The sequence below is a fragment of the Mesoplodon bidens genome, assembly GCF_964165515.1.
Source record: "Mesoplodon bidens genome assembly, chromosome: 9".
In the NCBI taxonomy this organism is placed as follows: Eukaryota; Metazoa; Chordata; class Mammalia; order Artiodactyla; family Ziphiidae; genus Mesoplodon; species Mesoplodon bidens.
This window is the reverse complement of record NC_138166.1, coordinates 60704420-60830021: the sequence shown is the minus strand read 5'-3', so window position 1 is coordinate 60830021 and position 125602 is coordinate 60704420. Positions and strand designations below refer to the sequence as shown.

At 41.2% G+C, this 125602-nt stretch overlaps 2 protein-coding genes and 1 long non-coding RNA gene across 4 annotated transcripts; 2 read left to right on the top strand and 1 right to left on the bottom strand.

Moving 5' to 3' along the window:
- Positions 1-4027: 4027 nt before the first annotated feature.
- Positions 4028-44319, bottom strand: GARS1 (glycyl-tRNA synthetase 1). The gene is made up of 17 exons (XM_081243860.1): positions 44051-44319; positions 37149-37250; positions 36151-36253; positions 34980-35121; positions 33675-33763; positions 32916-32992; positions 29430-29575; positions 27186-27335; positions 23948-24110; positions 22669-22833; positions 16693-16837; positions 15787-15925; positions 11151-11236; positions 9438-9547; positions 6850-6943; positions 5664-5854; positions 4028-4322 (listed from the first exon to the last, which is right to left on the bottom strand). Exons 1-17 carry the CDS (start codon positions 44270-44272, stop codon positions 4197-4199), a joined length of 2250 nt encoding a protein of 749 aa, XP_081099986.1. The 5' UTR covers positions 44273-44319; the 3' UTR covers positions 4028-4196.
- A 134-nt stretch (positions 44320-44453) lies between these two features.
- LOC308622422 lies at positions 44454-111898 on the top strand. Its single transcript, XR_014016629.1, has 4 exons — positions 44454-45479; positions 88687-88882; positions 105999-106068; positions 111429-111898. It is a non-coding gene; the product is annotated as an uncharacterized lncRNA (long non-coding RNA).
- A 774-nt stretch (positions 111899-112672) lies between these two features.
- Positions 112673-124851, top strand: GGCT (gamma-glutamylcyclotransferase). 2 transcript variants are annotated; one of them, XR_014016628.1, is made up of 4 exons: positions 112673-112951; positions 117124-117181; positions 118201-118336; positions 119353-119479. XR_014016628.1 is itself a non-coding variant. In XM_081243859.1 (4 exons), the coding sequence occupies exons 1-4, from the start codon at positions 112745-112747 to the stop codon at positions 119494-119496; spliced, it is 633 nt and encodes a 210-aa protein (XP_081099985.1). In that variant the 5' UTR covers positions 112673-112744; the 3' UTR covers positions 119497-124851. The 2 variants fall into 2 exon arrangements, 1 of the variants encoding a protein (XP_081099985.1); XM_081243859.1 differs by having other exon boundaries at positions 117124-117269; positions 119353-124851.
- Positions 124852-125602: the final 751 nt, after the last annotated feature.

Sequence of the window (125602 nt, the reverse complement as noted above, 5' to 3'; positions counted from 1 at the left end):
TGGGCCCGTGAGCCATGGCCGCTGAGCCTGCGCGTCCAGAGCCTGTGCTCCGCAATGGGAGAGGCCACAACACTGAGAGGCCCGCGTACTGCAAAAAAAAAAAAAAAAAAAAGTGACTGCATAAGGCTTAGGTGCAGTTAGGATAGTGACAAGGACGGGAAGTAAGGTGTAGGCTCCTCCAGGAGCCCCATCCCTTACAGACCTACGAACCTGTCCAGTTAGTTACAAAGCCAACTCCACGACTCTATGGTACCGAGTGATTAAGCTCAAGGTCAGCCATTTGGATTGCAAAAGCTCAAGCTTCCCCAGCATTTGAGAAGGTCAGTTTCCATGGCTGTCAGAGAACACACGGATTTCCTCATTCTCTGAGGCTGAATACGCTGGAGCACTTCTCTTCTTAAAGGGAAGATTGCTTCGGACCCTTCACGGCACCCTTCCTCTCGTCATCTTCATCCCCAGCCACAAAGGTAGAAACTAGCGGAGCACAGATGGCAGCATAGTGTGATATGATCGTGTACTTTGAACGTGGTTCAAAGCTGGTTCTGCCCCCTACTAGCTGAGTGAGCCTGTAAAGCTTCTGCTTCCTTTTTCTTTGATGTACGACGAAAATGATACTTAAATTATTTTAAGGGTAGAAAGAGAGAGCGCAAGGGACCTCTCTTAGAACCGCCTGGCACGTGGTAGGCACCCAGCAAATGTGCCCTTCTCCCTGGAAACACTGTGCTCCAACCACTGAAGTCCTGGGGAATGGGGCAGGCCAGCCTATGGGGCCGAGGAGGGGAATTCACCCCCAACACTGGGCAAGGGAAGCAGGATGTGAGCTGTAGAGGGTTTGTGAGCGCACATTTAGTCACCTCAGTGGAGCAACATGAAAACAATGTTTTCCATTTGCGCTAAATCCATCTTTTCTGGGAACTTTGGTGTTGACAACTTTTGACCCCTGTTATCATTAGAAACTTTGTTCAGAAGACCCTTCCCCACCCCGGAGTGAGGGGGGCGGAGTTCAGGCTCTTTATGGCTTGAGCTGAAGCTTCCGTTATAGCAGAGGTTTTCCTAAGGTGCTTTCAAAATACTGATGCCCGGGCAACAGAACTCAATAAACTGGTTTGAGGGAAGCACAGATGTGAGCAATTTTTAAAGCTCCAGTGTCTCCAGTGTGCAGTCAGGGTTGAGAACTAACTCTTTCACTGCTGCAACAGGTTTAAAAAGATGTGTCCTGAAACATGCAAGGAAGGTAGACCATCCCAGCTGGGAGAACAGAAGTCACCAGCACCAGAGGAGCTCCTGGCAGGAGGGCAGGGCCACAGGCTACTGCATTTCCTGGTGAAGCTCCCAAATTATATCCCAATTATATCCCAATTTCCGGATATTAATCCCTTCCACAAGGTCTTAACACAATTATTGGTTAGACACAGCCCAATAACCAAGAATTATTGAAGAGACAACAAGAGGCCAATTTTGAGGCACAGCAAAATTATTCATCCATTCATTTGCTGAATCTTCAGCTAAATTTCTTTGTGCTGTAGGCCAAATGCCAAACAAACAAAACCTGCCTACCTACTATGCCTTACACATAGTCAGACTATCAGCAAAGATGCTGGTGCAAGGCTCTTTCACATGAATGATGCTATCAAAATCTCTCCATCCTAGCTGCCCCCCCACCAAGAGACACAGATTAATAGTTTTCTCTGGTGACAGGAGGTTAATTTAGGTGCAGCTGTATCCAGAGATAATTTGGATTTGTTTTCAGGTGATCTGGTTCTCTTGTGAATAGACTCCGCTGGCTAAGACAGTCACTACCATCACCCTAAGTTTATACTGGTTAAGGGACCAATAATAAATAAAGGTCTAGAGTGAATGTGTTTCAAGTGATTTATTGAACAAAATAATTTTGCAAATTGTTGTCACAAAGACCTTTGGACATCAGACATCTCTAGTACCATCTTACCCAATTAGTAAGATCATTTCTATATTTGCATGACTTGGCAATGATTTCCTTTTCTGGAACACTCATCTCTATTCAGTATACTTTACTACTATGAGCTATTAAGCAGTATTAAGGTTCTGGACTCCTGCAGAACTCAGGCACAGAACACCTCTCTAGACTCAACTCCTGAATTCCAACTGAAGTTTTAAAGAAACTCCTGTGTTCCTATGTACATTCCATGGAAACCAGTTAGAATCTGACCCTCCCCCATCCCTGTTTTTTCAGGACAGTGAAGAACAGGTGTGGCTTCCTTGAGAGGCAGTGCTACTTACCCAGCTCTTGAGCTATAGCCCAGTTTGCTACATACAAATACATAAATAATAAGGGCCTTACAGTATGTCAAGCCAGAAAGACCCTGGCTTTAAATACACATTGGGCTTGAACAGAGGAGAGGTGTGTGTGCACACAACTCCTGTGTGTAAAGAGCCTCTTTGTTTAGAAAACAACTCTTTCGCTGCTTGTGCTCAGAATCAAGCACATGTGACACAGAACCAGAGGGCTCTGCCACTGGCCCATCTTCCCCACTCAGGTAATCAGTCGCTTCAGAGACACTGGGTGTTCTCTCAGGAGAAATCATGCATTGCGCATAGAGGAAAGAACAGAGAAAGCAGGGCTGGTTAGAATTAATATCCAGCATCTAACTCATGGCAAATGTATTTTCCAATGAAAAGCGAAGAGCGCTTGGGTTCCAATCCCTTTATGATCCAAAGTAGGTAAATCCCACTATGTGTTTAATATATCTTTTCCCATCAAGGAGCTCATAACAATGTCTGAGGTGGTGGTGACTGTCTGACTATGGAGGTGCCCCCTGTAAAAGGAAGTTAAATAAATGGGAAGAAGTAAAGACAACTGCCCCCCACCCCCACTCCAGCCCCAATGTGACAATGCTGGAATATACCCCAAGTGAAGAGCTATATTATTAGGAATCTGAGGTGAAAAGAATCCCTAGAAAATAAAAACTCAGTTTATTTAAAAGCTAGTTCCTTCTAATTTAATAATGAATACTTTGAAAAGCACTGGGTAGAAGAGAAATAAGTTTCAGTGAAAGGCTTTCTTCCCCAGAGATTTGTTCAAAACTTCGACTCATCCAAAGTCTATTTATTGACTGCCTACTATGTGCAATACTGTGGTAGGCGTCATCAGAGATGAGATAAAGATGAGAGAATCCCTGGGGCATTCTTCAACTGCTCTTTACCCTCAAGGCAAAGGAAAACATTCTGGAAAGGGCCCCTCCCCTCCCCTCTACTGTCTGAGAGGAAGATGGGAAGCCAGTCTTAGGTCTGTAAATAAAGAGCTGCTCAAATTGGCACATCCTTGAATTTTTTCCTAACAAAAAACATCTGTGTTCTGAGTGTCCTGTACAAAAACATCATAGAAGTCAAGTCCCTCAAAAGCTGAGCTAAAAACTACTAGGCTAGAATCAAGAGGCTGTGATGGCCGAGAAGTGCCAAGTCAGACAAGGCAGATGGGGTTCCTCTAGCATCAGGAGTTCAGTGATTTCCAGGGCTACCTGGGAAGCCAAGTACAAGCAGGTCTTAAAATTCAAATAGAGGTTTTCTGTCAAGGCACCCCCTCCCGGAGACTCTGTCAGCAGGACAATAGGGTCAGCAGCCCTGACCCCACCCCAGCAAGCCTCCTCCGCACCTCAGCTCCTCCCAGAAGCCGCCCACCTACTCAGAGACTGTTGCCTCTTTGGCACAGTGCGTGACCACCTTCTCGGAGAAAGAGAAAGGATAGAAAAGGCAAATCCACAGACAGAAGACAGATGAGTGGCTGCTTGCAGCTGGGGCTGGGATGCGCATGAGAGCTCCTTTTGGAGCGACGGACATGTTCTAAAATTGGAAGGCAGTTACACAGCTCTGTAAATATACTAAACGCCATCAAATTGTAAGCTTCAAACAGGTGAACTTTACGGCTCTATGAATAAAGTTAATTTTAAAACGTATTAACTGTGTTTAACATTAAGCCATGAGTGTCTACCCAAAGGTAGGAGAAATAGCTTTGCTGAAAACGCGGAAAGATGAGCAAGTGGATTACAGGTTTGTTCAGAATTCTTCAGCTTTAATTGTGGGAGTAAGATCAGGCAGCCACTGAGAGTAAAATGCAGTCCCCGGGAGGAGATGCAATGCTGTTTTTTTTTTTGTAAAGTGGACATGATGAGAGTTATTCTTTTATTAGCGCGAACGGTCAAAAGTTGCCAAAACTGTCCTCATTCTTCGATTGTCTCTTTTTTCCCAGTTTCTTGACCTTCAAAGAGAGGATATCTGGCCTCCACATCAGCCCACGTGACGCTGCCATTGGCCAGATCGCGAACTACACCGGGCAGTTCAGAGACCTGGGGTAAGAGGAAAGAGAAGTCCCAGAATCAATCAACTCGATTAGATTGTCAAAAAGAGGATTTACCCTGAACTCAGGAAACTATACAGAGAGCCAAGCCAGTGTCTACACAATGACAGGATCCCTCTACACACTGGTCCCGGCAGCATGTTTCTTGTGACTCCCACTGAATCCTCTTTACCTAGTTACACTCACCTCCTTCCCAGGCCTGGGTTCATGCTCTTCTTCCCACCCAGAATGCCTGCCTGCTCCCTGGATGACTCAATTCTCCCGCAGAGCCTTTCCTAATTATTCCAAATCTCTGTGCCACTTGAAGTTACTTCATGTGTGTAAAATTTAACTCTTAGAACTGGGGTCAATCAAGTAACATGAGTGAAGGGAGCTGGGAAACTGGAGAGCCCCCATTAAGGGGGCCAGCTGTTCCTCAGCCAGAACCAAACATCGGCTGCCACACAGCAGGGGTTCTCAAACTTGAGTAACCATCAGAATCACCTGGAGGGCTTGTTAAACCAGTTCTCCCTACCTCTCTCTCTCTCCAAACTGAAAGCCCATGGGGTGGAGATTTCTCTTTCCTGACAAGTTCCCAGGTGATGCAGATGCTGCTGGTCCAGGGACCACACTTTGAGAACCCCTGCCCGATGGGAACATCGGTTCAGAGTAGCCAGATCTGGTTCTGTGAAAAGATGAGCCAGAAATCTGTGACCTCTGTAGTAGACTAAAAATTCCCTTGGAAAAAAGCAGTCTTTCACTTCTGTTTCCCCTATTACTAAGTCTCTGTAACAAGCAGAGCACATGATAGGTACTCTAAATAAAAACCTGCTCAAAATAGTCAGGCCGCTGTCAATTAAAGTGGCCATTCTTTCCTTTCCCTCCTGTACTTTTCCCATCTCCACTGTTCCCTTCCCATCAAAGTAAAATTACGGAAACATTATTCACTGTTTTGAATTGATTAACATGAAAAAGTTTATACATACTCATGTGTACATTTATATAGAAATATAAAGATAAAACTGTCTAAGCCCCCCAAAGCCTACCAATAAAACTATGGCAACAACCACCGAGGATCATATATTTCCCTTGTCCAAATAAATAACTATAAAAGGGAACTGTCAGAGAATGAGCCCAGAGTGATCTAAATGGCTATAAAATATTAGAGAAGTGTTAATGAATATTTTCATAATTAAGCCGAGGAGATTTGGAATCTGTGCTCTGATAGTAACTTATAATTAAAATTAAAAAGAAAAAAAAAGGGGAGCATAAACACAACAAACTCCATCTCAAATTAGAAGGAACCAGTACACATTTCTAAGATTAAAAATGCCAAAGAGAAGGCAGCCACCTCTGCTCTTATCTGCCGCATGGAGTCTCGGTCCCGCAGGGTTGCCGTGTGAGGGGCCTTGTTCACTGTATCAAAGTCAATGGTGATGCCGAAAGCCACGCCGATCTCATCAGTCCTGGCGTAGCGTCTTCCGATGGACCCCGAGGAATCGTCTACTTTGTGAGAGATGCCGTGCCTGGTCAAGGCTTCCGCTATCCAAAATAAATTAAGTAAATTAAAAATTTAAAAATGAGAAATGTCATCTAAATGTCGTACAAGCTCAGGACACTTATAAAAGGGACTAACACAAAAGAGCAGTAAGTTGCAGTTGCAAGAGAAAGAAAAATTCCAAAAGTATAATCCCTTGCTGGCGCCCAACCCCTCACTCATACCTACATCTCATTCAGCTGCAGGGGAACGAGCTTCAGACTAAGAGCCAAGGCCAGGAGGCTTGCATGACCCTGAGCAGCTCAGTAAACGCTTCCTGTTTCCCAACTCTGAAATATGTGGGCCACACCAGGTGGCCACTAGGATCCCTTTCAGTGCTGTGGGTCCAGTGGCTGTAGATCCACTAGGGATGTTACCCTTCACTAGGGTTCCTGATGAAGCAAGTAGCAGGGTCAATAGGAGAAGCAAGCATGTTTGAAATCTGACTCTTGGGTCCTACGCTGACTCATTCAAATGCAAGAGAAAACATCCCGAGCAAGCATACTCTCTCTCTTAGAAATCAGAGCAGATGCTAAAATCCCTTAGATTTATTCTTTATTCAATATGTATTTTTATTGAAGAAAAGGGACATTTCTGGGGCTTCCCTGGTGGCGCAGTGGTTAAGAATCCACCTGCCAATGCAGGGGACACGGGTTCGAGCCCCAGTCCAGGAAGATCCCACATGCCGCGGAGCAACTAAGCCCGTGTGCCACAACTACCTAGCCTGCGCTCTAGAGCCCGCGAGCCACAACTACTGAGCCCACATGCCTAGAGCCTGTGCTCCACAACAAGAGAAGCCACCACAGTGAGAAGCCCGCGCACCACAATGAAGAGTAGCCCCCACTCGCCACAACTAGAGAAAGCCCGCGCACAGCAATGAAGACCCAACATAGCCATAAATAAATAAATAAATTTTTATATATAAAAAAGAGAGACATTTCCTAAAATTCAGTCTACTTGACAGTATTCCCATGGAGATTACCCAACTGGATTTGCTTACATAATTCCTTGACAAACGGCATGAACTCCTGGTTTTGGCTCAGTGGAAGGACGGAACATTTGAATGGAGCTACTACAGCAGGGAAACTGAAGAACTAGATGGTTTGAAAAGAAAGAAATCCAAATATGTTAGTGTATAAAGATCTAAACATTAATGTCCAATCTTCACTATCAAAATACTAGAAAACATGATATGAAAAAGCAGTGTGACAAAACACAGAAAGCAGGATAACCAGAACTAGAATCAGAAAGATCTTGTTCTCAGTTCTGAATTTGGACCAACTCAGTGAACTCTCCCTCTCTGGACCTTAGTTTCTCCATCTAAAAAGTAGATCTCTACCATCTGTTCTGCTCTGCTTACTTGGCAGGTCTATCGTAAGAAAGTTAAATGATGTAAAGGCATTCTGAAAGCTACCATCTAAGATGGTAATTATTTGGTACCACTTAGAAGCCTTACTTCTTTCTGTGGAGATCCCTAAAGAACCTCCCCTCAAATCATCAGAGAAGTAGTGTCAAAAGACAAAATTCCATTCTGTCCTTTAAGAGATTCAGCATAGCTGAAGGCTCTCTGAGCCTTAGTGACTAAGTAAAACAGAAAAGCTTAATTAGCTCACAAATGTGTGTCCCAAAGAAATAGCAGAAATCAAACAAGAAAGATGCTCTGTATACCCACAGAAAAGTACAGCCCTCCTAAACTGCTCCTGAAACAGGTTTCAGATTTATTCAGAAATAAAACAAAGATATTCTGTTGAAGGCAAACTAGTCTACCATTTGGGGCTGGAAATGAGAGCTGAAGAGAGTTTTTAAATAATATCTGTAAAAAAGGTTCACTTGAAGATCAGAATATGAGACTCAGAATGAACAGGTCCCAGTAAAATAATGAATGACACAGGGTCCAGTTTAGCCCCCCAAAGGCTAATTAATCTTAAATGCCAAGCAATGGTGAATATTCCACTGTAAGTAAACCCTAGACTCTACCAACATAGCACCTGAATCATGGAACACTCAGAATTCCACTCTTCTCCTCCATCTTGTGATAATTTCATTTAATGTGAGAGAGAAGTGGGGACCTGCCTTTATAGAAAACTAATTTTTTTATCTCACCAGCAATGCTTTTATACCAAATTTACAGGAAGATGGATCAAGGGACTATGTGCTAACAATTCAGAAACATATTTGGCTTCTCACAGCCTAATCAAATTTCTCTCCATGAAGAGAATCTCTATGCAACTCATAAAACACTGTAACTAATTTATTCTTGCCTAGCCTTTATGAAATTTTTATTAAAACTCTAGTTATATCAATATCATTAGATTCAAAGGAATAGCTAAAAGATTTTATTAAAAACTTTTCATTAGAAAAATAGCAGGAAAAGCTTGAAGCAAACTTGACCTCTAAAAAGAGCACATTCCGTTAAGTATGACATCATTCCTCAGGAAGAACCATGCCTTATGTTTGCATGTCTGGTGTCTGGCTCAGGTTCTTACTATCTGTTAATGAATGAAAAGCTGCTCCTTAAATGTCAGGAAATGAAGATAACTTTACGGCAGAGAATAAAAGAGTAGCATTATTAGCTACACGTTACCCATGGTACGTCAGACTTTTAAAAATACTGGTGCCAAGAACTCATCAGTGCGTTTTCAAGATGAAACACCCTAGAAAGAACTACAGAGCTCATGTCCAACATTGGGTACACACTCAGCTTCAGCTGGTCATGCAGGTAAGAATGCTTCTTTCAGTTAATTTGACCTATACAACCTCTCCTCCCTAGCATTCTTCTTCTGAGTGCCTTTCCTGGAAACCTGAAGCTATAAATTAAAGGAGTATGATTTCCACAGGCAGAGGCGAGGTGAGAAAGGTGAAATTAGCCAGAATGAAGAGATATGTGGAAGGCATGCAGCAGTGGTTCAAAAGCATCCGAGCCAAAAGAAAACTTGAGGGAGTGGATGAAAACTTCTTAAAAACATTTATCTTTAGCTAGGCTTGAATGTTAGGAAAGGCTACACCTCACATACTACTGCCCAATTTATTATCTGTCAATCTCCCACACTGGAATCACCTGGGGTTCTTATTTAGAAAAGAACCAAAAAAACCAGATCCCTGAGTCTCAGACCTACTGAGAATCAGTATCTCTGGAATAGAACCTAGGAATTTACATCTTTTACCACCAACATACCCCAGACTATTTTATGCAGTTTGAGAAGGTTCCTTTCAATGCTTTACCAATGTATAAATACAGTTTTTTGGTTTGACCAAATTCTATGAATTATCTCCTCCTTCCCAATTTTCTGAAAACATGAGTATATCCAGAAAGTACCATTCCTTCCATTGATGCAATACAGACAGTTCTCCCAAAGTAATATGTTCTGTCTCAGAACTCAAATGCAACTAAAACAATGGCATCTAGAATAACCTACACATCCAAGCTCAAATGAGATAAAAAAGTGCTTTGCTTTGTAAACAGTTAAGCAAAGGTGTTAACATTACAGTATATAACTGATTGTTTCAGAGTTGTCTTAACATCACTCAGTAAATGTTGCTCTCTGACACTGTAAGAGAACAAACAGTACACTGTACATGACAACTCACCGTTCTCTGTTCATCTCCCTCGCGTATTTGGAACGTATGTTCAAATACTGTATACATGATCCTACCCAGGCCAAATGAGGGTTCAATTACACTCGGAACAACTTCTTCCACTGCAAGAGAGAGAGAAATTCAGTAACACTCTCTCAAACCCCACATAATGCATTTCAGGTCCTCTCTAAACAATTCTTACTGGCCCTAAAAATATCTCTATTCTAGATAGATTGTGATCGACCTTGTACATCAGGACAAAGAAATCAGAACAATCCTAAAAACTATTTCCTGGTAGAAAACACAATGCCTTTAAAGAGAAAACTGGAGTGAAAATTTTTTTTACCAAATTTAATTTTGTTTATACAGCATAAAAATGAAACAAGATACCAGGGTATTCCTTCCCCAGTTGTTAAGCTACGGACAATAGCAGCCACACTCTATCATCTGCCTCGGCTATGCAGAAAGCATTAAAACTCTAGAGCATCTGTAAGACTTTGCTGGAATTAAAAAGTCTACCACCACAGCTGGCAAAATTAACAAAAACAACTCCTACATACAACAAGTATCATGTGATTTGTGTTTTACTCTTTATCTTGCTATCTGGATGAGAACTCCTTAAGAGAGCCAAGTTACTGCCATCGTATTTCCAAGGTTCTGGGGTCAGGAGCCCCTCAAAGAAGAGTTGGCTCAGGGACCAGCACTCAACCAATACATTTACCTGGGGCGCCACAGCTCTTCCCATGGGTGAGGCTATGCCTGTGGTATACACAGGAACTGTCTTCATTATTACTTATTATTCAGAAAGGAAGCATGGCTAAGCACTATCCAGATCTAAGGTAACTGACCCTAACCTTGGAGAATTTATGTTTCAAGAGAAATGAGATAATTGGAACCAAAAACTTACACATGAGAATAACATTTCAGAAATATGATCAAGGCATTTCCTGCTCATCCTTTCCTGGCATCCAAGCAATGGTGAAGTACAGCTCTGAGCCAGCTGCCAGGATAGTGGCTAAAAAGCCCCAGAGCATGAAGAAGGATCCCCTGTTTCCTCCTATCACTTTTCAGACTCCTTTTACAGCTCATTGCAGCCTGGTGACAACGATGCAGGCCAAACACAAATGGAAAAGGAGGCCTGCTTGCTCCATGGGCAGTAGCATCTCAAATACCCACTATTCTTAGTTTTCAGAAGCTTCAATTCAGCCAGTTAACCACAAGCATCCTTCGTATATTCTCCAAAATAGTCATTTCCCAATTCATGAAATTTGTTCTACCAAAAATAATCATCTCCTTGGCTTTAAAAAAAGCATGAAAGATCACTAATCTAAACTACTTTTAACAAGTTAATTTTCCAAAATAGACAGAAGGGATGAGTTCTCTCTTTTGTTTAAGAAACAAAAGGACTTTTCCTTAAAGTGAGAAAAAAAAAAAGATGTTTTTAATCAAAGAGATATTCTTCATATGTACCTCAGGTCACAGGAAACATAAAGGTGGCATTATAAATTATTCTTCAGTATGAGTACAATTATGTTTAAAAAAAAAAAACAAAACCCGAGATAATACCTTGAACATATTCATCAAATTTAGGGTTATAGCATTAAGGATTTATTTTTCTTCAAATTTTCCGTAAAATGGTTATGCTACAAAACTTAAAAAAACAAAATGCCTTTAAGGAGTAATGATTTTTGTTTGTTTGTTCCTTAATTATTTTTACAAATTTACCATATAGTGTTTTCTGGAACCTCTTCACATTGACCATGTCTTTTGTCAACTGAAATGTTTTCCCTTCAGTTTCAATAGTAAATTCCCTACAAAGAAACAAGGCACATTACATATTGGTGAAAACACATATCCCATGCCTTAATTTAAAGAAGTTTTACAGATTGCTAAACTGTTTTTCATTTTAAGTGTAATACAACTTGGTCAACAATCCAGATACAACAGCTTTAGTCAAATTTAAATTATTTCATAAGGAATACCAAATTAATTATTCTAACAACGGCACCAAACAGTATTTTGGGAGGCACCCAAAAATGTGGTTAGTCTTATAAAATTCCACAAGTGACTCATGACCAATTCTTTTGGTTTTGAGATCAAGGTAAAACCAAAGAAAAATTTTTTAGAATTCAGTTTTAGAATAATTACAATAAATTTGTCAAAAACAGGCCTGCTGGCAAAAAGACCACTGTTCTCACTACTGTCCAAACAGATGTAAAAATGACCAACTTGTCATCTTACAGAAAGAAAATTTAAAACTCCCATACTATTTCCAAAATAAACTTTGACACTTATGTTGATGAAGTTCAGCTTAAAAGAAGTTTAAAGATTCTGCTTGACATGTCAATATAAAATACTATGCCCACAAAAATCACTGCCTGCGTGCCATATGTTCACATCCTGAGATACGCCCATTCCATTTCAGGTTATAAGAATTCACCTTTATAAAGCACTTTGTGTAATACCTGTATTTCAGCTTATGAAGTATTTCCTCACATTATGAAGATCAATTTGGATGTGTCTTATCTCACAAGCAGCTCAGGGCAGGGAAAAGAGTGCCCTCATGTGGTTGTCCTTGAAGCTGTATGGCTGATACATGGTACACTGCATTTTGCTAGTTTCTAGCAGTGATAATCTCATGCATCATATGAATGGTTTTCACTGATTGCCTCCATTTTTACTGTTCTGTCTGAAGTCTGTGCAAACATGCATTAAAGACTCCATATAAACAGTATATAGTCTCTGTGAGCACAATCTAAGTGTAGAGTAGGTAATAATTATAAAAAAAGCTGAAATTAGCAAGGAGATAGCCATTATTTGAGAATAATTTTTTAAAACCTGTCTTGTTTGTAGATAATGGTATCTGCTAGTAACCTATGTTTACTTTATTGGCATTTGATGTTATTTTAGCATAAACAGACATTAATTCTGGGAGACCAGAAATGTTTTAAAATTTCTTGTAAATTTTATCTTTAACTTACAAGAGTTCATCTTATGATAGTTCTTTTGACAAATACACATACACATGCAACCACCATTGCCCCAAAGGTTCCCCTAAGTCCGTTCTCCTTCAATCCCCTCCACTGATTCTATCGCTATAAACTAGATTTGCCTTTCCTAGAATTTGGCGTATAGTCCTTTGTGTAAAAGGGGTTTGGCAAAATTTCTGTGTATGAAATATTCAGGGTTTGCAGGCCATATGCAGACTCTCATACTCTGTTTTTTTAAACAATGCTTTGAAAATGCAAGTCATTCTTAGCTAGATAGTGGTACAAAAAACAATATGAAAGATGTTTCAAGCGCACTTAAAATGTATACTCTTTGGTTATCAGGTATTCTATAAATGGCGAGTAAGTTGTTTAACAGTGTTTATATCTTCAAATTCCTATTGATTCTTTTTTGTCTACTTGCTCTACTGATCACTGAGACAGGGGTGTAGAAATCGCCAACTGTGATGGTAGATTTGTCTAACTTTCCTTTCAGTTCTGTTAAGTTTGCTTTATATATTTTGAGGTTGTTTTTAGTGGCATACAAGGTTAGAGGTGATGTGCCTTCTTGATGAATTGATCCCTTTACCATTATGAAATGCAACCTGGTAATTTTCCTTGTTGTGAAGTTTACTTTGCCTGATGTTAATAAGTCACTCCACTTTCTTTTATTTTTATTTATTTATTTATTTATTTATTTTTTAGTGGTACACGGGCCTCTCACTGTTGTGGCCTCTCCCATTGCGGAGCGCAGGCTCAGCAGCCATGGCTCACAGGCCCAGCCGCTCTGCGGCATGTGGGATCCTCCCAGACCGGGGCACGAACCCGTGTCCCCTGCATTGGCAGGCAGACTCTCAACCACTGCGCCACCAGGGAAGCCCCCCACTCCACTTTCTTGATTAATGTTTGTATGGGAAATATTTTAAAATTCTTTTCCTTTTAAGCCCATTTGTGTACAGGCATACCTTGTTTTATTGTGCTTCACTGATATCGCATTTTTTGCAAATTGAAGGTTTATGGCCACCCAGCATCTATAAATCTCTCAGTGCTATTTCTCCAACAGCATTTGCTCACTTCATGTCTCTGAGTCATATTTTGGTAATTCTCACAGAATTTCAAACTTTTTCATCATTATTATATTTGTTACGGTGATCTATGATCAGTGGTCTTTGATGTCACTAAAGATTTCAACTTGCTGAAGGCTCAGATGGTCGTCAGCATTTTTCAGCAATGAAGTATTTTTTAATTAAGGTATGTACATTGGTTTTTATTTTTTATTCTTTTGGCCACGCTGCATGGAATGTGGGATCTTAGTTCCCTGACCAGGGATCAAGCCCATGCTCCCGGCAGTGGAAGCATGGAGCCCTAACCACGGGACCACCAGGGAATTCCCTATTTTTAAAATATAACGGCTATTGCACACTTGATAGAGTAGGTTACAGTGTAAACATAAATTTTACATGCACTGGGAAACCAAAAAAAATGTGTGTGACTCACTTTATTGCAACATTCACTTTATTGCAGTGGTCTGGAACCGAACCCACAATATGTCCGAGGTATGCCCGTATATTACAGTTACAGTTTCCTGGAAACAGCATTTAACTGGGTCTCGAATTTTTTAACCAGTTTGACAGTTAAAAGCTATTAATTTGAGTGTTTACATCATTATATTTAATATAACTATCAATATTGTTGAGTTGAAATCTACCATTTCCTGAGTTATTTTCTATTGGTCTCATCTGTTCGTGGTTCATTTTTCCTCTTCTCCTGTCTTTTTCTGGAGCATTTTTTATTATTCTATTTTAGCCCTCTCATTGGGTTATTAGTTATATCCCTTTGGTTTCTGTGTGTTTTATCCAGGCAATTGCTCTGGAGTTTACGGTATGTCCTTTTCTAAACTTACCATGGCGTACCTCCACACGTAATGTACACATCTCAAAACAGTATACATATTCTTACGTATTCCCAAGTCTTTGCTCCCATCCTTTGGGCTACTGATGTCATACATTCTACTTCTACACATTATAAATTTCACAGTACATTGTTATTGTTTTTGCTTTAAACAACCCATTATCTTTTAAAGAAATTAAGAGATGTCATTTTAAAGAAATGAAAGAAAATGTTACTCATATTCACCCACATATTTATCATTTCCAGAGCTCTTAATTTCTTTGGGTAGATCTAAATTTCCACACTTCTGCCTGAAGGACTTCCTTTAACATTTCTTGCAGTGTAGGTCTGGCTGGCAATGTATCCTCTTGAGTTTTTTGTCTGAAAATATTTTCTCTTCATTTTTGAAAGATACTTTTGCTGGGTATATGGCTTTTGTCTGTAAGCACTTAAAAAGATTTCATTCTATTGTATTGTGGGTAGGTACACACAATTGCGCATGAGATACTGCCTCTAGATGTTCTATTTGGTTCTTTTTTACATATACATTCCCAGTTCTCTCCTCATATGTTCATGTTTTCTCTTAACATCCTTGAGCACAGGAAGCATATTTATAGTAACTGTTGTTTTTTTTTTAATTTATTTATTTTTGGCTGTGTTGGGTCTTTGTTGCTATGCGGGGGCTTTCTCTAGTTGCGGCGAGCAGGGGCTACTCTTCGCTGCAGTGCACGTTCTTCTCATTGTAGTGGCTTCTCTTGTTGTGCAGCACAGGTTCTAGGCACACAGGCTTTAGTAGTTGTGGACGAGGGCTCAACAGTTGTGGCTCACAGGCTTACTTGCTCCGCGGCATGTGGGATCTTCCCGGACCAGGGGTCAAACCCGTCTCCCTTGCACTGGCAGGCGGATTCTCAACCACTGTGCCACCAGGGAAGCCCCTATAATAACTGTTTTAACATCCTTCTGTATTACTTTCATCACGCTTGTCATTTCTGGGTGTTTCTTTTGACTGATTTTTCTCCTCTTTATGAGTCATATTTTCATGCTTTCTCATATGTCTAGAAATTTTTTATTGTTTGCCAGACAGTAAATTTTACATTGTTTAGTGCTGGATTTTGTTGAATTCCTTTAAAGATTCTTCTCTATCATTTTTACATTTATACTTACAACAATTACACAGACGACTCCAAAGTTCAAAAAAAGAGCACTGACTTAAGAGATAGATGTAGTTTCTAATTACCTTGGATAAGTCTCCTCCTCTAAGAAAGTTATTGAGGGGGAAAAAAATCTTTATAGTCCATATCAAGTCTATTTCCAGGCCATAATGCCAAAATCTCGACAAACACAGTCCTTTAAATGTAGCCAAGAGATAGTACTTGCCTGCAAAACATTTCTAAAGAAACTCATCTCACCCTAACTTTCAAAACCTGGCAGAGAAGACATAGCTGACTGGAGCCCATGTAAAAAGTACACATCTTAAATCTTACCCTTTTTCATTCAGTAGTTCCTCCATTTCTGTAATGTAACACTCATCACAAATGGCAAGGTAGTCCATCACCAGCTTTGCATCCTTCTTATACGCCTTGCCAATTGCTCCCTTATTAGGTTCAAACTGAACAACATTGGCTGTTTCGTATGAAGTAGTCAAGGAGTACAAAACTACAGAACTGCCTTAGTATTTCCGGAAATGACCTTGAGGACAAGCCATCATCGACTTAAAACAACTCTCAGTTCCCTGCTGGTGTCCGAGATCCTCTATATGCTGATTTCCAGTGCAAGATGAAACAACCACCCACAAAATCATTCAGATAAACCTCAGTCAAAAATAAGCAAACATCATCAAGGAAGACTTTCTCAAAGTTACAGTGAGAGAAAGGGATATTATCTAATCAGCAGTATAACCCAATACATAGCATAATAACCTCTGAAAACAATTCATTCATTTCTCAAATGTCTCAAGACGACAGGATCTATTTCCTGTTACTGGCCTAGCCCTTAGATCAGCTCACAATCTCATTGGCTGGTAAAATAAGAAAATTTCTCCTTTGATGATCTACAGATCAAGTGAACTAAATTATTTCATCTACCATAAAAGGCACTCATCTTTTAACAGAGGAAGTATTCACCAGGCACCCTTTAATTAAAGAGCATGTATGTAGATGAAGATGTGGGAAATGGCTGAGAAAAATTGGTCAACATCCTGAAAGACATACAGAGCATTTTTCTTTCAAGGACCAGACAGTGAGTGGGCACATGTCAGATTACAAGTAAAGAGAATAGGAAAGGAACAATGAGATGGGTAAAATAATAGGTTTAAATAGTGCTCAAACATCTCAGTTTATCCATAGAACAAGGTATAGACTTGGACTTATCCATTTCCAAGATGTTTACACTGTAGTCCTGAACTGTTGAAGTGACCAGAAAGGATATGGGCTCTTTCAGAGGCTTCTCAGCTACGAGTGGGACTTTGGTGGCTCTCGCATGACAAGAAAGGTCATAACAGGAACGGTCAGCACATCCGACAATCTCAATCCAGCCCTAAGGAGACATAATAGAGAAAAACATTTGTAAGTCACACACGGTTCATTCACAAATGCATGCGGATTATAGGTAACTCTTTCACATACTCAAGAATAATTCAATTATAGAATCTCCACTCAACTTTTATAAATGTTTGAAATGGGAACAGTTTTATACATCGGGTAGTAACACCCTTACAAAATATAAATCACACATGTACCCAAAGTAGTCTTTTTATTTTATGGACAGAAGTATTTTGCCATATTGTGAATGTGGGGTAAACTAATATTTTCTAGGATTTAGTTATGGAAATAAAATGTGAACCAAGACAAAACTGGCAGATCTGTTTCAAATTTGTGACCAGGATTCAAAATGAATCTGGCAGAAACCACTAGTGCAACGCTGTGTTACATAAGGGGCTTTAGCATCCATGGATTTTGGCAACCTTGCGGGGGGGTTCCTGGATAACAATCCCCGACAGATACCAAGGGACCACTGTAATGGTTCTTCCCCCCTCACACTCATACATTTATGTTGTTAAAACTCTGGCTCAAATCAAAGAAGTAAAACCTGCAAAGTCATTATTCTCTGTGCACTTTTAAGAACTGCCAAAGAGAAGGGCATGGCTATTTCAGAAGAGCCCCACACTAGGCAAGTAAATCACATCCCTGGCCAGAATTCGACCTCCTGAATTCCACAGAGCGCACACAACAGCACATTCCCAGAGACTTCCTAGCGCCACACACACGAAGCGTTGAGGGGTCAACCAAGATCCCTTTTGTGAGTCCACATAGAACATATGCACCCACAAATCTAAACCTGGTGCTCACCTCAAAAAAAAAGTTTGTGGAGAAGGAAAACAGGAAGAAAAACTTTCATGATCTTTTAAAAGCATGGAAGACAGTTAAGAGGAAAAAGTACTTCACCAGTCTTTACCACAGATAACAACAGTTCATGGGTCAGTGACCCCATTAGCCACCTGAAAATCCCTTTAGGGTTCAGAGACCAACACAGGTGACAAAAAATAAGGTCAACAGCAGCAGGTGGGAAGGTAAGGATTCACCAAGGGGATTAGCAACATGAGAAGAGGAGAGATATTACAACAGAAATCATGACATTACAATAAAAGAGCAGCAGAAATAAGAACATGCTATTATGATGCTGTGGTGATGGTAAGTCTTTACATAGGTGACAAAGTTACAAAGGATAACACGTGTGCGGGGAAATCCATTGGGAGTTAGTTATATCACAGCATGCCCCGCACCTACGTCACTCAGGTTCATAACTCTTCGCCGGAAGAGACTTATGAGAAATTACAAAGAAAATAATATAGTGTGTATGCATTTTTCTGAACCATTAAAAAGGAAAGAGGGGCTTCCCTGGTGGCGCAGTGGTTGAGAGTCCGCCTGCCAATGCAGGGGACACAGGTTCGAGCCCTGGTCTGGGAAGATCCCACATGCTGCGGAGCAACTGGGCCCGTGAGCCACAACTACTGAGCCCGCGCGTCTGGAGCCTGTGCTCCACAACAAGAGAGGCCGAGATAGTGAGAGGCCCATGCGCCGCGATGAAGAGTGGCCCCCGCTCGCCGCAACTAGAGAAAGCCCTCGCACAGAAACGAAGACCCAACACAGCCAAAAATTAATTAATTAATTAAATTTAAAAAAAAAAGTAAAGAAAGGTGGTTCTCTGGTGGCCTAGTGGTTAGGATTCTAGGCTTTCACTGCCAGGGCCCGGGTTCAATCCCTGGTTGGGGAACTGAGATCCCTCAAGCTGTGCTGCGTGGCCAAAAAAAATTTTTTTTAATTAAAAAAAAAAAAAAAAAAAGGAAAGAAAAAGAAAAAGAATAGATTATGGTGCATCACAAGAAGGAGGAAATGAATAGAGTGCTAACGTATCCCATCAGCCTTGAAGGGTAAACAGAGTGGACAGAGGACAGATGCTCAAAGAGGAAAAAGGAACTGTTTCTATGTTGCTATTTCATTGTTTTATTGACTTTCTCCCTCTAAAAAGTTTTGAAAAAACTGTTAAGTAGATTCTGAAGGGTGTATTTAAGTGTTAACACCCAATAATACAGCCAGCCCTATGTATCTGTGGGTTCTGCATCTACGAATTCAACCAACTGTGAATGAAACATATTCAGAAAAAAAAATTCCAGAAAGTTCCAAAAAGCAAAACTTAAATTTGCTGCAAATCTGGCAACTACTGGTGTAGCATTTACATTGTGTTCGGTATTATAAGTAACCTAAAGATGATTTAAAGTATACGGGAGGATGTGCATAGGGTCTATGCAGATACTAAGTCATTTTATATAAGAGACTTGAGCATACAGGATCTTGGTATCCGTGGGGATTGTGGAATCAAGCCTCAGCAGACACCAAGGGATGACGGTATTCCCTCTGTATGAAGTGTCTACTGCTCTCAAAACTTGGCATCAGATAGCTGTACTAAACACACAGCTCAGCCGGCCACAAATGTAGGCATTTGTGCTCAATTCAGTTTCCTACCCAACAAAAGAAAACTCAGTAAAGAACAGGTACTGTTTCGGTCACAGAATAAAACTTAATAACAGCATTACTACCACAGGGGTGGCAGGTTCCATTTCTTGTTAACGCCTAAGTTACTTTTCAAAAGCAAAGTGTTTTCAAAAATTCTTAAGAACCTGTTATTTGAATAAGAACAAAAGAGGTAAAAAGCTTAGTTAAGTAGATATCTAGTTAGTCCTTCTCATGAATAGTTACTTTTGCCTTTAATCAAAAGAGTTTGGGAAAATTCAACCATCACAACTACTAAGCTTTCTAAGCACATGCTACCACATGGGGTACTTCAAATAAAGAGGCAAATATAAAACTCATAAGCTCAGAAACCCTAACACTTAACAACAACAAAAAAATAGGAATTAAAGAAAAAAGCTTAAAAACATGTAACTTGATCATTTCACAGTCACTAAAGATGTCAACTAGTATATCTATGCCCTTAAACATATAAACTTGCTCATTATCATTTACTAAAGATGTCAATGAACATATTTATGTACTGAAAGGTGACACTACAAAAACACGCCTAAGAATGGTAGACAACAACTCTGGGATCGTGGTTACCTCTGAGCAGAGAGAGGAAAAGGGTGGAATATTAGCTGTATCAGTAACTTTTTTATTAAAAGAATAAAATATGAAGCACACAAAAAGAAAATATTAAAGGCTTTAAAGGAGTTCTCCCCTCTCCTTAAAAGTCTGTTACTTTGGAGCTTCTGGTTTTGTTTTAGTCCAGTCTTCCAATGACCTTACACAAAACATTGTAGCCTAATCTCAAAGCTAGGCCCACATTTCTGTTTTTTAATTTTTTTCTTAATTCTTTTAGATTTAGGTATAATTAACATATAAGATTATATTAGTTTCAGGTGTACAGCATAATGATTCGATATTTGCAAAATATCACCACAATAAGTCTAGGTAACATCCGTCACCACACAGTTACAATTTCTTTTTCTTGTGATGAGAACTTTTAAGACCTACTCTCTAAGCAAATTTCAAATATATAATACAATACTATTAATTATAGTTACTATGCTGTACATTACATCCTCAGGACTTATTAGGCTCACATTTTCTGATCTCTCACCCTTGAGGGTTTGGCCACAGCTCACAGTGACACTCAGGAAAGGATGAGCAGGAGTGCAGTAGGGTTTATGAAAGCAGTGTAGCACAATGGTTAAGAGCAGGGCCTGGAGTCAGATAGCCCTGGTTCACATCCCAGCTCCACCACTCACTAGCTGTGAGGCTCGGGCAAATTACCTAACCTCTCAGCACTTCAGTTTCCTCAGATATAGGACCAATGCACAGAATTACTGTGAGGATTACATAAGATAATAATACACTTAGAACGGTATACAGCTCTTAACAGTTCCAAATATTAAATGAACAAACAAATGAAATGTAATCCAGGCCAGATTCAGAATCTAAATTGAGATAGCAAGAATTTGTGTCCAGGACTTCCCTGGTGGCGCAGTGGTTAAGAATCTGCATGCCAACACAGGGGACACGGGTTTGAGCCGTGGTCCGGGAAGATCCCACACGCCGCGGAGCAACTAAGCCCATGTGCCACAACTACTGAGCCTGAACTCCAGAGCCCATTAGCCACAACTACTGAGCCCACATGCCAAAACTACTGAAGCCTGCGTGGGTAGAGCCCATGCTCTGCGACAAGAGAAGCCATCACAATGAGAAGCCTGTGCACTGCAACGAAGAGTAGCCCCTGCTCGCCGCAACTAGAGAAAAGCCTGCGCACAGCAACGAAGACCCAACGCAGCCAATAAATAAATAAGTAAATAAATAAATAAATAAATAAATAAAATAAAATCTATTAAAAAAAAAGAATTTGTGTCCAGTTTAACTTGAAATATTCTCATACAAAACAGAATATAGTTTATTGGCTTAATTTGAAAATGAAAAGAAATTCCAGAAAATGTAATACATTTTGAAGTTAATGATCACCTACAATCCAAAAATAATTACCACTATCATTTTAGCATATGTCAAGTAAGCTTGTGAAGAAAGTAAAGTAACAAGAAAAACCTAACAGATCCTTTCCTAATTCCACAAAGAAAGAGAATATATTAAAAACAATATCAGTAACAGCCACTACAGGTATATGCATATCATTATACATGTACACATGTGTATATGTTTGTAAAGCATATAAAATTATCTTGAATAGGGGTTGACAAACCAAGGCTCATAGGCTAAGAATGGTTTTTAGATTTTTAAAGCGTTGTTAAACGAAAACAAAAAACAAACCCCCCCCCAACCAAGAAGAGAGGCAACAGAGATCCACAAAGCCTAAAATATTTACTATATTTACTAAAGAAAACATTTGTTCATGCCTGATCTAGAAAAGAGACATGAAACACTTCTGGGGAGCATACAATAGGAAGTTTCACTTTCTACATAACACACTTAAGAATTATTTTTTGCTTTCTGTTTTACAAAAAAGGGTCATCATTTTTTAATGACTTTTATTTTTAATTTAAAAAAATGTATCTATTAAAAGAAAGTCACTTTAAAAAGTAAAACGTGCAATCAAGGACATGTGGGAACCACGGACTCCTGGGCTAAAGTCTCCATATGGGTGAGAAGCCTCTCTAGCACCAAATGAGGGAGACGCCAGAAGGCTTTTGGCCCCCTTGTTTTGGATGCCACCCTGTTCCCACTGCCACCAGTGCAGGAAGCATCTCCTATATCCAAATGCCTTTCAATCCTAAGCTTCAGCACTAATGTTCATGTTTGAGGGTGGGAAGCAACAGTGAAGAGGTAACCTGGAGGTCTTCTCTGAATTATTATTAAATATACAGGATTTGAGAAAAGGTAGTTCCTAAACAAGAAATCAGAATCTACTAGTCTATCCCCCAAATCTACCAAGTAACTATCTAAACTAAGAGCACTATGACCTTCTTTACTCAGCCTCACCACCACTTCCAACGTTTGCTGGGGTCCTTGTCAGGAAGAAGGCCACCCCATCTTAGCTGCACTCAGGGATATTACCAATCACACTGCCCACACCAGGAAAGGACACACCAGCACTGCCCCATCAGTGGCCTTCTCTTACTCTCTCTCACTCTTACTCTCTCTGTAAAACCCATCCAAGTCTACAAAGGGCTTCTGGGACACAAGAGCAGCCCCCCACTTATGAGAGTGCAGGGGGGCAACTACTTTTTCTATTTAGCTCAGGAAGAAATCTTTTTTTTTCTTTTTGTTCCACTCTGACATGAAGCACACAAAAGGCAACTTTGATATCCATGCTTCTAGGTTAACAATGTGAAAATCACATGGTAAAAACCATTGCATTCTACTTACATAGGATGTTTTGGATTCGGCATCCCAACAGTCACAGGCATAATGGGCCATCTCATTCTCCATGTGCTGTCGGAAGCGGAGCTTATCTGGAGATACACCAACCTTCACGAGGTAGAGGTAGATGCGGCCAATGAAATAGCCTAATACTGAGTTGTTAATCACGCCCTAAAAATAAATGAATAAACAAATAAGTAGATAAATAGGCAAGCAGCATGCAAGCAAGCATAGAGGAACGAACACACACAAACATTAATGCTTTTGAAGGCCAAGGTACCATTTTCCATTGAGTTATTCATCATCTACTGAAAAATTTTTGAAACACAAGGTAAGCTAATTTATCCAGCTTTCAGAACAATCTTAAATACCCAAAATGTGATCTTGGCTATTTTCAAAAGCTTTAACTGTCAAGATAACAAGCAGATAATAACAGCGTCATTCAAAATCTTTCTACCATACTCACTGGGTCAGCAAAAATTCAGCCTAATACCTCATACCTTCTAAATCTACAGTGCTAAAAATGACATTCATAATAATGATCCTAAGGAATTGTAAATATATTCCTTCTGAATTAGCAAAAGTCATAAGACATGTTGAGGGGATTTTAATGTACTCTTGTCCACTGAAATTTGTGAATCCCATATAGTATATGTAATCTTATATTTTTAGTACAGAAGGATCTCAGAAATCATCTAGCCCCATCTCCTAGTCCCTGCAGGGCTCTTTTCTGCAAAACAACTGGCAAGTTATCACTCAGCCTCTACTTGAATATTTTCAGACAGGAAGCTCATTGTTCCCAGGGCAATTCATCCCACTATTAGGCAGCAGCTACTGTTGGAATGTTTTCACTCACTTATTTCTCCAAGCAAATAATTAGAGAAATTCTATTACATGCAAGGCCTTACCCCAATTGCTATGGGTAACGCAGAAGAGTTTAAAATCCAGAGGGCTTGCTTTCTGTGAGTCAAAATGTCTCCCCAAAAGTAGTATACACTGTTAAAAGTCAGATTGATGGGGCATAGTTCAAACCAAGAACTTTTTTCCAAGCGCTCTGCTAAACATATTTTTCACGTTAGCCCCAATGGTCCACATGGTGGCGTGTTCAGGTAATTTCCTCCCACTATAATAATAGTGTGTAATAAATACTGTATAAAAACACATACTGTATCAAAATAAAATGCCTGCCAAAATAAAATATTTTGTCATCCAGTACACAGAATTTGCTAAGTGCCGAAAACCTGGAATAGGTATAATCTAAATTAAGTTACCTATGGAACCTCACCTGTTCAACAGCATCTCCTAGGCGCATTTTCCGAGCAGACTGTCCGCTGACCTGGGCTTTTGCTGAATACAAATACAGGTGGAGGTCTGCCACATTCTGGAACTTGGGATGGTCTTTCTCAGTGGGATCTACAAAGTGCTCAATTTCTGCCATTGTGAATTCTCTGAAAGCCAAAATATAAGGGATAAAAGTTGCACACTTCACTATAAAAAACAATAAACAAAAGCCATTATTTTCAACTTCATTCTACAATGATACAGAAAGATATGGAAAATAGTTTTTAGAGAACAGATTGATACAGTTTTTTAAAGTTAGGAAAACCTGAGCAAACATCAGACACACACAAAAAATGAGATACTGAATAATGGCTTCCAAATAAAATGATTTTCCTTAAAGCATTAGCAAGTCTTTATAGATGTACACTAAATGAAGCTCCTGATATTTGCTTTTCATAGAATGGGAAATTAAAAGTGAATTGAAATTATTCTTTAGCTTTTATAACAGTGTGATTTCTTCCTTTTTCATGCTCTGAACAAGTAAATGACTGCTAATGGCACCATACAGCTGGTGTCTTTAGAGTAGCAGCTTCTCAAATAAAGTGTTATTCAAGGCAGAGGACATAAGGCATGAATTGAAAAAGCTAACATCACGCTAACTGCATAATGATGAAATAAGTAGGCACATAGTAATGGTTTTCCAAAGAGATTTCCCTGAATGGCAATTTAGTAGCTATTGGGTGGAAACGAGTTTTAAGTTAATTTTAGGAGTCAAAATCAAATCTCTCTTCTTTAAAACACACACACAATTTACTAGTGCACTTTCATGATTATCTCAGATGTTCTAGAAGTAATGAAAAATTGCTTAAATGGTTCCTAAAAATACATGAAATGCATTGCAAAAGAGCTTTGATATTTTTTTCAATTTTATTTTTTAATGGTATCGCTTATTTGGTCCAGCAGCACCTATGTCTTATCTTTCAAGAGCTATCAAACATCTTCTGTGCACATAGAAATATGAGAGAGAGAAGTATGATGTCTGTCCTCACACAGCTTCCAAGTGGGATGACAGCAAGAGAACATCTAAAATGAAGGGCAGATCAAAATAAGGACCTTGTCCCGAATCCCCAAATAATCTGCTGCCAAAGTCTTTCCATCTGTTCTGTCAAATAACCCCAGCTCAAAGACAGGAGATAGAAATCAACACTAATACTGATTGTATCAGCTGTCTGTTGTCTTTGAGTTCAGAGACTCTACCTGGAACTCTGGAGACATAAAATAGACACAGGACTAGAAGACAGAGCCAGCCAATCAAAATAAAATTTAATTTAAAAAAATTTCAGGGTAGGGCTTCCCTGGTGGCGCAGTGGTTGAGAGTCCGCCTGCCGATGCAGGGCACACGGGTTCGTGCCCCGGACCGGGAGGATCCCGCATGCCGCGGAGCGGCTGGGCCCGTGAGCCATGGCCGCTGAGCCTGCGCGTCCGGAGCCTGTGCTCCGCAACGGGAGAGGCCACAACAGTGAGAAGCCCGCGTACCGCAAAAAAAAAAAAATTTTCACATGAACAATCCAATGCTCCCAACCTAAACCAAAGGAATCATAGCTATACAAAGACTTATCACCTGATAACTCTATATCAAGAAGAAACACTAAACAAACAAGTCCTAGCCCTACCATGAAACAAAAGCCATGGGGATACTGACTCGTGGAAGGATGAGTGGATTTCTAGCCAGGATCTTGCAGAGGCACAAGACAAAACCAACCAAAATCCAGATGGAACACTTTGAACTGAAAGTGAACAAGGAATAAAATGTCAGGAAGCCCCAAGGGACTTTCCCCAGTTAACTCCTGGGATTGCTCCTCTGTTCTGAGCTGGGTTTCCTATTTACCACTTCTTATTCCACAGGCCCCAGGTTTTGCCTTACTTCACTGTCCTTTATAATCATCCAACAGCTACTCTACTTGATGTAAATCGTCTCCAAAACAGTGGCTTTAGACAAGCTCAGTCTCACACAGCTTCCTCAGTATTCTGAAAGCATGAGTGCAGACACTACTGGGACAGAGGGGAAGCCCAGAAGCAAGACGAGAAAAGATACGAAGAAACCCAGACATTGAGAAATAAAACAGATTTAAGTCTGACAAGTTTTTCATTGTTACAACACCTAGTTAAAGTTTAGGATTATCTCTTCTCTCTGCAGCAAGGTCCAGGAGGGTCCTCCCCACTCCATTTCTCTAGGCTGTGCAAGCTCCTTCCTCGTGAAGCCTCCCTTTTCTAGACCATTCAGCTGAAGGGACTATAGGCCTAAAGATACAGTCTGGTGAGAACATAGGAGCATTTCCTCAGAGGGTGTCATGGGGACTAACAAGATTAGGCAGGTGCTTTGATGTAGAGCCACAGGCTGGGATATGCTATGACTGACGCCTGTAATTACAGCAAGTAAGAAAAGAAGAGAGGAAATGGGTGGGCCACTGGGGCTGTGGAAAATACTTTTGGAGTCTAAGAAAGTTAAGTTTACCTATATATCCCATTTTTATATCGAATTTATTACCTTAAGAGATGACATCAGTAAGAAAATGTATAGAAATCTCAAAAAACTTAAGTCATAAATAGCTAAGTCATAATAAGTTTCTAAAGAAAAACGTAACTCAGAAGTGCCAGGATGCCTTCCCGCACATTCTGGATACACCTGACAAAGGGAGGTTATCAGAATAGAGACAAGACAGCATCTGAACTAGCATAGATAGCGGTAAGCTTGCTAGCTAAACACTGTCATAAAGGTGCCCCAAATATCTGGAGGAACACCATCTGGCTGCTGAAACACCCTCACCCCAATACCAGCAATGCCATCTGCCCTGGACACCTAGAACGGCCCTCCAGCCCTAACCATCACTTCCTCCCCACCTCACCCTACACTCATCTATACCACCACTGCCAGAAAATGCCTCGGTGTAGAAAATCAAGATCCTGCCATCCTCAAAACGTAAGATGAACAAGGAGAAAAGATCATTTTGGATCAGATGTGAAACTTCAGCTATTCTTCACCCTCCTTCCTTTCCCTTCAAGTCCACTTCAGTCACTCAAAACTGTCCATCATCCCAGAGATTACATTTGGAGGTAACAAACAAACAACAAGTATATAATCATGTAAGAAGGAAGAAGGCTGTTAAAACAGCAAGCTTTTGTTTCCACTTCAAAGCCAAAATCATTTACTAATTTCACCAGAAGAATAACATGGGCAGTACCTGACTCGGATCAGTCCAGATCGAGGGGAGATCTCATTTCTGAAAGAATTTCCAATCTGGGCAGCAGCAAAAGGCAACTTTCCTTGGTTGAATTCCAAAAGTCGTTTGAAATTCAGGAAAATCCCCTGTGCAGTTTCTGGTCTCAAGTATCTGGAGATTTAAACAAATCAGTCTGTTATAAAGGTGGAAATTATGTTTTCCAATAAATCTGAAATTCTAGATACAAATCCTAAAAGTCCTAAATATACTATCTTCACACAAAGCTGTATGGGCCCTAAAAAAAAAAAAGTTTTAGAAATAGAAATTTTCCTCAGTAGTAAACATTCTCAAACAGGTAATAGAGAAGGTATCAGGTGATTGGCAGGGCAATACCACTGTTAGACATGTCATTTAATTTCATCACTCCAGTGAATCACACATGACCTCTCTTACAATATCTCTAAAACCTCTGATATTCTCCTGACTAATCATTTACTTTGGAGGCAGATGACAATTTTAGATCCTTTTGAAAATAAAGTAAGTATACCTCTGCTGTTAACCTACATATTAAAGCATAACCGTGGAGCTAAAAAGAAGCCGGTATAGGCTGACATTTAACCTTAGAGCTCACTCATCACAATCATCACACCATGGCAGGCAATTTTCAGGGTTTTTCATATCATTTTCGTCTTTGTACCCAGAGACACAAAGAAATAGAGAAGTCCAGAAAGATCGACTCTTTGTGGTACTTTATATCTTCAGCCAGAGGCCTCTTCTGTATTTCTCCACATTTTAAAAAGTTACAGTCACTCAAAAACACCCTGATAGCCACTGTTTTCTTCTCAATTTCACAGACAATATTCTGGGCAAAACATCACATAAGAAAGCGCTCCCAACAGCCTACTTCAAAAGAAACGTTTTATGAAAACAACTTTAAAGTAAAGAAAAATTAAAATTTTACTCTTGTCTCACTCTTCTCTTTAACAGCTCTTTTCATTTTGTGGTTTTTATCCAAATATAAGTATAGTTACAGTTAATATATATATTTATTAAGTAGAATGTACTAAATTATACTTTATACTTTTCTATTTTCTAAAAAAATTGTAAAATTTTCTCATATTTAACAGTTGCAGAGTATTCTACTAAAACAACTTACTTTACTATAATTTATTTAACCGTCCTGAAATTATGGGATAAATAGGTTATTTCTAATTTTCATTTATACACTCTTGATAAGTATAGCTTCCTGTCCTTTTGAGTTATTTCGTTAGATAAATTCACAGGAGTGGGAAGGCAGGTCAGAGGGCATGGCCCATTTTATGACTCTCTGTATGTACTGCCAAAATGAAAGGTTCACCCTTGGCCTCTTCCCACAAAATATCCTAAATCAACCCACTGTCTTATTAAAATAATTCCAATAATACATTCTGTCACAATTAATTTTTATTATTTAGTTTCTACTCCAGGAAATATGATCTATCTAGCTTCATCTAGCAAAACCCATCCTCTTACCCTAAAATGAGACCATGAGAAAAATATCCGAAGCTATGAAATGGAATACTTTGACTAAGTTTGTTAACGATGGACAAGGAATCTGAACATACAGATTCTTCTTCTGAATCATACTGTAAACTGTTCAGGTTTTCTTTACTCTATCTGTGAAAACCACACTTTAGCTTGAATCAACAAACTAAACGTATCCTGTCCAACATAGTAGGTCACTAGTCACATGTCTATTTAAATTCTTAAAATTAAATAAATTTAGAAATTCAGTTTCTCAGAAGCACTAGCCCCATTTCAAGTATACGACAGCCCCATGTGGCTAGTGGCTACCGTATTGGATAGCACCGATTATAGAATATTTCCACCACTGCAGAAAGCTCCACTGGGCAGTGCTGATCTATAACAAATGGTTTCTAAAGTCTCCTTCGACAGTAAGTTCAATGTCTTTCAAAATCATTCTTCAACCCTCTCTCCTGCCCTATGCAGCTATAACTACAAGATGTGATGATCACAGACTTCTGTGTTTATTTTGTGACCAAAACAAAAATCATCATATATACTAAAAAAAAAAAACTATATTCAGAAAGAATTAGAAGAAATAAAATTTAAGAATACAACTGTCATTATTTCTCCATAATATATTTGTCTACACTTTCTACAAATCACTTTTCAAACATTTTCCTTCATGACTGATATTGATATTTATCTTTTATTACAAGTAATTTTAATAACTTCATTACATAAACAGTAAGTGATACATACCCAGGCATATTTCCTCCAGGCCCAATGAAGGTCTTGAACATTAAGTTAAAAGGCACTGGAGGGGAAAGATCATTTCCAGTAGTGGGGGATTTTACATTATAGTTCACAAAAAGATCCCCCAGTTCTTGCTGTCCATAGTTTTCAAGCTAAAGAATACATCAAGAAAATGATGAGTGCAAAAGACAGAAAAAACAAGGCATACAATAAAAAAACAAGGCATACAATATAAAACCCCATCCATCATTAAAATTCACCCAAAATAAAACCATCAGAATTAACCTAACCTTCAAGACATTTACATTAAACCCATAAACAGTTTATACTCTTTCTTTTACCAACAGAGAAATGGAGTCTCTTTCTGGGACCGACCTAAAATTCACACACATACCATTGAAAGATACAACGGTACAATGAAAGATAAGGTAAAATACCTCTTGTTCAATTATAATAGTTACTGGTTGGCAAGAATCTGAATGACATAAATAAGTTTTCACAGTTGAATTTTACTACTCTGTACACTTAAGAGCCAGGTGCACTTCCCTGTCTATTAATTAAATGTGCATGTAACTTTCCTTTCCCACCAGATATTAAGTTCCTTGAAGGTAGAAGCTGTGTCTTATTCACTTCTGCATTTTCCAGGGCACTGCACATCCTATACATTGATGATCAATGCCAAACCCTCTAAAATGATATATGAGCTCCAATTCAAAACCTTCAAATGACTATGACAAACCATCTAATAGTAAAGAATATTTAAAACTTAAAAAAAAAAACTTCTAATAGAAATAAAATAATTAGGTAAATCAACTAATGAGTGATGGCATGTGGGGTCAGAAAAACCAGGGTAAACCACCCAACTCTACCACTTATGGGTTTTGTGATTCAGGATCAAGCTCCAACCTAATCTCTCTGAGCCTCAGTTTGCTTATCTGTAAAATGGGGAGAACAGATTCTACCTCACTTCTTAACCACAGAGGGTGAATCAGTGCCTTTTATTTATTTAAAAAAAAATTTTATTTATCTATTTATTTTTGGTTGCGTTGGGCCTTCATTGCTGTGCACAGGCTTTCTCTGGTTGCGGCGAGCGGGGAGCTACTCTTTGTTGCGGTGTGCAGGCTTCTCACTGCCGTGGCTTCTCTTGTTGCAGAGCATAGGCTCTAGGCGCGCGGGCTTCAGTAGTTGTGGCTCGCGGGCTCTAGAGCGCAGGCTCAATAGTTGTGGCACACGGGGCTTAGCTGCTCCGCAGCATGTAGGATCTTACCGGACCAGGGCTCGAACCCATGTCCCCTGCATTGGCAGGTGGATTCTTAAGCACTGCACCACCAGGGAAGTCCGTCAATGCCTTTTATTTTTTTTAAATTTTTTTTTAAGTTTATTATTTATTTTTGACTGCATTGGGTCTTTGTTGCTGCGCGCAGCTTTCTCTAGTTGCGGCGAGCAGGGGCTACTCTTCGTCACAATGGGCGGGCTTCTCATTGAGATGGCTTCTCTTGTTGAGGAGCACGGGCTCTAGGCATATGGGCTTCAGTAGTTGTGGCACGCAAGCTCTAGAGCGCAGGCTCAGTAGTTGCTCTGCGGCATATGGGATCGTCCCAGAACAGGGCTCGAACCCGTGTCCCCTGCATTGGCAGGTGGATTCTTAACCACTGCGCCACCAGGGAAGCCCCCTCAAGGCCTTTTGGATAAACTATCATGCTTCATAAAGCTAACAAGGAGTCACAGGCACTAACAGGTCCAGAAAATGCCATTATGTGCTGAGGCAACAGATGGGCCTCTGGCCAGGGAATCCATTGAGGCCATTTCTGAGTATCAGGCTGTTTCCATGGGTTCCTAACATTTCACTAAAGATTAAATTGACAGCTGTATACAATTGACCCTTGAACAACACATAAAACTTACAGCTGGCCCTCTGTAACTGCAGTTCCCCTGCACCTGCAGATTCAACCAACCACAAACCGTGTAGTACTGTAGTATTTGCTACTGAAAAATAGCAGAGTGTAAGTGGACCTGCACAGTTCAAACCCACGTTGTTCAAGGGTCAACAAATGATACAATATGGCAAATCAAAACCCAAACTGTTCTCCTGGAACAGGTATCTGAGATGAAACAGAAAGTGCTCAAACTATAAATTATGACTTAACAAAACAACTAATTACTTCCTGTTTCTGACAATTTATTTGGAAATGAACAAAACTTAAGATCAAAGACACTCAAAGACACACGCACACAAAACTTTAATAAGTCTAAAATTCTGAATGGGAAACAGAATAATTTAAGAGTAATTTGAGGTGCTTTTCATTTCTTCTTTCTTATAAAGGTCATGCCTTTGGAAAAGGAAGGAAATGAGAAATGAGGGTGTGGTCATAATAGTATCAAAGAACAAGAACTGATTTTCTAAACCATCAGTAACAACACTAAAGCAATGAGCTTCAAGCAAGGGATAAAATATACTTCACAAGGTTCAAAATAAATTGGCAGATGAATCAATAGCCAGATTAAGAGGTTTTTCAATTTAAATAAGGAAGGAGAAATTTTCTCAGCTAATGTTGGAAAGCTAGATACCACAGAGGAAAATCAGCATGTTTAAAAAAATTAGGGCAACAGTGGAGAAGTATCCAGTAATTTTCATGAGAGAAAAGCAGAGTTAGAGTCCTACATTCAGCCTCATTTATATACCAATGTAAAGAAAAAATATATAAACACAGCACTGGTTGTTGTTTTCTTTTATCCAAGGAAGTAAAAAAAGTTTAAGAGGTGAGCCCTGGTGGACCTCATGATCAAACATGGTGCTGGAGAAATGTACTTTGCTTAAAATGATGGGATGAGGTGAGAAATCAGCAACATTCACATACAGGCATGTTCAACTTCCTGAGGCAAAGGTGTGCAGTTTTCATCATATTTTTAATGTAGTATGTGACCTAAAAAGGATAAGAGCTACTTCTGATATAGAAGGTATTTCTGCACTTGGTAGAAGTCAGAATAGATGATCTCAATGCCTTTCCTAAAACTTGTCAACTTCAATACAAATTATGAAACTAAAGGTCTACAGGAAAAGCGGGGGCCTGCTCCATCAGGTTCTAAAAAGAATAGCATGTAGTCAGGGACAGTGCAACCAGAAGCAGATCAAGTGGCTGATGAGACAGTGCTCATACAGATATCTGCCCTAAATCTCCACACTGAACGCTATCCATCATTAGACACTGTCCTGGTTTTTGCTGTTAAATCCAGAAAACTGGTTTCCGAGGAGAGAGAACTAATTTCATGCCTATTTACATTGACTTGCTAGTTTGACAGAAATAAAGGTTAGCCACAAAAGGCTGACAGAGAAGAAAAAAAAATGCAAAAAGAGAGGATATGAAGGACAGAAGGTAAACTCTCCTTTTTTACTACTGTGACCAGGTCAGCACAATATGGAATTCAACAGTTATCAAATGCTGAAAGACAGACAGCACCTACCTGGGTTATTGCGATCTCTCAAGTACTCACCTGGGCCAAGACACTTTCCATCTCTGATTTCTTCTCAGCAGAACACTTCTTATCAGACATCAATTTCTGTAAATGAGCTATATAAGAACAACAGTGTTAGTACATGTCAATTTCAATCAATGGGAAAAAGGACAATGTACTTTTTTTTTTTTTAATTTATTTTTGGCTGTGTTGGGTCTTCGTTTCTGCACGTGGGCTTTCTCCAGTTGCGGCGAGCGGGGGCCACTCTTCATCGCGGTGTGCGGGCCTCTCACTGTCGTGGCCTCTCTTGTGGAGCACAAGCTCCAGACGCGCAGGCTCAGTAGTTGTGGCTCACGGGCCTAGTTGCTCCACAGCATGTGGGATCTTCCCAGACCAGGGCTCGAACCCGTGTCCCCTGCATTGGCAGGCAGATTCTCAACCACTGCGCCACCCAGGAAGCCCCAGGACAATGTACTTTTGAGTTTCAATGTTGGGCAGGTAAAAAAAACGAACCTAAGGATAATGTTCTTCATTTATATGAATCCCATGGTTGATTTTGCAGGGACAGTCATGATATTGTCTTGATTCTTTCCATGACTTAGAACTTCCAATTATCTGTATATAACTTTTTTTTTTCAATAAGGGACTTGTTCTGTATACTTAAGATCTGTGCACTTTACTCTTTATATGTTATGTCCCAAGAAAAAATTTAAAAACTTGAGAGAAAAGTTTAATCCAAACCCTTTGTTTTGATCAGTCCTACTTAAAAGGTTATTTATCTGAGATGAAGAACCATACCTTTCAACAGATGGTCAGCACGAAAACACTCTCCATTTTTTACATCTTTCACCATGAAGTCAGCAAATTTGTCTACATGGCCAGAAGTCCTAAGTTAATAAATGCCAAGCCAATTAGTCATTTTCATACAAATTAACCCATAAACTTTACCTTAAAGACAATCTCCCTTCTATATATTTATCCAAAGTTTACATCTGTATATCTGAAAGATGGAAGCTCCCATATCTATTATGATATATCCCACGGTAGATAAATTGTACACCAAAGAAAATTCTTCCTCAAATCTATTCCCACCTTCTCCCCAACTTCTTCCTCCCCTTAGGAAAAAAAATACTAACTAGATTACACTTTTCCACAAATTGTCATAAAGTCTGTGCTACTTTGCAGAATCAATAAATCCATGCCTATCCCATTATCATTACTGATCTAAGCAAAGGCCAAAACCATGGGGAATTTGACTAGCCAAGACTTTGTGATAACTCAGTATAGACACTGAACCTTAAGGAAAGAGTTTTCTGCCACCGAAACCTGGTTGGACACTGGCATTATCTCTGTACAGCTATTAGTGGGGCAAGTAGCTAAAGAATAGGCTGTCCTGATCCATCATCGAGAATTCAACTTGTTTTAATTGGCTGAAATTATTAGGAGAGAGCCTAAACTATATAAATAGCGAAAATTAGCTCTTTAACAGGCAACATTAAATGAATGAAGTGATGAGATACAAAATGTAAGAATTCCTCTTTCAGTTTCGTATTTGAGAAATCCTGACCTGCTTTCAACAATGTTGGTAGGAATAATCTAAATTTCTGCATTGAAACATCAATACAAATAGTAGCATTTGATTTAAAATACATACACACCTTTGCCCAGAGCGTCTATGAATTTATACTAAGGAAGTAATCAGGATATACATAAAAATTCATCTATTGGGATGTTCAACGTAACCAAACATAAGAAACAACTTAAATGCCTACACGCATGCACTAGTTAAGTAAATTATGGCACATCCATAAAAGAGAATACTATTCTGTCATTAAAAATACTTTAGAAGAATACTTAATGACATAATGTTCACCTATATTATGTGAAAAAAAGCACTGTGCTACTAAACGCATATGAACTTAAAAAGACAGAAAGGATAAATACAACATTTTTAACATGGCTACCTGTGGGCAATGAGTATATATTTTCTTTGTTTTTCTTTATTTTCCAGATTTTCACAATGAACATGGGTAGTTTTCTGAATCAAAAAGTTACTTAAGTATGCATATTAAAGAATGTCAACCCTCAAAGTAGAGACCTTACTTTAAAACTGGCTCAGGGGTGAGCATGGTGCAATCAATCTCCAGAATCTGTTCCTCTTGGATAAAGTGCTGCCTCCATGTCTGAATAATATTGTTTTTCAAAGCACATCCAACTGGCCCAAAATCATAGAGACCACTAACACCTGCAAAATACGACAGGAAAACGGGTACTCTACCTTGTCACTCTGAACGAATCAAAGCAAGCAGATGTGAGAAACTGATCCTTGTTAAGACTTCACATACTCCCTAAAAATGTATTCAAGTCAACACTTCAAATCCCTCAATACTTAAGAGCCTTATTTCCAGCTAGCTGACAGAAGTAAAACTAAAATGGTGTTACTCCATTAACTGCAGTATTTCCATATTTGAAATTTCAAGTAGGATTAGCAAAAAACTAAAAAGAAGTTCCTCCATATGTAAGAAACAAAATGAAAAAGCAGATTATAGTTTTCCGCCATAGAAATTAGAAAAGAATTTGCTGCATCAGCTGAGTAACAATGATCTCAAATTTTAGCACCCAATTCTCTAATTTATTCTTGGGTACTTGAGCCACTATTTAAACCTCAAGAGGTTAAACACTTAGAGATCTGCTCAGACTAAAACTCAAAACAGGTTTCAGTGGCAGAGTACTGAAAGTCTAATATTGTTGCAGTAATCTCTGTTAACTATGAAAAGTATCAGTGAATTATAGTTGTCTACATAAATTCATATAGTGTTCAGAAAGATGTAGAGATTTATCTGCATAGCCATGAAGAACGTTTTCTCCTGGCAGCTGCCATAATGAATAATCTAGAAACTATGGCTTACCACTGCCCTTGTGGGGAGCGGCACAGTACAGTCAGCCAGTGATAGAATGGCCCTCTACTGCTCTCAGATCTTCACTGGCATTTTAAGGGTCTGATATGTACATGGACACATCAAACGCTTAGTATCTGGGGCTCTCCAAATACCCTAAGTCTTAATGGAAAAACGCTATCTCCAAACATAAATAGGGTTGAGGGAAATAAGAACTGATATCATGCCAAATGAATGACTCTAAACAAATGAAAGCAAGCTATCTATCCTCTGCTTTGTGTGACCTGAAACTATTAGGTATCAAGCAAGCTGTGGTTCTAAGAACAATATTAAAGTCACTAACAACACAATTTTTCTTTCTCTCATTAATCCCCTACCTCCATAAATAGCAAAAGCTTGATCGTAGAAGAACCTCCTCTTCAGGGTATCTTCCATTTTTGCTCTGTCTACAACATCATCTTTGGGCTGTAACGCTAGCTCCTGTAAGGGATTTTTAAAGAGAAAATAATGTGATTGAATGAGTGAGTGGGAATTTCAATTTATACATGTGAATTTACTTTATTCCTCAGCAGAATTTACTATAAAATTTAGCAGACAAGATTTTGATACCCTTAAAACCAAAGAAACCTTAGGGTTTTTTCCCCTTTGAGTTACAGAAAAGATACGTTTACTTAATTATTTAGGAAAGTATACGATCATTTCCAAGATTACAAGACTAAGCTTACTTAGATGCAGATACTGATAAGCAATATCTGAATTTTTAGTGGATCACTGTAGCAAAATAGCGACTTAAAACTCCAAACAGGAAATTCCCTGATGGTCCAGTGGTTAGGACTCAGTGCTTTCACTGCCAGGGCTGGGTTCAATTCCTGGCTGGGGAACTAAGATCCCATAAGCCATGCAGTGCAGCCAAAAAAAGAAAAAACTCCAAACGATTTCAGTCTGTTGATGGGACGTTTATAATTTGAAAAGTTTGGGAGCAGGTATCAGGTGACTAGAACTTTTCTTTAAAAGAAAATAATTTAAAACAGCATAACCATTATTTGCAGGTATAGGAGAATTCATAAAGAACACAATGCCTTCCAGGGAAATTCATGGAACATAACCAGTCTAGGATTTGAGTCTCGGGGAAGAAGGGGTAGGTGAGGGTTGAGGAAGGCTTTGTAGAGAAATTTTGAATTACATGTTTAAGGGATGAGGAAGGAGTCTGCCAAGTAGAGGAGGAGGAGGAGGAGAAGGTATACTGGATAAATAGAGATAAAGCAAATGTTACCTGTTCAGAAACTTTTCTAGGTCTCTCCTGCCCAAACAGATTAAATAAAGATAAACAATCTTATACCTACTTACATTCCTTTTTGAGGATCCTGAGACTCACCTTTGCTTCCAGAACCCTCTTCCGGGCTTTGAGCTCCGCTACTGCTTTGTCTACATCGACCTGGGGTGCTTTATCTTCTTTCAGTTTTCGCACAAGATCTCCCTAGCCAACAAAGAGAATCTGTATTCACAACTGGTTTCAGAAGTCAAGAAAAGTTAGGAATGGGTTTTTAAGCATGTCTTTTAAAAAGTATACATGTAAGAATGAGGAAATTCAAATGTTTATTATGTGAAAGGTCATTATGAATAACTGTAGGTCATTGCCCTCAGCACTTATAATCTAGCAGAATATCCAAATACAAGCACATAAATAACTATGCTTGCAGGGTAATTATTACTGGTTTGTTTGTTTGTTTTCTTTGTGGGGAGGAGATAGATGGTGGAGAGAAAAGCATTGATAAAAAGTAAAGAGCAATATAATTACTGAGAACACAGAAGAACCAATAAATAGACTACCCTCTCCTTGAATCCCTCTCCTTTCTTGCATACAAAAAAATGACTATCTTAGTTTTCCGCTTACTTCTCTGACCATTTCTTCTCAGTCACTACTGGCTAATCGTCCTCTGCCCTTTATTGTTGGAATTTTTTCCTTGCTACTACTTTCTTTAGACTACTTTATTCACTTCCAACAGCCCTGTACACTGATTTTATTACAGTAATGTGGTGGAATAGGCAATCTGAGAAAACAAAACACCACCACATGGTCTGGGAAACTTCAAGATGAGAAATTAAAGTTATCAAATTAATAGAGCCCTTGGGTGCCCAACAGAAGCAACTGCTCTCTAAAGGAGTAGACCTTCCATAGGCCTTTCAGGATTTTCATAGATTAGGGTTACCAAAATAATAAGCACTAAACTCAAAATTTAAAAATCCATGAGGAAAGAAGCCACCATGTATGAGACTCAGCAGAAACGACAAATAACAAAATTAGATCCTTTAAAAGTATCAGAATGACCAAATACACTTTTTAAATGCTCAAGATGTTTAAACTAAAATAAAAGGAGGAATCAACAACATAAGCAAAGAACAAGACACTATCAGAAACAATCAGGGGACTTGAAAAAGAACCACACAGATCATCTGGAAATAAATCACTGAAATCCAAAACTCACTGGACAGTTTAAATAGCAGATCAGACACAGTTGAAGACAGAATTAGTGACCTAGAAGAACGACCTAAAGAAATTATCCGTGGATAATTTCCATCCCATGGAATGCAGCAGAGAGACAAAGTTGAAAATACAAATGAGGTAATGAGACACAGAGAAGAGAATGGAAATGGGATAGATGTCCTCCTTATTCCCCTCTGTATTTTCAAACTAATTCCTCTTTTCTCCTTCTAAAACTCCTTTGAGGAGCCTGTCATCATCCTTTCCCCCTGTTGTTGATATTTTCTAAGCTCCTTCCTATTTTCCCTCATTCAATGACAGTCCCCCTCTCCTGCAATTCATTCTACTTTAGAATGTCCCAGTTAGGAGGTGAAAAAGCTGTTTAAAATGATCTCAACCTAGAGCCTAACTCTGCTTATGTACAATGAGAAGAATTTTCCCAGTTTTAACATACACTGAATTCTCCAGGAATGCACCCAGGAAAATGTAATTTAAAGGAAGACTAAAATCAACTATACTTCAGTTTTTTAAAAAAAGGAAAATTGTACCTTGTTTTGTTCAGAATTTTACAAAGTTGTTATTATTTGAAATAAAAAACAAACAAGCCATGTGACCACAGGCTATGCTGCCGTTCTATCTGAGTAAACAATACAGTATACCTTTATCAATGCGCACTTACAGCAACTGCATGCACAGTAAATCTACGTAGAGGTATAAGCATCTGCTTAATTCAATATAACTTCCAGTGGAGTCATACCCCCAAATCTACATATTAAAATAATATTATTTTATTATAAATTACTTTTTATTTATTTGTATTACACTTACAGCATTACGCATACACATATCCTTCTTTAATTTATGTAGATATTTCATATGAATTTCATTACAGGGTAGTAATGGAGAATTCCAAAATATCTGGTGTAAAAGGGTACACTGGGTCCGATATAGTTGAGAACCACTGAATTGGTTCTTCCTCTCAATCTCTTACTGTGTACAAATAAATCTGGTCTGTTATTATACTAGCAGTTTTTATTCTATTATCTTGACCTCTCTAGCTAAAGCAACATCCTCAGTCACCTTCTAACTTTAACTTCTTTATTACACGTACAATACCTGAAATCACCCTGTCAATGGATTGTCAATTCTGGCACTCAAATATTTGTTGCCTGCTATCACAACCTAAATCTAGCACAATGCTAAGCACTTAGTACTTGGTAAATATCTACGGGCTTATTCTTTACTCATTCAGTGGTTCTTTTCCCTTCCTCTACCCGTCAGAACACTTATCTCATAAATGTTCACTAATAGTGCTTTTTGATGGGGATAAGAACCTTGTGAGGGTCTGTGTTCTGAAAAGAGAGTGGCGAGCAGTTCTTTTTGAATGTTTTAAGGAAGTAAGCAAGCAGTTCTTTTGAATACCTACCCTTATGTGTCAAGTATTGGCACTCCCATATTTTCTTTTGGAGCTTTTCAAAGGACACTGGGCAAGCAAGGCCACAAGTAGGTAAAGGTAAAGGTAGGAAGAATTTAAAAATTTTTAAATTAAAATTAGTTTTCCTGAATCATTTTTCTGTCTCTTAAAGTTCAGGCATAGAATCAGGCACACATACATTCAAGGATAGGTTAGCTTTCAACAGAAGCAGTGGGAGAGTGAGGATTCCTACACTGAGTTAATCATCTCTAAAAATCTCAGTGAATTAAGGTAATAATCGTGTTTATTCTGAATAATGGAATAATTAAAACCATGATTTATAATGATTTAATTGTGTAAACAAAAGAATTGGAGGTGATCGAAACATGGAAAGTAAGTACTTAAGGATTCCTAATTTCTAATTATTTTCTTCCCTCTTTCTTCACCACCAACTATAGTCCGTGTGTGTTGAATGAAACCGATGTGAAACATCATCAATGTTTCTAAATTACCTTTAAGAAACATCAACTAGAAGCTTAATTCCTGCATAAATTCTTATCATAAAGACATATATTAGAACTAAGTCTGTGATTATAAAGCAGAATAGTTACTAGGTGAGAAATCATTTCGAGGGATCTTTTTCATGCATCCTTCATGTATATCATGATGCATATTCAGTTGACCAAGGAAACACAAGAAGACATTTCCTCACCTTTTTAAGATGTTTGGCTTTACACATACGGGCCTAGAGGGTTCTTGTTAAGATTAAAAAATTAGTTTCAGATTTCCAAGTTTTATAACCATTGACAAAAACTTCATAAACTTATCATTTGTCCTTTGTGGATTAAGCAACAGGTTTAATGGGCACTCTCAGTTCCGAAAATCACAGCAGAGAAAAATCCAGGGCTCTACAATTTCCCAAAATTGAATTTTATTATTGGCCACAAATACTATCAGTTGCTTTTTGAAGTGACAGTCTCACTTCACTCATTTTCCAGAAAATGAATGAATGCCCAATACCCAAGACTGAATAACAACTTTTTGTCAGACATTTCAGAGTGTTTCATTCTTGCAACTCGAACAATCATAAGTGCTCTTCCTCAGACAATCATCATATGTGGGTATGCTTTATGCATACTTCCCGTTTAGTCACACAGAATATTAAAAAGATGTGTGCACAAAGGTCCGAATTTAATAAAATTAATAATTCTTATTGGGACTTCCCTGGTGGCGCAGTGGTTAAGAATCCGTCTGCCAATGCAGGGGACGCGGGTTCGATCCCTGGTCCGGGAAGATCCCACATGCCGCGGAGCAACTAAGCCCGTGCGCCACAACTACTGAAGCCCACTCACCTAGAGGCTGTGCTCCGCAACAAGAGAAGCCACCACAATGAGAAGCCCGCGCACTGCAACGAAGAGTAGCCCCAGCTCACCGCAACTAGAGAAAGCCCGCGCACAGCAACGAAGACCCAACACAGCCAAAAATAAATAAATAAATATTTAAAATAATAATAATAATAATAATTCTTACTGCTTTTTCAAGGATACTCTAAAGCAAAACTGAGGTTTTGTTTTGTTTTTTTGTTTTTTTTAAAACATGTGAGAGTGTGGCAGAGAATATAATGACTTGGCTTAGTATCCCTGACTTGATTAGTGCTCAGGGCCAGCAGTTCTACTCACCATGCTTTGCACCATCAGTGCAAATGTCAACACAGTGAAAAACGCAAATAACATTCTTAGTTTTATTATGAAAATGGTTTTGACCTTGGAGACCTCCAAGAATTTGCAGACCACACTTTAAGAACCACTGCCCGAGAGCAATAGTTCCCAAACAAGATACTCCAGGACAAAGTTTTCACCAATATGCAGTAAAAGGGGGAAAAAAAGAAAAAAAAAAGACAATGTATTAGACCTTTTTTCAAAGCTAAACCTGCTAAATATAAAAGACTGTTCTTTATTCTGAGTTATGGTTTGTCCTTTCTTTGGTATTAAAATATACTTTCTTTTATGAAATGAAAGGGGAAATAAGATGGTAGTTTGTTGACACATTTCAGTCAGTCAACAAACCAAATCATTAAAAAACAGCATCTACGTAGCATAGCAGATTGGGAAATTTATATGAAATACATATTTATCTGAAACACATGCCACCAACAAGACCAGTTATTAAGCACCTTAAAAAATCCCACTCCAGGGGCTTCCCTGGTGGCGCAGTGGTTGAGAATCTGCCTGTTAATGCAGGACACATGGGTTCGAGCCCTGGTCTGGGAGAATCCCACATGCCGCGGAGCAACTAGGCCCATGAGCCACAACTACTGAGCCTGCGCGTCTGGAGCCTGTGCTCCGCAAAAAAAAGAGAGGCCGCGATAGTGAGAGGTCCGCGCACCGCGATGAAGAGTGGCCCCCGCTTGCCACAACTAGAGAAAGCCCTCGCACAGAAAGGAAGACCCAACACAGCAAAAATAAATAAATAAACTAATAAACTCCTACCCCCAACATCCTCTAAAAAAAAAAAAAAAATCCCACTCCAAGGATGCCTTCAATTGCACAAACTTCACAGTGGAAATATGTAGAATGAGTAGAAGTGACCGTGTGTCTCATTTCCTCATATAAGCAAAAAAACAAACAAACAAGAAAACCATGAAAAAAAAAACCGGTTTAACTAGATGATCTTTAAATTCCCTTCCAATTGACCCTGGACTCAGTGCGATTCAAAGTTCCAGGTAGTTAACTAATATATGCGTGGTCCTGGAAAATTAGGGGAAAAAACAAAAACTAACTTACATAAACTAACTTACATATTCAAAAAATACCTTGAAGTACCAAAAAACTAACAATCAAGCCAACATAAACAATACACAAGATAGTAATAACATCGGAAGGCTATTCCATCATCAAAGTTTACTTCAGTTAACTAGTTCCACAGTCTTACTACAGATGGATAATTTGCACTGCAGTTCCAGGCTAACGTGGCAGAGGGAGGGGTTTGGGTGTATGTTTTTCCAAATTAGATGTATTCTCCCTTCTAAAGTGAAGTGAAAAAAAAAAAAAGTTGAGAGTTAGAGAAAAGACAAAGGAACCACACCTAATTTCATTTGGGGAGGGTGGGTGGAGGGACATGGAGAATAAGCATTCACAGCGCTTTGGTATCAAGAATAAAGAAAAAATTAAGCCCATAGTGAAATTTCAGAATAAAACACTACTGAATCAGTCAGGCTCAAACCAGGAAGAAGTAGATAAAGTGGCAGAATTTGCCGAATTTTCGGCAGCTCTGCCTCAATGAATTATTTCCGAGGGAGGGATCCACCCTCCATAGCTAAGGCAAGTTATTGCATCAGGCGCCCGTGCAGGAGAAACCCATTCGGTGTTCACTACTAGGTCATCAATCCCCGGGGTCCTATTCCGAGCTTCTGGCTCTACCTGACTGGATGTGAGAATCCCTTGGAAATAATCTTTTCCTTGTCCTCTCTAAATTCTGATATTCATGCAGTGCCCTAGGAAAAGGAGGCCTGTATTAAATCACCAAGCTCTCCAGCCCATGAAACCTCCCTCCCTTCCGCAAAATCAAATTTCAAAATGTTCCATACGAAGGATGGCTGACTTCACCGAGTCACTCAGGGACATTTACAGCTTCCCACGTTTACGATCTGAAAGCTCACTCATTCTGGGGAACCCAGAAAAGGTGACAGAAGCGAAGGACGATGAACTCACATTATTAGAAAAGAAAAAAAAAAAAAGTTCAACACCTCCCCACATCCACGTTTCAACTATTTTTATTTCCTCAACGGACCATTCGGCTAACTAAGCACCGAATGAAGGAAGATGTCAAGGAGTTAACACTATTCAAAGCATCTTGAAGATTAAAAAACAAGAGTCAGACAGTGAGAAGAGAGAACCCGCAGCTTCGGCTCGTAATTGATCAGGGAAGAATTAGGAATCTCGCCACCCAGAAAGCACAAAGAACACAGCAGGGACTGGAAATCTTCAGTTGAGACTATTGAGCTAGGACAGGAGGAGAAGCAAAGGGTCACAGATCCCAGCCCCATCGGAGAAGCAAGTGGTACGGGCAGTAACAAGGATTGGGAAGGGAGAACAGATCGCATGAGGAGGGAGGCAGAACGTCGAGGGATCCGAGGAAGTCACCCCAGGAGAGGGGAGGACAGGGGTCCACCGGAGGGGAGGTGGCCGGCGCACGCGGGGACTTGGGTCCAACGTGGGGAAGGCGAGGAAGATGCCTAGAAACCAAGAGCTTCCAGAGAATGAAGGAGAGGGATAATCGGTGAGGTGGACCGGTGCCCGGGGAAGAGAGAGAGAGGGGGGGAGAAGGAGGGGACCAGGGAGAGGAGAGCTGGGGCTGAGGGGAAGGCGAAGAATGCCGGTACCTGCTGGCGCACCGCTAGCCTGAGAGGTGCCAGCACCTCCTCAGCCCCCGCACCATCCATGCTGCTCCGGGATGCGGCAGCGGGGAACGAGGTCGGGGCGCGGGCTGGCTTGCTGATGGGCCGGCAGGGCAGAAGAGGAGGCCGGGCCGGGAGCCGGGGTGGCGGCGACAGCAGCAGAGCGGCGCGGGCAGCTCTAAGCAGCGCCGGGCGCAGAGAGGGCATGAGACCGCTGCCCTGGGAGGTCCGGAGGGGGCGGCGGCGGAAGCGGCGCGCGCGGCCGGGCCGAGTGCATGATGAAATCGCCGCGTAAACGCCGCTGTGCGCGCGCAGCCGCACATTCCCCACCCCCGACGCGGCGTCGGGTCGCCACCAGCCGATTCGACACAAAATCCCGGAAGGACCCGGCATCCCTCAGAACCCCGAGAGGGCTTGCCCCACCGTGGGCGTACGGGAGGGCTGCGAGGTCCCAGGTAGACCCCCCCCCCAACGAACAGATTTGCACGATTATGTGTCAGTGGGCCTTCAAGGACGCAGCTCCATCCGACACATGCTGACCGAAGCTCACGAGGACATTCAGAGCACAGGCTTGTACAGGGGCACTGACGCCCTGGCCGACCGACGGGAGTACACACTTCTGTTTGTGTTCTTTCGCCCCCTGGTTCTTAAAGGCTCATTAGACATCACATCAGATAAGGACTTAGACTCAGTGTTGCTCAGCTCAGATGAACCTCCGATAAGGAAACAGATCAAGAGAGGTTAATGATTTGCCCACCTTCACCCATCCATGCCTTCCAATGTCAAGACAAACGTTGGGGAAAGGAAGGGGAAGAACGACGGGCTTTTTGGAGAAGATCAGTGCTGGCCAGCCTTTGAAGGGCGAACAAGATTTGAATCAGCAGAGATGAGAAAAGGCTGGGAAAAGATAATGTGCCGGAGAGTGGAGATGAGCGTCCAGGTGCCTGGGATTCCCTCCGCCTGGCCTTGCTTCAGCTGACCTCCCTCTTGTAGTTAGGCCCCCGCTGATGGACCCTCCGGAAATGGCTTCTTCCCTCCCTCCTGCCCCAAGGGCGGGTTGACTGCAAAAGCTGGATAAAGAATGTATTAGTTATAGAAATAGCATTGCACACACCCACCAGAATGCCTAAAATGGAAATGATGGAAAGTGCAAAGTGATGCTCTGGGACTCTCCCACACAGCTGAGAGGAATGTGGATTTGTACAGCCGCTTTGGAGAACTCTTTGACAGTAGCTACTGAAGCCAACCATACACACCTTATGGGTGGCCAGCAGTTCCACCCCAGGAGTATACAAGAGTAGACAAGCTCAACAGAGTGAAGTCGCCTTTCCCAGAACTGTGAAATTTCATATTCTCTTCCTGTTCCGGTTTGTGGTTCTGGAGAAGTACACACAATTTACCATAAGCAGAGCAGGTACAGAAGGACCTTCTGCAATATTAAACAATTTGTATTTTTAAAACTTTTATTTCAAGATTTGATATTTACTAGTCAGAATTTTTATTTGGCTTTATTTTAATAGGTAATTAAAAAAATTTTAATTGAAGTATAGTTGATATACAATATTATATAAGTTACAGGTGTACAAGACAGTGATTCACAGTTTTTAAAGGTTATACTCCATTTATAGTTATTATAAAATACTGGCTATGTTCTCCGTGTTGTACAATATATCCTTGAAGCTTATTTTATACCTAATAGTTTGTACCTGTTAATCCCTTGCCACTATATTGCCCCTCCCCCTTCTCTCTCCCCAATGGTAACCAATAGTTTGTTCTCTATATCTGTGAGTCTATTTCTTTTCTTATAGTCACTAGTTTGTTTACTTTTTTAGATTCCACATATAAGTGATATTTTAGTTTTCTGAGAAACCTCCATACTATTTTCCACAGTGGCTGCACCAATTTACATTCCCACCAACAGTATATGAGGGTTTCCTTTTCTTCACCTCCTCGCCAACATTTGTTATCTGTATTCTTTTTGATGATAACCATTCTGGCAGGTGAGAGGTGATATCTCATTGTGGTTTTGGTTTGCATTTCCCTGATGATTAGCGATGTTGAGCATCTTTTCAAGTGCCTGTTGGCCATCTGCTTTTCCTCTTCGGAGAAATGTCTATTCAGTTCTTCTGCCCATTTTTTTAATAGGGTTCTTTGGGTTTTTGCTTTTTTTTTTTTTTTGATCTTGAGTTGTATGAGCTGTTTATATATGTTGGATATTAACCTTTAACAGTCATATCATTGCAAATATTTCTCCTATTCAGTAGGTTTCTTTTTGTTTTGTCGACGGTTTGCTTTGTTGTGCAAAAGCTTTTAAGTTTAATTAGGTCCCATTTGTTTGTTTTTGCTTTTATTTCCTTTGCTTTAGGAGACAGATCCAAAAAAAATATTGCTACAATTTATGTCAAAGAGTGTTCTGCCTGTGTTTTCCTCTAGGAGTTTTGTGGTTTCTGGTCTTACATTTAGGTCTTTAATACATTTTGATTTTATTTTTGTATATGGTGTGAGGGAATGTTCTAATTTCATTCTTTTATATATAGCTGTCTGATTTTCCCAGAACCATTTATTGAAGAGACTATCTTTTCTCCAGTGTATATTCTTGCCTCCTTTGTCATAGATTAGTTGACCGTAAGTGTGTGGGTTTATTTCTGGGCTCCCTATCCTGTTCCACTGATCTCTCTGTTTTTGTGCCAGTACTATGTTTTGATTACTGTAGCTTTATATAGTAAAGTCTGAAGTCAGGGAGCATGATTCCTCCAGCTCTGTTTTTCTTTCTCAAGATCGTTTTGGTTATTCAGGGTCTTTTGTATTTCCATACAAATTTTACAATTATTTGCATTTTTAAAACTTTTATTTCAAAATTTGATATTTATTAAGCGTAATTTTTATTTGGCTGTATTTTTTAATTAATTAATTTATTCATTATATTTGGCTGTGTTGGGTCTTCGTTTCTGTGTGAGCGCTTTCTCTAGTTGCGGCAAGCAGGGGCCACTCTTTATCGCGGTACGCGGGCCTCTCACTATCTGGCCTCTCTTGTTGCGGAGCACAAGCTCCAGACGCGCAGGCTCAGTAGTTGTGGCGCACGGGCCCAGTTGCTCCGCGGCATGTGGGATCTTCGCAGACCAGGGCTCGAACCCATTTCCCCTGCATTGGCAGGCGGATTCCCAACCACTGCGCCACCAGGGAAGCCCCTTGGCTGTATTTTAAAGGTAATTTTGAATTTATATTAATAGTTTTCTATATGAAAAGCAATTAAAATTTTTACACATACTCTTAGTTACATTTTTATGTACGTTCAAATTCTGTACACTTTGAATACAGTTACATCTTTTTCAAAATTCTTTAGGTCAGTAATGTCTCATCTATGTTCGTGTGAGGACAGTCTCATCACTAGTCTCCAAATCTGTCCTTTCCCCGCTCCAGTTCATCCTCCCCACTGCTGCCTCAGTGAGTACTTCTAAAAGGCAAAGCTGTGCTTGTTGCACCTCTGCTCAGGACACTCCATTAGGTCCACATGGCCCTTAGTAGAATTTCCTAAGTGGTTTTCCTTAGGAAACTACTTCTGCAAGATAGTAATAATGGCTTATATTCTTTGAACGCTTACTAGGTATCAGTTAGTGTCCTGAGTTATCTTGTGTAATTTACTCACCAATCCAGTGAGACAGGATACATAATAATTCCCATTTTACAAATTCAGGATTCAAGACACTAAGATATTAAACAGCTACGGTCACACAACTACTGAGAGTGGAGACCAGAATATGAGTCTGGGGCAGGGAGTGGAGGGGAGTGGCAGTTTTGCCATGCAACTCATGAAGCTGGTGAAGCTTTCAGTGAGCATGGGAACCTGCTCATTTGGATGCACTCTCTCAAGGCTCTGGAAGAGGCCCTAGCACTGTCTACACGTGGTCATATTTTTTTCTTTCTTTATTAAAGTTCTTTATTTGAAGGAGTGAAATTTGCATACATTGTAATGCACAAATGTTAAGCATAGTTCAATGGATTTTTTTTTTTTTTTTTTTTTTTTTTTTGCGGTACGCGGGCCTCTCACTGTTGTGGCCTCTCCTGTTGTGGAGCACAGGCTCCGGACGCGCAGGCTCAGCGGCCACGGCTCACGGGCCCAGCCGCTCCGCGGCACGCGGGATCCTCCCGGACCGGGGCACGAACCCGTGTCCCCTGCATCGGTAGGCGGACTCTCAACCACTGCGCCACCAGGGAAGCCCTGTTCAATGGATTTTAACAAAGGAATTCCCACTTATAACCCACATCCCAAACAAGATAATGAGCACTTCCCTCACCTCACAAAGTTCCCTCCTGGGCTCTGTTAATACCCTCTATTGTTTTGTCCATTTTCTATTATATTGATTTCTACTTTTATCTTTATAATTTTTCCTTTTACTTAATTTGGGTCTAAATTGCCCTTCTTTTTCTGGCTTCTCAAGGTAGAAACCTAGATAATTTATTGTAAACCTTTCTTCTTTCCTAAATCAAACATTTAAAACTATAGATATGCCTCTAAGTACTGTTCTAGTTGAATCCCCAAAATTTGATGTTGATTTTATTTCCATTTAGTCCAAAATTCTAATTTTCCTTATGATTTCTTCTTTGACCTATTAGTTCTTGAGGGAGCATTATTTAATTTCCAAATAGTTGGGGCTTTTAAACATATCTTATTATTTTTAGAATTACTTTCTAGTTTAATTCCTCTGTGCTTTGGGAAAAACTTTTGAAATTTGCTGACTCCGATCAGTTTTATGACCCAACACATGGCGTACCTTGGTGACCGTTCCATGCCTTAAAAAGAACGTGCATTATGCAGTTGTTATGTGTAGTGTTTTATAAATGTCATTTAGACAAGGTGGTTCATGATGCTGTTCAGATCTTCTTCATTATTAATTTTTTTGTCTACTGGTTCTATCAGTAACTGAGAGGATGTTAAAATCTCTATGATTGTGAATTTGTCTATTTCTCCCTTTAGTTCTGTCACGTTTGCTTCACATATTTTGAATTTATTCAGCACATACACATTTGTAATTGTTACATCTTCTTGCCAAATGACATTTTTGTTATTATGAAATGTTCATCTCTAAATATACCTCTTATCTTTAAACCTATTTAGTCTCACGTGAGTATAGGCACTCCAGCTTTTTTATGATTAGTGCCAATGACCAATGCAGAGCTGAATCCTCCTACCATAAGCCAAGTGAGTGAGCCACCTAGGAAACAAGTTCCTAGCCCCAGTCTGGCCTTCAGCAGACTGCAGCACCAGCCAACATCTTGACTCCAACCTTCTGGAAGGTCCTAATCCAGAACCACCCAGCTAAACTGCTCCCAAATTTCTGACCTACAGAAACTGTGAGGTAGGGCTTCCCTGGTGGCGCAGTGGTTGAGAGTCCGCCTGCCGATGCAGGGGACGCGGGTTCATGCCCCGGTCCAAGAGGATCCCACATGCCGCGGAGCGGCTGGGCCCGTGAGCCATGGCCGCTGAGCCTGCGCGTCCGGAGCCAGTGCTCCACAACGGGAGAGGCCACAACAGTGAGAGGCCCGCGTACCGCAAAAAAACAAAAACAAAAACAAAAAAACCCTGTGAGGTAATAAATATTTGTTGGTTTTCTTTTTTGTTGGTTTTTTGGGGGGTTGGGGGCTTTTTTTTGGCCCCGCCCCATGTCTTGTGGGATCTCAGTTCCCCGACCAGGGATGGAACCCAGGCCCCGGCAGTGCAACTGTGGAGTCCTAACCCCTGGACTGCCAGGGGAGTCCCGATATTTGTTGTTTTTTAAGCTGATAGATTTTGGGGTCATTTGTTACACAAAAAGTAGATAGCTAATACAGGGTTCTCCCCTGAATTGACCATACAGTCCCTTTTCTTGAGAAGTGAGTGGCCAAACTGTTGGCCTTCAAGAGACCTTGTGGGGCTTTGACAGTGACAGTGTCACAGCAGAAAGAATAGTGTCCTCCTTGAATCTCGTTACTATGTACAGAAGAGCCAGGAACCTGTCATACAGTCGTTCGATAAACATTTACCTTTTACTTGAGACGCAGAGGTCTCCAAGGCTTGATTTTCTGGGTCTTCTTCCCTTAGGTGCAGGCAGCTCTAATGGGGGCTAAAGCAGGGAGATGGCCTGAAAAAGATTTTAAATGCAGGGTGAGTGAACACCCCCTGTGATCCAGCTGATCTAGCTTCCTTGATTCTCTCTCACTGACTTTCTTTTCTGGCTCCTGGGTCATTAACAAAGTTTTGCCTCAACCTCCAGCCTGCCTTAGCAAAGATTTATTTCAGCTTCTGTCCTCTAAAAATACGGAGGCAAGGTCCCTTGAAACCTGAGTGAAATTGTCTATGGCTGAGGCAGAGTGGTTTATCATCAGGTTAATTTCTATTTTGATTTTTCTGGTGTGGAAGCATCAAGAGGAAGGAAAACTGCTTCCCTTTCCTTCCCTCCTTGATTCCCAGGGCATAGTTAAAGGACAACTTTTATCTTCTAACACTGTTAAATTAGGGGGTGTGGGGAAAGATGGCCAACCAGGGGCTTGGAAAGTGAGGAGCAGAAGTGGCTAGAGTGGCAGGATTTTCTCTGAGACAGGGAACCAACATCTGTGGATCTCAAGAAACGGAGAGCAGCAAGTGTTCCAAAACACCGTTCTGGCCACAGTGCCAGGGTCTCGGTGAGAAACGCTTATGCAGCACCCCTAGGGAGGCTGGATCCAAGTGCCAGGACTCCTAGCCTTTGAAAGGATTCCTGTGTTCCAGCTTGGCATGCAAGTGACCTAACGATTGGCCTTCAAGGGACTTCTTAGGACTTGTTCAGTGAATGTCCCAGCAGTGAGACAGTGGCCTCCCTGAATCTTTCATGCTGCTTAAAAACCCTGGCACCTGTCACATAGTCATTCAGTGACATTTACAGAGTGCCTACTAGGTGCCAGACATTGTTCTAGACACTGGAGGGACAGCAATGAACAAGGCAGACAGACTTCCTGTTCACAAGGAGCTTATGTTCTTTGGGACCAGACTGGCAAGATAAAAATGAGCTGATTTGTAAATAGTTTCAGACAGTGGTAAAGACTCTAAAAATAACAAAGTGGAGAAATTGTATAGAGCATGATCTGGGGTAAAGGTGGTCTGTAGATAGATGGTCAGGCCTCTTTCAGGAGGTGACATTTGAAGGCTATAACGATGACAAGGAATCAGCCACGAGAAGATCTGAGGTAATAGTATTACCTACTTGGCCTGTGTAAAGAACAGTGAGAAAACCCACGTGCCTGGAATGTTGTGAGTGAAGAGGAGAGAAGCATGAAATAAGATCAGAGAAGTAAACAGAGACCAGATCATGTAGACCTTGTTGGCCATGGTTAAAAAAACAATTATTTATTTTCAGTGCAAAGGGAAGTCATTGAAACATTTGAAGCAGGGGAGTGAATGGTCTAATGTGTCTTTTAAGATGATCATTCTGGCTGTGTGTGGAGATTGGGCTGAAATAAGACGAGTGGAGGTGGTGAGACCAGGTAAGAGGTAGTTACCCATAGTTGCCCATTAGATTGCCTAGATCAGAGTAGTAATAGTGGTGATATTGAAAGGGGTTGGATTTAGGAAATATTCTGAAGGTAAAGCAAATCAGACATGCTGTCAATGAGTTGTGTTGGAGGATGAAGGAGAGTCAGGAAAAGCAAATAATAAAGATGGGCTTGTAGATATTTTAGCGTGAGCCAGTGGGGTAGACTGTGGTGTCATTTCCTGATGTGGAGAAAATTGGGAGACGTGCAGGGTTCCCGCATCAGAGGAAAGGGATCCAAAAAAGAGAACATAGATTAGACTTGAGGAAGAACATGGTGAGGAGGACAGGAAAAGCCTTCAGATGGAGAAAGTGAGAGGCAGACACGGCGTGAGGTTAAGGGACCCCCCTTCTGCCGGTGTCTGTTTTTCTGTGAAGGGGTGGGTAAAGTCATTTGTTGAATATGAAAGGGAAAGTTGCAGGGCTGAAATGTTGAAGAGGGTGGAGAAGGTTTGGAAAAGCCCTTGTGAAGAACAGTAGAGTAACCCTGTTGGGGAAATGTGGACAGGAGTCAGGCCAGTATTGGAGGCCCAACCAAAGGTGGAGACTGTTATGAGTTGAATTGCACCTCCCCCCAAAAAAGTATGTTGAAATCCTAACCCCTGGTACCTCTATATGAAATTAGCAGGTTCTGGGATTACCCAGAGCATCTCTTGTTCAAACAAGTCTAGTCCATCTTCACCACCTGGGTTAAATGACCCCAACGAGAGTTGGGGTAGTCAGAATACCAAGGAGTAGTCTCCTGTGCTAGACTGAGTCCTCCAAGATGCAGACACCAAGATGGGATTGAGTGAGCAAGGATTTTATTAAGAGAAACACCTATGTGAAAGGAAAGCAGGAGGAAGCCAGGGAGACTGGGAGAACCACCAGACCATGACGCAAGTCTGACCCCGAGGGAAGGAAAGAGGGAATGACAGTTGGGTGAAGCATCCTAACTTGCCACATAGTCTAAGGAAGGTTCAGCAAAGCCACTGGGAGTTCTGGGACGAAAGTTGACAATACAGGAGTCTGCTGTACTTCAAGAAACCAGCTGCCTTAGTGCATCAACTACCCTCAGTTACTGGCAAGGAACAGCCTGTAGGAGGCGTACTTTGGCACAAGCTCTGTCATGGATTCCAAAGAGCAGCAGCTGTGGTAGGAGGTCTGTGAGGTGTATTCTTTTTTTTTTTTTTTTTTTTGCAGTACGTGGGCCTCTCACTGTCATGGCCTCTCCTGTTGCGGAGCACAGGCTCTGGACGTGCAGGCCCAGCGGCCATGGCTCACGGGCCCAGCCGCTCCGCAGCATGTGGGATCTTCCCGGACCGGGGCACGAACCCGTGTCCCCTGCATCGGCAGGCGGACTCCCAACCACTGCGCCACCAGGGAAGCCCCATCTTGTGTATTCTTGCCACACCTCCCAACAGATCACCATGTAACCCGGGTTTTTCTTGTCCTTTCTGGATCCTTTGCGTTCTAGCTTATGGAACATGACTAAAATTTACTGTACACCACTTCCCAGCCTGGCTTAGGAGAACTCCTGTGTGCCATCCTCTACGCTCTTCCCTTTTCTGCTGATTGTCTCTCGATGTCCATATGTTAAAGACGGCAGAGCCTGGTCCCTGAGTGACTATGGGGGACAGAGCCCCCTCGTCCCAACCCTTTCTGATAAACTCCGTGAACTGTTGACACAAGCAAAAAGTAAGTTTCCATTGCATTTGAGCTATGGTACCTTCTGGCCTATCTGTTAGAGCAGTAAACTTGCCCTAACTACTGTGCTACCACTGGGCCACGTATGAGAAAGATGGTCAGGGTATCTGGGACACAGGAGAAGGAGGGAGAGGGTAAAAAGAGCATCTGATATACAAAAGTTCTGTATGTACATGACTTCTTAGGAGTATGGAGTTAGGCTATGCTGGGATCACTCACACAGGCTGATGGGGAATCATCCAGAGTGAGTGGACTGACTGGCGGTCCTGGTTCTCTTCGCCGGGTCAGTATCTGTCCAGCTTTCTGATGCCTGTACTTGAAGTAAGGTGCCCACCTTCTTTGCCTTCTCCTTATCTGGCCATTTTTCCTCCGAGCTCAGCTGTATGCAGACTTCCCAGGAGCCCCACCCTGGCTTTCTTCCAGCCCGCGCCTCCAGGATCCTAAGAGATGCTTCCCAGACCTTGGTGTGGGAGGGAGGCGGCACATGTCTGGTCTCTGTGTGGCCTTAGACAAGGCCTTTCCCCTCTCCAGCCTCAATCTCCCCCACTGAAAAATGGGGGAACTGGCCCTGCTGACCTCTGGCCCCTGACTGTGTTTACTATGGGTTTGTGAACTTGTGACTTAGGGAGACAAACCCCTAAGAAATGGAAGGACAGCAGATTTCCCTCTGCCCAGCAGAGGGGAGCATCTCCCCACAAACCAGCAGCTAAGCAGAGTGAGCACTGTGACAGCCCTATGCAGGCCCAGCCTTCTGGGGCCTTCGTGCGGGAAGTAGCCTCTGAGCCAGAGTTCTGGGCACCAGAGATCCAGGCCCCAGAGAGTGACTGCAGGGAAGCCCTGGAGCCCCTTCTCAGCCCTTCCTTAAGGCATCCCGACGCTCTACACCTGTCCGGCAGAGAGAGGGTGGGTCAGTCCCTAAATATCAGTGGGGCTCTGGCCTTGCCAGTTAGGTGGGGAGGAGAAAGCTTACGCAAGCTGGGAAGACAAGACAGCAAAATCAGACATTCACCAAAGCTAGCGGCTACCTCTAGGTTGACACGTCTCCAGCTGGACGGGACCTCAGACTCCCAGTTATGGTTTGAATTGTGTCCCTCACAAAGACAAGGTCACCTCAGAATATGACCTCATTTGGAAATAGGATCAGGGCAGGTGTAACTCATTAAGTTAAGATGCGTTCCTACTGGAGGAGGGTGGACGTCTACTCCAATGTGACTGGTGTCTGTAAGAAGAGGGAAACACGGGGAAGATGGCCACGTGGAGACAGAGGCAGAGATTGGAGTCATGCTGCCAGAAGCCAAGAAACACCTGGGGCTGCTAGAAGCTGGAAGGATCCTTCCTCAGAAGCTTCAGAGGGAGCACGACCCCACCATCACTTTGATTTTGGACTTCTAGCCTCCAGAACTGAGAGATGATAAGTTTCTCTGAAGCCACCCAGTTTGGGGTACTTGGTTATGGCAGCCCCAGGAAATAATACATGCCGCCCCACATTCCTGGGCAGAGGCTGTGCATTCTCTCGGTCCCACCTCTGCAGCAGACTTTGTTCCATATGCACAGTGTTCACTGTTGCTGCCATTGGTTTTCATTTTGAATTTTTGTACCTTTAGCTGGACCGCTCCACCGAGTGCCTCACCTGGCACCTGTGGGCATGTGAGCTGTGGTCCCTGTTCCACATGTCCCTGGCATCTGGGAGGGGGAACCCCTCGGCTGCCCTCCAGACCCCTCTCAGCATGGGCTGTTCATTCCGTCCCCAGGCTTCCTGTCCACGCGGGGCAACTCTGACCCAGAGAAGGTTTTTACGTTGCAAAAATCTGCATCCCTACAGCTTCGGCCCAGCAGTCCTTGCTGTGTCCTAGGGCCACTCAGAACCCTCTGCTCCCTCCGCCTTTAGACATTTATGCACAGGAGGCTCATCCCCTTAAAAGTTGTCTGGTCCCCCGGTCCCTCAGAGCATGCTCATTGCTGTGGTTTCCTGATGGTCGCCTTACCTGGACAAGCTCCAGTTATTACACTTCTCTTTGTGGTTAGGGACCAAGACTAGACACAATACACCTGGTATATGTTCTAACCAGAGTCAAGAGGGCAGGAGCATCACTTGCCTTGTTCTGAACTCAATACCTTTGATGATGCAGCCTGAGACCATCTGAAAGGCTGTGACCATTGTGGCTCCAGGGGAGAGATGAGAGATGGTGTGTTCTTTGGGGAGATATGAGAGATGGTGTGTTCTTTGGTCCGAGAACACTTCCACAGGTACAGGGGTGTGGTGTGAGGATGATAAACTGCCTGCTGGAGGGAAAAAATGGTATCCATCTGGGTGCTCAAGACAGAATTCTTTTTTTTATTGGAGTATAGTTGATTTACAGTATTATGTTAGTTTCAGGTGTACAGCAAAGTGATTCAATTGTGTATATATATATTTTTTTTTCCAGATTCTTTTCCATTGTAAGTTTATAAGATACTGAGTATAGTTCCCTGTGCTATACAGTAAATCCTTGTTATTTGTCTATTTTATATATAAGTAGTGTGTATCTGTTAATCCCAAACTCCTAATTTATCCCTCCCCTCACCTTTCCCCTTTGGTAACCATACGTTTGTTTTCTGTGAGTCTGTGTCTGTTTTGTCAATAAATTCATTCATATTATTTTTTAGATTCCATGTATAAGTGATATCATATAATCTTGTCCTTCTCTGTCTTACTTAACTTAGTATGATGTTCTGTAAGTCCACTTATGTTATGGCAAATGGCAATATTTCATTCTTTTTTATGGCTGAGTAATACTGCATTGTGTATATATACCACATCTTCTTTATCCATTCATCAGGACAGAATTCTTGATTCTGAACTTGACATCTTTTTCTCCTTTACCCTCCAAATATAGTTCTTCACTCTTTTATCTCCAAACCTCTCTAAAATTTGTTTCTTCTTTCCCCACTGCCTCCGTCATTCCCTACCTGCATCCCTGCAACAGGTTGCTGTCTTCAGACTGGCCCCTTGTAATCCTCTCTCCTTGCTACAATTACAGTGAGCTTCCCAGTTTGGAAATATGGTCATGTGACCTATACATACACACATAAAACCTGCCCACGACTCCCCTTACCCTTGGGGTGAAAATCCATTCTCACCATAGCCTACCTCTCAGCCTCACTCTAGCCAGTCCTCCCTTGCACTCTATGATCCAGCCTTACTATCCTGCAGGAGGCATGGTCTTTCACCTTTGGCCTCTGCACATACTCATATCTCTACCTGGAACATTTTCTTTCATCTCCACTGCCCCCTCACCCCCATCATGCCCCTAATCCCCTTAGTCCTTCCCACCTGGCTTATGCTTTATACCGGGGAGAGTTCTTGGATACAAACAAGATCCCATTCAGGCTAGCCCAAATGACAGGACACCTACTGGAAGGGCATCCGGGAGTCTCAGTGGGAGCCTGGGGGCCAGGCTCAAGAATGCTCAGACCTGAGAGAGGTCTGAATGGCCAAGAAGCAGAGAGTATTAGTCAGGAATTGCTTCTGGCCGCAAGTAACAGAGACATGAAAAACAGGCATGATAACACAGTGCTCTATTTTTCTCTCGTCTAAGAAGAAGCCCAAAGGTGACAAGTCCAGGGCAGATGCGAGGCTTGAGGATATTGGGGCTGAGTTCTTTGAGCTTCTCTTGACTTTTCCAGGGCGAGTTCAAGATGGCTCGTGAAGTGCCAATCACCAGGCTCACCTCTTGGGCAGGAAGGATGAGGAAGAAATAACAGGATGTGGGCAAGCATAGCTGCCTCCCTCTTCAGGAGCCCTCCCTGCTCAACAACTTCTGCTGACATCCCGTTGACCAGCACTGGGTCATACAGTGGGATGTTTAATTTTGTGTCACCTTGGCTAGGCCACAGTGTCCAGATATTTGGTCAGACACATCTGGATGTGGCTATGAAGGAATTTTTTAGATGAGATTAACATTTAAATCAGTCGACTTCGAGTAAAGTAAATCTCCACCATGTGGGTGCGCCTCATCCAATCAGGTGAAGACAGCCTTTAGGAAAAGACTGAGGTCCTCTGAGGATTTGGCCCACAGGCTATAGTTTGGAAGCCCCTGTCTTAGGGTAGCAGTGGGCAAGGAGGTAGAAAGAACAGTGCAAGGGGAGAGAAAAAACTGCCATGAGAGCTAAGGGAATATTGGCCAAAGAGGAGCCCTTTAAATCTGCCAAGGACAGAAAGAAGGCAATTCTTTGTTGGTACTTGACAGCTTACCTGCCTGGGAGAAAAGGGCAGAAAGGTCTGCATAGCTGGAAAAGTGTCTCGGCCATCTCAGGGTTAGCACGGCATCCATCCTGCTGGATTCTGCAGATCCTGCTGGCCAGATGCCCGAATGCAGTCAGCTCACTGTGACTTGTTCCTTTTGAAAACAGCAGGTGGAGAAATCTCTCTCTCAGCACCATGGCAACCAGATCGCATTCTCCTCTCACAGAAGAATCACAAGTGCGCCCCTGCAGACATTGATCCATTTGTGTGCACTGAGCTCCTTTCAAGGCCAGGCCCTGTGCTGAGTGCTTGGAACACAGAGATGTATAAACCAAAGTCCCTGATTTAAAGGAGTTCACAGACTGGAGCAGGAGACAAGCCTGCGAAGGCAACAGCGTGATAAGTGATTGACCGAGGAAAGAACACACCGAGTGCCGCGGGAATCGCTCCTCCTCTTTGGGATCAAGAAGCTGGCCTGCTGGGCCTCTCTGAAGAGCTGAGCTCGAGCTGAATTTGGGAGAATCAGTCCGACTTGGTCAAAAGGATGAGCTGGGGAAGCTTGAGAGCACCTTTAAGGAGCAGCAAGCATGGCCTGAGACCAGGGCCCTCGAGGATCCCAGAGACAGACAGGGAGAGGCCCACGGTGCTAAACCAGGGTGCCCTGCCCACACTGCTCTCACTGGGGTCCACCATCAGCCAGCGCCCAGTCCAGGGGCCATTCTCCAGCCCATTTTTTAACCCCCTTCCTTCTCTCTCTTTTTTTTTTTTTGGCTGTGCCGCGTGGTTTGCGGGATTTCAGTTCCCCAACCAGGGATTGAACCCCAGGCCCATGGCAGTGAAAGCCCAACTCCTAGCCACTGGACCACCAGGGAACTCCCACCCCCTCCTTTCTCTTAAAAGATCCTGTCTTGGAATAAAGACACAGACGTAGAGAACGGACTTGAGGACACGGGGAGGGGGAAGGGTAAGCTGGGACGAAGTGAGAGAGTGGCATTGACATATATACACTACCAAACGTAAAATAGATAGCTAGTGGGAAGCAGCTGCATAGCACAGGGAGATCAGCTCGGTGCTTTGTGACCACCTAGAGGCGTGGGATATGGAGGGTGGGAGGGAGATGCAAGAGGGAGGGGATATGGGGATATATGTATACATATAGCTGATTCACTTTGTTATACAGCAGAAACTAACACAACACCTACTCCAATAAAGATGTTAAAAAAAAAAAAAGGAGAAAAAGGAAAGGTCCTGTCGATCACAATAGCAGGATACCACCAGCTCCTGATGTTTCCTCTGCTGTCTGGCTGCCCTTTCTCACTATTCTTATTGACTCCCCCACTTCCTTAAATTCTGACCTTCTTCTCCAGCTATACTGCCTCTAGGTATATCAGAAACCTCTTCATTTCTCATTTCCATTTCTAGTTCTCTTTGAATATTGGTCTCAGTTTATCCTACCACAAGATAAGCCTCCTGTACGTGTCTGGGAATGTGGCTGCAAGAACTCCAGAGAAGCAATCCCATAGGGATTCCCATATTCACCCATCCATCCTGGGGAAGGATTCTGATTGGCATTGGTTGGGTCGTGTTCCTGCCCTGAAACTCATCACCATTACTAGATTGATGGGGCAGTATGATTCACGATGAGGGAAACAAGGTTCCATGGTTGGCCCCATCAAAGTCACACTGAGTGAGAAGAGAAAGGCAGTTCCCAAAGGCAGGTGTGTCGGTCAGGGTCCCAGTCAGGAGACAGGAACTACACTATGTGAACAAGGAAAGTTTAATATGAATAATTATTAACTGATAACAGAGGGTTAACCACTAAAGGGTAAAGAACTCTGAAGAGCACAGAAAGAGATAAATGGATAAACAAAATGTGGTATATACATACAACAGAATATTATTCTGCCAAAGAAAGGGAGGAAATTCTGACACATGCACCAACATGGATGAACCCTGAAGACGTTTTGCTAAGTGAAATAAGCCAGGCACAAAAGGACAAATATCATATGGTTCCACTTATATGAGGTGAATTCATGGAAACAGAAAGAAGAGTAGAGGTTACCAGGGGCTGATGGAGGGGGAATGGGGAGTTATTGCTTAATGGGTACAGAGTTTCAGTTTGGGGTGATGGAAAAGTCTGGAAATAGGTAATGGTGATGGTTAATCCAATGTCATAAATGTCATCATAATGACACAAAGTTTACCATTTTAACCATTTTAAGTGTACAATTTATGTTCATTTTACCGCAACAGAAAAAAAAATGTACAGGAAGAGTGGGTCTAGGACTGAAGGAGTACCCAAGGAAGAAAGCACCTTGGAGAAGGCCTTTTCCAGGGCTGAGACTCAGACCCCATTGGAGAGACATTCTGTGACCCATTCTCCCTCACATACAAAGAAACAATCCAAGGGGGCATAGGTCACTCCAGTTTGGGATTAGTTGTTCAGTTTGATTTGGGTCACCACTGTGGTGGTTTGGATAGGAACATAAACAGGTCACCAAGTTGTTGCAGCCTTGATTGCCACATATGGCATAACGAGTTGGGCATCAGAAGGAGCCTGCGAATTTTGTGTCCATCAGATAGAGACGAGGTTGTACCAGTCCAGGTGTTTGAGCAGTATGAGGGGGCTCTGGGAGGCGTGACTGGGGCTGCACCTGGCAGCATCAGGGACAGAAGGCTACTTCAGAAGCGGCCGTGCCCACGTGAATTTTACTATTTTCATTGTATTCAGACCAGGATGACAAACCCCACAGAAGGGCAGGTTGTAGTAATAGCTGCTGCCTGGTCTAGGCAGACAGTGTGACTGTGCCAGGTCTTGTGACAAGGAGCCATTAATTGCACCCCTGACCCTGCAACTCAACAGCTCCAGGGTCCAAGGCGTGCCCTCCATGGATGCCAGGGTTATTGTTCTTGCTCTACCACTGCAAAATTGGCACACCCTGTTCCAGTGCCTATACCTTCATCTTTCCTTCAATCATCCCCACAACCTGCCCAGACCTTCCGTCCAGAAGGGTCACATGCGAGAGGGACAAGGGCATTTTTACCAAATTCACAGAGACCCATAAGAGTGCTTACATGGGCTGCTCCAGGAGGAGCCCCAAGCAGGGCTCTCAACCAAGTAGCTATTATCTTTATGCTCTAGGACCACCTCAAGCCAAGTAGAGAATCTACGTGGCTGAACCAGAATTCAGTTTGGATCCCCTCAGTCCCTTTTTGGTTGATCTGCCACCAGGAGGGTACACACCAGCCTGGCCTGGTGTTGCATCTAGGGCAAAAAAGGAAGCATCATGCCTAGGAATGGTCAGGGTAGAATCTCAAAATTTTAAAATAAGCTTATATGGCTCACCACCACTTTTGTTCTGATCATTACCCAGGAAGCAAAAAGAGGAGATGGTCCCTCTCTGGGCATCTGTATTAGATAGATTGTAATCTATCTAATTCAGTGACTGTATTACATAGATTGCTTGAGCTGTAGTAATAAAATACCACAGGCTGGGTGGCTTAAACCACAGACATTTACTTTCTCACAGTTCTGCAGGCTAGGGGTCCACGATCAAGGTGCCACATTCAGTTTCAGCTAGGAGCCTCTTCCCGGCCTGTAGCTGGCTTCCTTCTCAATGTGTCTTCACCTGGCCTCTTCTGTGTGTGCACCCATTCCTGTGTCTCTTCCTCTTCTTATGAGGACACCAGTCGTATTGGATCAGGGCCCCACCCTTATGACCTCATTTAACCTTAATTAGCTCCCTAAAGGCCATATCTCCAAAGACAGTCACATTGGGGAGATTAGAGCTTCATCCTATAAACTGCGGCAGGGGGGACACAATTCAGCCCATAACAGTGACCAAGGTTTGGAGGAGATGACAAGGTAAAGTTAGAAATCTTGGGAAAGTTCTTTTTTTTTTTTTTTTTTTTGGCGGTATTCAGGCCTCTCACTGTTGTGGCCTCTCCCGTTGTGGAGCACAGGCTCCGGATGCACAGGCTCAGCCGCCATGGCTCACAGGCCCAGCCGCTCTGTGGCATGTGGGATCCTCCTGGACCAGGGCAAGAACCCGCGTCCCCTGCATTAGCAGGCGGACTCTCAACCACTGCACCACCAGGGAAGCCCAGGGAAAGTTCATTTTTGAGGAGGCTATTCAAATGCTGGGTCATACCAGATGCCTGTCAATGGGAGGGAGCAGGAGAGGCCCATGGAATACCTTGACTATGGATTCTCTGTTGGGTGGTTGTATGGCTATTAGCATAACTGACCCCATCTTGAGACCTTACAGTTTCCTTTCCTTCTGCCGACCCTACCCAGGACTGTACTGTCCAGTAAATCACTTCAGTGTCATCAAGGGCTTTGTAGTTAGTAGATACTGTTTAATAATCATTAAGACCAGGTGGCCTCTATGCTCAGTTTGTCCCCAAACAATGATGAAAACCTTTGCTGACCTATTCCCAGCACCCATGAGACTAATTACCCATTCATAAATCTTGCCTTAGGAATGCATGTCCTGTTTCCAAGCACCTATCCCCATAACTTAGGTTAACTACAAAATTGTCCCCATGGCCCCTCGGTGGTGTGGAGCGCAGCTGTAAATGCTCTGGATTGTTGTCCACCTGATCCAGATCCAACCCTGTGAGTAAGTTACCCTATAATCAACTGATCCATTGATTATATGGAGCTGCCTGCCTTATTTTTTTGTCTCAAGATACCTTCTCAGTTCAGTGGGCACTTTCCATTCCCTTGATCCTTCGACAGTGGTCTTTGCATTTTCGACTGTAGATGGTGTAGAAAGCTGAAGACAAGACCTAATTTTGTTCCAAGGGCCGTAAGGGCCTGGCCAGTGTCAGTTATGGAGCTGCTGTATTCCCAGAGTTGGGGAGGGAGAAATGTTCCTCTACCCTTTTAGGTTCTTCTGGCTGGTGTAGGAGTTAAATTGACATGAGACTGATTAACAGGAGAAAATCAAACAAAAGTTTAATAACATGTATACATGGGTGAGCCCCAGGAAAACTGAGTAGCTCTCCAAAATGAGTGAAACCCTCACCTTAAGTACTATCTTCAGCTAAAGACAAAAGACGATGTTGGGGGAAGTGGTTTGGGACTACAGCGGGGAGGAAGGCAATTCATATGGAGATGGAAAAGCAACTGTTTGGTAACCAGATGTTTGCTGAGCCACAGACACCATGGGACACAGAGTGGACTCTGATCTCTAGGCCCTGCTGAGTTCCCCGCACCATACCTGGCCCATATTCTTTGCAGATATCCCTGGTGATAGCTCTATTCCAGGAACAGGGCCTCTATCTAAATTCTTTCAGACAGTTTAGGAGAAGATCAAAGTCTCTTCCTGAGTCTTTTGGGCCTTGATTGTTTTCAGCTCAAAATAATATGCATGGCAAAGAGATATTTTGGGCGGGGGGCAAGTTTTGCTCCGCTACACTAGTGCCTAGAATAATGCCTGGTACATCATAGGTGCTTAATCAGTTAATAAACATCAGGTGTCTTTGCCTATCTAATTCTTTTAAACTCCTTTATTTCCATTTCGTTTTTCTGACTTTTTGTTATTCCTGCCCTCTATGTCCTTACAACATTTTCTGCAGTGTTTTTCCTTCCTTGGGCTAATTTCTATTTTCTTTTCTTTTTCCACTTTTTTTTTCCTGGGCTCATGTTTCTCCTCCAGATGTCTCACCATCTTTTCCCTGTACTCTGTCTTCTTAGAGGCAACCATTTCATTAAGTTTTTTAAAATGCCTGGCAGTTGTTTGGTTACAGCTCTTGTCTGCTCTAAGGCAGTGCTTCTGGTGAGGATTCTGCATTTGCCACTTGCTTTTCCTATCCCTTTCCTCTGCTTGGAGAGATCCTTTGCAGCTTCCTTTTTGCTGACTCATCTTTGAACGAGTAGAGTTTTTCCCAGACCAGCTCTTTGCTGAAGCATCATAGGGGAGGGGTCAGGGCAACGTTCCCTGTTAGCTGGAATTTTCCTTATGATCCAGGGTTTTAGATGTGAGTTTGATCGGCCTTTGCTTCTCAGCTCAGGCGTGTCAGGGCAAGTTTGGCAACCCAGAGATACTTGGCTTCTGTCAAGGAAACTTGCATGATTTGACTTTCACTTATTTATTCCTTTGTTGACTAAATGCTGAGAGAGGACATTTATGTCCTACTGCCTGGGGGCAGAGACAGAGGGTGGAAAGACAGTGTCTGCACTTCAGCCTCACAAGGACCAGGTTTGAGCCGTCTGCAGAGAGGAGCCGCCAGGCAGCAGAAGACAGCTGTTTTGTCAGGGGGCCACATGCCCAGGTGAGATGCAAGAGCATGGCAGAGGGGGCAAGAGCTTCTTCACATTCCTGCCAAGATCGGGGGCTCAGGTGCAGGGGCCAAAGGGAACACAGCCCTGCTTTGGCATCATGTCAACTGAAATCTTAGGTTACTGGGGACAGAAGCCAGCCTGACCAATGTGTGCAAGCACCCAACTTTCCTTTCTCCCTCCACCTTTCACATGGTCTTGATGCAGCCGTCAGTGACAGGGCCACCATCGCCACATCTTGTCACATCTCAACACCCCTCACCACCTCCACGTGGGCCCTGGACCCAAGCCCGGCTTAGAATATTTTAAGACCCAGTTAGGAGTCTAAGTGTTTGGACATCTTAATCGAAGAAGAATCTAGTGTAGATCGAGGGGTCAAAAGAGGGATTGAATATCGAGACTCTGAAGAGATGGGGCTGCTGTAGAGTTTCCATGTCTCTCAGAGGCCCTGCTGCAGGTGGCTCAGTGATAATCATCTTTGGACTCCCCATCAGATTCAAATTCCCTGGAAAGAGAGAACCTAAGGTTTATCAACAATGTGAGGAAAGAACTAAAATCAGCTGCCAAAGCCTGATGTCATCTATTTGGCTTTTGCTTCACTAGAAGAAATGCCGGTGCAGTATTGTGCCAGAACCTGTCCTCTCTAGAGAGATCCTGACAGTTCCACTCATGCAAAGTGAAGATCAAAGGAACCAAAGGAGAGCAACAGCCAAGCTTTATCATCAATAACCCTTCACTCTTTACCCTAGGTAAAAGACAACCACCCTGTTCACCATGGATTTCAAGTTAAAATATGATACGTTTCTCGAAAAGTCTATTTCCTTTTAAAATCTTTTTGCATGATCTAGGTTACCCTGGCCCTGATGTCTTTTTCTAAAATTTCATTTTATTTATTTATTTTTAATACAGCAGGTTCTTATTAGTTAACTATTTTATACATATTAGTGTATACATGTCAATCCCAATCTCCCAATTCATCCCACCACCACCACCCACCCTGCCACTTTCCCCCCTTGGTGTCCATACGTTTGTTCTCTACATCTCCGTCTCTATTTCTGCCTTGAAAACTAGTTCATCTGTACCATTTTTCTAGATTCCATATCTATGCATTAATATACGATATTTGTTTTTCTCTTTCTGACTTACTTCACTCTGTATGACAGTCTCTAGATCCATCCACGTCTCTACAAATGACCCAATTTCATTCCCTTCTAGGGCTGAGTAATGGTCCATTGTATATTTGTGCCACATCTGCTTTATCCACTCATCTCTCGATGGACACTTAGGTTGCTTCCATGACCTGGCTATTGTTAATAGTGCTGCAGTGAACATTAGGGTGCATGTGTCTTTTCGAATTATGGTTTTCTCTGGGTATATGCCCAGTAGTGGGATTACTGGGTCATATGGTAATTCTATTTTTAGTTTTTTAAGGAACCTCCATACTGTTCTCCATAGTGGCTGTATCAATTTACATTCCCACCAACAGTGCAAGAGGGTTCCCTTCTCTCCACACCCTCTCCAGCATTTGTTGTTTGTAGATTTTCTGATGATGCCCATTCTAACTGGTGTGAGGTGATACCTCATTGCACTTTTGATTTGCATTTCTCTAATAATTAGTGATGTTGAGCAGCTTTTCATGTGCTTCTTGGCCATCTGTATGTCTTCTTTGGAGAGATGTCTCTTTAGGTCTTCTGCCCATTTTTTGATTGGATTGTTTTTTTAAATATTGAGCTGTATGAGCTGTTTATATATTTTGGAGATTAATCCTTTGTCCGTTGATTTGTTTGCAAATATTTTCTCCCATTCTGAGGGCTGTCTTTTCGTCTTGTTTGTAGTTTCCTTTGCTGTGCAAAAGCTTTTAAGTTTCATTAGGTCCCATTTGTTTATTTTTGTTTTTATTTCCATTACTCGAGGAGGTGGCTCAAAAAAGATCTTGCTGTGATTTATATCAAAGAGTGTTCTTCCTATGTTTTCCTCTAAGAGTTTTATAGTGTCTGGTCTTACATTTAGGTCTCTAATCCACTTTGAGTTTATTTTTGTGTATAGGGTTAGGGAGTGTTCTAATTTCATTCTTTTACAAGTAGCTGTCCAGTTTTCCCAGCACCACTTATTGAAGATACTGTGTTTTCTCCATTGTATGTCCTTGCCTCCTTTGTCATAGATTAGTTGACCATAGGTGCGTGGATTTACCTCTGGGCTTTCTATCCTGTTCCATTCATCTATATTTCTGTTTTTGTGCTGGTACCATATTGTCCTGATTACTGTAGGTTTGTACTATAGTCTGAAGTCAGGAAGTCTGATTCCTCCAGCTCCGTATTTTTCCCCTCAAGATTGCTTTGGCTACTCGGGTTCTTTTGTGTCTCCATACAAATTTTAAGATTTTTAATTCTAGTTCTGTAAAAAATGCCATTGGTAATTTGATAGGGGTTGCACTGAATCTGTAGATTGCTCTGGGCAGTATAGTCATTCTCACAATATTGATTCTTCCAATCCAAGAGCATGGTATATCTCTCCATCTGTTTGTGTCATCTTTGATTTCTTTCATCAGTGTCTTATAGTTTTCTGAGTACAGGTCTTTTACCTCCTTAGGTAGGTTTATTCCTAGGTATTTTATTTTTTTTGTTGCAATGGTGAATGGGATTGTTTCCTTAATTTCTCTTTCTGATTTTCATTGTTAGTGTAGAGGAATGCAAGAGATTTCCATGCATTAATTTTGTATCCTGAAACCTTACCAAATTCATTGATTAGTTCTAGTAGTTTTCTGGTGGCATCTTTAGGATTTTCTATGTATAGTATCATGTCATCTGCAAAGTGACAGTTTTACTTCTTCTTTTCCAATTTGTATTCCTTTTATTTCTTTTTCTTCTCTGACTGCCGTGGCTATGATTTCCAAAACTATGTTGACTAAAGAGTGGACATCCTTGTCTTGTTCCTGATCTGAGAGGAAATCCTTTCAGTTTTTCACCATTGAGAATGATATTTGCTGTGGGTTTGTCATATATGGCCTTTATTATGTTGAGTTAGGTTCCCTCTATGCCCACTTTCTGGAGGGTTTTTATCATAAATGGGTGTTGAATTTTGTCAAAAGCTTTTTCTGCATCTATTGAGATGATCATGTGGTTTTTATTCTTCAATTTGTTAATATGGTGTATCACATTGATTGAGTTGTATATATTGAAGAATCCTTGCATCCCTGGGATAAATCCCACTTGATCATGGTGTATGATCCTTTCAATGTCTTGTTGGATTCTGTTTGCTAGTATTTTGTTGAGGATTTTTTGCATCTATATTCATCAGTGATATTAGTTTGTAATTTTCTTTATTTGTAGTATCTCTGTGTGGTTTTGGTATCAGGGTGATGGTGGCCTTGTAGAATGAGTTTCGGAGTGTTTCTTCCTCTGCAATTTTTTGGTAGAGTTTGAGAAGGATGGGTGTTAGCTCTTCTCCTAATGTTCGATAGAATTCACCTGTGAAGCCATCTGGTCCTAGACTTTTGTTTGTTGGAAGATTTTTAATCACAGTTTCAATTTCATTACTTGTGATTGGTCTGTTCATATTTTCTATTTCTTTCTGGTTCATTCTTGGAAGGTTATACCTTTCTAAGAATTTGTGCATTTCTTCCAGGTTGTCCATTTTATTGGCATAGAGTTGCTTGTAGTAGTCTCTTATGATGCTTTGTATTTCTGCGGTGTCCATTGTAACTTCTCCGTTTTCATTTCTAATTTTATTGATTTCCAACCTCTCCCTCTTTTTCTTAATGAGTCTGGCTTAAGGTTTATCAATTTTGTTTATCTTCTCAAAGAACCAGCTTTTAGTTTTATTGATCTTTGCTATTGTTTTCTTTGATTCTGTTTCATTTATTTCTGCTCTGATCTTGATGATTTCTTTCCTTCTACCAACTTTGGGTTTTGTTTGTTCTTCTCTCTCTAATTCCTTTAGATGTAAGGTTAGATTGTTTATTTGAGATGTTTCTTGTTTCTTGAGGTAGGATTGTATTGCTATAAACTTCCCTCTTAGAACTGCTTTTGCTGCATCCCATAGGTTTTGGATCGTTGTGTTTTCATTGTCATTTGTCTCTAGGTATTTTTTGATTTCCTCTTTGATTTCTTCAGTGATCTCTTGGTTATTTAGTAACGTATTGTTTAGCCTCCATGTGTTTGTGTTTTTTACGTTTTTTTCCCCTGTAATTGATTTCTAATCTCACAGCATTGTGGTCAGAAAAGTTGCTTCATATGATTTCAATTTTCTTAAATTTACTGAGGCTTGATTTGTGACCCAGGATGAGATCGATCCTGGAGAATGTTCCGTGTGCACTTGAGAAGAAAGTGTAATCTGCTGTTTTTGGATGGAATGTCCTATAAGTATCAATGAAATCTATCTGGTCTATTTTGTCATTTAAAGCTGTGTTTCCTTATTAATTTTCTGTCTGGATGATCTGTCCATTGTGTAAGTGAGCTGTTAGAGTCCCCCGCTATTATTGTGTTACTGTCCATTTCCTCTTTTGTAGCTGTTAGCATTTGCCTTATGTATTGAGGTGCTCCTATGTTGGGTGCATATATATTTATAATTGTTATATCTTCGTCTTGGGTCGATCCCTTGATCATTATGTAGTGTCCTTCTTGTCTCTTGTAGCATTCTTTATTTTAAAGTCTATTTTATCTGATATGAGTATTGCTGCTACAGTTTTCTTCTGATTTCCATTTGCATGGAATATCTTTTTCCATCCCCTCACTTTCAGTCTGTATGTGTCCCTAGGTCTGAAGTGGGTCTCTTGTAGACAGCATATATATGGGTCTTTTTTTTGTATCCATTCAGTGAGCCTGTGTCTTTTGGTTAGAGCATTTAATCCATTCACATTTAAGGTAATTATCGATATGTATGTTCCTATTACCATTTTCTTAATTGTTTTGGGTTTGTTTTTGTAGGTCCTTTTCTCCTCTTGTGTTTCCCACTTTAAAAAGTTCCTTTAGGGCTTCCCTGGTGGCGCAGTGGTTGGGGGTCCACCTGCCGGTGCAGGGGACGCGGGTTCGTGCCCCGGTCCGGGAGGATCCCACGTGCCGTGGAGCGGCTGGGCCCGTGAGCCGTGGCTGCTGGGCCTGCGCGTCCGGAGCCTGTGCTCCGCAACGGGAGAGGCCACAACAGTGAGAGGCCCTAGTACCGCAAAAAAAAAAAAAAAAAAAAAAAAAAAAAGCTCCTTTAGCATTTGTTGTAGAGCTGGTTTGGTGGTGCTGAATTCTCTTAGCTTTTGTTTGTCTGTAAAGCTTTTGATTTCTCTGTGGAATCCGAATGAGATCCTTGCTGGGTAGAGTAATCTTGGTTGTAGGTTCTTCCCTTTCATCACTTTAAATATATCATGCCACTCCCTTCTGGCTTGTACAGTTTCTACTGAGAAATCAGCTGTTAACCTTATGGGAGTTCCCTTGTATGTTATTTGTCATTTTTCCTTTGTTGCTTTTAATAATTTTTCTTTGTCTTTAATTTTTGTCAGTTTGATTACCATGTGTCTCGGCATGTTTCTCCTTGGGTTTATCCTGCCTGGGACTCTCTGTGCTTCCTGGACTTACGTAGCTATTTCCTTTCCCATGTTAGGGAAGTTTTTGACTATAATCTCTTCAAATATTTTCTCGGGTCCTTTCTCTCTCTCTTCTCCTTCTGGGACCCCTATAATGTGAACGTTGGTGCATTTAATGTTGTCCCAGAAGTCTCTTAGGCTGTCTTCATTTCTTTTCATTCTTTTTTCTTTATTCTGTTCCGCGGCAGTGAATTCCACCATTCTGCCTTCCAGGGCACTTATCCGTTCTTCTGCCTCAGTTATTCTGCTATTGATTCCTTCTAGTGTATTTTTCATTTCAGTTATTGTATTGTTCATCTCTGTTTGTTTGTTCTTTAATTCTTCTATCTATTTGTTCTTTAGTTCTTCTAGGTCTTTTTTTTTTTTTTTTTTTTTGCTGTACGCGGGCCTCCCACTGCTGTGGCCTCTCCTGTTGCAGAGCACAGGCTCCAGACGCACAGGCTTAGCGGCCATGGCTCACGGGCCCAGCCTCTCCGCGGCATGTGGGATCTTCCCGGATCGGGGCACGAACCCGTGTCCCCTGCATCGGCAGGCGGACTCTCAACCACTGCGCCACCAGGGAAGCCCTCTTCTAGGTCTTTGTTAAGCATTTCTTACATCTTCTTGATCTTTGCCTCCATTCTTTTTCTGAGGTCCTGAATCATCTTCACTATCATTATTCTGAATTCTTTTCCTGGAAGGTTGCCTATCTCCACTTCATTTAGTTGTTTTTCTGGGGTTTTGTCTTGTTCCTTCATCTGGTACCCAGTTCTCTGCCTTTTCATTTTGTCTATCTTTCTGTGAATGTGGTTTTCATTCCACAGGCTACAGAATTGTAGTTCTTCTTGCTTCTGTTGTCTGCCCTCTGGTGGATGAGGCTATCTAAGAGGCTTGTGCAAGCTTCCTGATGGGAAGGACTGGTGGTGGGTAGAAGTGGGTGTTGCTCTTGTGGGCAGAGCTCAGTAACACTTTAATCCACTTGTCTGCTGATGGTTGGGGCTGGGTTCCCTCCCTGTTGGTTGTTTAGCCTGAGATGACCCAGCACTGGAGCCTACCTGGCTCTTTGGTGGGGCTAATGGCGGACTCTGGGTGGGCTCATGCCAAAGAGTGAGTTCTTCCCAGAAGTTCTGCTGCCAGTGTCCTTGTCCCCACGGTGAGCCACAGCCACCCCCTGCCTGTGCAGGAGACCCTCCAACACTAGCAGGTATGTTTGGTTCAGTCTCCTATGGGGTCACTGCTCCTTCCTCTGGGTCCCGATGTGCACACTACTTTGTGTGTGCCCTCCAAGAGTGAAATGTCTGTTTCCCCCAGTCCTGTCAAAGTCCTGCAATGAAATCCCACTAGGCTTCAAAATCTGATTCTCTAGGAATTCCTTCTCCCATTGCTGGACCCCCAGGTTGGGATGATGTGGGGCTCAGAACCTTCACTGTGGTGGGTGGACTTCTGTGGTATAAGTGTTCTCTAGTTTGTGAGTCACCCACCCAGCAGTTATGGGACTTGATTTTATTGTGATTGTGCCTCTCCTACTGTCTCATTGCACTTCTTCTTTGTCTTTGGATGTGGGGTATCTTTTTTGGTGAGTTCCAGTGTCTTCCTGTCGATGATTGTTCAGCAGTTAGTTGTGATTCTTGTGCTCTCGCAAGAAGGAAACAGCCCTTGTGTCTTTGTTTAGCTACTAAAAAGACTGATCCCAACTCAGTGACCGCATCCATATCCCTTCCTGGTAAGAGTTGTGTGGAGCTCAGGTAGAAGGCTTTCTGAAAACTCACCTGAAAACAACTCAACAGTCTAAGAGGAAATTTTTTTTTTTTTTTTTTTTTTTTTGTGGTACGCGGGCCTCTCACTGTTGTGGCTTCTCCCATTGTGGAGCACAGGCTCCGGATGTGCAGGCTCAGCGACCATGGCTCACGGGCCCAGCCACTCCGCGGCATGTGGGATCTTCCCGGACCGGGACACGAACCCGTGTCCCCTGCATCGGCAGGCAGACTCTCAACCACTGCGCCACCAGGGAAGCCCTAAGAGGAATTTTGATGGGGAGAATTTGGACAGGATTCAATTAAATTCATAAAAGGGTTTGAAATTGGACCTAAGTAGGAAAAAAAAATTCATGAAGAAGGAAAAGATGTCCAGTTACACTGAGAAATTAAAATCTGAAGCAATTACCATGGAGATTTTGTTCAGGAAATGAGTATTGACTACCTACTGGGCATCAAATGATATATTTAATGTTAAAGATACCAAAGTAGATAAGACATAGATCCAGCCCTCCAGAGCTCACTGAGCAGTGGAGAAAGTATTTCAACGTTTCAGTGGAATCATCAGGAACTTGAGTTAACAGTCTATCATATTTTAATTGCCTTTTTCCCCTGATTATAAAAACAATACATGCCTAGTGAAAAGAATTTGGAAAACAAAGAAGAAATTAAAAATCCGTTCTGATCCCGCCACCAGAAATAATCCCGGTTAATAATTTATATCTTTTTTGTGGGTATATATGTTTATAATAAGTGCTAACACTGATCAGTGCATTCCATGTGCCAGAGACTATGATAGAGTCTCACTTAATCTGCACATCAGCATGATGAAGTGGGTACCATCATTGTCCCCATTTTACAGATGAGGACACAGAGGTTTTGAGATTAATTTGCTCAAAATCTCATAGTTAGGGATGGGAAGAGGTAGGGCTCATTTGAGATCTGTCTTATTCCCAAGCTCTCAACCAGCCCGGGACTGGAAGGACCCAGCGGCCAAGACTTCACTATTAGAGGGGCAAGGCTATTCTGAATACAGCCCTATGGCTGTTACTCAGATTTGGCTTTCAGGGGACTAATGTCTGATTCGTATGGAGAGACAGGGGCTGAGAAAGTTATATCCTCTAAAAAAAAAAAGAAAACAAAAAAACTTGGTCTCTTTTTATTTTTTTAACATCTTTATTGGAGTATAATTGCTTTAGAATGTTGTAAAACTTGGTCTCTTTGGGAACTCTTTAAAAGTAATGCAAAGGGGAGAAAGGAATTATTTGTCATAATCTGGGAGGAGGGCTCGGTGAATTGAAGGCTGTCCCTGCTAATGTAGTGCTGCCACCTGGTGGAGAAAGTGGTGTAGGACACCGTGTCCCGCAAAACCAGCCCTGAGAGACAAACATTCCCAGGGATGAAGAAGTATTTGGAGAGAAATTTGCAAGAAGTGGGAAGCCTTGCACTAGCAGGTAGGGACAAGAGTTGTAACTGCTACCGTGACCCTGTAACTCTCACCACATCCTGACCAGGCTTGGAAAAACAGATTATGCATATTTCCCTGTACTAATTAAATTAAAATGTTTTTTCCCTATACTTTATTGTAATGAAATTACCTTTGATGTTCACACATCTTAAATGCTTAGTAGATGACAGCAAATGTTATACTAGGTCATTATCAGGAGCCATTTGATTGGCAGCTAACATCAAGAACAGGGCACAAAGTAAGTGATCAAAAAGTGCTATCCGCGGGGCTTCCCTGGTGGCGCAGTGGTTAAGAATCCACCTGCCAATGCAGGGGACAACGGGTTCGAGCCCTAGTCCGGGAAGATCCGACATGCCTCGGAGCAACAAAGCCCATGCGCCACGACACTGAGCCCGCGTGCCACAACTACTGAAGCCCACGAGCCTAGAGCCCGTGCGCCTAGAGCCCGTGTTCCACAATAAGAGAAGGCACCACAATGAGAAGCCCATGCACCGCAACGAGGAGTGGCCCCTGCTTGCCGCAACTAGAGAAAGCCCGCATGCAGCAACGAAGACCCAACGCAGACAAAAATAAATAATTTTTTTTAAAAAGTGCTATCCGTTGGGTTTGTTCGTCTTACTCTTTGCCTAGGATAGGAGATCTTAGTCATCGTGGTACTAATGACAGCAAAAGCCCCCCTGCCATTGGACCCATGTATACTGACTACTTGACTCAATTCTCCTTATTATTCCCTTTTCTAACATAAAAACTTAGAGAATCGTGATCATTGTTTTACATCTCTATTAATTAGATAAAAATAAGTTTAAAATAAAAAGATGTATGTCCAAAATTATGAAGTTTTTGGTATCTGGATCTCTGTCAAAGGTAGATGAAAAGTCCTGTCCAGGATGTCTGTGGGAGGAGATACATGCTATAGAACACAATCTCAAGTTCAGGGCTGGGCTTCAAGGAGTCTATATGCCCTGTGAAATATTAGGCAAGATGGAATTTGTCAGAAAATGCGTACTTTTTTTCCCTGGGGAGAAGTTTGAGAGTTTTCATCTGCTTCTGAAAATGATACCTACCCAAAGAGAGGGTTCACAGTCGTTGCCTGGAATCCTTCAGAGGGTCCTTCTAATTATGTGGTGCTCCAATGATCCACACCACATGCACTATTAGTATGAATTATTGTTAAAATAATTAGCATTAGGGCTTCCCTGGTGGCGCAGTGGTTGAGAATCTGCCTGCCGATGCAGGGGACCACGGGTTCGCGCCCCGGTCCAGGAAGATCCCACATGCCGCGGAGCGGCTGGGCCCGTGAGCCATGGCTGCTGAGCCTGCGCATCCAGAGCCTGTGCTCCGCAACGGGAGAGGCTACAACAGTGAGAGGCCCGTATACAGAAAAAAAATAATAATAATAATAATAATAATAATTAGCATTAAAACTGATTTGAAATAGCTTACTTTTATTATTTTTTATTTTTTTATTTTTATTTTTTTTTGCGGTACGCGGGCCTCTCACTGCCGCGGCCTCTCCCATTGCGGAGCACAGGCTCTGGACGCGCAGGGTCAGCGGCCATGGCTCTGTGGCCCAGCCGCCCCGTGGCATGTGGGATCCCCCTGGACCGGGGCACGAACCCGCGTCCCCTGCATCGGCAGGCGGACTCCCAACCACTGCACCACCAGGGAAGCCCCATGAAATAGCTTACTTTTAAATAAACATTTTGATTTACACGGCTTTGCCTGAGGAATCCCACAAGTGATGAAGGGTCACCCCGGACACGGGTCAGACTTTTATCCTTTCAGCCTTGAGACCTCCAGACAGAACTAAAGATCATCAGAGGTTGTGTGAGAATCAGATCATCAGAAGCTATGTCAGAGGCCCCGGGCGACAGTAAGGGGATCCTACGTTCTGAGCCTGGCTCTGCTCATAAAATCTTGGTGACTTTGGGTGCTTAATTCCCCTAGTCCTCTTTTTTTTTTTTTTTTTTTTTGCGGTACGCAGGCCTCTCACTGTTGTGGCCTCTCCGGGTGCGGAGCACAGGCTCCGGACGCACAGGCTCAGCAGCCATGGCTCACGGGCCCAGTCGCTCCGCGGCATGTGGGATCTTCCCGGACCAGGGCACGAACCCGTATCCCCTGCATCGGCAGGCGGACTCTCAACCACTGCGCCACCAAGGAAGCCCCTCATTTTTTAAAAATAGATCTTTATTGGAGCATAATTGCTTCACAATACTGTGTTAGTTCCTGTTGCACAAAAAAGCGAATCAGCCATATGCATATTCATGTCCCCATATCCCCTCCCTCTTGAGCCTCCCTCCCATCCTCCGTATCCCACCCCTCTAGGTCGTCTCAAAGCACTGAGCCGATCTCCCTGTGCTATGCGGTTGCTTCCCACTAGCTATTTATTTTACGTTTGGTAGTGTATATATCTCCATGCCACTCTCTCACTTCGTCCCAGCTTACCCTTCCCCCTCCCCATGTCCTCAAGTCCATTCTCTGCATCTGCGTCTTTATTCCTGTCCTGCTCCTAGGATCGTCAGAACCACTTTTTTTTTTTTAGATTCCATATATATGTGTTGGCATACGGTATTTGTTTTTCTCTTTCTGACTTACTTCACTCTGTATGACAGACTCTAGGTCCATCCACCTCACTACAAATAACTCAACTTCATTTCTTTTTATGGCTGAGTAATATTCCATTGTATATATGTGCCACATCTGCTTTATCCATTCATCTGTTGATGGACACTTAGGTTGCTTCCATGTCCTGGCTATTGTAAATAGAGCTGCAATGAACATTGTGGTACATGTCTCTTTTTGAATTATGCTTTTCTCAGGGTATATGCCCAGTAGTGAGATTGCTGGGTCATATGGTAGTTCTATTTTTAGTTTTTTAAGGAACCTCCATACTGTTTTCCATAGTGGTTGTATCAATTTACATTCTCACCAACAGTGCAGGAGGGTTCCCTTTTCACCACACCCTTTCCAGCATTTATTGTTTCTAGATTTTTTGATAATGGCCATTCTGACCGGCGTGAAGTGATACCTCATTGTAGTTTTGATTTGCATTTCTCTAATAATTAGTGATGTTGAGCAGCTTTTCATGTGCCTCTTGGCCATCTGTATGTCTTCCTTGGTGAAGTGTCTATTTAGGTCTTCCACCCATTTTTTAACTGGATTGTTTTTTTGATATTGAGCTCCATGAGCTGTTTGTATATTTTGGAGACTAATCCTTTGTCTGTTGTTTCATTTGCAAATATTTTCTCCCATTCTGAAGGTTGTCTTTTTGTCTTGTTTATGGTTTCCTTTGCTGTGCAAAAGCTTTTAAGTCCCATTTGTTTATTTTTGTTTTTATTTCCATTACTCTAGGAAGTGGGTCAAAAAAAGATCTTGCTGTGGTTTATGTCAAAGAGTGTTTTTCTTATGTTTTCCTCTAAGAGTTTTATAGTGTCTGGTATTACATTTACGTCTTTAATCCATTCGGAGTTTATTTTTGTGCATGATGTTAGGGAGTGTTCTAATTTCATTCTTTTACATGTAGCTGTCCAGTTTTCCCAGCACCATTTATTGAAAAGACTGTCTTTTCTCCATTGTATGTTCTTGCCTCCTTTGTCATAAATTAGGTGCCCATATGTGTGTGGGTTTATCTCTGGTCATTCTATCCTGTACCATTGATCTATATTTCTGTTTTTGTGCCAGTACCATACTGTTTTGATTACTGTAGCTTTGTGGTATAGTTTGAAGTCAGGGAGCCTGATTCCTCCAACTCCGTTTTTCTTTCTCAAGATTGCTTTGGCTATTTGGGGTCTTTTGTGTTTCCATACAAATTGTAAAATTTTTTATTCTAATTCTGTGAAGAATGCCATTGGCAGTTTGATAGAGATTGCATTGAATCTGTAGATTGTTTTGGGTAGTGTAGTCATTTTCACAGTATTGATTCTTCCAATCCAAGAACATGGTATATTTCTCCATCTGTTTATGTCATCTTTGATTTCTTTCATCAGTGTTTTATTGTTTTCTGAGTACAAATCTTTCACCTCCTTAGGCAGGTTTATTCCTAGGTATTTTATTCTTTTTGTTGCAATGGTAAATGGATGTGTTTCCTTAATTTCTCTTTCTGATTTTCGTTGTTGGTGTATAGGAATGCCAGAGATTTTTGTGCATTAATTTTGTATGCTGAAACCTTACCAAATTCATTGATTAGTTCTAGTAGTTTTCTGGTGGCATCTTTAGGATTTTCTATGTATAGTATCATGTCATCGACAAACAGTGACAGTTTTACTTCTTCTTTTCCAATTTGTATTCCTTTTATTTCTTTTTCTTCTCTGATTGCCATGGGTAGGACTTCCAAAACTATGTTGATTAAGAGTGGCGAGAGTGGACATCCTTGTCTTGTTCTTGATCTTAGTGGAAATGCTTTCAGTTTTTCACCATTGAGTATGATGCTTACTGTGGGTTTGTCATATATGGCCTTTATTATGTTGAGGTAGGTTCCCTCTATGCCCATTTTCTGGAGGGTTTTTTATCATAAATGGGTGTTGAATTTTGTCAAAAGCTTTTTCAGCATCTATTGAGATGATTATGTGGTTTTTATTCTTCAATTTGTTAATATGGTGTATCCCATTGATTGAGTTGCATATATTGAAGAATCCTTGCATTCCTGGGATAAATCCCACTTGATCATGGTGTATGATCCTTTTAATGTGCTGTTGGATTCTGTTTGCTAGTATTTTCTTCAGGATTTTTGCAGCTATGTTCATCAGTGATATTGGTCTATAATTTTCTTTTTTTGTGACATCTTTTCCTGGTTTTGGTATCAGGGTGATGGTGGCTTCATAGAATGAATTTGGGAGTATTTCTCCCTCTGCAATTTTTTGGAAGAGTTTAAGAAGGATGTGTGTTAGCTCTTCTCTAAATGTTTGATAGAATTTGCCTGTGCAGCCATCTGGTCCTGGACTTTTGTTTGTTGGAAGATTTTTATTTAAAATTTCAATTTCGTTACTTGTGATAGGTCTGTTTATATTTTCTAATTCTTCCTGGTTCAGTCTTGGAAAATTGTACCTTTCCAAGAATTTGTCCATTTCTTTGTAGTTGCTAATTTTATTAGCATATAGTTGTTTGTAGTAGTCTCTTATAATCCTTTGTATTTCTGCGGTGTCAGTTGTGATTTCTCCTTTCTCATTTCTAATTTTATTGATTTGCGTCCTCTCCCTTTTGTTTTTTTTTGATGAGTCTGGCTAAAGGTTTATCAATTTTGTTTATCTTCTCAAAGAACCAGCTTTTAGTTTTATTGATCTTTGCTATTGTTTTCTTCATTTCTATTTCATTTATTTCTGCTCTGATCTTTATGATTTCTTTCCTTCTACTGACTTTGGGTTTTCTTTGTTCTTCACTTTGGGTTTTCTTTGTTCTTCTTTCTCTAGTTGTTTTAAGTGTAGGGTTAGATTGTTTATTTGAGTTTTTTTTGTTTCTTGAGGTAGGATTGTACTGCTATAAACTTCCCTCTTAGAACTGCTTTTGCTGCGTCCCATAGGTTTTGGATCGTCGTGTTTTCGTTGTCATTTGTTTTTATGTATTTTTTTAATATCTTTTTTGATTTGTTCAGTGATCTCTTGGTTATTTAGTAGCGCACTGTTTAGCCTCCATGTATTTGTGTTTTTTATAGTTTTTTTCCTGTAATTGATTTCCAGTCTCATAGCATTGTAGTCAGAAAACATGCTTGATATGATTTCAATTTTCTTAAATTTTCTGAGGCTTGATTTGTGACCCAAGATGTGATCTATCCTGGAGAATGTTCCATGTGCATTTGAGAAGAAAATGTATTCTGCCACTTTTGGGTGGAATATTCTATGAATATCAATTAGATCGATGTGGTCTATTGTGTCATTTAAAGCTTGTGTTTCCTTATTTATTTTCTGTTTGGACGATCTGTCCATTGGTGTAAGTGGGGTGTTAAAGTCCTACTATTATTGTGTTACTGTCAGTTTCTCCTTTCATGGTTGTTAGCATTTGCTTATGTATTGAGGTGCTCCTATGTTGGGTGCATAAACATTATAATTGTTATATCTTCTTGGATTGATCCCTTGATCATTATGTAGTGTTCCTTCTTATCTCTTGTAACAGTCTTTATGTTAAAGTCTATTTTTTTCTGATACGAGTATTGTTACTCCAGCTTTCTTCTGATTTCCATTTGCATGGAATATCCCTTTCCATTCCCTCACTTTCAGTCTCTATGTGTCCCTAGGTCTGAAGTGGGTCTCTTGTAGACAGCATATATATGGGTCTTGTTTTTGTATCCATTCAGCCAGTCTGTGTCTTTTGGTTGGGACATTTAATCCATTTACATTCAAGGTTATTATCAATATGTATGTTCCTATTACCATTTTCTTAATTGTTTTGGGTTTGTTTTTGTGTGTCTTTCTCTTCTCTTGTGTTTCCTGCTTAGAGAAGTTCCTTTAGCATTTGTTGTATAGCTGGTTTGGTGGTGCTGAATTCTCTTAGCTTTTGCTTGTCTGAAAAGCTTTTGACTTCACCATTGAATCTGAATGAGATCCTTGCTGGGTAGAGTAATCTTCGTTGTAGGTTTTTCTCTTTAATCACTTTAAGTATATCCTGCCACTCCCTTCTGACCTGCAGAATTTCTGCTGAAAAATAAGCTGATAAGCTTATGGGGATTCCTTTGTATGTTATTTTTTGTTTTTCCCTTGATGCTTTTAGTATTTTTTCTTTGAATTTAATTTTTGTTAGTTTGATTAATATGTGTCTTGGTGTGTTTTTCCTAGTTTTTATCCTGTATGGGACTCTCTGTGCTTCCTGGACTTGGGTGACTATTTCCTTTCCCATATTAGGGAAGTTTTCAACTGTAATCTCTTCAGATATTTTCTCAGACCCTCTCTTTTTCTCGGACCCCTATAATTCGAATGTTGGTGCATTTAGTGTTGTCCCAGAGGTCTCTGAGATTGTCTTCTTTTCATTCTTTTCTCTTTATTCTGCTCCTTGGCAGTTATTTCCACCATTTTGTCTCCCAGCTCACTTATTCGTTCTTCTGCCTCCATTATTCTGTTATTGATTCCTTCTAGTGTATTTTTCATTTCAGTTATTGTGTTGTTCATCTCTGTTTATTCTTTAGTTCTTCTAGATCTTTGTTAAACATTTCTTGTATTTTCTCAGTCCATGCCTCCATTCTATTTCCGAGATTCTGGATCATCTTTACTATCAGTACTCTGAATTCTTTTTCAGGTAGATTGCCTATTACCTCTTCATTTATTTGGTCTTGTAGGTTTTTACCGTGCTCCTTCATCTGTGACATATTTTTTTGCTGTCCCCCCCCCCTTTTTTTTTTTTATGAGTGGGATTGTGTTCCTGTCTTACTGGTTGTTTGGCCTGAGACTTCCAACACTGGAGTTTGTAGGCTATTGGGTAGAGCTTGGTCTTGGAGCTGAGAGGAGGAACTCCATGAAACCTCGCTCCGATGAATACTCCCTGGGGTCTGAGATTCTCTGTTAGTCCAGTGGTTCAGACTAGGAGCTCCCACCGCAGGAGCTTCGGCCCAACCCTGGGCTCATGAACCATGATCCTGCAAGCCGCCTGGGGTGGCAAAAAAACAAACAAAAAAACAAACAATAACAAAGTAAGAAATAAAATTAGACTAGGGAAACAGCAGACATGTTAGGAAGAATATAAAATTAAAAATATAGATGAATCAACAACCCGAAGGTACATCAGTACCACAATAGTAAAAAAGAGGAGGAGGGAAAAGGAAAAAAAAAAGGGGTGGGGGGTGGGGAGGCCTTGGCTGTGGAGGGCGGGAACTAAGAAAGGGTGAGGTTTGGGTGGTGAGTGGGGCCAATGCTCAGGACCCACAGGGCTGGAAAAGGCCCTGGGGGCTGTGGACGGTGGGGCTTAGGCTCAAGGAACAGAAGGGGCCCAGGTGTGCCCCCGACCCCTGGTCTCAGAAGGCAGGGGACCTCACCTGGGAGCCCAGCAGGCTTCCTGGGCTCGAGTGGGCGGGGCAAACGCCCTTCTCTCTTTTCCTGCTCCTCTGGTCTGGGAGGGCCCCTCCCGCCTGCCTCTCCTGATCTCCCCAGCCTGCCCCCTATGCCCCCAAGGACCCACATGGCCTGGAGGGGGCTTTGGAGGGCAGGGAACCAGCCTGGGAGATCAGCAGGCTCCCCGTGCCCAAGTGGGCAGGGCAGTCGCCCTCCGCTCCTCTCCCGCTCTTCCTGGAGAGTCCCTCCTGCCTGCCTCTCCTGATCTCCCCAGCCTCAGGGGCGACGATCCTGTCTGGCCTCCACTTCTCCTCCCCCCCTCAGTCCCGCTACGTCCTACCAGTTTACTCTGAGGTTCCTTGGGCATCAGAGACCCCGCCCAGTGGGCGGCAGGAGCCCCAGTTGTGGGGAGACGCTAACTCGGTGTCTTCCCACACCGCCATCTTGATCCTGCCTCCGTCATTTTTTTTTACTTGAATTGTAGAAGCATAAAGATCAGAGTCCACTCTGTGTCCCATTGTCCCTGCGTGGCCCAGCACACGTTTATTTACCAAACATTTTCTTTTGCATCTTCATATGGAGTGCCTTCCTCCTTTCTGAAGTTCTAAACCACTCCCCGCCAACATCTTCTTTTGTCTTTAACCACAGGTGGTACTTAAGGCAAGGGTTTTGGTCATCTTGGAGAGTTAGTTTTCCTGAGTCTCTCCCATGTGTATGTTGGGGAGGGGGAATTTCCCCCTCTACCCCTCTTTGAATTCTTGTGGCTGGACTGATAACAAAATTGATGCAAGACAGATTAACAGGAGAAAAAACAACAAATTTTAATTCGTGCACACAGAGGTCTCATGGAAATGGGACCTAAGAAGTGGCCAAAGCAGGCAGCTTTTATACTTTTTAGACAAAGAGACAATAAATTTGTGAGGAATTGACAGGACAAAGAAACTTGGGTTTTAGGTGCCCAATTAGTGAAGAATCAAAACAGAATGTGGGCTTGGGGTCGTAAATTAAAGAAGTAAGAAGGTTTGTTTCCAGAGGCTTCTATGCCTGTAATTCCCCCATCTCTGGGGATAAGGGTGTCCTTCTAACTCCAGATGCAGGGGTGCACCTTTCACATGGGAGAATTATTTCCTGCTTTCGGGGAGACAGAAAGGAGGGTCAGAGTGTCCCTCTTGTAATGGCTGTTTCTTAAGTAACTTTAATTCAAAATAATAAGTATGCCATTGCTGCATATTTTGGGGTGAGCTTCCCTGGGCCCCAATATATAGATGTTATTAAACTTCTATTTGATTTTCTCCTGTTAATCTGTCACATGTCAATTTAATTCTTAGACCATCCAGAAGAAACTAGAAGGATAGAGGACAATTTCTTCCTCCCTGACAGTGGCAACAACATAAAAAACTCCTTGATATCTCTGTTTTATAAATTCACTAGTTTCTTTAATAGTATACTAAATATGTGAATTAAAACCGCAATGATGTATAACCATACCCTTCCCAGAATGGCTAAAATTAGGAGAGGTGATAATATCAAGTATTAATGAGAGTGTGGCGCAACTAGAACTTTCAGATATTGCTGGTGGGAGCATAAGTTGGTACAGTCATTTTGGAAAATTGGCAGCATCTTCTATGTCTACCCTATGACCCAGCAATTCCACTCCTGGGTATATTCCCAAGAGAAATGAGTGCTTACGTTCACCAAACGATGCATTGGAAAATGTTCATAGCAGCTTTATATATGAGAGTCCCCAGTCTGTTAACAACCCAAACGTCTATTAAGAGTAGGATGGATAAATAAATTGTGACGTATTTGTAAATGAAATTCCACACAGCAATGAAAAACACACACTCCTGCTTCATGCACTAACGTGGCTGAATCTCACAGATGTAATATTGAGCAAGAGAAGCCAGACCCAAAAGAGTACATAGGGTGTGATTTCATTGATGTGGAGTTCAAGAATAAGCAAAATTAATCTCTAGTGAAAGAAGGCAAAATAGCGTTTGCCCTTGTGGGGGCAGGTTGACTGGGAGGGGTATAAGAGAGCCTCCTGGGACGCTGGAAATTTTGATATCTTCTGAGTGGTGGTTACACAGGTGTACACATATGTAAAAATGTATTCATCTGCATCCAGTTTTATGCACTTTGTGTAATTTATTAATCTGCAAAAAAGTAAAAAGAAAATAATGTCTGAAATCCATCAGGCTAACGGGTAGTGATGGCTCTGTGTCCCAGAAATGTCAATCACAGTTTGGTCTTGTGCTCCCTTCTAGATGGCACTGCCCTGCCTGTAGTCCTCTGCCCAGGGGACCTCGAGGCGCTGCTCTGGGTGGGGTTGGGGGGTGGCAGCCACTGCACCAGGTCGGCCAGGACCTGAGATGGAGGCTGACCAGGTGCCCTCTGCTGGCATTGGGGCTGCAGATTTGCGGGCAGCAAGGAGAGAGCAGAGTCAGAAGCAGCAGAGATGAGAGTGTGAGAGAGGCTCAGGGGATGGGGTGGGCTAGAGTAGCTGTCTCTCAACATGCTTGGCTCTTGACAGCTTTCCTGACCCAGGTCTTTTCCAGATGTAGCCTTAGAGCATCTGCGCATGGCCAACTGACCTTCAGTGATTTTTGCAACCTTGTCAAGGTGAGGGCAACTATAGCAGTCAGGATCTAGCAGGAAAAGGTGACTCACGCAAACAAGGTAATTGAGGAGAGTTTAATGAAAGGACACTTATACAGACGTGAATAGGTTCAGGGGATGGCCTCCCTCCACCTGAATCCCACCCAGGTGTCCCCTTTTCTATAAGCTCATGCCCCAGCCCTCTCCCTACTCCATTCCAGTCCAAGTGGCCCATCTTTAGTCCCTCTAGGGGTGAAGGTGTGGGCTATGCCAGCGGTTCTTAGTCCCAGCTAGCATAAACTCACCTGGGGAAGCTTTAAAGTACATCAGTGCCTGGATCCCACCCCCATAAGTTCTAATTTAATGGGTCTCAAGTAGAGCCTGGGCATTGTGCCATTTAAAAGCTCTCAGTGACTCTAACAAGCCCAGATCAATTCTTGCAGACTCTCGGGGGCCTAGGATCTGGGCCTAGGTGCTTTTTCAAATTTCCTCAGTGCAGCCAGAGCCGAGAAGCTCTGTTCTGTTTTCTTTCAAAATCTATTGTTTGGCATAAACTTGTGATCTGTTCTCCTCCGACTTTCCTTTAAAGTGTATTTCAGAAGTAAAACAATATAATAAGTTTAAAAACTGAACATTGATTATTTTCACCCTAATAACACTGCTTGAGGTACTATCAGTATCTCTGGCCAGAGTCAAGAACAAAGGAATAAAGAAAATAACATCCATATTCATAACAGCATTATTCACGACAGCCAAAAGGCTGAAACGACCCTAGTGTCCATTGACAGATGAATGGGTAAACCAAATGTGGTAAATACATACAACGGACTATTTTTCAGCCTTAAAAAGGAAGGAGATTCTGACACATGCTACAACATGGATGGACCTCTAGGACCTTATGCTGAGTGAAAGAAGCCAGTCTCAAAAAGACAAATACTGTATGACACTGCACTTATACGTGGTACTTAGGGTAGTCAAAATCGCAGGGACAGAAAGTAGAAGGGTGGTTGCCAGGGGCAGGGGTGGGGGGAATGGGGAGTTGTTTAACCCTGTGTACCGGGTTTCAGTTTTTCAGGATGAAAAGAGTTGTACTCCTAGAAGAGAACATAAACAAAACATTCTCTGACATAAATCGTACCAATGTTTTCTTAGGTCCGTCTCCCAAGGCAATAGCAATAAAAACAAATATAAATGGGCCCTAATCAAACTTTTATAACCTTTTGCACAGCAAAGGAAACCATAAAAACATGAAAAACCAACCGACAGAATGGGAGAACACATTTGCAAACGATGTGACAGATGAGGGCTTCTCCTCCAAAATATACCAACAGCTCGTATAACTCAACAACAAAAGAACAAACAACCGAATCAAACAATGGGCAGAAGACCTAAACAGACCTTCCTCCAAAGAAGACGTACGGATGGCCAGTAGGCACACGAAAAGAGGCTCAACAGCGCTAATCATTAGAGAAAGGCACGTCCAAACTACAATGAGGTACCACCTCACACCGGTCAGAATGGCCATCATCAGAAAGTCTACAAACAACAAACGCTGGAGAGGGTGGGGAGAAAAGGGAGCCCTCCTACACTGTTGGTGGGAATGTACGTTGGTGCAGCCACTGTGGAAGACAGTGTGGAGGCTCCTCAGAAAACTAAAAATGGTTACCATATGATCCATCAATCCCACTGGATTGTTTCCCTATGTTCGTCGCAGTGCTATTCACAATAGCCAAAATATGGGAACAACCTAAATGTCCATTGACAGATGAGTGGCTAAAGAGGTGGTACATATATACAGTGGAATACTACTCAGCCATAAAAAAAGAATGAAATAATGCCATTTGCAGCAACATGGATGCAACTAGAGACTATCATACTAAGTGAAGTAAGTCAGAAAGAGAAAGACAAATACCATATGATATCACTTATATGTGGAATCTAAAATATGGCACAAATGAACCTATCTGTGAAACAGAAACAGACTCATAGACATAGAGAACAGACTTATGGTTGTCAAGGAGGAGGAGTTTGGGGGAGGGAAGGACCGGGAATTTGGGATTACCAGGTATGAACTATTATATATAAGATGGATAAACAGCAATAGTACAGGGAACTCTATTCAATATCCTGTGATAAACCATAATGGAAAAGAATATTAAAAAAGAATGTCTAAAAAAAGATGAAAAGAGTTCTAGACATTGTTTGCACAACGATGTGAATGTATTTAACACCACTGAACTGTACGCTTAAAATGGTTAAGGTGGAAATTTTATGTGTATTTTACCACATTAAAAATTTTTTTTACTTTTTTTTTTTTGCTGTACGCGGGCGTCTCACTGTTGTGGCCTCTCCCACTGTGGAGCACAGGCTCCGGACGCACAGGCTCAGCGGCCATGGCTCATGGGCCCAGCCGCTCCGCGGCATGTGGGATCTTCCCGGACCGGGGCACGAACCTGTGTCCCCTGCATTGGCAGGTGGACTCCCAACCACTGCGCCACCAGGGAGGCCCTTAAAAAAAAATTTAAAGCAGGAATATTTAGTTCATTTAAATTGTATGTTCATACACAAGGTTGACAAGAAAAACTCCCCTTCGTCTTCCTCACACCCCAGTCCCTGGGGTTTGCTCTGGATACAGGGAGAGCAAATCTTATCAACTGCCTTTCTTCTTAATCCAGCCTGGTAGGAAGACGCAGCTGAGCCTCAGAATATAAACTAGAAATGAAAAACAACTGAGAAATCTCCTTCTAATTCTCTGCGTCTTTTATTGAGGACGCCCAGAGTGAGGGGGCTCGGCTTTTGGGAGGGGGAAACAGCAGGACACCGTTGTGGGCAAGAGGACCCAGGGCAGGCCGGGCAGTGGAGGAGGGGTGGTGCAAGTAAAACTTCCCTGCGAGGTCATACAGAAGGAAGAGGACATTCTTTTCCAATCATGCTGCTGTAGGAAAATATTCTTCTTCCTTGATGTGGCTCCCCAGTGTACTGTCTCTGAGCATTGTTTATCATGCAAACTGTGGGCTTCCGTCCAAGAGTCACCCTCAGGGGCAGGAAGATTATAGGGAAAATGAGGAGCCGTGACCTCACCTTGCCCTGGGGGGGGGGCCAATGCCTACCCCATGCTCCTCTGTTGGAGCTCCTTGGTGATATGATTCTAAACTAGACTCATACTTGGGGAAAGGGATTCCTGTGGATTATCACGCTCCACTGTGCTGTTCAGGGTGGAAGAACAGATACCAGGGCAAGATCAGCCTGTGTATGCTTCCCTACACAGCCTAGGGAATTGACGAGGTGGTGAAATTTGAGAAAAAAGTGAGGCGAAAGCTGGTTATCCCATGAGACAACTCTTATAAATCATTTACCATTTTCCCCACTTTGATTCTGGGAATAATATTTAGCATCTGGTTTTTAAAATCCTTTTCTACTGTGCAAAGAAATACCAACCGATTGAGATCAAGCAAAAGCTGTTTATTCAGGGCTTGCTATAGCAAGAGTCAACCAACATCACTTACTTAGGTTTTGGCAGACACCCAAAAGCAGGCAGAGGAGTGAGAAAGCTTTGTACTGGCCAAAGAGGAAGGCTGCAGGTGTGCCCTGATTGGAGGCTGTTGACATGGGAAGCTGCAGGCAGGCTAACCAGAAGCATGGCATCCTATGTGATTAGTCAGGGGAACATATTTGCTTTCTCCAGTCGACCCCAAGTTGGAAGCTGCAACAAAAATTAGGGAGGCTATCAGATATTAATAAAGTCCTGGCCATTTGGGACCGATTGTTACAGGAGTTATTGTTTCACTTCCTGGACTAGTTGTTAGAGATAGAAGTCTGACTTGCAGATAGTAGGTTGGCTTCCTGGGCTGGTTGCTGCAGATTGTGGGTCAGAGTTCTGTTTTATATACGGTCTGGCCATTGTCCATTTGTATATTCAGTCTCTCACTACCAGACTGTAACGAAAAAAATGTTGCCTGCTATTCCAGTTCTACAAGGATAAAGCCATTAACCACTGGAGTTGCCCACTGACAGTGCACCTGAGGGGAATTCACTGTGAACTTCCCTCTAACTGCTTTTGCTGCGTCCCATAGGTTTTGTACGGTTGTGTTTTCATTGTCATTTGTCTCAAGGTATTTTTTAATTATCTTTTTGATTTCCTCATTGACCCATTTTTTTTAGTAGCATGTTGTTTAGTCTCCATGTAATCGTTTTTTTCTCATTTCTTTTTCTGTGGTTGATTTCTCGTTTCATGTTGTTGTGGTCAGAGCAGATGCTTGAAATAATTTCCATACTCTTAAATTTCTTGAGGTTTGTTTTGTGGTCAGTCCTAGAGAATGTTTCATGTGCACTTGAAAAGAATGTGTATTCTGGTTTTTTTGGATGTAACATCCTGAAAATATCAATTAAGTCTAACTGTTTTATTGTATCATTTAGGATCTCTGTTGCCTTGTTGATTTTCTGTATAGAGGATCTGTCCATTGATGTGAGTGGGGTGTTAAAGTCTCCTACTATTATTGTATTCCTGAGAGGAATTCAAGATGGAGAAAAACAGGAAGCATTCTGCATTCTGTGCTGGCCCCTAGATAGTTAAGATGCATCTCTAAGGACGAATTTCAAATGACCCTAGATTATTGCATATTCCCATATATAGAAAAGCACTAACATCATTAACTTGAGATGTCTGTTCTTTGTGATTTGCAGTAATCTTTTGAAGTTCAACTACATGTTTTTTCCAGCCAAAACAAATTCATATACGTCCTGGTTCCTCCCTTACTTCTTCAGAGCAGTTCCTCAGGGCTACCTGAGAGGCTGTCTCTGAGGCTATAGTCCTCCGTAAGGTCCCCAAATAAAACTTGACTCACAACTTTTATGCTGTGCGTCCTTATTTCAGTCAACAAAAGCTTGAGGTGTTTCAGCCTGAAAGTCTAGTGGTGGTGGAGCTGTAGGAGTGAAGCTTTCTTTGCTCCCTTCCTCTACTCAGGCCAGTGTAGTCATAGACATAGCAGATCAAGGTGGGGACAGTGGTCCAGAAGTTCCAGGCTTTGCCACTACCAAAGCTGAAAGTTTTGGGGACAATGAGGAAGCCTCTGCTGCGGTGTGGACAGACTCAGGAGTCTCAGTGAGAACAACCCTTCCCCAACAAGTGGAAGGTCACCTTGACCTCCAAAGGAAGCACTCCAGTGATATCGTCTGTATAAGTGGAGGGAGTTCCCAGAGAGGGAAACCCTTTTATAAAATCCCTAATACCCCGACTTTTAACTTCAGCAATAGAGTATGCCACTGAAAGTTATTGAACTTGTCAACATTGGCTTGCGTCAAATTTGTAAACAGCTCCTCGGCTGCCCCTTCCCTACCATCACCTGGCCCCCATCACTAACCGTAGAAATCTTTAGAATTTTCTCTAGGATTCATTCTCCCTTACCTGACCCCTGTAGTATTTGGTTCATAATTCTCTTATGGCTTTTAGCTTGCTGTATAGTTTATGATATTCATATTTACTTCTTTTAACCTCTGCCAGACTATAAACTGTCTTTTTTTTTTTTTTAATCACCTGCAGTGTTAGTATAGACACTGAAAAACACTCACTGATCAGTGTCCCTGTGATGGATGACACATTCATTCACCAAATACTTATTGAGAAGCTTCTCAGAGCCAAATCAGAAGATAGGCACTAGAGGATACAAAGACAAAACTGTCACTGCCCCTGGCCTCAGGGTGAGAGCAAAGCAGCCAAATAATTGCCATACGATGTGGTAAGTGCTAAGTAATGGAACGGAAGTAAGTACGAAGTGCTTTGGGAACACAAGTAAGGAAGTGACTTGCTTTGATGAGCAAATCAGGGGAGGCTTCACGGAAGAGGTAACATTTGAAGGCTGAGTGGAGGTTTTCCTTGCAGAGAAGGAGAGAGCATCCAGGTAGAGGGAACTGTAATAGAAAGAGGTGGAGCTCAGGTGATGGCATCCAGGGAAGGGCAGGTGGGGCTGGAGTTCTGGTGGAGATGTAGCTGCCTGAGTTCATAGGGGCTAGATTGTGAAGAGCCTTGAATGCCATTTTTATAAGTCATTTGGATTTAATTCTACTGGCAATGTAGAGTCCATCCAGCCTGCTAAACAGAGGGATGGCAAACACCTGTGTTTTGTTATGATAATTTTGGCACCGATGTGGCAGATGGATGGGGACACCCAGTTAAGAGGCTGCCGATGATAGGGACCTGAACTAGAGCAAGAAATAACTGAAATTCCCTTCTGCTCCTCTGGGGCAAACTGTTCTCCTTGGTAGTTTTCAGGCAATCAACTTGTCCAAAGGCAAAATCCAAGGCTCAGTGTTTCACCTACTGCGTGACTTTTTTCTTTCTCCCACTCTGTGTGTTTTCTTTTCACTTTCTTGATGATGCTGTTTGAAGCACAAAAGTTCTTAATTTTGATAAAGTTCAGTTTATCTACTTTTTTTCTTTTTCACTTGTGCTTTCAATGTCACATTTTAGTAGGTTTTGTCTAACCCAAGGTAATGAAGACTCACCCCTATGTTTCTAAGAATTTTATAGTGTTAACCCTTATGTTTCGGTCTATGACCATTTTGAGGTAATTTTTGTATATGATATGAGAAGAGTCCAACTACACTCTTTTGCATGTCGATACGTAGTTGTCCCAGCACCATTTGTTGAAAAGCCTGTTCTTTCCCCCTCTGAATTACCTTTGTTGAAAATCAATTGACTATAAACACAAAGGTTTGCTTCTAGACTCTCAGTTCATTGATCTGTATGTTTTTCTTGATGCCAGGACCACATTGTCTTTTTTTTTTTTTTAATAAATTTATTTTATTTATTTATTTATTTTTGGCTTCATTGAGTCTTCGTTGCTGCACTCCGGCTTTCTGTAGTTGTGGCGAGCGGGGGCTCCTCTTCGTTGTGGCTTGTGGGCTTCTCATTGCAGTGGCTTCTCTTGTTGTGGAGCACGGGCTCTAGGCGCATGGGCTTTGGTAGTTGCAGCACGTGTGCTCAGTAGCTGTGGCATGCGGTCTCTAGAGCGCAGGCTCTAGAGTTGTGGCTCACGGGCTTAGTTGCTCCGTGGCATGTGGGATTTTCCCGGGCCAGGGCTTGAACCCGTGTCCCCTGCATTGGCAGGCGGATTCTTAACCACTGCACCACCAGGGAAGCCCCACATTGTCTTAATGCTTTGTAATAAGTTCTGAAATCAGAAAGTGTGACTCTCCCAATTGTGTTCTTCTTTTCAAATTTATTTGGCTACTCACACCAGCATCTCAGAAGTCCCATCAGACAGCTTCTTTGGTTGTTGTTGTTAATTACTGGAGATTAACTAGCCACAGCAATTTGTTATTTGTGAACACCATAGGTTATATCTAACTCAGACACATCTGCTATCAAATGGGAGGGAAACGTTGGCAAAGAAAAAGAAAAAATTGAAACTTTTTTTATGACTTGAAAAATAAAGAACTCTAATTGTATAGCAATTGTATAAATGTATCTAAACATGTGTTTTGGGAACGCAGATGGAATCAGAATGATTGCTTCTGGCTTGTCCTTAGCTTCATGACATCCTAAGAAATTGAAAGGGTTCTAAGTACAAGACTATTCCTCCATTCTCTAGTAAAAGAAATAGGGAAGTTCTACAGAAGAACATACAAATACAAATGAGCAATATCAAGATATGAGGGAAAGTTTTGTGACCCAACAGCAAGGTGTCAATAAATCTGAAAGCTGAACCCCTAGCTCAACTTACAGATGTATGGAAAAGTATGGAAAAACAGCATATCATAAAGGAGAAATTCAGCTCTATATCCCTCTATAATTACCTAGCTTTCCTGAGAGTTTGATAAGATTTTCTCATTGTATGGGTATGTAATGGTTAATTTTCTGTTGTCTCGGAGGGTGCTTTGGAATGAGATTAATATTTAAATCTGGATTGCCCATCATAATGTGGGTAGGCCACATGCAATCAGTTGAAGACCTGAATAGGCCAAAAGACTGGCCTCCCTGAGCAAGAGGAAGTTTGCTAGCAGACTGTCTACCGACTTCGTCTGTACAATCAGCTCTCCTGGGTTTCCAGCCCGCTGCCCCACACTGCAGATTGGTACTTGCAGCTTCCATAATTGTGTGAGCCAATTCCATATAATAAATCTCCGTATAGGTCCACATCCTATTGGCTCTGTTTCTCTGGAGAACTCTGACAAATCTAGGGCATAAATAATTTCTAAACAAATAGATTGGTGTATATTTGCCTACCTCCAGAGAGAATTTATAAATTTACAAATTATAAAGCCCTTTAAAAATAAAGGAGCTTCCATTTTGATTGACTTAGGAAGCTAATCCTCTTTCATATAAATAGAAGAGAATTCAAGAAAAGAAAGATTTAATTCCATATACTCTCAATCTATCGGTTTGACAATTTTGATTTGAAAACAATAATAAGTTTTCTCTGTTTTTAACAGGGTAAAAAATAATGTTAGCTAATATTCTAACTTTTGCAAGACCTGGATTTGTTTATTCATAGAAATCCATATTAATCTGGACTCCCTAAATCTTTTACTAGTCTTGTTCTTCAGATAAGCTTACCTTAGTAATTATTTAATAACATAAAAGCGTAAGAAATTTGTATGTCCAACTACACTGAGTTACAATTATATCTTTTTTTTTTTTTTTTTTTTTTTTGCGGTATGCGGGCCTCTCACTGTTGTGGCCTCTCCCGTTGCGGAGAACAGGCTCCGGATGCGCAGGCTCAGCAGCCATGGCTCACGGGCCCAGCCGCTCCGCGGCATATGGGATCCTCCCAGACCGGGGCACGAACCCGTATCCCCTGCATCGGCAGGCGGACTCTCAACCACTGCGCCACCAGGGAGGCCCCAATTATATCTTTTAAAAGTATTTGCTCTTAAGAATTTCAAAAAATGTTAAAAACTAGTTACTCTATTTCCACTGTCTATATAAATTTCATAATATCATCTGTCTGACAATCTTTTTGATATCAGCAGTGACTGTATTATTTTATAGCATCAACTTAAATCATAATACCAAGATCCTAAATTGGCTTTGAGAGAGACCTTGGACTAATTGAGTTAATAAATAACCTTTGGATGCCCAATTTCTTGGCAGATCAAAACTAAAAAGTAAAAGAATATAAAACAAGCAAGCATAATTTTAATATATCTGCCCTTGTTGCCTGTTTTTATTCTTTAGAGAGTGACCATCAGTTAGTGAATTAATAAGGATATACCAATGCCTTTGGGTCATATTAGCATACAGGGTACTATTTGCTATGTTACAGACATGCAGAATGAATGAATGTGGCATGTGAGCTGGTGGTACACAAGCAGGCATCCTTGTAGAGCTGTGGTCTGCTGCTAGGTACCTGAGTATGGTAGACAGTGCTCCTTTGCTTCCTTTCCAGTTTTCTCTGTGCCTGAGAGGGAACAGAAGTTAGTTTCTTTGGTTAAAAGTTGTAATTAAATGAGTACTCAAATAGTAGTTGCAAAGACATACAAATATGTAAGGTAATGGATATGTTTTGTTGGGTTTTCAAGGAAATTGCTGTAGTTTTATTAAGATGGTAAGTTTAATGTGATATATGTCTTATAAAGCTATAAATTTATCATTTAATTATATGTGCATGTGTGTATGTATGTATATATATGGCATGTGAATTAGTAAAAGAGTTTGTGAATGACAGTTCAGAAAAAGAATGATCTTTGGATATCCTCTTTTTTTTGGTTTTTGTCATGATTTGAATCATTTTTAAACAAAAATTCTTTACTTCTAAGTTAGGATTCCTGGTAATTATTGTTACTTTTTAAATTTTATTTTAAATTGTCCATCTTACAAAGATTGTAACCATTTTCTTATCTTTAGACACCCATTACTTATGCTCTGATCTTTATGTATGTTCATATCTCACCTGTGATAACTCTTTTATTTTGCTTTTCCCATATTCAAGCCCTAACTTGAAAATAGCAAATTTGTTAAGATACTTCTTGCAATCTTGACCCTCCTCAGAAGCGCACTGGGCAGCACTGTTTGTCTCCTAGAGATCATTAGCATGTTGGGTTTTTCCATATTGCTTTTAGCTCAGTCACTACAAAAGCAAACTAAAACAGATGTTCCCTTGGGAGCCAAGTGTTAAATAGGCCTTTTTCTTTCCTACTCAGTCATAAGAGCAACACCTGACTTTGGGCAGCCTGACTATACTGAATCCTTCATAATTGTTCGTACAGAAAAGGCAATTTGTGCTTCAAAAGTGCTTACGCAAAAGGTAAAATCTCATTGCAAGCCTACGGTCTACCTTAGGTAGGTTTAGCTACCTTGTTTGTTGCCGTGGTGCTGTGGCAGAAACAATTAAGCTAGTTGGTGCCTCAGCGGGAATTATTCTAGCTCCCCTTCTCACTCACTGCCCTCGTAAGATTTGCTGTTCAAACCTAATTGCTTCAAAACAATGCACAATAGTCACATTTCACCTATGGCATTTTTTCGTTGTCTAATTCCCACATAATTGTCAAGAACCACTCCAACCTAAGTAATCCTAGGTTTTTTTTTCCTAGTCATCCTAGGAAATAGTAATCCTATTTCCTTAGTTTCCAACCTAAGGAAACCAATCTAGCTCCCCCTCCTAATAAAAATGAACCCCACGACTGCTGAACAGCTCTTCAAACTCAGCATTCTCTGTCCCCTGGCCAATGCTGATACATTATTTTTTCATAGTTCTTATCTTTAAAATAAAGTACATTCTGTGCTGCATAAGCTGTAACTTCTGAATTCTCTGCCTCTTAACAAGAGCATGCCACCTTGTTAAAGATTTAAGGATTCAAAACCACTTGCTGAAGATGCTCAACATCGCTAATTATTAGAGAAATGGAAATCAAAACTATAAGGTACCACCTCACACCGGTATATATCAGAATGGCGATCATCAAAAAGTCCACAAATAATAAAGGCTGGAGAGGGTGTGGAGAAAAGGGAACCCTCCTACACTGTCGGTGGGAATGTAAATTGGTACAGCCACTATGGAGAACAGTATGGAGGTTCCTCAAAAAACGAAAAATAGAACTACCATATGATCCAGCAATCCCACCCCTGTGCATATATCCAGACAAAACTGTAATTCGAAAAGATACATGAACCCCAATGTTCATAGCAGTACTAGTTACAATAGCCAAGAGATGGAAACAACCTAAATGTCCATCGACAGATGAATGCATAAAGAAGATGTGATATATATATATATATATATATATATATATATATATATAATGGAATACTACTCAGCCATTAAAAAAAGATAATGCCATTTGCAGCAACATGGATGCAACTAGAGATCATGATACTAAGTGAAGTAAGTCAGAAAGAGAAATGTACTGAGGATGCCAAGAAGTCAGCCTTGGAAAGGTCATATCAAGTATATTTAACCACAAATAATGCTCTTAAACTCTAGGGTATATACTCATGGGTTTATGATTCCCAGTGTGAAGTCACTAAGGATTCTACAACCTGGACATCCAGTCCCAATGGAGATGTATAAACCTACGGCTCAGTAAAAAGCTTTAGAATCACAGAGCTCTGAAAGTGGGTAGCTACTCAATTTCCTATATAAGACTTTTAGATTAAGATCTGTGATTAGGATATAACAGTTTAACATTTGGCTCCTTTTATTACTTCTTTCCTTTGTATGGGTCAAGGCATTAGATTGTAAAATAACTGCCATAGTTGTTTTTGCCTTTCTCTCAGCTGTCTTCTTTCCCATAAACTCTCTGAACTCCCTTATTTACCTGTCTCAAACAATTGTAATGGCTGCCAATTTTTCCAACAAGTGGTTTTACCATCTGTCTTTAGACTCCTCTAATAAGACCTGCTAACATATATCCATATGTCTTCACTGAACCTAGGCCCCCAACCATTAGCTGCTGTTCCTAAAAAGTACAAAGACCTCAAAGGAATCCAAGGAATTTGAGGGATAAAGAGACATGAGACTAATTCTCCTGATTAGGTTTAGGCCGACTAGGAAACTGGATACAAATGGTTCCAAATTTTAAAATTATATTTGTAATTATTCTATTTCTTGAGCACTTCCAATATGTGTTTAAATATTACTATAAACTGTTATCTCAAACCAACGTCTAGTGGATGATACCACATCAAGAGACACAAAATTCTTCGTGGTCAACCATGGTCTTGGATCTGAATTTGACCACAAAAAGGGAGTAAGTATTTATAACAAGTCCTAGCTCAACTATGGTGTAGGTACCAAAGGAAGACCATCAGCAGGAAATATGAAAGATGAACATACCACCTTCCTACTCCACAGCTGAGTCACAAGATTTCTTGGAAAAATGACGAATAACTAAAATTACCTTCCCTGATAATAATGCAGTCTGCTTGGATGCAAATTGCCCTCTTGATAGTTTTTAGCCAATCAGCACATCCAAGGACAAAACAAAACAAAACGTTTTGTCATTTCTCCCCTGACTGAGAGTGTTCCCTCCATAAACCCTGTTTTGTCTATTGGATGGCAATCTGTATACAACTAATCTCCCTAATAGATGAGTAAATGTCAGCTGTGCTTTAAATTAATGTCTCTGAGCTGTTCTTTAACAAGGGTGATGTCAACATCCAAGATAGGGAATAAAAGCAGGGAAGTTAGTCTGGAAAGGGGTTAATGTTTGGAACATGCCGAGTTTGTGGTACTTGTAAAGGACATACAGGTGATAAGCAATTAATTAAAGGAAAGATGGAGGCTGAAGCAGAAATTAGAGGTGATTAACACAGATGTGGTATGGAAGATTTTGTAATAGATTACCCAGTAGTGCATAATGTTAAAATGGTGAGTCACCACTGTCTGAGAGGAAGAAATTTTCTTCTATCCCTCTAGGTTCTTCTGGTTGGTCTAAGAATTAAGTTGACATGAGACAGATTAACAGGAGAAAATCAAACAAAAGTTTAATAACATGTATACATGGGAGAGCCCAGGAAAAATGAATAACTCTCAAAAATGACTGAAACCCTCACCTTAAATACCACTTTTAGCTAAAGACAAAAGAGGATATTGGGGGTTGTTGTTTCGGACCTCAAAGGAGAAGAAGGCAATTTATGTGAAGACGGAAAAGCAAGTGTTTGGTAAACAAATGTTTGCTGGGCCACAGAGAGACACTGGGACACAGAGAGAAATTCTAACAAACAAACTTTGCTAACTTCCTCCCTGTCTATACACCTAGTTCACACTATAGTGATCTATGGTGATAGTTCCTTTCCTGGAACAGGTCCTCTGTCTACATTCTTTAGGCAGTTAGGGGACCGGCCAAAGGTTCTTCATGAGTCTTTTGGGCCTTGATTGTTTTCATCTCGAAATAATCCACATGCCAAAGAGATACTTTGGGGTGGCAAATTTTGCTCTCCTACACCAACAAATTAACTATGCCACCATCTGAGGGATGTCTGAAGAAGAGGCGCAGGCAAAGAAGATGGACTGAGCCACGCCATGAAATTAAAGAGGAGCAAAGCAATTTATTTGATCACATACGAAGTGACATTGCTTTTAAGACATCTCTGTTTCGGAAATGTTGAAAATTGAGCATCTTAGCATTGATGAAATACAGCAGAATGTGGGCTGAAGAGGAGGCATTGGATTTGGAAATTAGGGAGTCATTGGTTAATCCATTTCACTAAGTTGGTAAGTGCAGAACTGGATCGCTGTGAGTTGGAGCAAATGGGAGTGTGGAAGTAGGAAATCTTTGCTGACCACTACTTTACAAATGGGAAGATGTGATAAAGCTTGAATGAGGCAGGACACAAAGGAAGGTAATTTTTGTATGAAGAAGAACTGAGCCTCTTTGACAGCTAAGAAGCAGCTGATGGAAAGGTAGAGATCAGAGGTCCATGTTGGGCAGGATAGAGTAGATTAGTGGAGGGGGTACAGCTATGGAGTCAGTTGGGGCTGGGTTTAAGTAGTCACTTTCCTACTTACTGTTATCTGACACTGGACATTTCAATTAGACCTTCTGAGCCTTGGTCTACTCATTTGTAACAGCAGGGTAATCATTCCCCTACTTCATGAAGTTGTTGTATGTATTAAGTGAGATTATCCACTTAATGAAGTGTTGGGCACAGTGGCCAGGACGTATTAAATGCTCAATAAATGAGATCTACTATTAAGAGATTAAGAAAGAACATAATTGATTAGCCAAATGCAGGTGGGAAAGGATGGAATCAAGTTCATAGGTGGAGGAATTAGCCCTGAAAGGGAGGAGGGATCCCTATGTGGTGGTACTAAAAGATGTCCATAAATTCTTTGATCCCCTTTCCTTCAAAAAATGGACCCTAATTACCCTCCCCTTGAGTGTAGGTAGTACTTGGTGAGTCACCTCTAACTAATAGAATGTGGTGGGAGTGACAGTATGCAACGTTGAGAGTAAGTTATAAAAGGTGTTGTGACCTCCATACTTGTTCTTTGGATTACTCAATCTGGGGGAAGCCAGCTGATATTTCATGAGAACATGCAAGCATTTCAGTGGAGAGGCCCATGTGGTAAGGGATTCAGGCCTTCTGCCAACAGCCAGGTGAGTGATCCATCTTGGAAGGTGGTCTTCTAGCCCCAGTTAAGCTTTCACATGAGTGTAGCCTGAGCTGACATCTTAACTGCAACCTCATGAAGGACCCTGAGCCAGGCTCTCCCAATTAAGCTACTTCAAAATTCCTGACTCATGGGACCTCTGAGATAATAAGCGTACTTTTAAGCTACTAAATCTAAGGATGATTTGTTACACAGCAATAGAAAACGAACACTCCCTCTTTCTCTGAGACAAAAAGAAAGTGGAGAATGATAGGTGAGGACAGGCATGATATGGAAAGGAGAAAAGGTAGGTGCCTGATGGTCTCATTTTCTCTTAAGATTAAAATACAGGACATGTTATTTGCTGACCATGAGGTAGCTTGATGAGACTGGCAGAAGAGACAGGCAGGAAATAGGCAAGGGAATCTACTAGGAACACAAGTAAGATTCATGATTCCCTTTCGTGCCTCTCTTCCCTTATGCCAGATGCAACCACAGAAATCACACTTGATATTGGAACTAGATCAGCCCCCATGCACTGAGCCTTCATCTCAAGTGTGAAATTCAGAGGCATTGCAGCCTGAGCCAGCCCCAGAGACTGCCTGTGTGGGCAAACGGCTGATGATTGAGTTCAGGACTGAGGATGGCTCAGGCTCATCTTGGGAAAGTACTCCCTGCTGTCAAGCATGATTAGCCAGAGCTATATAGAGCCTAGCATATTATTTATGAAGAGGGATAGAATATCAGAGGGAAATATTATAAGAGAAAAATCGACAGGCCTTATGGATTCTGCTACAAGCATATTGCAGTAAAGGGAAAGCCCTACAGTCTTTTAAATATCTCATTTGTATTATTCTTTCATCCTTGGTCCATTTTCCCTCCACCCCTCCTCTCTGGTTATTAGCAAGGGAGCCCTGGGAATTCTCCTGATTGAGCCAGCTATCAATCTTTATCACAGAACAAGGTGGAGCTCCAGCACATAGAAGAGGCCAGGTTAAGGCTGCCCTCTCCCAGTTATACCACCTTATAGCCTTGGTCTCTTTAAACCCTAAAGGCCCACCAGGAATTGAATCACTGCGGCTCCTTACAGAGTGGCAGTTCCTGCTCTCCTTGGGAGCTTAACTTCGCTTTGTACTGATTCTGTTTGCAAATTGGGAAACTTAAACTGTACTGCAAAACTGGTACCTTTTCTACATTACACAATTGATTCAATTCATTCATTCATCCTTTCACTCAGCTATTCAATTATTTAGCAACTCATTATTGAGTGCCTACTCAGTAATGGGACTGGCATGTACTAAGTGTTGGGAACAAAAAATGAATACTATGTTCTTGAGGAGTAGTAAAATGGCCTGCTGGCACATATATCATATTTATTGAGTATCACTCAATAAATTTGTGTTGAATGAATGATAATCCCTGCCCTCTATGGGCATCCTAGTCTAGTAGGGGGAGGGAAGCATGTTAACAAGTAATTACAATAGTTTTAGTGCAATAGTAAAGGAATAATTCCAGTATTATAAATATAGAGGACTGTATCTACCTGGAAGTTAGGGATGGTTTGATAAAGGAAGTAACATTTGTTTGATCTTGAAGAACAAATAAGAGTTTTTCCAGGAAAGGAATGTAGGAAAAGTCTTTGCATGCAGCCCCAAATTCACAGGTCTTATTTTTAGCAGGTTTCTTTTCACTCCAATCTAATCCTAATTTGCTAATATACATATTAATCAATATTTTGCTGGTTTTCAATCTTTTGAGTTTATTTTTGCTTTTGTTCCCTAGGCAATGATCGGTTGGCAAAGTTAGATGCAAAACAATTATACAGAAGAGATTATTTTTGACAGAGTGGTTGAAATGAATTCAAGGAAAAAAAGATGTATTTTAAGTTCCTTCCTCAGAAATATTTTAATTTATTGTAATTTCTAAGACAGATGGAAGATAGTCTTCCTAAAAATGGTCTCCCTATTACCGCTAAACCTTCCTCTCTGACACCTGGCTAAGAACCCAGAAAACATGCCTGGTTCTTTTCCAGACCAGTGTTTACTGTTATTTGCTCACTTTGGAGTAGCTTAGGAGCCCATCAGATATTGTACACCAGACTGGCAGAAGGACTTGGAACCGCCAAATATAAAAACCAAATTGGTCATCATCAATTCATTAGTGATTATATATAGAGAAAAATTTTAATTACTTGACAGCATGGAAAATCACATTACACCAGGGAGTAGAACTTGCTAAGCCCACAGATTCCTCCAAATTGGAATTTAGAAAGAACTCTTATTTGCAGCAGAAAACATGAATCAATACTGACACTTCGTAAAATGTTTTAATGACTAAGCTCAAGCATTTTGTCTCAAGAAGCTACTGGCCTAACAACACCTGCCACTGTTACCAATGCTGATTAAATAATTTCCATGAAGTGGTCTAACCTGTTCTATTAAGCCGGTGAACTGCTTTGACAATCTTAAAGGAATGAACAAGGAACAAAGTAAGAAGGATGGGAAATAGAAAGAGCCAAGGAGTCAAATCTTTTTCCAGTTTAATTGAGAATTTTGGATTCTATCACGTTTGCACTCAGCCTTGCCATCAAATTCTTATTTTCAGCAGCTTGCAACCATTACTGCATTTAATAGAGGTTGATGGTTGATGAGTATTTTTATACATAACTGCGGTTTCACACTGATTCTCAGGTGTTTAACCAGCAAAGCCATGCAACGCTTCGCTGAGTCAGTCCCATGAGAAAGGGTTATCACCTGCTGAGCCCGGCAGTGGGAAACCAGAGCAGTACAAAGATTTAGAATCTTCCCTTTCTAGCTGACATACCATGGCTTGTCTTCAATTTTCTGGATAATTTAGGATTTTATTTAATATGATTTTTCAAGAACTGAACAATCATCCTAAACAAATCAAGGCCAGACTATTATTAACACAGAGCAGCATTTCCCACACTCTCAGTACCATGCTCTCCACTTCAAAGGGGTTCTGTGACAGAGGAGGTTTGGGAAAGTCAGGAGTAAACAGAGCTCACAAGGTTTCTTTACTACAGGCATCCCTCAGATTTCTTTGTGTGGTGGCAGACATCTTGGATCTCCAGGAGGAAATATAGAATACAGTGGTTTCCAGCTCATTTGACCACAGAAGCTGTTTTTTTTTTTTTTTAATCTGTATTGGAGTATAATTGCTTCACAATACTGTGTTAGTTTCTGTTGCACAACAAAGTGAATCAGCCATAGGCATACACATGTCCCCATATCCCCTCCCTCTTGAGCCTCCCTCCCATCCTTCCTCTCCCATCCTCTCTAGGTCATGGCAAAGCACTGAGCCGATCTCCCTGTGCTGTGCTGCTGCTCCCCACCAGCCAGCTATTTTACATTCCGTAGTGTGTATATGTCGCTGCTACTCTCACCAGAAGCTGTTTTTGAATGCAAGACCATCTGATGGGGTTGATGTCCCACAGAGCATACTTCGGGAAATATTGCTGTTCAAGTATACTTGTTATTCTCGAGCACTCCACATTGTTAATAGAGCAGTGGACACGCTAAGAAGGATACTCCAAGGAAGGGGCAGCATATTAGTAATGACTGACTTTCCCTTCCCACAGCATCCACTGACTACCTACTAGGGGCAAGGGTTCTGGCACCGTACCTTTCAAAATAGAAAGGGCCTTGCATTCCTTGAGTGCAGTGCATATGGGAATGGGAGTGACCTGTTAGGGAGACATGTCAAATCCTTTAACCTCTTCACCCCCACTTCAAATCAAAGGAATTTAATGTCCAAGTTACCTACCAATATTCTGCTGTTACCTCTCACAACCACTAATTAGAAACCCTTGGAAATGAAGTTTTTCTTTTTCTATATTTTCTATTGAGGTGAAATTCACATAACATAAAATTAACCATTCAAAATGAACATTTCAGTGGCATGTAATGTCCAGTGCATTCACAATGTTGTGCAGCCACCTCTTTCTAGTTACAAGACAGTTCCAAAACAAAACCTCATACCCATTAAGTTACTCCCCATTCCCCTCTCCCCACAGCGCTGGTAACCACCAATCACCTTTCTGTTTCTATGGACTTACCTATTTCATATAAATGGAATCATACAATACGTGACCTTTTGTATCTGGCTTCTTTCAATTACCATAATATTTTTTAAGATTTACCCACATTGTAGCATGTGGATGTAGCATCTACATCATTCCTTTTTTTAATACATCTTTATTGTAGTATAATTGCGTCACAATACTGTGTTAGTTCCTGTTGCACAAAACAGTGAATCAGCCATATGCATACATATATCCCCATGTCCCTTTCCTCTTGAGCCTCCCTCCCACCCTCCCTACCCCACCCCTCTAGGTGGTCGCAAAGCACTGAGATGATCTCCCTGTGCTATGCTGTTGCTTCCCACTAGCTAGCTATTTTACATTTGGTAGTGCCTGAATGATTTCCTACTGTATGGATACATCACCATGTGTTTATCCATTTGTCCCTTGATGGACTTTGGGTTGTTTCCACCTTTTGACTATTGTGAATAGTACTGCTATGAACGTTCATGTATTTGAATATCTGTTTTCAATTCATTTGGGTATGTACCCTGGAGTGGAATTGTTGGGTCATGGAAATAAAATTTTGCTACTGCAATTTTGTGGCACCATAAGGCAAATCAAACAGTTCATATGATTTAGCTAGCTTGAGACATAGTTTTTATGCATTGGGAAAACATGCATATAAAATGCACTACCCACAGGAAGCTTAGAGAATGACTTACTGAAGCAAGTTTCTTCTCTATACACAAAACATACCTATTTCTCCCATGAATACTGTTCATTTCCAGTGAGCCATTTGAGTTTGTGTTACTCAGCTGTATAGAGTGTCTGTTGTCTTCTCAGCCAATAAGCGTTTAACAAAGACAATAAGTAGAGATGCCTTTTGGTAGCTCTATTATTGGAATGTGTGGTACCCATGTGAAAGCAGAAATAATAAAGAAGAAAAAAGGTTGACACCAGCACTAGATCAGCTCTTCTGGAAAGATTTTGAAATATCCAGAGTTGTATTATAGTCAGGTAAACCAGCTTCACTTGCATATATGTCTCTGAGAAGAGTTAATTATCAATTAAATATTGTTGAATAGACTGAAAACGTGAAATCCAAGAACATTAATGGAGCAGAGAACCCAAGCATAGTTCTCACTTTCCAAAAATGTTTCCAAATGCTTAACCTAGGCCTCAGTCCAAAGTCAGTCTTCTTATGGGGACATTAAGAAAAACTGGGCTCTCATCTAATTACTGTGCATGGTATTAGGAGTTTTCTGAGTTTAAATTTCTTTCTAGGAAGAAAAGAATGAGGTCTATCACCAAGGGAAATATTGGGATTTTCATTTAAGTAAATCTACATTCTAAAATGTTATTACTGGGCTTCCCTGGTGGCGCAGTGGTTGAGAGCCCACCTGCCGACGCAGGGGACACGGGTTCGTGCCCCGGTCCAGGAAGATCCCACATGCTGGGGAGCGGCTGGGCCTGTGAGCCATGGCCGCTGAGCCTGCGCGTCCGGAGCCTGTGCTCCACAACGGGAGAAGCCACAACAGTGAGAGGACCGCGTACTGAAAAAAGACTTTTTTAAAAAAATAATAAAATGTTATTACTTAGATTACTCCTGTTATTAACAGTAAAAACATGCAGCAAATTTTTTTTACATTTTAATTTCAGCTGAATTTAAAGTGTTAGAAATAACATGGACATATAAGCGGAGAAAATGAATATATTATGATGCAGTTTGTCAGACTTTAACATTAACAGTAGTAAATCTTGAGAATGGTTCCTCTGGATCTAATATACCTGTGGTAAATAACATGGAGATAGCTGAATTGCTGTATATTTCCAGGACCTTCTGTAACTGATTTAAGGTTGGCAGTAGGATCTAACAGATCATTATCCTAGAACATATGTGAGACCTTCTTCAGTGCCAGATTAGGGAAATATTCTTGTTCTTGTATCCACTGACATCTCAAAGAGCAAAGAGGGAACATCCAGATAGGCATCGTAAGATTCTACAGCTTTGGGGCCTGCAGAATGAGATCATATCCTTCCATAGAGCAAGGTTGAGTTGATCTGGCCTAATTATCTGATTGATGTGTTGAGAGGTAGGCCAACTTGGAAATGTATTTGCTGCATCAATTTTCTCTTTAGGCAATTTATTTAGTCATTACCCTCTTTTTATCCTTGTGACATGAGATCTCTAGATATTGACCTAAAATTACATAAGATGTGAATTTAATAATATTAATAATATATGTATTTTTAAATAATAAAAGAAATATAAGAATACATGCTCAAACATGCAAAAAAAAGTAAAAGAATACAGAATGAAAAGATGAAAGCTTTTTGTTTAACTTGCTCCCCTCCCAATGCCATTTCCCTTCCCACAGGTAAGCACCGTTAACAGTTCGGTGGATGCCTTTCCAAAGTGTATTGTTATAGATATAAATAGACATAGAGATAGATATCAAAAGAGACCATTTACCCAAGCACTAAATAATAAACTTTATTGGAACTAATTTTCAGGGTTAATCTCAAATCAAGAATACAGATTAACTACCAAGTCTATCAATCAAATCTATCAAATTACTGAGAAATTACTGCCTCCTGGAGTTTTACTATTCTTTTTTTCCCAAAAAAAAGCATTTTGGGGACTTCCCTGGCAGTCCAGCAGTTAGGACTCTGAGCTTCCACTGCAAGGGGTGAGAGTTCGATCCCTGGTCAGGGAACTAAGATCCCACATGCTGCTAGGTGCAGCCAAAAAGTAAAAAACAAACAAACAAAAAAAACCCCCAAAAAACATATTGGGTTTAACGTATTCTGACATGTTTCCCTGTCATATGCCAGACCATAAGCTGGGAGAAGACATAAATACTACTATGGCTAATAAAATTTACACAGGATCCCATATGTTAGAGCATTAGTATAAATTTTTAAATAACTCAGAGCTGAAGTGCCTCTCAGTAAATCAAGGAAAGCTGGAAAAAATCAAAGAGAAAAAAAGATTTGGGAGCCTGTGCAAAGGGTAGGGGAGATTTTGACTCTGGTTCAATTAGTCAGCGAGTATTTACTATTCATCTCTGCTGTAGTAAGCATTGTAGGTATACAGAAATACGAAGTGTGGTCCCCACCTCCAGTGGGTTTACTATCACCTGAGAAATCAGACCAGCCAGACAGAATGGAATCAGATAATAAAGGCTTGCACAAAGGCTTGAACTTGATAAAGTGATAAATAGCAGGCAGCCTCTGAAGGTTTCTACTCAAAGGAGTGATACAATAAAAAATCCAAAAAAAAAAAATTAAAAGACTATGTCTTTACCCCCTTGCATCCCTTCATTTCCCCTCCATAATTACTGCCCCAGTTCAGGCTTTCATGACCTTGCCTACTGCAGTGAACTTACATCCAGCACTCAGCCATCTCCCCATCCTACCCCCTCCCAGGTCATCCTACATACAGCCACAAGAAGGAGTTTCCAAAGGTGCAGGAGAGGGCTCAAAAGTAAAAAAAGTCTCCCCTTTGACCACCAAATAGTATGAACTTCTGAGTGAAAATTCAAGGCCCTCCCATCAACTATGCTAATCTCCTTCCAGACTTGTCTCCCATTTCCTGGTATAAATCCATTGCTCTATTGAAATTGAACTACTCACCACTCCCCAAACCCATGTCTGTGCTGTCTTCATGTGATTCACACCCTTAACCCATCTCCACAGAAAAGAAGAGTCCAGGAAACTGTTGCAGGGGTCCAGATGTGTGATGATGACACCAGGGCGAGGATGGGGAGCATGGGAATGCAGAGGAAGGCAGAAACGAAGGGAATAGTAACAGATCTACTGACTGGGCATAGGTTTAAAAGGAGAGCAGAGATCAGTCAGAGGTAACTCATTTTAGGTTTTAGGCAATGAATAGAATTCTTTCCAGTAACTGCTTATTCCACATCCTTGTAGTTGTTGGAGGTTCATACTTATTTCATACTGCCAGTGTAACCTGGGACCACATATAATTAATAGTAATTTCTTGAAGTTTCTTAGTTTTCCTGGGTCTCTTCCATGTATTCGTGTTATTAAACTTTTGTTTGATTTTCTCCTGTTTAAAAAAAATAATGATTCTCTATACTTTAGGTCAGTAATATATATTTATTTAAAATAATACAGGCAGAGCAAAATACTTTAGCTCCCAAAGGAACTAGAAGTCTTCAAGATACACTCTAAAATATTGTTGTGGAATTAAATATGCTGCTTTTCCCATAAACTATATGCATTTAATAAGAATTTTAATTTCATTACCAGAGTGGTTTGGAGTACACGGTGGATGAGATTGCCTTGTGAAAACTGAAGTGAGAAACTCAACTGGATCTTGGTAAGGCTGGATCCAGGCACTGGAAAGAACTCAGGACTCAGATTTTTCTATCTCCCTTCTCCCCTTAGGCTGTGGTCTGCTCTCTTCTCTGTCACTCAGATCACCTTCCTCCTCTTCTCATTCCTTCTGTTGTAAACGTGGCTGAGACCAGCTCAGAGTGTTACAAGCTACAGTCTTGGCACCCACAGAGTAACCTAACCCTTTCAGACTCAAGTTCAAATTCTCAGGGAAGAAAACTACAATGAGCAGGAAAACCAGATCCCTGTGTTCCCAGATCAGTGCTTCCTTCTCTGGAAGGAAAATCTACTCAAAAGACAAATTACAATTGGAAAGTTGTTTGGTGGGCATGGAATCACACCTCCAATCCCTCAGCAGTCCGGTCTTCTCTGCCATAAAAAAGCACCCGTATCAGTCCTTTCTACCTTCACTCTCACCACCCTAGTCCAAAGCCACCATCTTGTCAAAACTTCTGGAATAGCTTCTTTGTCTCTTAACTATCATTTTTATCCCTTTGGAATTGATTCTCCACTCAGCATCCAGAATTATCCTATTAAAAAGTAAGTCACATCATATGCCTGCCTAAAACACCCCAATAGCGTTTGATTTCTTAGAATAAAATCCAGACTCCATATCGTGGTCTTCAAGGTGTTACACGAGCTGGCCCTTGCCTACTTCTCCACCTCATCTCTTACCACTCCTTCTCTTCTTCCTTCCACTCTAACCAGCTGACCGCCTTGATGTCCCTCAGACATGCTAAACTCACACCCGAAGCCTTCTCATTTGGCTTTTATTTTCCTCATGGAAGAAAATGCATTGATCAATGAACACAGGTATCTGGTTTATCTGCTACAGTTCTCATCTTATACCAAAAAATTGGCTTTCTGATGTGTACATCCATCTCTCATGAGTCTGGTTGTGCAAATCTTCTCCCAGAGCCAAGATTAAATTTCTCAGCCCACGGAGCTAAGAGATAGATTCATGTCACCCAGTCCCTTTCTGTCCCACTGAAGTTCTACTGCCCCAAATGGCCTTGCCTAAGCAGCCAGCTGCCCTTCGTCAGCAGACACACTGCCTTCTCACCATACACCTCTTCAAACTTGCCATGATGTGCAAATGTTTTGCCTCAAAGTGTTCTTTTAAAAATGATAGCGCTGATATTGATGGCAACAATGGTATTCAAAGTGGATGAGTGAGTTGGTCCACTGAGGTGTGAAAACGATTAAAATTCTATTTTTATTTTTAATCCGAAATATTAGAATTTTTATTCATTTATTTATTTATTCTGTGGCCGTGCCTTGCAGCTTGTGGGATCTTTGTTCCCCTACCAGGGATTGAACCCAGGCCCTCAGCAGTGAAAGTGCAGAGTCCTAACCACTGGGCTGCCAGGGAATTCCCTAGAATTTTTTACTATGCTTTACCTTTACTATATTTAGTAAATCTATACTAATATAAGAATTTTCCTTTAACACTAGAACCCACAGTCCTTCAGATAGTCATCATCTGTCTCTTAAGAGATATGAGGTACCCTGGGGGAGGGGTGGGAGTACCTTCCTGAGGAGCGATTGACAGTGACACTAGCCCTCCTTCATTCACTTTCTGTGCTCGTGATTTACTGTAATTTGCTTGGTTAAGTGGATTTCCAGAGAACTAATTCTCACAAAGAAGATTTCTGCCAAGAACTGGACTGAAGCTCTTACTAAAATTGCAAGCACAAGAAAAGAAAAAAGAAAGGGACAGAGCTGACATTTCTGACTTCTGGGACACACTCTTCATCACCTACCTAATGATATAAAAATAATGATGGGGCCTCCCTGGTGGCGCAGTGGTTGAGAGTCCGCCTGCCGATGCAGGGGATACGGGTTCGTGCCCCGGTCTGGGAGGATCCCGTGTGCCGCGGAGCGGCTGGGCCCGTGAGCCATGGCCGCTGGGCCTGCGCATCCGGAGCCTGTGCTCCGCAACTGGAGAGGCCACAACAGTGAGAGGCCCGCGTACCGCAAAAAAAAAAAAAAAAAAAAAAAAAAAAAAATGATGATCTAATAAGATTTGACAAGGTTAGCTAGAAAATGGAAATTTATAGGAGGACTATTTGAAATATGGATTTTTATCCACTATTATTTATACTTAACTTTGGCCCACTTGTATGTTTTGTATTGATATGACAGTTAAATAGTTATTTTTTAAATTTCTATTTTGTGGATATTATATATATAGTTTTATATATATTATTGTATAGAGAGAATATGTGCTCAAAAATTTTAATGATACAACCAAAAACTTTAAGTCCACTGGATTAAAAGATGGCATTTAGAAGAAATCTGACCTCATTACCTTTATTATCAAGTAATTGAATGCTAGTACTGTTATTTCATAGTGTCCTTATAGATATGACAGAGATTGTACTTGAAAGCAAGCTATTAATAACCAGTTATATCTAGACCACGAGGGCTTTACAATATGAGAAATTTGGGAAGCAACACACAGTGATGACTCTGGAATCAGATTGCTTAATCTCTGCTTCAGTCATCGCTAACTACAGCCTGGGGCAAGTTAGTTGACCTACTGCACATCTGTTTCCTCAACTGTAAAATGAGGATATATTAGTAATTTCTGCATAGGGCCACTTTCAGGATTAAATGAACTAATATATGTAAGAGTTTAGACTGGCATTTAAAAGCACTCAGTGAATGTTAACTAATATTAACCAGGCTTTGGTTAAATTTGTTCTTTTTTTTCTAAGTGTGCTTTGCTTTCTTAAAAAAGTTTAAAAACTTTTCTTAATTTTAAAATTAAAAAAAATATTTATTGAAGTATAGTTGATTTACAATGTTGTGTTAGTTTCAGGTGTTCAGCAAAGTGATTCAGTTATACATACATATATATCTATTCTTTTTCAGATTCTTTTCCCTTATAGTTATTACAAAATATTGAGTATAGTTCTTTGTACTATACAGTGGCTCCTTGTTGGTTATCTATTTTGGTTAAATTTGAAAAGACAAAACCCCTTGTTACCTACTGACTCTTGTTGGCTCACAGGGGTCAGTACATGGCAACCAACATGGGGAAGCTAAATAAAATGCTTCACTGGGGTAAGAAAAGATTTTCCGTGTCTGAGGAAACATCAATGTTTAACTTCAGAAAATTTTCACAGAATAGTGTTGATAAAAATCAGTCACCACACGGGCCTCCCTGGTGGCGCAGTGGTTGAGAGTCCGCCTGCCGATGCAGGGGACGCGGGTTCGTGCCCCGGTCTGGGAGGATCCCGCGTGCCGCGGAGCGGCTGGGCCCGTGGGCCATGGCCGCTGAGCCTGCGCATCCGGAGCCTGTGCTCCACAAGGGGAGAGGCCACGGCAGTGAGAGGCCCACATACCGCAAAAAGAAAAAAAAAAAAAAAATCAGTCACCATAAAATTAAGCAATTAGTGAGAAGTGTAGGAAGAGAAAAGAAGTAAAATACCTTAAAAATAATTAATTAAATAATAAATACATTTTAAATGTTGAAAGCAGTTTAAAACACAGAAGCATGTTTTAAATGGTAGTGCTCCGAAGCAGAGACCTTGGGAATTCATGGTGCAATAGAGGGCTATCTTGTCAAGGAAGGCAACTTTCTTACTGAAATGACCAAATACGTATGTCAAGTTCTGCCTTAATGTTTGGGGGGCAGGAGAAGGTATGAACCTTCCTATTTGCAGATTATATAACAACAAATTTATTATTGAATGCTCACTATGTCAAGTGCTTTACCTATATCACCATTTATCTGTTTTGAATTTTTAACATGAAAATATTCAAATATATAGAAAAGAATAATAAAACAAGCATCCATATATGCACTCAGTTTAACATTTAACACTTTCCATATTTTAATTTTTCTGAATTATTTTAAAGTATAGATAGCAAACATTTTACCCCAAATACACCAATATGTGTATCTAAAAAGAGATATTCTTCTACATAAGCACAATGCCGTTATCATACCTAATAAAAAAACAACTGTCTAATATCATCTAATGTTTTAGTCTGTATTCAGATTCTCCAATTGCTCACAAAATATCTTTTATATCTGGTTTATTAAATCAGAACTGAGGACAAGCCATTGTATTTGGTTATGACGTTTCTTAGGTTTCTTTTAATCTAAAACAGCCCTCCCTCAGTACTGCTTTATTTCTCTTCTTTCTTTCTTTTTTTTTTTTATGGCACTGAGTTAATTTAAGAAATTGAGCCATTTGTTCTGCAGGACGTTTCACCATTTGTTCTGGATTTTTCTGATTGTCTACTTCTATCCTTGTAGTTCCTGCTTGATTATTCTGAGGTTAAAGATTTTTGGAAACAATACTTCTCAAATGATGCTGGTGCTTCATACTGTATCACATCAGGAGACACATAATGTCAGGTTGATCCATTTTACTGATGATAAGATCATCTAGGTTAAGGTGGGAACGGGCCAGATTTCACCATTGTCATTATGGATTTCCCTGATGACTGGCACATAATCCCTGGCTCTATGTGAATATCCTGTTCCCTATCTCACTTTCACCAATTGGTCTCATTGATGATCCTGGCATGAATCAATTATTCCACTAGGGACTGCAAAATGGTGAATTTCTAATTCTATCCTTCATTTTACATTATTTAGGTGGCATGTTTTTGTAAAGAGAACTGTTTCCTCATCAACTGGGGCCATTTGATTACCCTGAAATACAGCTGCAACTAGAAAAGCAGGGTAAATGGTAATTTTCTTAAATTACCACTTTTCAGAGTAAAAAGTTGGTGTAATAGTCACTGCCAGTAGTATGGCAAAGGAAGTTTTTTAAAACTGTTGTTTTTTAAGATTTGCTTTACACTTTAGTGGAAATGAATTTTATGTTTGACATTTTAAATAAATTGCGGTTATTAATTTTGATGCTCAAATTGTTCTAACTTTGGCCAGTGGGCATTCCTTCAAGCTAGCTTCTGTGTTCTTTTCAAAGGACCTCGTTTTTTAATACCTCCTGACTTTCTGTCACATGATGTTCTAAGTGCTCCTATTATTTCTCAGCTCTTGACCCGACTGACATCAGCTATTTCTCCAAGGAGCCCTGGTACCTTTTAGTGGAAAAGTGGTATTTAGAGATCAAAATCTGAGTGCCAAGGATATTCATTGCTTCTAGGCCCTGAGTTCATATTAATATTTTCATTTCAAAGTTAACAATATAGAGTTTTTATGTCATTGTTATTATACAATACTTCTATATCTTTACACTGGAGCTTTTGCACCTAGTAACATTAACAAAGTTACTTTTAATACTTACACCAACCCTAGGAGATAGGTGATCATAACTTATGTAATTGTGATCATAACATCTTATAATCTCTATTTTAAAGGAGGAACCAGATCATTGCAGCTCTACTTACAATAGCCAGGACATGGAAGCAACCTAAGTGTCATCGACAGATGAATGGATAAAGAAGATGTGGCACATACATACAATGGACTATTACTCAGACATAACAAGAAACGAAATTGAGTTACTTGTAGTGAGGTGGATGGACCTAGAGACTGTCATACAGAGTGAAGTAAGTCAGAAAGAGAAAAACAAATACCGTATGCTAACACTTATATATGGAATCTAAAAAAAAAGAAAAGAAAAAAATGGTCTGAAGGACCTAGGGGCAGGACCGGAATAAAGACACAGACGTAGAGAATGGACTTGAGGACACGGGGAGGGGGACGGGGAAGCTGGGACGAAGTGAGAGAGTGGCATGGACATATATACACTACCAAATGTAAAACAGATAGCAAGTGGGAAGCAGCCGCATGGCACAGGGAGATCAGCTGGGTGCTTTGTGACCACCTAGAGGGGTGGGATAGGGAGGCTGGGAGGGAGGGAGATGCAAGAGGGAGGAGATATGGGGATATATGTACACGTATAGCTGATTCACTTTGTTATACAGCAGCAACTAACACAACGTTGTAAAGCAATTATACGAGAAGTGCCAGAGGTTAGGCTTCCAAGTAAACAGCAAGCGTCGTGATTTGAACGCTGCACGCTACTTCCACCAGGGAAGGGAGCCCCTGACACTCAGAGGAGCTTTTCCAGGAAGCCAAGGGTTCTTAGAAAAGGTATCGGGGAGGTGATCAGGGCTAGGGGTGCGGGTACCAGCGTGTGGGGGTGAATAGACGTCCCGACTCCAAAAGCAGAGAGCGGAAAAGGGGCGACCTGCTGGGTGATGGACCGTGGCGGGCATGGCCAGAGCTGCTGTTTCATCTTAAATGGACCAAAAATTCCCTAAAGAGCACACACAGCCAGTGAACCCCGCAGGAGCCACACAAAGGAAAGACAATCTGGCCGGGACCGGCGAGCTACGACCCACAAATGGAAGACCTGGCCCGCCCCCGCGTAGAAGGGAGCCAATCAGAGGGAGCCTTGAACACGGGGGCGGGACAACAGAGGAGCGGGTCCAATGTGGAATCAGCCCCGGGTCGCCTCAGGGCAGAGTATTGCAAAGTCCAAGCAGCGAGCGGAGAAGAGGCGGTGGGCTGGCCAATCAGAGGGAGCAACTCACAGTGTTGGGTACTGGCAGCCAGTCAGAAGAGTGCGCAGAAGTGACTCGCCCGGCCCCAGCTTCCCGCCTTTCCCCTAACCTCCAAGGCTGCGTGGCGCCGCGCTTCCTGGACTGGGGTCGTCGGCCACCGCGCTATGCTCCTCGTCCTCTCCTCACTCTCCTGCTACAGATCCCAGGTCCGTGCAGGCGTCCGGTGGGACATGGCGAACTCGGGCGGCGAGGACCTCCGGAGCCAGGAAGGGGAGAGTTTTCTCTACTTCGCCTATGGCAGCAACCTGCTGACGGAGCGGATCCACCTCCGAAACCCCTCGGCCGTGTTCTGCAGCGTGGCCCGCCTGCAGGTCAGTGCTCTCCTCCCGGCCCCTGCGATGGCCTCTGCCCCCCTCTGCAGACGAGGGAGCCAGGATTTCGAGAACTCGCTTTCTCTGCGCCGCTTGTTGGCAGCACTGGGCCGGGAATGCAGCTGTTTCTGCTCAAAGTACATCAGGGTTCCTTGCACGACCCCGGGCCGGTCGCTCTCGCCCTCAGCCCTGTGCTTGACCCCTGCTGAGCTGTGCTACTCTGGCACCTGTGCCTCCCAGGCTGCCCTGAGGTCTCTCTCCTGACGTTCTCACCAGCTGCGCGTTCTGCCCAGATCCCAGCGCCTCTCCCTTGGCCACTGATTTAGGGGTATCATCACAGAATCCGTTCGGTTGGCCCCTCTGAGAAGCCTTCTCTGACCCAAGTCAGGGAATCAGTGGCTTTCTGTTTTGTACCCCACTTTGCTCCAGGACTTGTCACCTGGTTTTGTAAAAATCCATTTACCTGCCATTTGCTCCCGATCTGAGAGGTCCTGAAAGCCGGAGCAGTGTCTTATTCACAGTAAGGGCTGTGCTCAGTTAAATCAAGTGGCTGGATGAACCTTCGCTTGCCTTGGTAAGAATCATTGCTCTTAGTACAGTCCATTTATTCATTTAGTGCATATTCTTCCAGCACTTACCTGGAGATACAAAGATGATTGAGTAAAGCTGGCTGCTTTCAGGACCTCCCAGTCTATAGGAGAGACACTCAAACAAGTTATGTACAAAGCCTTTTGACATTGTTGAACCAAACAAACATGGTCTCTGCTATCGTTGTCAGGGTTCTTAGTTGCAAGCAACAGAAGTGGCTGATTCAAGCAGAAAAAGACTGTGTTGAAAGGCCGTTTGAAGAGCTCACAGAATGACCAGGAAGGTAGGACCACAAAGCTGACAAAACAAGCAGGCATAAAAGGGAAGCTCTAAAACAGCCAATATCACACCAACAGAACCAGCCCAGGAGGCCACTGTTGCATCGCTGCTAAGCTTGGTAAACATGGACGTTGCATTGTGCACCACCTGCTCTGGACCCTGCCTGCCACTGTCACTACATCTCCAAGTTCCTGAAACCCAAATATGGTTGCCACCACCAAGGTGGACTTTTTGCTGCCCTGGGTCACTAGTTTCTAATTCAAAGCCCTAGGTGGGTGTCCTGATTGGCTAAGTCTTGGCCACGTGCCCATGCCCTGACTTCAAGAAAAGCTGGGAGAACCAACTTCTGGCATTTGAAACTTCAAAAATGGGAGTCAGGCTCTGAACACTGTCTACCCCCAAACTCATAAGGCAGGGAATTCCCCAAACGTGGGAAAGAAGTTCAGATGGTTTATAACTGGAATGCAGCAAAGAGTTATCAAGCAAATGATTATTCCGTCACAGGTATGGTCAGTCTTAAAAGGAGACATATTATACCTTACTCTCTGTTTTGTTCTGAACTTAAAACTGCTCTAAAAAAAAGTGAAATCTTTTTTTTTTTTAAAGGAGACATTCAAGGTGCTATGGAAATGTATGACTTGGGGACCTGACCTAACCGGGATGCTCAGTAAAGCCATTCCTGAAAATGGGACTTTTAAACTGAGACCTGAATGACTGGGGAGGGGGATAGCAAACAGATAGAATGAACAGCAGGGACAAAAGACCTCAGGAAAGAAAAAGGCTGGACCTTCCAGCTAGTGTGGCTGGAATCTAGTGTGTGAGGAGGGTGTAGCATGAAGACTAGAGAAGTTGGGAAGGGCCACATTTTACAGGACCACAGAGGCCAGAGAAGGCTTGGGTCTTTATCTTGAGACCAATGAGAAGACCTCTGCCAAATTTAAGCAAATGAAACATCAGATTTACATCTTTGAAAGCTGGTTCTGGTTGCTATGGAAAATGGATTGGAAGGGTGGGGGCAGCAGTGAATGTAGGGAGCCCAGTTAGGAAGCCTTTGCAGGAGTCCATGCTAAAGATAATGGTACCCTGCAGTGGTAGCAGTGGAGGGTAGATGGGTTTGGGAGATATTTAGGAGTGAGTACTGTTAGGCCTTGGTGATTGATTGTGAAAGGAAGAGGAGATAATGGGGATGACTAAGGTTTTGACGCAACAGAGCAGATGACGGTGATGTTTGTGAAAAGAAGAGGAGAATTAGTTTGGGAGGGAAAATCAAGCTCAATTTGGACATGTATTTGGCCCTTAAACAATGCCAGGGTTAGTGGTGCCGACCCTTCACCCAGCGGAAAATCAGAACTGCCATCTCTACCTCAAAAACAAAGGAATTGATACATGACTCACCCAAGGGCAGGAAGCTGAAAAAGTTTGGATAGAATCAGGACTCAGACCCTAGTTCTTTTGATGCCACATATTCTCTATTTTAATCTCTACTCGAACTTTTCCCCATACTTAGTTAATTTGATGATATGTAAAAGGAAAATATAGATGCTATATTTATTGAAAAAAATTCACGTATACGTGGACCTGTGTAGTTCAAACCCGTGTTATTCAAGGGTCAGCCGTACTGAGTTTGAGATGCTTGTTGTAAATTCAAGTGAGCAGAAAAATATCAGTGAACATTCATTAAATACTCACTATATTCTAAGCACTTTTGAAGCTCAGAAGAAAGATCTGAGCTGGATTAGAAGACGATTGGAATATTGGATGGTATTTGAAGCCATTGGAGGGGATGAGATTGTCTTGAGCAAATCGCTGAACAGAGAAAAGGGCCTAAACTGAGCCCTCAGAAACTCCAACATTTAAAGACCAGGTAGTGAAGAAGGAGTTGGCAAAGGGAATTGAGGAGATCAAGGAACAGCCTAAAAGAAAGGAGACAGATCAAGACCGGATGGTTACCGATGTCAGAAGCAGCTGAGAAGTAGAGCAAGACAAGGAATGAAAATTGTCTATTGGATTTAACAATAGACAACCAGTTCCTAGTGTGGTTGTAACTTTCATCAGATCTCCTGATGTCCTGTCAGGGATACCTGGTCCTAGAACATCCAGTATACCAATTGAAGGTACTGGTCACTCAAACCGACCTTTTTTGTGAAATTCTGACAGGTTTTTAAGAAAATAAAGGTGATAGAGATAAAATATAAACCTTAGATTTATTATCTAGTCTAAACTTTTTTTTTTTATCATTAAGGAAGCTAAGCTCTGGGAAGATGGAAAGAAATCTTCTTAGACCAAACAGCCAAGTAAGGAGTTTTAATCTTCCTGGCTGTGTCCTTCGATTACTCATCTCTGTGAGGGAGGAAACTAAACTAGAAACCTTGACTCCATTACTTACTAGTTGTGAGACCTTAGGCAAGTTGCTTAATCTTTTTAAGCCACTGTTTTTCTTTCTGTTAAATGGGTATAAAAAGTTGTTGACAGGATTAAAAAAAAGTCCATATAAAGCTCATAGCACAGTGTATGGAACCCAGTAATTTTCCAGTAAGTGTTAGCTGCTCTTAGGATTATTATAAATATGTTAATACAATTCAGGAATATTAAATTTATAAGGTACAGATCACCCTCAAAATGCCAGCTCCCTTAGGACAAAAAAAATATGCTAATAGGATACACTTGCATACATAAAAGTGGAAAGAATGTTATAACCCTTATGTAGCCATCACCCAGCTTCAACAGTTATGTACACTATGATTGTCTCTAAGTTAAAATCTATGTGTATGTAAGTGGGCTGGGAAGTAGTTTTCAAAAATAAAGATAGCTGTGTTAAGGCATCAGGATTATGGGATTTATTTTCCCTTTTAAGTCTCTTGTTTATGGTAAGATACTCAGTATACAGTTCTTTTTTTTTTTTTTTTTTTTTTTTTTTTGCGGTACGCGGGCCTCTCACTGTTGTGGCCTCTCCAGTTGCGGAGCACAGGCTCCAGACGCTCAGGCTCAGCGGCCATGGCTCACGGGCCCAGCCGCTGCGCGGCATGTGGGATCTTCCCGGACCGGGGCACAAACCCGTGTCCCCTGCATCGGCAGGCGGACTCTCAACCACTGCGCCACCAGGGAAGCCCCTACAGTTCATTTTTAAAGAAAAATATGAAAAATTAGAGTCCTTGAGATCTGGGTCCTTGGTTATTTATCTTTGTATTTTTTACAGAAGGAGCTCAAAGTTTGTTTTAGTTGCATGGAGTTCAAGGTAAATATTTTGAGGAAGGAAATTTTGGTTCACGTGGATACTGATCATATCACTTTGGTTTCCTTTGTAGGATTTTAAGCTTGACTTTGGCAATCCCCAAGGCAAAACTAGTGAAACTTGGCATGGAGGTACAGCCACCGTTTTTCAAAGTCCTGGCGATGAAGTATGGGGAGTAGTATGGAAAATGAACAAAAGCAATTTAAGTTCTCTAGATAAGTAGGTGACTTCTAATTATAAGTTAAATGGTTACTAATTTAGAAAGTGGATCATATGCAAGGATGTGTATATATGGGTTGGTTTTTCAAAACGATATACTATGGACATATTCTTTATACTTTAGAGTTAACCTAAAAGGTATAATGTTCATTCCTAAAAAGAAAAGCCTAGAAGGGTCACACTCTGATTGAGATTTGGGGAGACATTTGTAATCTCTTCTATAATTGATGGAAGTCCTTATTTTCATTCTATTTGTTTTTTAATAAAAATGTCTTTGTAGTTTCATATTGTGAGAAGGCATGAAGATTTTTGTAATTGTTACATACTTTTATTGATTTCAAAAGCAGCTCAGTTTTTAAAAAATAATTCTTTAAGGTGGCAGTTCAATCAGTAAAACCAGTAATAATCATTTGTAAAATCTTCAAAACATATTAGAAATGCTTTGATGCTCTTTATAAATAGAACTCAAGAGTTGTGTGGCAGAGCATTTAATGCGAAGAAAGTGGCAGAAAAGAGTAGGATTTAGAAGAGCAGACAAGCATCTGACATGCTTAATACTTTACTTCACTTGCAGACAGGAATGAGGCATCCTCTCTACTTTTCTCTGGGTGGATATTCTCTTGCTGTCAGAACACATAGTCATTTTTGTAGCCTAGAGAGCAATGTTTCAGGGTTACAAAGCTTGAAATAACTACACTGAAGCATGTTTTCAGATAGGCTAAATATAGAGATCTATTAGAAGCATACCCAGTAATAGTAAGTCTCCAGCTTTCTAATTGAAATGCTAAACTTCCTTTTGATGTGGTGGTACTTCTATTCTATCCCAAAATATACAGGGAGCAAGTACATCCATAAGTAGTTAAAAATTTTAATCTGGTAAACTAACTTGGCTAAGTCAAGTATGATTAAAATTTGACTGTTCTGGTTTCAGGCAAGAAGGGGTTAAAAGTGGAATGTATGTCCCAATAGAAGTTAATGTTTCTACTCAAGAAGGAAAAGAAGTAACCTGTCGAAGTTATCAAATGACAAATTATGAGCGTGTTCCCCCATCACCCCAGTATAAAAAGGTATCCTTTTAACTAACTACTTACAAAGACTTTTGGTGATTCCTTGTTAATTTTCACTGAGCTAAACTAAAGAATATCTTGTTTTTAAAAGGCTTTGTGTGTTTTAAATTCTACATGTACAATTCATTTTAATCAAAATGTTTTTTTAATACAAAAATGATATTTATTTACCAAATAACTAAATGTTCAGATATATTTATAATGATAGAATATGTCCCTAAAACTTATTATTTTATTATTCTATACCCATGCTTTTGTAATCATTTTTTTCTTCCTCCATAAAACAGTATTTCATGAACACCAGGATTCATTTTTGTAGGTAAAAAATATATTTACTACTGCTGAAATGTTTTCCATTTCCAGATGGAGGGAAAAATAAGTCACACTGCTTTTCAAAATCAGGGATACCACTCCCTCAAGCACCAGAAAATAATTCAGGATAGAGAGTCCAACATCCCTTTTCAGAAACCCAAACTTAGGTACCTGTTGGCAGGCCTAATCAGGACATGATACCTGGAGAGGGTGACCCAGTTCCTGGGCCTAATCTGGAATTTTCTAGAAAGGAACCTAGACGAATTAAGCCTGGTATGGATCTGGGAAGTACCACTGGACACACTTGCTATTTATTCCCTCATGTCTAATTCAGAGGTAGAGTAGACTCCAGGATTCAACTACAACTGCTACCTGTAAACTGGAAATTTTTTTGGAGAATGGTGTTTGTTTCTTAAAAAATCATGCAAATTCTGTACAATAAGTTTTTCTCTTAATATAAAAAACTTTTAAATCATATTACTGAGTACAATTGCTCTTCCATAAGGGTGGATCTTGTGGCTTTGAAAACTCCATGCTCATTGTGAGAGGAATGACTATCCCTCCATTTTGTTCTAGAATTGTTTATTCTAGAGTTATCTGAAAGCTAATATTTCATACTTTGATACTACAAATAAAGCTGTGGTATACTAAATTAAATTATGTTCCTAACTAAAGGGCTTTTTGTTTATTTTAACCATTTCTAGGTGATTTGCCTGGGTGCAAAAGAGAATGGTTTGCCACTGGACTATCAAAAGAAGTTAAACGCAATAGAACCAAATGACTACAAAGGAAAGGTCTCAGAAGAAATTGAAGACATTATCAAAAAGGGGGAAGCAAAAACTCATTAGAACCTAATAGAATACATCTACAGATATTTTCTCTATGTGCTAATACATTTTTAACATTTAGAGCAGGGATCTGGGATATCTCTCTGTTTAATATATTTTCAACAGTGTTCTGAAGGGGTATCTCACTTGGATGATTCCTTGTTTTCAGGCTATAAAAAGACCTGGGATAGGAGTTAGACAATTGAAAAGGGGGCCTTGCGGCATTGGAATGCATGACAAGTAGATGTGAGTATTCCTTCTGTGAACCCTTAAAGTTATTTTATTGAGTTGATCTGAAGTGTATTTTTGCTCTGTGATAAAGGGTAGATTTGCAACTTAAGGATGGTGCTGGTAAATCACTCTGCTCTGGGATTTTTTCTTAGCTTACTAAGAGCAAGAAAACTGCAGAGACATTTGATTATAACAACTTCAAAATTTAAAAGATGGCATACTGTTCCGTGAGGAATAAATGTATTTGTGGTTTAACCTATAGTCCCTACTAAAGTACTACATTTCATTTTGTTAGAGAGACTCATATCATCACACATACTGGGTCTGGTCTTGGTCTATAGCCAGTCTATACTAAAGGATAATTGCAAAGACTCTGGAACCAGACAGCCGAGGATTGACTGTCAGTTCCAGCACTTTCTAGCTGGGAAACTTTGGGTTATATGGCTGTGCCTCATCTTCCTTGCCTGCAGGCTGAGGACAGCCCAAATATATATGTCTTAGGATTGTTTTGAGGAGTATATATATATATAAGCTTAGAACAGAGCCTGGCATATAATAAGTATTAGCAACCATTATTGTTCTTACTGAAGAATTAAGTTTGTACAGAGCTATCCTTGGAACAAGATTTTAAAGTAGAAGGGTCACGATTATGAGGGAAAAGTGTTTCCCGGAAGCTGAAATTTGATTCTTGGCTTACCAAGAAATGGTCACCTTCTTAAATTTACTTACTGAATAAGTGGAAGAAAGAAGAGTCATGAATAAAACAACACTGGTTATCAAAAAATCTCTTATGTCTCTGTGGAATGCAGTGAGCTGGACCTTCAAAACAGTTTATTAGAATGAGAGAGAACAAGCCACAGGAGCATAAAACAAAGATTTGGTTTTTACTCTTGGGAAGAAGGACCAAAGGACTTTTCAGCTACAGCTGCAATTCTGTAGTGAGGCTGAGCCATAGACTACAGGTTTGACCATATTTCATAGCTGTTACACCTCACTGTTTTCAAGTATACCCTCCAGTATTCCAGTTTTCGATAGTTGTTAACTCCTCCCAAAAAGACCAAGTTTGTCTGTGACCCAGAACACAGTTATGGTAATACAGTAAGCAAGGCTCAGTTGTGCTGTAGGTACTAAAAATTGCATATTATTCTAAAATCTGTCTCTCCTACCTAAAATGACAGCTTTCATTAAGGAACTTAAAACATTAACAATAAAATCTTCATGTCTGGCCTTTTAACAAAAATCTGTTAATCATCCCTATTTTTCCGGTTGTTTTCAAGGTAGTATTAGCAAATGTCATATGTAAGGAATTTCCATTTCTACCAGTGATTTTGGCCCTATAACCACAATACAACCAGCTCCTGGATATACTATAGCAAACATAGTTTTTGAAAAGCATTTCTGGGCTTGAGAGAAAATAAGGAAAATCTTGAAGTTGTACCAATCCCTCTCCCACAAAAAGAAAGAAGATAAAGTGAGCTGAAAGGCTAGACAGTAATGGTAAACAAATGGCCCAGATGTCCTTGCCAATAATAGCCCCAGAATTAGATGACTAACCCTTGAGCATTCCTGCTGCAGGACAGGAAAACTGAACCTGAGAATTCTGTATGAAACCAGGACCCTTGAAGAGAACTAAAACAGTCCCCAGTTAGTAAGCCTGGTGGCTCCCAGCAGAGATAGATGCAAATCCTCTCTGAAGAAAGCGATCCTAATTCAGGTTCTCAGGTTTTCCACTTAAAAATTTAAAAGATAATAATAAGGAAAATGATACACTATGAATGAGAACAGAAAAAACAAATTTACATCCCTAAGGTTTTAGGATATTGAAATGATCAAAAACAGAATGTAAGTATATTTGGAGACTTTGACTTCTGGGAAGATGGAATAGACATACTCTTCCCTATTCCTTTAGTTAAGTACAACTAAAATCCCTGAACATAATATATAGAACAAGCAGAACAGCTAGAGGCCTTAGGACCCAAGCCATGACATGGTGCTGAATTCCCTGGATTTTCTTTTGCCTCATGCATCTCAGACTTCTAACTGAAGAAGCCAGCAACCTGAAAGCACCAATGAGCATGAGCAGAGATGAAAAACAAACAAACAAAACAAGAAAAGCTGCTCTCTAGCCAAAGGACTGGGAAATAGACAATCTAGCCAGATAAAACTTAGAGAATAAGTGCTTTACCCCAGCCAAACACCACAGAGAAAAACTATGGAACCCTCACCTCCACCCAAGCCAGCAAAAGGTCGAGAGGGAAGCCTGGACTTCCACCCTTGCCAGGTTGTAACAAGGCACCCTAACCCTGTCCCCCACCACCATTGCCAGGGTAGTGTCAGAAAAGGCTGAGTAGGGAGCCGTCCAGCAGTAACAATCACTCCCCTTCCCCACCAGTAGTATCAGTGGAGACCATGTGAGGAGCCTGTACTTAAAACCCCATCTGGCAGTTACAAGGTGCCCCTCCCTGTCCCTGCTGGGTGGTGTCAGAGGAGGCCAAGTGACAGATTAGTAGGACTTTATCACCCAGTGGTAACAAAGCCACCCTTCCCTGTGGTGTCAATGAAGGCCATGTAGGGGGCAGTAATGAGGCATTCCTACTTCTCCCAGCCAAGGAGGTATCTGTGGAGACCTAGTGGGAGGCTGAGACTCCTACCTCCCCTCAGTAGTAACAAGGTGGACCCTCCCTTGGGTGACACCAGAAGCTGGGTGAGAACCTGAACTTCTACCTCCATTTAGCAATATCGAGGCAGTGGCCCACGCCTTCCTCTGCTGGAATGGTTTTAGAGTAATCCGGCTAAAATAGCAGATTTCAATAAGATCCAGAGTCTCATAATTTCCAAAATGTCCAGGCTTCAACTGAAAAATCACTCATCATTCCAAGAACCAGGAAGATCTCACACTAAATGAAGAAAGACAATCAGTAGATGCCAAAACAGACAATGACAGATATGTTAAAATTATCTGACAAAGATTTTAAAGCAGACATCATAAAAATGCTTTAGTGAGCAATGAGGAATGTGTTTGAAACAAATGAAAGCACAAACTCAGTAAAGAAACAAGATATAAAGAAGAACTAGATGGAAATTTTAGGACTGAAAAATACAGTAACTGAAATTAAAAACTCAGTGGATGGGTCCAACAGCAGAATGGAGGGAACAGAGGAAAGAATCAGTGAACTGGGAGACAGAACAATAGAAATTAACCTGGTCTGAAAAGCAGAGAGAAAACAGACTGAAAAAAAAAACCCAAAAACAAAACAGCCTTAGGGACCTGTGGGGCTATAACAGAAGATCTAACATTTGTGTCATGGGAGTCTCAGAAGGAGAGGAGAGAGGACAGGCTGAAAAAGTGCCCAAAGAAATAATGGTTTAAACATTCTGAATTTGGCAAAAACCACAAACCTACAGATTAAAGAAGTTTAATGAAGCCATGACAGTCTCACATGGTTTAACCTAACAGACACCTAACTCCCAAGTTTGTGGGTGGGATTAACAATAGTGTACATAAAAACTCCCAAGTTTGTGGGTGGGATTAGCAATAGTGTACATAAAATGCCCAGCACAATGGCTGGTATACAGCTGTTGTCTAATAAATAGTAATTAACATTTAAAAAGAAAAGAAAAATCTGAGTAAACTCCAAACATAAACCCAAAGAAATCCACACCAGACACATTGTATCAAACTTCTGAACACTAAAGACAAAAATTCTTGAGAGCAGCAAGTAAGAGATGATACCTTACCTACAGGAGAAAAACAATTTCAATTACACCAGATTTCTCATCAGAAACCAGGGAGACCAGAAGGAAGTGGCACATTTTTCAAGTGCTGAAAGAAAAGGACCGTCTACCCAGAATCCAGTGAAAATAGCCTTTGAGAATGAAGGGAAAAATCAAGACATTCTCAGATGAAGGAAAACTAGGAAAATTTGTGGCCAACTGACCTACCCTAAAAGAATGACTGAAGGAAGTTCTCTTAACAGAAAGGAAATGATAAAAGAAGGAACTTGGAAACATCAGAAAGGAAAAAAATAACATGGTAAGCAAAAGTATGGATAAATACAGTAGAGTTTCCTTCTCTTGAGTTTCCTACATAATGGTTGAAGTAAAAATTAAAATATTGTGAGTTGTGGCTCTGAATATGTGTAAAGGTACTATTTAAAACAGTTATAGGGGTTTCCCTGGTGGCGCAGTTGTTAAGAATCCACCTGCCAATGCAGGGGACATCGGTTTGAACCCTGGTACTGGAAGATCCCACAGGCCACGCAGCAACTAAGCCTGTGCTCCGCAGCTACTGAGCCTGTGCTCTAGAGCCTGTGAGCCACAATTACTGAGCCCACGTGCCACAACTACTGAAGCCAGTGCACCTAGAGCCCATGCTCCACAACAAGAGAAGCCACTGCAGTGAAGAGTAGCCCCCGCTTGCTGCAACTAGAGAAAACCTGCATGCAGCAATGAAGACCCAACACAGCCAAAAGTTAAAAAAAAAACAAAAAAAAACCCCAAACCCCTATCACAGGCGTCCCCAAGCCCTGGGGAACTGGGCCACACAGCAGGTGGTGAGCAGTGGACAAGCAAGTGAAGCTTCATCTGCTGCTCCCCATCATTCCCATTACTGCCTGAATCATCCCCCCCATTGCTTGCATTACCACCTGAACAATCCGCCCCCCATTCCTGGAAAAATTGTCTTCCACGAAACCGGTCCCTGGTGACAAAAAGGTTGGAGACCACTGCCCTAACATATCAATAAGTACATTCAATGTAAATGATCTCAAGACACCAATTAAAACACAAAAACTGGTGGAGTGGATTAAAAACATGACCCAGCCTTATTTATGCTGTCTACGAGAAACTCACTTCAACTATAAAATATAAGCAGCTTGAAAATAAAAGGATAGAAAAAGATATATGATGCAAACATTAATCAAAGGAAAGAATGAGTGGCTTTATTAATATTAGATAGAGTAGATTTCAGGGCAAAGAAAATTACCAGAGACGGGGCATTATGGTAACCCTTACCAGTTCATTTTGTGAAGCTAGTGAAGTCAGTATACCAAAACCAGGCACAGTAGAAAAAACCAACCAAACAAAAATAAGCCTGCAGACCAATATTCCTTATGAATATTGATTCAAAGATTCTTTAAAAAATACTAGCAAGGGGCTTCCCTGGTGGCACAGTGGTTGAGAGTCCGCCTGCCAATGCAGGGGACACGGGTTCGTGCCCCGGTCCGGGAAGATCCCACATGCCGCAGAGCAGCTGGGCCCGTGAGCCATGGCCGCTGAGCCTGCACGTCCGGAGCCTGTACTCCGCAACGGGAGAGGCCACAGCAGTGAGAGGCCCGCGTACCGCAAAAAAAAAAAAAAAAAAAAAAAAAAAAAATACTAGCAAATAGAATTTAGCAATACATAAAAAGAATTCTATACCATGACCAAGGCAGGTTATTCCAGAGCTGCAAGTCTGGTTCAATACTTGAACATCAATCAAAGTAATCCACTGTATTTTAACTATTATTACAAGTCATGTGATCACATCAGTAGATGCATAAAAGTGTTTGGCACAATTCAATACCCATTTATGATAAAAAAAATTCCTCAGAAAAATAGGAACAGAAGGGAACATCAACAACTTGATAAAGAGCATCTATAAAATACCTACAGCTAACATTATACTTAATAGTAAAAGACTGAATGCTTTCCCCTTAAAACTGGGGACAAGGCAAGGATGTCTGCTCTCACTATTTTTATTCAACATAGTACTGGAAGTTCTAACCAGTGTAGTGAGGCAAGAAAGGGAAGTGAAAGGCATACAGATGGGAAAGAAATAAATGAAACAGTCTCTATGTACAGATGATGTGATTATTTACATAGAAAACCCCTAGGAATCTATAAAAAAGTATCCCTT

Bases quoted from the DNA above. Each gene is read 5' to 3' on its own strand.
- GARS1 (XM_081243860.1), bottom strand. From the start codon at position 44,272: ATGCCCTCTCTGCGCCCGGCGCTGCTTAGAGCTGCCCGCGCCGCTCTG. The intron at 27,336-29,429 runs GTATGTATCACT...TTAAATCTCCAG, and splicing joins CCTGGAGGAAATATGCCTGG to ATACTTGAGACCAGAAACTG. The intron at 9,548-11,150 runs GTAAATTTGTAA...TCTCTCTTGCAG, and splicing joins GTTCCAGAAAACACTATATG to TGGAAGAAGTTGTTCCGAGT.
- GGCT (XM_081243859.1), top strand. From the start codon at position 112,745: ATGCTCCTCGTCCTCTCCTCACTCTCCTGCTACAGATCCCAGGTCCGT. The intron at 117,270-118,200 runs GTAGGTGACTTC...TTCTGGTTTCAG, and splicing joins AATTTAAGTTCTCTAGATAA to GCAAGAAGGGGTTAAAAGTG. The intron at 118,337-119,352 runs GTATCCTTTTAA...AACCATTTCTAG, and splicing joins CATCACCCCAGTATAAAAAG to GTGATTTGCCTGGGTGCAAA.